The sequence below is a fragment of the Harpia harpyja genome, chromosome 1 (assembly GCF_026419915.1).
Source record: "Harpia harpyja isolate bHarHar1 chromosome 1, bHarHar1 primary haplotype, whole genome shotgun sequence".
Lineage (NCBI taxonomy): Eukaryota > Metazoa > Chordata > Aves > Accipitriformes > Accipitridae > Harpia > Harpia harpyja.
The window spans coordinates 21,656,851-21,801,029 of record NC_068940.1 but is presented as its reverse complement, the minus strand read 5'-3'; the positions used below and the strand labels follow the sequence as shown (position 1 = coordinate 21,801,029).

Sequence of the window (144,179 nt, the reverse complement as noted above, 5' to 3'; positions counted from 1 at the left end):
TGAAGACCACCAGAGACCTTTGCTGCGCCTGCGTGAAGAGACATATACATATGCTAATGATTTACTGGAAAGTTGATGATTATGTATAACATTTCCCAGAAACTTAATGAATATGTATAACAGGTGTGTATTTAACTGTATCGTTAGACAAGACAGGTGCACACGATAGGTGGAACGATCCCCCGTGTGCCCAGCGCTGCAATAAAGGAGTGCCTGCTTCTTAACTTCTCATTGCTGTTAAGGAGTTTTATTCCGGATTTCGGCAACACTACTAGATAATTTCCTTATTCTGGGGAGGTTATGAGATGATGCTGTTTTTAGAGCAAGGTGGGTCTATGGCAACAAAGAGGGTGGTCTGTGTGAAGATTTTTGGCTGTGTAGAAGCCACTTTTCCTTGTTATCCTAACGGGGAACCAGAAGCATGACAGCGTGCGGAAGGGACAAGGGTTCGTAAGAGCATTATTCTTAAAAGCAAACAGTTTGCAGGCAAGTTGGGATAAGAAGAGTGAGGAAAGCAGCCACAGTTCTTAGAACATTATTAATGAAAAGGCTAGCCTATAAATATGTCAGTTAACCTGCATATCGCTATCTTTAGAAACCTTGGAGGAAAGATCTGGGGAAGATAGAAAAGGGTTTTGTGCGTCCTTCTTTTATAGAGTTAAGCAGTGTCATCTGCACTATTCATTCTGCCAGCTGCCAGTTATTGGTAGGAGATATGGCTTTTTAACAGCCAGCTACTCCTACAGCAGCCATAAAGACACTCTCCGTGGAACATATTGGAACCAGGAGAGCATTGTTAGCTGGGGAAATTTGTTGTGAAGGAAAATGAAGAGATGGGGATAGACCAGAATCTGAGACACATGATGGATACTGGGGAGGAAACTCTCACAGTAGGATTTTGTCTCATTTGAAAACTTAAAGTCATGTGAATGAGAGGGTAAAATACCTTTTATGCATTCAGAATAGGGCACAGTTTTAGTTCAAGGGTCCCATTAGGCAAAGCATCTCTGCAAGATAACATCTAAAGACATGCTTAAAGTACACATTCTGAATAAGAATAGACTTAAACATGTGGAAGTACACATTCTGAATAAGAATAGACTTAAACATGTGGTTTATGGGGTTTTTTTCTGAATAACAATCTAATTCAATAAGTATTTATCTGGAAGGAAAATGCTGGTGTTCCTGTCCTTACATAGTTCACAATAGACATGCAGTATATGGAGGTTTGAATGTAAGATGGCAAATGATGGGCATCTGCTGTGGAGATCCCACTGGGGACAGATTCATAAGAAAGCATAGATTTCTGGCTCCTGCATCTTTCTGAGTTCATATTATAGTGGGAGTGAGAAGTCTCTGCTTTTCACAGAGCTACCACCCTTTCTCTTTTAGTGGCAGCTGCTTTGGCTAGGAAACATTATGGACTCGAACAGGGTGAAACAAATTGATGTCTGGCCTCAGAAGCCGCAATGAGGCTTATAGCTGCAATCGTAAATCCCTTTTTCTCTCCTCTGCCTTCTGGTGCCTCTTTCTCTTCCTTCTGTTTAACATAGAATAGCTTTCAGAAGGAAAATATGGTGTTTCTTGGCTGAAATACCACAATTAAAGTGTGAATACTGAATGAAAGACATCTTTTCTGATAAACAGTCTAAGAAGGCTCTCACATAAACAATGAAACCACTCATATTTCAGTCCGTTTAGAAGGATCCAAGTGAAAGGAAGTACCTCTTCTTCAGCCTTCTGACATGGCTTTTCCCACTGAAAGGTGAAATGTCAGTAGGTTTTCCTGCTCTCTTGTGTTCTTGCAGACATGGAGATACAGGATGTTGTAAAGAGTATGTTGTACACGGATTTTTCTCATACTACGTATACAGTATGCTTATATTACTGTATGCAGTATACAATAGTATGTAGTATTGTACTCTATATAACTTCTTTCCTACATCAGAATATATGAAATATATATTTCAACCTTGGACATACCTTAAAAAATGCTTATACCTCTATTTGTTTTAATTTAAATCCACAGCCTATTTACAAGATGTCACTCATGCAATCATATGTACCTCTCATTAAGCAATAGTAGATACTGTGTAGAAAAGGTTTTTACTTTCACAGCCAGTGGTTTTTATTGACAGTACAGATGGTAATTTGAGAAGGTTTCAGTTTCAGGAGTATTTGTGCAACTCTGACCTGGACTCACAACAGCCAGCTGGCTGAACAGGGGGCCGCTTTTTAACTTGTAAGTAATCACAGATCTTGTTAATGGTGATAGGTATGCTAAATATCTTACATTTAGGTTAAATGAAAGAAGCAGTGAAACTGCATGTGGAATAAAACAGCTGAAAAAATAAACCAGAGCAAAACGCTTCTCATGGGGAATGAGAGAGAATGATTTCTGAGGAGTAATAAAAAAAGAGTAGTTTTAGTTTATTGCTGTGTTTTCCTGTATGTGTGTATGAGACAAAAAGGAGAAAGAAAGCAAGCAGAGTCAGTCATTAGTGCCAAGAGGGGGTAAAGGATGAGATTCTTTAAGTCACAGGGCTGTCTGGAAAAGTAGCCTTGGAAACCATTTCATGTTTGTTCATCCTCTTCAAGAAAGCAGGATTTCATGCTGTTTTTTAATAACAACTGAGAGAACACCAAAAAGGAAATAACAGCAATATCCTGTCTTTTCCTCCCATCTCCAGACTAATTCTGACAGAGAACAGTCCAGCAGGATGCTGGTAGGCTGGACAATACCAGCCATGGGTGAGAACATGATTTCAGACTATGCTGTCAGGGCTTTGGTCCTCTTAATATAAAATTCCTGTTAATCTAACAGACTTATTTATTTGACCATGTTGAATGAAAGTTTATAATTTGTGTGTTCCAAAACACTGTGAAAATTTGACTCATCAGAGAACCAGTTTGATTTTAGAATATTGCAAAAGTTAATGCCCCATTACACAATAAACTATAATACCATTATCTTGTTAGTATTTGCAATAAATGACACTTCATTACCCTACCATGAAGCATCTGGTCTCAAGTCAAAAACTTTGTCATAGTGCAAATGTAAGGACTTTTAGAGATATGTCACTGTGTGGATTGTCCGGCTCGTAGTTCACAAACGAGTTTCACCATGTCTAGTGCACACAGGCGACTCATGGGGGGTTACAAAAGTGACCCAGCCTTGGGTTGCCTTGAGGCCCTGTCTCTCTGCAGAGACGACTCACGGGGAGCTGTATAGACAGCTTAGCCCTGGGTTGTCTGATAAACCCTAAAGTAAACAGGGCAGTGGCTGCACCATTCAAAGAACCAAAACCTGAACTGAGCCTTGAAATCCCTTAACAAATAGTATGCCCTGAGTCTCAATCCAACCACTATCCAGTTGCTGAGGAAGCAAGGTAAAAAAAAAAAACAAAAACAAACCAAAAAAAACCCCCAAAACCAAACCCAAAACCAGAGGGTTTCAGCTTCGGTTTCAAATGACAACCTTGTGTATTCAAACAATCACAGACCAACAAAGGAAAGATAAGGGGAAAATCCACTCAGACATAGTCATAAACACCATTCCACAAGTCAGGGGATAAAAACTCTAAGATTCAGGTTGGAAAGGGGGGGAGTCACTTCTCCAACTATACAGTTGGCTTGCGAAGGAAACATACACACACACACACCACCCCCCACCTTGATCGGGACGCCGGTTGAGGTAACTTCCCTGGAATTGAGAGCCCTTACCTGGAGGGGTAAGTGAATATTGTTTATGCTTTAAGTTTGTAAATGTGTTTGTGGTTGTCTGTGAATCGCTTGTGGTTGTAATAATGTACTACTCTTGCCTTAAAAAATTGCAATAGCGCATTCCTCCATTGTATCTGTAAAACCTGCAATAGTGGTGTGTTAAGTCTGTAAGTGAAGTTCAAATAAGTTGTTTGCTTGAACCTTGCAGTTAAGGCTGTAAGTGAAGTTCAAGTCGTTTGCTTGAACCTTGCAGTTAAGTCCTTTTCTGTCACAGTCACACACTGACATACCAAATGTCCTCATTTTTTATGCTGTTACAGTGAAGTATTAATCATGTGGGTGTCAGAAACATCCATGGGCAACATAAAAATTTGCTCGAATAGTTTAACCATAGTCTTGCCATAAACTGCATGGGAAAGATAAAGTGAGCTCTGAGGAATGTGACTAATTAGCTGCTACTTGTCATCTAAGCCTAGAAGACTAAAAGAATAGTTGGTGTTAGTAAAGGCCAGGAAAAACTTCAGTGCTGGCTTCTGTAGAAACTTTGGGGTTTGCTTAGAAAAGGAGCTAAATGGAACTGCATTCCAAACCAGAAGGAACTGTGAGGGTGAGCCAACAGACTTTGGGTAGGAAGAGCTGAAAATGAGGTTGAAACCGTTCTTGTTTGCTTGGATATTGATGACCAAGATTGTAATATTTTGTCTTGTTTGCACTATACATTTTTGTTGGTTTCTGACAAAAATATGAATAGTGTGCATGAAATTAAGTCACTTGCATAGGGTCGAACAGAAGGCTGTCATGTGGAGCCAGGGCAAGAAACAGATGGACTTAGATACCAGCTGTTCGGAGGGACCAGGAAGGCAAATTCAAGCTTGAGGAGAATGATTGTAAATCAATGACTGCTGGAGTACATTTTTCTCCAGTACTGGCATGGTCCTGATATGCTTGGGTTAACTAAAGCTGCATATATTAGGCTGTCTGATTGTAATCAGCATGAGGTTTTTAGGCAGCTGATTTAATTTTGATGTTTATGAAAATTTCTTTTGTTAGTTCATGAAAATGGCCTGCTGGATGTATAAGCACTTGGGTAACAGAGTCTGGTCAAACTTTGTATCTTATGTGAGAAGGGCCATTTAATTTAAACTTAATATAAGCTTTGGTTCTGCAAAGTAATTTTGATTATGTTCAGCAAGGGATTTCTTTCTGTGTCACTGGAAAGAAAAGTGTATGACTTCTTTTCTGGTTTTATTTTTAAAGATACCAAAAAAATGCCAGTTGTTAAAATACATGTTTTGGACAATAACAGATATCAAGAAGAACCAGGTGACCTGCCTAGTGGATGAGGGAAAGGCTGTGGATGTTGTCTACCTGGACTTCAGCAAGGCCTTTGACACTGTCTCTCATGGCATGCTCCTGGAGAAGCTGGTGTCTCATGGCTTAGACAATTGTACTCTTCGCTGGGTGAAAAACTGGCTGGCTGGACGAGCCCAAAGGGTTGTGGGGATGGAGTTAAATCCAGTTGACAGCGGGTCACAAATGGTGTTCCCCAGGGCTCAGTATTGGGGCCAGTTCTGTTTAATATCTTTATCAGTGATCTGGATGAGGGGATCAAGTGCAAGGGGATCAAGAGGGAGGGTTGATCTGCTTGAGGGTAGGAAGGCTCTAGAGAGGGATCTGGACAGGCTGGATCGATGGGCCGAGGCCAATTGCATGAGATCCAACAAGGCCAAGTGCCGGGTCCTGCACTTGGGTCACAACAACCCCATGCAACACTACAGGTTTGGGGAAGAGTGGCTGGAAAGCTGCCTGGCAGAAAAGGACCTGGGGTGCTGGTTGACAGCCGGCTGAGTATGAGCCAGCAGTGTGCCCAGGTGGCCAAGAAGGCCAACGGCATCCTGGCCTGTATCAGAAACAGTGTGGCCAGCAGGAGCAGGGAAGTGATCATTACCCTGTACTCGGCAGTGGTGAGGCCGCACCTCGAGTGCTGTGTTCAGTTTTGGGCCCCTCACTACAGGAAAGACATTGAGTTGCTGGAGCGTGTCCAGAGAAGGGCAACAAAGTTGGTGAGGGGCCTAGAGCACAAGTCTTATAAGGAGCGGCTGAGGGAACTGGGGCTGTTCAGTCTAGAAAAGAGGAGGCTGAGGGGAGACCTCATCGCTCTCTATAACTACCTGAAGGGGGGTTGTAGTGAGGTGGGTGCTGGTCTCTTCTGTCAGGTTGCTGGAGATAGGACGAGAAGAAATGGCCTCACGTTGCGGCAGGGGAGGTTTAGGTTGGATATTAGGAAAAAATTCTTTAGTGAAAGGGTTGTCAGGCATTGGAACAGGCTGCCCAGGGAAGTGGTTGAGTCACCATCCCTGGAGGTATTCAAAAAGCACATAGACAAGGCACTTCAGAACACGGTTTAGTGGGCATGGTTGATGGTTGGACTCAATGATCTTGAAGGTCTTTTCCAATCTAAATGATTCTATGATTCTAAGAAAAGTTAAATTCTGTGGTGCTCTTCCCTCTATGTAATTATTGTCGAACTCCAAAGGTGTTGTGTACACTATGCTGTTAATAGGTTATGGTCCTTTTATAATCCTAACCAACAGACTGATTCTGGATAGCATCAGATTGATCTTCTGGCCTCGTGGTTGCCTTACTAAGAGTAACTAATAATCAGCACTTGATCCCCTTGATTTCCTTGTCAAGAAACTCTTTCAGTCATTTCCTCGGAGGGTAACAACCAGCTGTTGCTATCAGCTGCTATCAGCAGGTCCACAGAATGAGTGTACTAGTTCATTCATGCTGCTGAATCATGTGGGTGTCTAGATGATGCCTATGAGTGGAAAAAGAATCATATTTTCTCTATAACAACTTAAAAAATTGTACAAGGATATGAAAAAAACCCCCTCTGTGTAGTTTTATTCACAAATACAGATTGTAGAGTTAACTACTGAAAATCAGGAAATACCATCATTCAGGGTTCTCTTGATACAGTCTCCTGATATAGTTAAATGCCTTATCTTAGAACATAGATTTTAAATGTCCATCATTGCCTTCCCAGTTTAGATTAACTAACACATGATTTTTCTTTCCTATCTTAGACAACTTGTGTTAAGTCAAATAGTGAAAATTTTACCAGTGAAGTTTCTTTTCTTGCTACCATCCGTTAAGATTTTGCTGTTGATTTAATTCTGAACCTCTTTACTTTCAGTTGAGTTCCATTCAAACAAAAAATGTGCTAGAGATGTGAGGAGCACATCTTTTCTAAATTCTGATAGCCATGCATTAGGAAAAAAAAAGAAAATGGCTAATGAAATGGATTGTCCTCCATCACAGATATTCAAAAAGAGAAAAAGATTACTCCCCAACTCAGTCTTCCCAAAATGCATGAATGCTTTGTTTCATTATGCAGTATTGAAAAATTAATTTATAAGCTATATTTCTGCCTATAACAAATAAACTTCCCTTTAATATTACAATTCTATTCTTGACAAGATTTCTGTAGTAATATCATGCATTTCTGCATCATACATCAGAAAACTTTGTAATTAATAAGTAAAGGTCTTACATATATTATTTTGTTTGTAGCATTATTCCTTTTAATATTTTAAAGAGCTCTTTGCTTAATAATGGAATACAACATACCAATATAACCTAATTCACTTTGTTGTAAATGCTTCTCAAAATCTGTATCTGTGTAGTTTAGTAATCTTATCAAATATATTATAGGTTGCCTCAATACTAATTACTTTCTGCACATCAGAATGTATGCTATAAATCATCTCTGCTTTTCAAAGTTCTGATTCAGAAGCTATAGAAAGACTGTCTTCTGATCAACTGTATAGAATGATGGTTTCTTCCAGTATTGTCTCCTGACTTTCAATTCTCCTGGAAGCAATTTGTGTATGTAAATAAACCCCCCTTAATTGGGATGCCATCTGTTAGGTTAGCTAGTGGTATGTCACTGACAATGCATTTATTTATGTTTAGTATATCCCAGCTCTTGTGAATATCTGTGGTGAAGCAGTTATTTCAAGGAACCTGAACAACATCAGGCTGCAATGAATGCTTCTGGTATCAACAAAGAGCTGCCATAGCTCTGCAGACCAATGTGATTTTTGAGAATTCACTTAAACAATGGCCTGAATGGAAGGGAATTTTATGACAATATCAAAGTTCCCCTTCGCATTTTATTATTGTACTATGACAACAGGCTCTATGCATAGCCATAGGCAAAATAAGCAGTTGCCTGGGGCAATAGGTAGTAGTCTAGTGGCAGCCAAACGTTCCTCTTAGTGATTTTGTTAGTATGAACTGCTTGTCTTTGCTCTGGGTCCACTTTCATCTTGGCTACCTACTTACCTCTTCGGTGCTGGAGCAAGAGATGGGACTGCAGCAATTTGCTGTCAGCACACTGATCCAAGATCATTCCGTATTTTTCCCCTTTCTTGCATAGCTAAAGCCAGAGACACATCAAGGAGGTAATAGTTTGTGAAATTCCTCGCTCATTGGGTGAGTCCATGATCTTTCAGTGATGAACTGGAGTCTGCTGACTTCTTACACCCAGCTGTTTTGCTGTCCTATGTGGCCACTCCAGCACAGGCATGATCTATTGCTTTGGGTTATCTTAAAAAACGTACAAAACATCTCCTGTCTTCAGTATGTGCAAAAGACTGATCTATGTCAACATTTCTGCATTTGCAGGAACAGTTTCAACTGACTATTGAAGGTGTCCTATCTATCTACAGTCTGGTCTGTTTTGGAGCAGCAGCCACCTGGGGAGTCTTTGGGATAGCCAGATTCTCCATTCGGGATGCTAATTAATAATTGAGGCATGCAGATAATGCTTACCAATTTGTCTAGGCACAGCAGGAGCTACCTGGGAGAATCTCCAAGACTGTAACAGTTAGCCAAATGTTTTCATGTGAAGGTGGGGAGGAATTACGTTAATTCTGTCTCTCAAGTCAGTTCACTGGTTCATCTGTGCAGAAAGTAGCTATGGAGTTCCCGGACCACCCAGGGAACTCATGACTAAATGCACTGTGTGTGCACAGAGGCACAGCCCTGACACCCAGCCACACCAAGTTATAGCTGTAGGACAACTGAATCCTTCCATCACAGTTACAACATGAACTTTGCAGATTTTGCCACATGAGGTTGAGTACCATAAAGGATGCTAAAGTGACATCCCTCTGCAGGAAGTTATTTTGTCCTTATTCCTCATGTGAAAGAATTCAGTTTTTTTCTACACCCTTGAAAAGCCTGGAGGTGACTCTGAATGTAGCTCTGAGGATTCACTGGGCCACCTGGGAGTATTCATCAGCTTGTTTGTCATGTATGTTTGTGCTATTTTGAAGAGCTGGTTTACATCTTCCATCTATTATAATTCTGTTTTGAATCCTGAACTCTAAACTAGCCTGAAGTTGGGGTATGGCACATAAAAAAAAATAAAGAAAAAATAAAAAAAATGTAGAGTTGCCCACATACAGAGCTACTAGAAGAAATACTCCCCCCAAAAGAAGGAAACATTGTCAGTCGCCATTAATTGAAACTGGCTGTGAGGTTCTGATTTCATGTAAGGGGAAAAAAATTGCCCACCTTGAGCATAATTAAGCATTGGAATGTGTTGCTCAGAGAGACTGTGGAATCTCTGTCCTTGGAGTTTTTTATAGCCCAACTGGACAAAGTCCTGGGCAACCTGCTCTAATTCAGTGTTGACTCTACTCTGGGTAAAAGACTGGATGTGAGGATCTCTTGAAGTCCCTTCCAATCTGATTAATTCTATGAATCTGTGAGTCTATGAGAATTGGAGAAAATAAGCAACTGAAGCAAGGAGATAGCCATCTGAAGATATGGAAAAAAAGATTTTTTTTTTAATAGGTTAAATCTAACTTCTTTTTTTCTTTTCTTCTTTTTTATTTTAAAATGGGAGCAAACATCTTTGTGGATTCTCTGTTATAGCCAAAATTGACTATTAACTAGAATATTGTATGGAAGACTTCTTTTATATCACCAGAGTGGAAGAATTGGTTTAGTCCTTTTTAAAGTACATGTCCACACTGTACACAATGTCATTTGCTCAAGATGAAAAATAAAAATTAAGAACATCCATCAAAAAGGAAAGGAAAGGGCCATAGAAAGTGGCAATAATGCTGTGAAAAGGTTTGACCTTTGTTTACTTCACCTACTTCACTATAGCAGCTTTTTCACAAGCAGTTTCCATGTAATGGAGTTACTTCTGCAGAAAATTGGAACAACATTACGGTGAATCTAGTTCAAAGACGACTTTTTTTATCTACTTTACAGGGCAGGATCAGGGCCATAAATCATAGCAACTCTGGTCTGGAGGGAAAAAGATTTTCCAATGTCATACACTTACCTAACAGAATGAATTGCCTAAGGAAGGTATTTATGAAAACAGTAACCAAAAGTGTAAGCCAGGAGAAATCTTCTGGTGAAATTGGGGTAATATATCAAAGTGACAGAAATAAGACAGTAGGGTTTCTTTAATCAGTGAGTTCTGTGTAATTAAATGTGGTGTAACCAAAGAAGACTTTTACTGCAAAGAAATGAAAATATAGATGTGTTTACATATTTGTTATCATACATCTTTGGTAAGAGTGAAAAATAAAATTACAAGGGAGGGAAAAGTATATTTGTTTTCTTCATGGGTAAAGCATAAAGCCACAGCTTTGTTCAGTGCATGTTGTTAGGACCAGTCAAGGCTCTTTAAATTAGGAGTCCTCTAGTTACAAAGCAAAACAAGGTAGAGGCGCAACACATCATTTAACTTACTAGGTCATGTAAGTCAGAAGCAGAGACAGGAACAGTTGGGAATATTCCCATGTATTTGCTAATTATGTTGCCGTTCAGAGATAATATTCAGTGTGAAGTAACTAAAATTCAGGGAATATTTCACAGCTACTCTTGAAACTCAGCAACATGTATGAAGAAAAAGTGATTTCCTTCAAAGTGTTAAAAATGCTATGATTCAAATATTTGCCATTGCTGAATAGTTCAATCTTGAGAGCTGAAGACTGTATGGTAGGATGGCAAGCACTGCAGCAGGCGGGTAAAATAGATGTGTGATTTTTTTTATAGCATGCTGTCTTGAAGCAAACACAGTTATTGAGGGTGTTTCAAATATAGCTTCTTGAATTGATTATATGCAGTGCAGAAAGTTGATTTATGTCACGAGTTAGTATGTGATGTTCAAGTATTTGTATTGCTGCTAAAACAAACAAAAACCAGCAAAAACATTTCTATATTCAATACAAAGTCAACTTTCATGAGGTCCTAAGGTTATAAACCCCCTTAACATATGGCTGGCTGTGAAATGCCATCTGATTTCTGTGGACTTCTGAATATATTTCACTTCACATTCTGCTGTTCTTTCAAGAATGATCTTTTAACCCTCTTTAAAATAATTTTGGTCAAAATTCAAAACTCCTTGTTCACAGTAAATCCCCAAGTCAATAAGAATTTAGTCTGAAGACTGACTTCAAGGTTTAACTCCTTCCATTTTAGCTTGCTTACATCGAAGACAATCAGCTTTCTGCAATGCTGCTAAGTAACCTTCTCCTTTCCCAAGTTTTTCCCTTTGCAGCTATCTGTCTGGCTCATTTTCTCTGTGTTGGCTTGATTTATAGTGACAAAAGGCAAGGGAGATATGCAACATTTTCATAATGATTCATAGGTAGGAAAGCAAATGTTTTAGTGCCGTCTTCCAAGGGTTGAAGTCTTCCACCTTTACTTATCTCTTCGGTCTGTTTGCTGAGTGAGATATCACCTAGAGGAAAATAATGGTGAGGATGTGAGATAATACAGAAATATAAGCTAGAATTAGTCTGGGAAACTGGTGACAACATTCTCTGTTCTGACAGCTGTTTCAGAATCCTGTTGTTTCAGAAAGTCAGCAGTGATGGATGCCTCTGTTTAACATCTGGCCTGGTGCTTTCTACTTATATTTATAAAACTAACTGTAGACTTGAACTTAGGATATTAACAACCTTTGCTTGCCTCAAAGCAAACTACGTAGTTCCTGACAAAGGATCATCAAGTTTACATCTCACTGGATTAAAAAGGTCTTTGGGAATGCTCAAGAATGTAAAGCTGGTGTGTCTCATTGTTTGTTCTTTGAAAGCTTCTTTATAGCTGAACAAATTCACTAGTTGGTGTGCATAAGGCACAGATACTGTGCCCAGTCTTTTTGGATTACTATTTGCCAGGATTTTTCATGGACTGCATTTGAGGAGACTCTCTTTTTTTTTTAAAAAAATAAATCCTACTTCCTGAAATAAAAACCTATGGTCTTCCAAGTATGAGCAGCAGTATCTCCTCTCACAAACACAGACATCTGAAGTAACTTCATTAACTCTCTTCACCCCCTATGGGTGTATTTGATGAATGCTGAAAGAAAACTTTTGCAGCTTTTATTTAAGAGAATTCTGCCCCATCAGAAAATTCTATAATCAGTTTTGGAGCATGTTGCCCTTTAGCTTGGGACATATAAGGGAAAAAAGTCAAACTTTGGGCCTTGATTTGAAGACAGCATGATCAGGTCTATCAAAAGCCCTAGGAAAGTGGAGTTTCCAGTTGTATATGAATATTTGTGGGAGCTGAACATTTTAAAAATTGTATTCTGTGCCACAGAAATGCCTATAGGTTTTATATTATGTTTTGAGTCACCACTGTGATTCATTGTAGCTTTTTGTTTTCACCTGTGCACTTCCCACGGCAAATTAATTATAGAACTCGATGCCTGCGTTTAGGTTGGTGTGTGACAGCTTTCTTTGTACTCGAATTTTTTAGTATTGGTATTGAGCGGGTAGGATTTTAGAATTTCATCTGAAAGTTGCGTCCTGAGTGGAACTGTCCTGGACAAAAGCACTTAAGCTGAACTTAATTATGATCAGAATGTAATGGTCTATGAAAATCTTCCCCATCATCTTCCGGCTAAAATGCTAAAGTGATATCTATGGGTCATAATCCACTTTTGCATGAAGAGGCACAAAAACTGCCTCACCAGAAATTACAGTTTTATAGTATGATTTGAGACCACGAGGGAATCAGGATGTGTCTCTCTTCTGGCTATCTACTTTGGAACCACCTTCTCTGCAATTACAGGCCCAACAAAAAGCCACACAAGTATCACATCACCACCTGAAGAATCAAATCCAGTATCTGATCAGAGAAGCCTACTAACAGGCTAAAGGGAATTGCCTACCAAACCTTGCTGAGACTAGCAGAATTCCAAATCCCTGTGTTATATGATCTGTCTTTAGGTCCTAGTGGCAGGAGCAGGACTGATGCTAGAAATGGGGAAGAGAGAATAAAGCAGTAAGAGAAAAGCCAGCATGATGATTTATGGACCTGATGCGTCAGCTGATCTAAACCCATAGATTTCCTTGAATTATTCTGGCAATAGGACATTCACAATATATTTTTTAGTGTCTAGATTTTCACCACTTTAATTTCTGCTTTAAATCTGCAGGGTTTTTTCTTAAAAGAACTTTGTTTGTCTTAGTATGCCTACTAGTGGGAAGTGTCTGCTTAGTTGATTTAAAAAATGTCATATCCATTTTCATACTTGTCCTTTGGATTTAACATCTTATTAATAGGAAAATTCATGACTCCAAGATATGTTTTAGTAGCATACCTGCAGGCTACAGTAATGCTTTTAAAACTTATATCTGAGTAGAAGCATTTTAAAGATATCAAACATACCCAATGTCTTCAGTGTTTGTTATTTCTCCTGGTAATAATATTATGTTGACACATCATGCAAGAAGCATACATAAGGAGTTAGCTTCGGTTAAATAATTTAAAAAAAATTATTCTCACTAGTCAACAAAAATTCATCTTAAATTTCATTGTTTAAAGAAAAATTATTTCACCCTCTGAAAGCCTAGCTGACTTTCACTAAGAAACATAGCACACTGTAAGAAAGTCTTTAAAAGCTTGTTTTCATTAACTGTCACATTCATCAGAAAAGAAAGTGCTTACTGAAAATATTTCCATCATAAATTATGTAAGAAGCTTGTTTAAGAAAGGTGAGGTCTTGTTTACTCACTTAAGAAAGCTTATATACATCCTCAAACACAGACCACAAAAAACATAGATGAAGAAGAAAGAAACTTTCTTCATTGTTTGGCGCTTCATGAGCAATTATTTATTTAGGTAAGTCTCTGTGGTTCCTTAACATATAAGTATTAACTTACTTTTTTTCTATGTTGCTGTGTGGAGTAAAAGAGAAGAAGCAAAAATTATCAGTGGAGATTCAAACCCTTTATTTTAAGAAAAAATGTTTGCATATCACAATTCAGAGGTTTGATAATGTGGCATTCAGAAGAACATGGTGAAATGAAGTCCTTATGATGTGTCTTGCTCCCACGTGCACCCTAATCTGGTTTAACTTCACCATGCCATCTTTTTGTATGAGTGTGGTGACTTGTGACACAAAATTGTGGAGATGAGACTGTAGAAGGCTTTTGATGATAATACAGTTAGGACCACCCCAGCAGGGACTGAAGATAGAACTCAACAACAGAATAAAGAGGGAGAGGAAGGATATTAAATGTTCTGACAAAGCCCTCCCTTGCTCCCAGAATTAAATTTGGGATTTTTCCCTAATGTTCCAGTTTTTTAATCAACTCCAAAATTAATTTCTAAATACTATGTTTTTATCAACATTTCAGTATAAATATCTGGACCAGTTCTGTTTGCAGCGTACTTGACCTCCTCTGTGGCTTGACGTGACTAATTTTTTTCTGCCTGACATTGTCCTGCTTGAAATTTTAGGATGCAGCTCTCTGTTTATAATTACCTGTCAGTTTTTGTGTATCAGAACCATGTTGGTTTGTTCTCCACCTGTGTAGCTTCTGATACAGCTCTCTGTATCAGTATGGCCTAGTGTAGGTATGTAAACCTGGGCGAGGTGGTTCATGTACTTCAGTATGGTCACTATAGGGTAATCTGTCACAGAGCTGCTTACCTTTTGTTCCCAACAACCATACCTCTGCCAGGACAAGTTCAGACTCCCTTTTTCCATGGTTTTCACATCAGCAACTGTTCTCTGATTGGGTCCTCAATACAGTCCCTTTCCAGTCTGCCATTTGTCATCACAAAATCGGGAAAAGAGAGTAGATTAACTGCAGTGCCCTCTCTTGACTTACGGCTTATCCAGTTCATTGCACTGGTAAGTAATTCACAGAGTATTCCCAGGGTAAAGCTACACATTTTATGAGTCCCCTTCCTGAGATTCCTTTAAAAAAATCCTTTTATCAGATTACTTGCTTATGCTATTTTTGTTAGAGACAACAGCAAAGTCTACATGCTCTATTGTATTCAGGCATAAAATATCCCAAAGTACAATCTAAGCACAGAAACATGGCCTGTAAAGATTTTCACATTGCCCGATGCTTTACATTCTATTAATATATATAATACACGTCTTTGGTGAACATTGCATGAGATTAATTTTAAATATAAGGTAATATAGGAATGGCATCAGCTTGGGGTTTTGGTGGGGTTTTTCTGGTATTATAGCAGTTTATCATAAATCTTGTTAAAAGTTTTGTTCTCATATAACCTTTATTACTCCCTTTTTTTCTATGGTAAAATAATGCATAATAATTTCCCTTCTGTTATTGCCCTCTCTGATCTGACCTTCAAATGTCAGACTTGCTGCTTTTTGATCATGCATATAATATGCACCTTGACTCACTTATGTGAAGCTATATCAGACAAAGGTCTTTTCATGATTCAAGCTTTGAGTGAAGTAATCATATTATATCCATCATTTACACCAGAAGAGCAGATATTTTAGCCAAACTTAGCATCTTTCCTACTAATGTAAAATAAAAGTGACAGAAACACAAAAAAGGCAGCTTAAAGCACTAAACCAAATGTAATATATGCTCCCTTTCAGACACTAGTGGTTGAGCAAAATCATATTGGATTGTTTAGAAGCTAAAGTAATTGTCTTACAAGCATACTTCAGTCTTCAGGCTATATTGTATTTCATGCTACAAGTGTTTTCAGAACTGGTTCAAAGCCTGCGTAATATACTTAGTACCATTAATCTCTCCCAATTATTGCATGTTAGCATAAAAACCCAAAACATTTTCTGCATTACATAATTATTTAGCACCAATGTCTGCAAAATATTCAGCATCAGATGTCTTTAATTTACTTCATCATCAGTTGCATTTCTCTTTACCAATAGAAAGTTTTATATAACCCAGTAGGAAATGTTCATTTGTTCCCAGAGTAGGTCTGCATAATGTTGTTTCAGATTTTGAAAACTAGAAGACATTAAAGATAGATGGCTAACAAAGGAAGCTTATGCATAAAATCCATTTTTAAGAGGAATTGAATATTTTCAGAGCCAATGAAGTCTGCATAGACCTCTCTAAATCAGAAAAAAAAATTGATGGAGAGCTTAGAAGGCCTCATTTTCTTCTCCCATTTAGCTGTCTAGATCAGAAATTGCATGCTTTACTGAAGGCAAATGGGTTACATAAATGTAATAGGAGTGTGAATAAAACTCAGGTCTTGGAAAGATTTTAATTTGTTAGAATTTGAATTATTACTATTACTTCTGTTAAAATTTCTTTACAAGTGAAATCTGTTCCATGAAAGCTTGGAAGTTATATTTTCTTTCATCAGGATGGAACATCAAATTCAAGAACTTTCACAAGACAGTATTCCCAAGGGGACAAAACAATGCCTGAAGATACAAGGCCAGTGTTGCACTTTCTCCTTATTGGCAGAAAAGGAAAGAAACAAAACTTTTCCAGCTCTAGCTGCTAGGAAGATTGACCACTTACTTTCTTGACAGAGAAATCATGCTTATTTTACTCTCTACTTTTTTACACAACTTTTCTATGGAAAATTTCTATCAAATGAAAGTTCTTCAGCATCACCAAGCTTTACACACTGTAAATACCCAACAAATGAAATTACTAACTAATGAGAAGAATTTTTTTTTTTTTTAAATTCAAATATGTTAAGAGATATATTGAGAACTGGAGTGTCCTGGGATGAGGCTACGTGATGGGATGGAAATACCAGTCACTGAGTGATTTCGGGTCATTTTCTTGTGGGAAGGAATCCGGGCTGTTCACCACTAGGAAAAATGATCATCTTTCTTTTCCAATGAAACTAAGACATCCAGGCTGTTGTGATGTGCTTCAGGGAATCTGCTACTGAGGATGCCTGGAAGCCAAGGACTGAGATGAGCATCACACAATGCCCATTCACTACTCAGTAGTCTCTGGTTTTAATGTAGGTAACTAGTGCAGGACAGGATTTCACAGAAATCTCGCAGCAGTATAGCCAGCTGATGTAATACAAATGTCTGCTGAGGTGTAATACTCTTCTCCAACCTGTTTTCTCCCAGTATTTGTTGTTGCTCTTTTTACTTGGAACTCCTTTATAACCAGAAACTGTTATTATAATTGGTTCTTGCTCTTTCTCCCCCTTTTAAATATGAACTTTTTTAAAAAGAAGAAAAAAGCCATATATATATATATATATTAAGAAACTAGTTTATTTTGAAAGCACTGGGTATAATTTTTCACTGTTACAATCTTTATTCTTCATATTGTTAAACATTTTTCATTTACATCACTCCAGCTAATATTTGCTTGGATTAACGGTTTTCATTAAGAATTATTGTTAAAGTTTTGTGAATGATGATTGATTCCTTTTTCTCTCAGGAAGGTAACTGGTTCATTTTATCTGAATTTTTACAATCTCTTTTCAAACACATGTGGGTGCCTGTATCATAATAGATGTGCCGTTACTCAGTTTGTGGCATATTTATGCTTGGGGAGGACTATGATACCCCAGTGGTTTAAGATCTCCCCAAATTAATAAACTTGTAAGCAAGAAAGGATTTGTAATTAGTGCTTTTGTCAGAATGGTTTCTAGTGGAAGGGTAACCTTAAGCTAAATGTAGGAGAAAGAGAGTCCAAATCGATGTCCCTAAACTACTATGAAGAACTAGACTGTTTTAAATATTTTGTCCTTTCAAGGTATTATGGCCAGGACATTTATTTCATCCTAAACTGAATATTTGAAATACGAGGTGGAGACTTATCTTTCAGAATTTTCAAAACCATCCATTTTAAAAAATGGGATTTAGGCATTTTACTATGAAACCAGTTTGTGAAACTTAAAAATCACATCTTACTTCTGATCATCACTTTAAACAGTTCAGACCTAAGTCTTTAACTGGTTTCACAACTATAAAAAAAAAAAAATTATTTGAGTAAAAGACAGACTTTTAACTGTGTCGTGGTTTAACCCCAGCCAGCAACTAAACACCACGCAGCCGCTCACTCACTCCCCCCCACCCAGTGGGATGGGGGAGAAAATCGGGAAAAGAAGCAAAACCCGTGGGTTGAGATAAGAACGGTTTAATAGAACAGAAAAGAAGAAACTAATAATGATAATGATAACACCAATAAAATGACAACAGCAATAATGAAAGGATTGGAATGTACAAATGATGCGCAGTGCAATTGCTCACCACCCGCCGACCGACACCCAGCCAGTCCCCCGAGCGGCGAATCCCTGCCCCCCCACTTCCCCGTTCCTATACTGGATGGGACGTCACATGGTATGGAATACACCGTTGGCCAGTGTGGGTCAGGTGCCCTGGCTGTGTCCTGTGCCAACTTCTTGTGCCCCTCCAGCTTTCTCACTGGCTGGGCATGAGAAGCTGAAAAATCCTTGACATTAGTCTAAACACTACTGAGCAACAACTGAAAACATCAGTGTTATCAACATTCTTCGCTCTGAACTCAAAACATAGCACTGTACCAGCTACTAGGAAGACAGTTAACTCTATCCCAGCTGAAACCAGGACAAACTGCAATTGATACAGTTAATCCACAAAACCCTATTTTATTCACACTGTTTCCTAGGATTTATTAATGGGTGGAAGAGGGAATTCAAGTTACACCTTGGTGTTACTTTTAGGAACAGTACCGTGGATCACGGACCCTTGCACCTGAGTAAAGCATGTGGATGCATATTTCTCACTGACAACTCACTGGCTTGCATTTTGCTCTGTGTCATTTGTCATAGCTTTTTGCAAACAGCATTAGGAGGGGCTGACCTGTGCTACAGCTGCTCATTGTGGGGGCTGTCACCCTAAGCAAGTCTAGAATGGTGCGTGCTATAGCAAACACAGTATTTGCACGCTACCACTCACTTGACCAGTGGAAGCAGCTACTTTATAAAAGTCAAAAGCAATTGAATTGAAGATGGAAATGCTTCCAATTTTGTTATCACAGATTATAATAAATATCTGTGTATGAACATGTAAAAGGCCTGTATAATTGATAAGGAGCAATAACAAACAAATTAATAGTGTCTTTAGCACTCTGGAAATAGTGTGTTTTAATTTCAGTAAAACTGGTAATAAGTGGATTGCCTTACCTAGAAAGAATAGATCTAAATCCAGTGAAGAGACAGGTTTGTCAAACATGAAACTGCCACTTTATCTTTTGATGATGTCATTCCACTATTTGCAGGGTAAAACAGATTCATACATAATACATGCAGATTCATTTCACGTTACTAAACCTTCAGATTAAAGTGTTACTTCCCTGCAGAATGCATGCTATTTTTAGCAATGCGCTGTTATCTGTCTGCAGGTAAATATCTGACAGGCAAAATGGCAGTAAGTGGTGGTACTTACCTATATGTTACTGTATTCGTGTGCTTTGTAAAATAACAAAACAAAATAACAGAAAGTTGTGAATGGCTTTTTTTGGTATTTCTTTACCTCGGCTCTTTTGGAGTTGCATGGATAAGGAAAGTATATCTGTAGTTTGAGAGACATTTTGCTACATATCTTAGCAATACTATATGTTAATTTTCCCGTATCATCAGCAAAGAGTTCTGCTTTCTTACAGTATGTGTTCTGAAAAATAATTTGCTAATTTCTTGCTCCACCTTTGATAAACTACAGGTTACACCTTCTTGGACTCTATCCTGGGACCTGTCAAGTCTGGGAGACCATTACACAGCTTCCACTGCATCAAGATTACTCATGTGCCAGGAAGAGAAGACCTCTATGTATGAAATACCTGCAGAGAAAAAGGATACCACTGACAGAGGCTTATCATGAGAGAAGCCAAGCTTTTTAAGGTGCAAGGTGAAACACAACAGAAAAAAAAAAAAATTGTGCTGAAAATACAAAATACTGTATCTTTTTTAGCTTGGCAAAAGAAGTACAAGGGAATGTTTACAGCTTCTGTACAGTCAAAAAATAGAAGTGGGTTAAAAAGTAAGATGTCTTGGTTGAGCCAGAACTCCTGCAGGGGGGTGCAGAACTTGAGATTGACAGGGGCTTCACAAGAAACCTGGCGTAGGGAAAACCTGAGACCTGTGATGCAGGGAAGGAGGGACAGGTGAAGGCCATGCTTGAATGGGTGATGGGTAAAGACTCACAAGATGGGAGAGGCTTGAAGCTTGTGACCTCTGGCAGCAAAAGAAAGGCTCCTTATCTACCCTCAAATCTGAATTCACAGAATTGATAGTAATATCCTGTGTAAGGGAACAAGCTCCATTAAGGGAGGCCTCAGAGTGAGGTGGGCCGGCACAGACCACTATCACCAAGAGCCAGTGATGGGTGGTGGTGGTGGTTGGAGGTCTGCTTTTGCAGTGATGGAAGCACCCCACATCTGGCCAGATGTGCTAGGTCGCTCTTTGCTTGCCATGAGGTTTGCTGTTTGCAGAGGTCCTGGACTGGGGTAGGGAGGATGGTTCCAGAGAGACTGCCAAGGGTTTTCCAACTCTCAGGCTCCTTTTCATTTTGTGCATGTGCATCACTGCTGAGGGAGACCGGGAACAAATCAGGAGGGACTAGAGAGGTCTGGAAATAAAGGACATGGGAGGCCAAGTGGTGTTCCCCAGAATCCTACAACCGAAGGGACAGATCTCAGGTAGGAGTAGATAGACCCTGTAAGGTAGCAACTGCCTGGTGTCATGGGTAGTGCCTTGGCTTTTATGACCGTAGGTGCTGCTCTGAGGAATGAGGACTGCTAGGAAGAGATGGGAGCCATTTGACAGTGGTGATATAAAAGCATCTTTGCCTGCAGTTTTGCTTGTTTGTTGAGGAGGATGTTAAACGAGGTGCACTGAGAATGATGATGACAGTTTGCAGGTAAGTGAAAAAATGAAGGTCAAGGGTGGTAAGTACATGAGGCAGGGTGATGGGAGTAAAAGAGCTTTTGGAAAGGATGAGGGCAGGTGGCAAAGGGTGCCTGTGAAGTTCCTGTGCACAAATGCACTCAGCCTGGGAAACAAGCAGGAGGGGGAGGTGCAGTGTATGTGAATGCAGAACTGAGACATGAATGCAATAATTGAGATGGGGGCGGCTCATATGTCTGGAATGCTGTGATGGATTGATGGATGGATACAGGCTTCTTAGGAAAGAGAGGCAGTAGGGAAAAGGAGATGGAGTTGCCAGCATGCTAAGGAGCAGCCCAGATACATGGAGCTCTTCAGCTCTTCAGACAGGTGACAAACTTGTTGAGAGTCTGTGAGTCAGGATTAGAGAACAGAACAAGGGCAACAAGGTTGTAGTGAGAATGTGTTACAGACCACCTGATCAAGGTGAGCAAGTGAACAAAGTCATCTTTAAGCAGCTTGAAGAAGTCTCCAGATCACAGCCCCTTGTTCTTATGGGATACTCCCTGACACATCCTGAGAGGGCAACACAGTTGGACTCCTGTAATCCAGGAGGTTTCTGGAGGGTGTTGGGAGCAACTTCTTAACACAAGTACTAGATGGGCCTACCAGGAGTGGAGCTTTCCTGTCCCACTACTCCCAAAAAAGGAAGAACTGATTAGGGATGAGATAAACAGGGAGAGCCACGTCTGCAGCAGCCAGGGCATAAGGAGGTACAAGATGCTAAGGGGAGTGAGGAAAGCAAGTAGCACAGTCCAGACCCTGGGATTCTGGAGAGCAGATTTCAGCTTTTCAGGGAACTGGTAGGTGGGACCTGATGGGAGCAAAGGAGCTTAGGACAGGTGACAGGTCTTTAAGGACAATATCATCCTAGTGCAAGAATTGTCCATCCCAATACTGAGGAAAATTAGTAGACTTACAAAACTTGGCTAAGCAGGGAACTCATGACTCAGCTGTAATACAAAAAAGCTGTACATAGGACATGGAAGTGAGGACAGCCTACAAGTAACACTGTAACAACATATTGCCTGGGCATGCAGGAATGGTGTCAGGAAAGCTAAGCTCAGCTGGAGATGATACTTGCAGGGGATCTAACATGAAGAGCTTGCACTGCTACATTAGCAGTAAAAGAATAAAAAAGGAAAATGCAGGCCTGCTACTGAGTGTTATGAGTGATTTAGTGACAGCAGGTGAAGATAAGGGTGAGGTAGTCAGCGCCGCCTTTGCCTCAGCCTTCACCTACAAGGTCTCCCAGGGCCTCTGTGCGTATTGACGGGGCTTAAGGAAAAGCATTATCAGCAGTGGAACAGGACTGATTCAGAGAGCTCTTGAGAAATCTTGATTTACACACATGAGACCTGATGAGAGGCATCATAGAGTACCTAAAGAGCTTATTTTTCTTTCTTTTTGCTATTCAAACTTGTAAATTCTGATTCCTTTCTTTGATCTGTTCCACAATGAAATCTAAGGCAAACTCAGCCTGCAGCAGCATAGGAAATGAATGGGCTGAGTTCAATACTTCATCTACTGCCTTTAGACAGGATAGGCAGTAAAACTGCTAAACCCAAATATGCTAGAATTCTTGACATAATTTTAATAGAATTCTTGTTTATTCATATAAATATGTTGGCTTTCCTTGGAATTAGGACACTGAGATAAGAGAGTTAATATCTTAAAACAGTTTTACATTATTAAAAGCACATCAGCGTGAAGTATTTTTTACTTCTCATGCCAAATTTTTGTGCAGCATTAAGACAAACATTGGACAGTTAAGTCATTCATTATTCTTATCTTACATCACACCGTTGTGGATGAGAAAAGGCTCGCTTTCTTAAGCCCTGAACTTTCCATTTCCTTATTAAATAAAGCAGGACCTTCAGCTTTACTAATGCAAGCAATATTTATGGCATTATATTACAGGGGATTTTGCTTAAATGGTAACTGACATTTAGCGAACCTAGCAAGTGGTTGGACCTCAAATTAGATACGATTAACTAGTATTGGCTAGAAATCCTGTCACATATTGACCTCCTAGTCCTAAGCATTGAACAAATCAAAACAAAAATTCTATTCCTGCTCTGAAAAGCTAGTAGGAGAGGTATATATACACCTTGAAAAGTGAAAGAAAACAATTCTATAATGAAATAATATCTTGAGGGTTTTATGTAAATTACTAAATTAGGTTAAGCATCTGTGTTAGAAATATAGTGCAGCCTTTTGGAAGGCTGCGTTCTTCTAATAACTCAAGCGCATATCTTGTCCATATCCCTCCCACTACAATATTATTTCTGTTTTTCTGACAGGCTAGTTTAAGCAACTAAAGTGTCGTGGTCTTTCAAAAAATGCTATAATACTCTCTATTTGACTATATTTTTGTTTATTTTGGTTTCTTGGGAGGAGAAAAGAGATAGTAATTTTGAATAACCTGAGAACCACATGATTATAGTAATTATTTGACCACATTTTGCAGGCTTTTTTTTAAAGCTTATCCAGCAAATGGTATTAATTTTACAAGCATTGTTTTATTAGAAAACCATAGAATTTTTCCCATCTTAACTTTCTCGTGAAATACTTACACTATCTGTGAACCACTGATAAAGATCTGTTGTTTAAAATTATACTTACGTTACTTATTAATCCTTCTGTATTTTCAGGAAAACACAGCTATGCTGTAAATATATATGTTTATTTGGACATTAAAAATGACATGCTGGGGACTTTTTAATTTTAAGAGGATGCCAGTTTGAATCAAACCATTTAATCCTCTTAACGATTGAGTTTATAAAGGAATGCTTAGATCCTTGCAGGCATATGGCAGCATGGTAACTGGCCTGTAATAGAAGGGGCAACAAATGATCATTATGAAAATGCTAGGAATGCCAGCTGAGTCGGAGCAGTGGTGCCTACCACAGTGCTTAGTCTCCAGCAGCAATAGTGGGGAATACTGTCTCGGTAAACTGCATGAGCCTGGCCACCGGCCATTGCCAGTGGCCTTATACTTCCCAGCGCCCACATCAGGCATTGTCACTCTCATTGAACAATTCATCCCTCTGAATAGGTGACTGGTGCTGAGCCTTGGGAATCCACTCTTGAGCCCACTGCAGATACTATGCCCTGGTATTAAGGCAAACCAGCTTTGGCTTACATTAATATATAATTTCAGCTCTGTTAATTTAGCTGAAAACTGGGCGTTCAGGGACCAATTAATAATCAGTTCAGATATTCCTACCTCGAGGGTGGTACTATCAGCTGGAAGGGTTGTTTGACGATTGGAGGTAATATTGATAATATCCATTAATACTTCTTATGGATCTGGGATAAACTGTTTTAAGAATACATACAGTTGTTAATGCATTAGTATTTTTCTCCCATAACCTTCGTACTAGTTTGTTTAATCTGCTGGGCAGGGTAAACAGTTGTTCAGTCACGTTTAATGAGAAAATGACATATAGGTGACATAATTTATAGAGAATACAGAGGATTGCTTTTGTTATTACAGATGGTAAAAGAATCTGAAAAAGTAGTAGTATATAAAAGCAGCAGCAAATAACTATATTGGTGTATGAATACAACACTACTTAATGAAATATTTAAATTGAAGGAAGTACAGATAATTTTTCAAAAACACCCTTCAAATGTGTTCTCACATGTTAATAATACTTTGTGGTCAAATGTTGAGGTCTTTTATGAGACAGAGTTTGCCTGAAGGTTACTTTGAAATGTGTTTTTTTACATCTTAGTCATGTGTATTTTATCAGGAAGTTCCATGTGAAGATGAACATTTCTTTCACAGCTTCATTTTTGATAGCTTTTTGAACAAAACCATCATTTTCTGATGGTGATATGTTTTGAATCAATGAGCAGATTGAAACAAAGTTTCATTGTCAAAGTCTTGTGATTTCAAGATGTCAGACAAGTTTTAAACAAGAACCAGAAACAAAGTAAACTACTTAGCTGGCAGAGAAAACCTTACAAATCCATTGCAGAATTACTGCTTTTAAAAAGCTGATCAAAATATTTTTCATTAAATGTTTCCATATGTAATCTAATTATAACAAACACACTTTTCCAAGTCCACTGCCTCCCTCTGAGAAAGGTTTCCATTTGCTCTATGAATAACAAAATGACACAATTTAATTTACAACCATAACTAAACAACATGAACTGAGGATGAAAAATGCTTTCTTTAACATAATGCTGAAGATAAATTTTAAGAGAGATTTATTGTTAAGTCATGATTCTTTATCAGTTAGGTTATACTAAGGGGTCTGGGTTGAATTTCAATATGGAAACCCGACAGTTAGGTAGGCAGAAGCACTATAAATTAATCATCATCTAGAAAACAAACCCCTAGTCTCAAGGGGCTGTTTCTTGCTGGTTTTAATCTGGATTTTTGAAGTGAGTGGGCATCCAGCTATCTTCTATTATTTCTGTTTTCTGAATTTTTGTTTAGTGCTTATTTGTGATGTTAGCTCTATGAAAGTTCCCTTTCCTTTCTCCCCTCTCATTCACTAGATGCAGAATAGGTAAATTATTTGCTGACATTGTCTATGGTAAGCCTGCCACCTAATATGGGGATGATTGTTTGTCAAGACGATGCTGTGCATGTTTCTTAGCATCCTGTGGGAGAGTTTGTATCTAGGCTTTGTGAATTAAAGCAGTAATTAATGACTTTTTTTTTTTAATCCAGCCTCTTTTCTAGTTGCGTTAGCCCAGCTGCAAAGCTTCAAATGCATTGATTTGTTTTGTGAGCAGTGTTGTAATTTCAGTGGCATCCATTTCAGCTGAGATTGTCCTTAGTAGCTGATGGCTTTTTAATGTTTTGATGATCAAGCATTTGTTGGTTACAGTCACAGGCTGCCATTTAATAGAGTGCATTTTATCTGCGTATTTATATGCGATGGAGACCATACAGGTAGGCATTAGCCTTTTGCAGCTTTGTTCTTCTCTTAAAGGAAATATTATCCATTAGCTTGCATATTAAAAGGCATTTTATTTCTTTATATGTGCATAAATGGGTTTAAAATTAGAATTTTGAAGCTGACCTTTTCTGCTTCACTGTTTCTTTTATAATCCATCACAATCACATGCTATTTTGTCTAATACCATTTTTTTTGTTGTTCAAAGCATCGCAAGCAATTGGCCCTTGCTTTCCCCAATAACTTATTTCTCTCTGTGACCTTGCCTTTCTATATTGATTATGTGCCACTGGGACAGTAAACTGCTGCCTACAGTGGAAGATTTGGATGTACAGAAAAGTGAATTCATATGAGCTGGACCTAGACTGGGACTGTGAGGGTGGGAAAAAGTATTAGCAGCGACTGACCTTGGCTTAATCTCTGGAGGCTTCCTTTACAACTGAGGGAGGAAAGAGACACAGACACCCCCCCCCCCCCAACACTCCCAAACCCATGGGCTCCCTCTCTCTCCATCCTCATTTCTTCTCTCACTTCCAGGAAAGCACCTAAATTAGTTCCCTGCTCCAAGCTGCATTTATGGCCACCTCACTGACTGTTCAGAGGGCTGGAGAGCTCCCTCAAGCTGAGGGAGACCTTCTCCCTCCCGCCCTCTTCTCTTTGCTCCCCATAGAGGAACAAAAGCTGATCTCACGGAAGCAATAGGCTTAGACCGCTCCACTTAGGGCCTAAAGGCTAAACTCATTTTTTCTTTTTCTTTTTTTTTAATCAGTGTTTTCTACCCCTGCATGCAGTTGCTCCCCATCTTCTTTCTTTCATATCTGAAGGAAGCAAAACCCACTTGTTAAATCTATTTTTAATCACTTGGGAGAAACACTGTTTCTACATCAAGGCGCCATTAAGTACCCATCTCCCTACTGACACAGGCTCACATCTCTGGCTGCTTTCCTGAAACTCATAGGAACTCATCTGTCTTTGATCTTCTAACCTCAGCATTTCTGATGGCGTACTCGTGCCAGCAGCACCTTTTATTTAGATCTGTGTTTGCAGTAATTTCTCTTCTTACACTCAAACTCTTGTTGTGGGTCAAAGGGAACACACCACATATATGGAGCTAGGAATGTGTTGGTTGTTTTAAATAATTTTCTAATCAGATACTGAAAATTTATTGTAATTTACATTACAGTCCTGTCACTAAAATTACCTTAAGGGATGAAAAGTTGGGGATTTTTTTCCAAGATTTTGTGTCAAAGTATTGTGAAACCTGCTCTGTGGCCATGCTGGGCTCCATGTACTTGGTTTCAGCAGCTACGCCATCCTGGCCTGGCTAGAACTGGGACCAAAGACTGCTGAAGAAAACCAATATTATTACCAGTGATAAGAAAGGCATGAACCACAGAGGACATGGCAAAGTCTTTGTAAATACAAGCCCACAGAAATCAGTTTAGAGGAAATATTTCATACAGCTGGCTGGCTTGTCCAGATGAGAATGAGAAATAAAAAATCACCAATATAAATTTGTGGCTCATGAGGATGGACTCAGTTAAATATATGGTTGGTTTGGGAGGCATAATATTTTTAAAAAAACATCAGTAAATACTAAGCTTTTTAATTTGTCCCCTGGGATTTAAATTCTTTATGCTTACTTTTGATTGAACTGAGTTTTTCCCTTAACATTATGACTCAGGAGCTGGGACTTGAAAAGATAAACCAAACGAAATATGTCTTAGAAGATTTGAGACAATTCTCACATTGATTGTGAGGGGGAATGAGCTGGCCTTCTAGACCCAGTTAGCCCTATCATCAGTTGTTCATGCACCTACAGCTGAAGAAAACCATTAGGCTCAGCTCTACAGGTATTTTTTTGTTCTCATCTCCCCACCAGGTCTAAAAACAACTCCAGGAACACCCTGTGGTTCCCTTTCCCCCATGTTCAGAAATATAATTTGAGATCTAGACTGGGGTTGAAATTACAGGAAGGTCTTACCCCTGTGCAACTTCACCCAGAGCCCCATAAAAAAACTGTAGTAACAGCAGTAGAGCTGTATACCTGCTTAGGTTTCTCTGCAACGATCTTCAAGCCTGACAAATACTGACTAGTAAAAAAACCCCACAGAAGTTCTAGTCTCTGTGCATGTTTTTCTATCTAACCTTCATTGTAACAACTGTAAAAATAATGTAAGTGCCAAATGGTGCTGCAGTTGTTTGTGCTCTCTATCATGGGAAACCTGGCAGCTAAATATTGGACTCAGCATAACACCACTCTGCTAGTTATGTTGCCAGTGCTATTAACCTTATGTTTGAATAATCATCACTAGAACGTATTTCATTTTTTCTGTCCTCTTATCTCTTGGCTTTTTTTTTCCTGATAAAACAGCAAGCAAAATTGATAGTGATAACAATAACATTTATTCCTTACTTATTTTAAATCACAGTGAGAATGGGACACAACAGGCCAACAACTGCTAAAAGTACTAATTGTAAATTGTTACACCAGCCTGGTCTAAATGCGGGTAAATAAGAAGAGCTGTTGCTAGTTTAATGTTTCTCTTCTCTCTTTGTAAAGAGGTATGTTGTGATGGCAGCATCCGATTGCTTCTGTCTAGTGTTCAACTAGTTGATAAGTGGGTCCACGTGAAAACTCCGGTGAAATGGGAGTGGAGCTGGGCCCAGGTGATGGATGATGTACCTTACAGCCTGTTGACTTCCAATGGACATCAGCAGCCTCTGCGGTGCCATCAAAGGGTAATGTACTTTGCAGTCACTTAGTGCCTGGTTATTTGTCTGGAGTCAGAGGAGACAGACCTTGCAGACAATGACATGTTCTAAGAGGTCACGTATGAGTAGGAGCTTAGCCAGCCTGGGCACATGGCCAAGGTAAAAGCAGGGCTTCACAGAGGCATCCTTTAGTGAAAGACAGAGGGGATGGCTCTGAAATTCTGGATTTGCAGTTTGGGAGCAGGGATTGTTTTCCTTTCTTCTTTCTCCAAGCTCCCAGGGAAAACACTTTGTTTGTTGGGGCTGGTACTCCACCTAGCAGAATGAGTGAAATGTACTTGCAAGGAGGTTAGTGCTGCTTTGTGAGCTAAAGGAAGTGGCTTCTACATCTACGTTTCACATCTGTGGTTGTAATTAAGGTTTAAGCACTGGCATGTAATTATCCACATTACTTAATTTGTAGCATGTTTATGGGCATGATTTTGGTCCAACTAGCATTCTTGCAAACAGTGTCTGGGCACAATTGATTTTTTGGATAACATTAGCCTAGGATTGTTCTAAGGAAGCAGTATGAACTGAAGGAACCACTTTGAGGAGGGGAGAGTTTAATCTTGTTTACACAGGCTTGCCTGCTGCTTGCCTTTGGGGTCAGAGAACAGACCTGTGCCTTTTTTACTTACCTGTACAGATGTAGATCCTGGGCTTGATTTAGCAGGTCTGTGTAGGGATCTAGGGCTCAGACTCAGACACATAGGTGAAAAAGAAAAATCGGTTGAAGCCCTTCAAACATTTCTGTAGCATTCATAGCTTCAGAATTTGATCAGGGAACCTGTATCAGCTCACACATGGTGACATTTTCCAGCAATTAATAAATTTCCAAGCCTGATCATTTGCCTGGAGCTGAAAGCAGTACCTTGATTAGTTGTGAGCCACACAAAAATGTTCAGGCTCTGTGAGCTGCAATCATTCCCTGTGGTCAATGGAAATTCTGAGTGCTGAAATGTAAAAAAAAAAATGATCAATCTATTGTATTAGCACCTCCCTGACCTACCATCCAACATTTATGTTAATGAAAATTGACAAGTTGCTTTAACCCAAGGATGTGTTTGCTTTTATGTAACTTGCAAATAGTGCAAACGCATGTTAGGAGTGCAGCGGAGAAAAGGAAGAGTCTATTTCTGAATCTCTAATTCTTTGAAAAGTTCTGCCAATGCCATCTGTGGTTTGTGCATTGGGATTTCAAAACTCGGCAGTGCTGATAGGGATAGCTTTCTTCTCTGTTGACCATCTGTCACAGGTGCAGGAACCAGAACACATTATTAATTCTATAGATTAAAACTTCAGTTGGACTGGCATGCTGGTTTATTACTGTCTGCTTGGGCCCATGTCTCTGAACAAACTATATCCAGTTGAGCCAGCTTTTTTTGCCTTTTTTTTTTTTTTTGACATTCAGATATGAGTTTGTGAATCTCAGTTGTGTCTCTGTAAAAGAGAAGGGAAAATGTTCCATTAGGTTCTCATTGATTTATGAAGCAGAAACGTTTGCAGGAAGAAGTCTTGAACAGCTTGTTTGTTCAGCTCAGCAGCAGGGACAGCCTGCAGATGATTAGTTCCGCTCGTGCCCATATGTGTCATGACAGTAAATACTGATTATTACAAAAGGTTTTGTGGGAGATGAGGCTAATTGAGCAAAAGTTAAAAACAAATGTATACTGATTGTTTTAAAGTGTGTAAATAACAAGGGGTCTGGTTCGTGTTTGCATTATTGCTTTTAAAGGGAGCAAAATTATGCAAATGCATGCAAAAGTCTCTCTAGAGTGTTATTGGTTATCATGTGTCACAGCTTTCCATTTTAACGAGCTGTCTCTTTAAGCCAAGACTTAAGGACCAGATTTCCAAAAGCGCTATATACTAGAGAGGCCTTGAGAATGTGACAGATTCATTTCACGGTGCTTTGAGGTTTCAAAATTGTGGATTTATTCCATTATGGGACTAAAATCAAATGTGTTCCAATTCTTTTATTAAAATGCATGGCTGGGAAGAATGCTTTTGTCACCTCTGTACAGGTCTAGTCCCAGTTTCCACTTCAGACTACTGTTCTCCATCTTTCCAGAGCGTCCTGAGTCAAAAGAGATAGGATTTCTTAGAGAAATGTTTCTTTTCATGATTGCTGTGGTATAGTAAGCAAACAACTGCTTTTTAAGTTGCCATTCCAGTCATCATACAAACCGTGCAAGCTTAGGTGTGTATGTAATTGCTAAGAGTGCTTACAATGCACAGGAAATACCTGATTTTTAATCTTTTGATCAAGGCCTCAGAATGGAGACTGAAATGCATAAACTGTAGAATTTTCCATTTAAAAGCTTAATGGTTTTATTAAGTATAACAATTAGTCTTTATCAAGGGCTGAAATACTTGGTAGGAAGTGATGTTAACCTTTGCCTTCCCTCTGTAATTCTTGGTAGTTACCATTGCCTTTGTGATAAGGCAAGATCCTCATCTTAACATACTTCGGGAGGATGTCTTCAGCGCAAACAGGCGAGAAGTGTAACATGTTGCCTCTGAAAAAATCTTTTGTGCACACATTATCTTGGATACTATCTTCAGAAATAGGTTAAAAGCTGTTTTTTACTGAGGAACCTTGGAGATCTGAGTGTTTATACCCTTCTGCACCCTCCTTTAAGCAGCAAAGTTGGCTTGTGTTACTGTGCTTCAGAATTTAGAGGAAAACATAGAGGTAATGTCTGCCTGAGTTTGTGGATAGGTGCATCAAGTTGTTCAGAGATGTATTCCTCCTCTTTCTCCATGAACCTAACCAGAGAATTTAAAGACCAATAATAATACTGGTAAAAGTCAACTTTAATTATTTCATTGTGACTCATTGCTGACCTGGCTGAATGACGGGTTGCAAAAAACCTGATAGCTTTTTAATAAAGCTATGAAATGTTAACAGATGGGTTAAGGGTCTGTGGTTTTAGTGGCTAGAATGTAGTAGCCACTTATATAATGGCTATGAATATGTATTAGCTCTACAAAAGATTATTACAGCTCTTCCTTTAAAAAAAAGATAATAATGAAGTGTCCCCTGTAACTCTGTTTAATCATATTCAAGAAAAAAAAAATCAAACTAAATGAGTACAAAGTAGAGTTATTAGGGTGAGCAGACAAATGCAGTGTTTATTTTATCACAGAAAACTGGAGGCACTTGCCTTGTTCAATCCAGAAAGAAAAATGAAAGGGCAAGGGGTAAATGTCTGTTATCTGAAAGTACAGAAAGTTACAGAATAGGCCAGATACCTGGAAGAAAAATTAGCTGTTGATTCCAAAGTACTACCTCTGGTGGAGAGCAAACGGTTCTCTAGAATATTTCTAAATGCTGTGTTGGATTGTTTTGCTTGTTTCTGATGGAAGAATCTAATGATTCATTTTTTTAAAAAGATTTTAAAAGTGTGAGAAAAGTTTGCTAGAAGCTTTCTGGCACATTTGCAAATTCTTTAAAAAAAATTACAAGTAGTTCAACAAACACCTTTTTTTCTGAGCCTTATTAGAAACCTCTTTCAGAAATAAGAGCTAAGTTTTTCATTCCCAGAAGGCTTTCCTCCCAAATTCCCCATGATTCACTTCCTCAACTGTGTTCAATATTTGGCCAAGAGACTTCCAGCAGAATTTTTCTGTTTGAAGAGGCAAGATGACTACAGAGGAAGATAGGACTTTTTGGTGAAGGGATGTTTGACTGTGGAACTCTCTTGTGTGGGAGATCAGATGAATATTTGTCTTTTATCATCTTAAAAGCATGAGATAAAACTCAGTTTTCACTCCTCTTCCCCTCTGCTTAGTATGTGATTGAGTGGTAGGGAAAGTCCACAACTGTATAGCAACACACAAGGGTGAAGCAGAAAAAACTTCATACTCTGCTAAAGACTAACATTTCTAACTATGCTCCAAGATATGATGATTGATGCAGTAACATATTACCATTTTATAACTGATATTTCTGAAATGTTGCTTTTTACCATGAGTGAACTGATTCCTGTATATTAAAAAAAGATTTAATTATCAGTTATGCTTTCCCTCAATTTCAAAGCATCAAACTTTGTGTCCCAGCTATTTTTAGTGATTTAAGGTGGAACATTTTAAATTTTTTACTTACTATAGTCTAACAACTAATTAATCTGTTTGTTTGTCTGCCAGTGGCTATTGAGGGAATTTCCTATTTTTTTGTTGTGTCTAGATAATCATAGAATCATAGAATATCTCAAGTTGGAAGAGACCCATAAGGATCTTGCTCCTCCCAGGACTAAGAGCATTGTCCAGATGCTCCTTGAACTCTGACAAGCTTGGTGCCAATAAAAATTGCATCCCTTTATATTCGCCCACATTGAATTGCATAAGCCAATTATTGGCTTTATACCATGTCTGTATACATGCTGACAATTATTTCCCTTCTTTCTTGCACTGCCTACCCCCTTTTCTAGAATGGTTTAGGATTGCCACTCTTCTATCTATACTTTCTACAGAATATTGAGTTTAATAACGAGTAAGCCAAGTTACACAAAGCTGTCAGTAGGGAATATGTCTCAGTAAAAAACCTGGGTACTAAGCAGGCTGCTTACTGAATTACCTCTGTCTCTCAGACATAGTTAGGTTGTTTCAGGGTTGTGGTACACTAGCAAAACAGCTTAGAAAAAGCTTTGATGCCTGTTGCTGTTCCACAGAAAAACAGTTCAGTTGGCAAAACTGCCATATGGCACTTTGTATTGACCATTTAATGATACTAATCTTCCTTTAAGGAAAAAGCTTGTGCTGTTTATGTTTTGGTTGAAGATTCTTTCTTTACTGTAACTAACCTAACCACTTTGGGGAAAAAAAGTGATACACCTTAACTGTTAGCAAAAGTCCCCAACTTTTTTTGGGAGGAGGTGGTAGGGAGACTAGAAAGGTGTTGAATTTCCCATGCAGAGCTTTTTTTTTTTTAATCCTCCTTCTTAGGAATAAAGGCATTCCAAAAAGCATGGACTACCAATTTTTTCACAAAGGCAGATTCTTCAGAAGGTGAAGCACAATGAACTCTTTAATACTTTGTGCTCTGTCAGCCTTCCTGGTAACATATACGTGACAATTTATGTCATGTATGAAACCCATAGGAAAGAGTTTATTCCAGCTTCTGAATACCTAGTGTAAAACTGTAAAGATGCTGCTGTCAACCCTCAGCCAAACACATGTACACCACCATCTTCTCTTCATCTCTGCTGTAGTCTTCATCCAGCCTTTCAGTTTGTTTTATTGCTGCATCAATTTTTCTGTTATCCATTCAATTCATGATTTCTAGACTCCTGTGTGCCAAGCATGTTACTGTTCATTTTCTTGCAAATTCAATTTCACTCATAGTGTAAACATGGGGTCTTGACTAATGTAATCCTCTAGGAAGTTCTCAGAATATCACTCCTAAAATAAATTAAGATAAGTTTAATAACTGAAACCCTTGGGTGCTGTGCAGAAAATACTTAGTGTTTATAAAGTACCTAACAGGTAATTAACTGCTAATGTGTCTATTTACAGCCCTAGAGATAGTCTAGTTACAATACGTAAAGAAGAAGTAGTTGTCTATTCCCAGCATAGTTTGGTTTTATCTTTTTTTTGTTTTTTTTTTAAACTGAAGTTAAGTGTGTACCTTCTGTACTTCTATGCTTCAAGTGCTGTCCTTCAGATTGGTCAGTTATTCCAACTGTCGGAAAGGCCACAAAGACTCACATCTCATGGGTTTTTGAAGTACTAAATATTCTATTATTACCCATTGCAAAGGTTATATGAATCTTTGAGAGCACAGTGAACTTTCCTTTATGCAACAGCCTCAGTGATTTCACATCATTACTTGAATTTAATCTGGAAAAGTATCTTTTTCCTTCCTTCCATTCTTGCTCTTCCTGCTCTTAATTATTGTTCTTTAATGTTGGTTTAACTTGTAATGATACAGTATCCAAGAGAGACTTCCAAACTATAAAATAAAACTGTCCTGTGTTATGTTTGACAGGATTAATTGCATTTGGGAGAAAAATTGAACGTGACTCCACAGTATACTTCTAAATTTCAGTAATGGATCAATGCATGGTTACTGAAGCTTATTCCTTCCAGACAGAGATATACTTGGAGGTTATATTGACATATGCTTTATAATAAGTGTGGGGAGGAAATGCAAGAGGGAAGTACTCATGTTCACCATACTGTAGAAATAATTAATTCAACTGAGCATCATTATCACTGAAAAGTCCCAACTGTCTTCAAATGGTATGTCCCAGTGCAGCATCTCTTTATACTTTTCAGCCTTTGTTCAATCTGAGTGGTTAACTTTCCAGTAATACTACTACTACTGTGCTTATGAACTGAATAATCAATCTGAGAGTTGAAACATTACATAATAATTAAGCATCTCATCCAGCAACAGGACATCTGTGCTCAGTGATCTCTGCTGGGATCCAATGGCTGGATCAATTAAATGGTTTGCAACTAAATTCTGCTATCTCTGAGTTGCTGTTATCTTCAGTGGTGAGGTTTATGAGTTTGTTTAGGGTTTTTTTCTGAGTTGTGAGAAAATGATGAACTAAGAGGTTATACAGAGAAGAATTTCCAAGGTTTATTAGCGTACTTGCACTGTTTTAGCTACTCCTAGCTAACAGCTTCTGTGGTAGAAGTTAATGTAGTCACACCTATTTCTGACTTGTATCCATATTCTTTTTAAATTGCTGCAAATTACACACAACTCAGTATTGGCAATGTGTTGTGCAGAGGCCATCTGTGTGCTGGATACACCATATTGGCTACAAGATCAAATGAACTAAAGCGATAAAGTAAATGCTATAAGGTACCTCTTTGTTCAGCTCAAACCATAGAAATCAAGCGTGTCACATATGCAACTTTTCAGCCCAAGCAAAATATCTGTCTGTGTCCAGGGTGGAGCTTTAACTCTAATACAATGCTAGGAGGCCAACACGCTATCAGTCTTAACAACAGAAACAATTGTATTTCATTGTGGGAAATAGCTCAATTCAAACAGCTCCTGCGAAACAGGCTAAAAGAGTATAGGCTATTTATACATCCAAGTACAATAAAATATAAGACTCAGCTGGTTTGAGCATCAGCTTTCATCCTATTTTTTGCATCGCCCTTGTAGGATTAAGAACCTCCCCACTCAATTTGAGGAATAGCTCTGGAAATTTAAAGTGTTCTAAAAAACTTTAGCTGATTTCTATGTTGATTCATCAGTACCTGAGGCAATTGCTTTCCATAATATCCATCCTTCACTAAAAATAGTTTCCCATCCAGAAATACACTAATATGTATTAGTGTCTAATCCTGTGTAATCATGAGTAAACTGATACTTCCGAGTAATCCAATTGGTACTCACTGGAATCACAGAATCATAGAATCATTTAGGTTGGAAAAGACCTTTAAGATCATCGAGTTCAACTGTAAACCTAACGCTGCCAAGTCCACCACTAAACCATGTCCCTAAGTGCCGCCTTAGTGTACTTTGAATAGGAACCATGTACAGCTCTTCAGTACTACTGGGGAAAAAAAAAAAAAAGTAATATCTTTGCATCAACACTTTCCACAATGAATGTAGCAAACTTTTTGAAGACTCAAACAGTTTTCTAGTCATCTTTTGAAGTCAGTTCTAGGCTAATTTTATTTTATAGGTGTAGAAAGCTATTGTGAATCCGAGAGTTAGCATCAAGACAATCTATACGCATCAGTCCAAAAACCTGGAGTAACAAGGAGATGCATATCATTTGGCTCTGTGTAGGCTTAGAGAAGTAACTGCCTGGGGACAAGTTCACCACCTCCTTCATTCTGTATGAAAACATATTTCTGTCTTTGTTTCTCTTTTGTCCTCTCTGCATTTCCCTGCCTGCTGCCCTTACTCTTCTAGCCTCTAATTACTCTACCAAACCTCTTCTCTGGTCCACTTATCCTTTGTGCTCAGTCTACTCCCTGTGCTGTTTTTTTTCGTGTCAGACACTTAGTTGAGAGAGCAGGAGGTGATGACTGTAAAAGAGCGCCATGTACCTCTGATGCACAGCAGCGATGGGAAGAGCCAGAGTACAGAGGGTGGTGGAGTCCTGTGCCACAGCAGTGAGGTGTGTGACGGCCAAAGGGCACTGTGGTGGCATGCATGCACTAGGCGTATAGAAACATTGTCACGCGGGAAGTTGTCAGGGACATTGGATAGGGTGGGCTGCTAGAGGTGAAGGAGCATGAAGTCTGTTAATGCAGGTTGATGTATGGCCAGCCAAAGCTACTAGAAAGTAATAATAGCTTCTTATTAGAAAAAAGAAAAATCCCTCTTGGTCAAGTGGAGTAGGTGGAGAGATTAAGACTGTGCAATACCACTCTAAATATTATTTCTTTATTTTATAGAACACTTTATTAACATTCAATATTAGGTCAATATTATGCCAAAGGGAAAAAGTGCACTCCTGGTAATTACTGTCCTATAAACCTAAATGCTAAAGTTAATGGGGAAGTGTTTAACAAGAAGTCAGTAAGAGTCTAAGCCAATTTAAATTTCTTTTTCTTAAGAAAACGAATACTGGAAACTCAGAAAGCCAAAATTCACTGAATTTGTACACTTCAGGTAAATTGTTTGTCCCATTACAGAAAGGGGCAGTAGTCAGCGTGCTTTTGGACAAATATATTTAAAAATAGTGACTAAGAAATAGATCTCAAATCACACTCAACTTATAGCCCCTTGTATAATCCATTGCTTTCTATGAGTGATCATTCATTAATAATCAACAAGGAAAACAAATTAATCAGTATATTAATGTAATTACACAAAAGAGGGCTTGCATATGTTGTTTTGATTTACACAAGATTAATGCATTTTTTGAGATGTTTTAATAAGAAGAAATATTACTGTTAAGGGATTATTTAATTGAACTCCTTCATCAGTACATTATTAAGACCATTATGTTTTATTTCAAAATACTTCAATATGTATTCTCAATTAGCAAATTCTACACGCTATACAAAATTAAAACACTGAGGATGTGATATTTGTATGTTACATACTCTCCGTGTAGAACACGACCGTTACATTAGGAAGCTTATTCCCCACTATGTCACTTCTTATTTCTGTATTGCATTTCACATTGTTTAATAACAGATTCATAGGCTGTTTTTCAACTGAAATTTTATATTCCTTTTTATACAGCCTTTGTTGATCCATTGGGTGTAGGTGTCTTCCATCTGATGGTAATCCTCTATTTAATTTTTAGAAAAGCTATACTGGAGGAAGATGGTTTCCAATCAAACTACAACACCTCTGAAAACGAGTTGTTGTGGTGGGTTGACCCTGGCTAGGCGCCAGGTGCTGACCAAAGCCGCTCTATCACTGCCCTCCTCAGCTGGACAGGGGGAAGAAAATATAACAAAAGGCTCGTGGGTCGAGATAAGGACAGTTTAATAAAGTGAAAGCAACGGTCGTGCACGAAAGCAAAGAAAAAACAAATGATGATATTCTCTACTTCCCATCAGCAGGCAATGTCTGGCCACTTCCTGGGAAGCAGGGCTTCAGTATGCATAGTGGTTGCTCCAGAAGACAAAAATGCCCCCCTTCCATCTCCTTTTACTTAGCTTTTATATCTGAGCTGACATCATATGGTATGGAATATCTGTTTCATTAGTTTAGGGCAGCTGTCCTGGTTATGTCCCCTCCCAAGATCTTGCCCAGCCCCAGCCTGCCATTGAGGGGGGGGAAAAATGTTGGGGAGACAGCCTTGATGCTGTGCCAGCACTGCTCAGCAGTAGCCAAAACACTGGTGTGTTATCGACACCTTTCTAGCTACCAATACAGAGCACAGCACTATGAGGGCTGCTATGGGGAGAATTAACTTTATCTCAGCCAGACCCAGTACAGTTGCAAGCAAAGTTTTACACTTTACATTTTCAGTTTAATTGTGTTGTTTTCTGAGAGAATCAGCTCCAGTCATGTGTTGTAGGTGATCATAGGTAACGTCCTGCGTCATGGTCCCTTTGGATCTCTCAACTTTATAGGACAATGTACTCTGTAAATTAAACTTTATTTTGTGAGCTCATTAGGAAAGAAAACAAACACGACATCCAAAGGCTCAATTCCCTTTGTACAGAGTACTCTAATATGTGAATTCACTACTTCATCACTTCATTCATGAGGTTTCTAATACACAAGTCCTCTAACCAGCAACTTGCAACTCCTGTACCTTTGAGCAAAATAGTTACCTAGCTGACGGTGAGAGTGCTAATCCTTCCTCCCCTGTCATGGTGTGCATGTCCCTTGTATCACACTGGGAAGCACAAAAGCCTCGGCATTCCAGCTGCTGTTGGATCTGCTTCAAAAACTTTTTGGATAAGCTGCTGTGTTCATACCTTCCAGCTTAGCTGTTCGGTCTATACCTTTTCCATTAGTTAGCAGATTCTGAAGAAGCTGCCAGACAATCAGTATGCAAGGATTATAGCTGCAGGAGACAGCAAGCTGCAGGTGATATTGGCTGCATAATGACCTTTAGCCCTTTCTGGCCACCATGTCCTGCCTATGTGTTACCCTTACTTGTACCTAATGGCACTGCTCCCAGAATACATCAGCCCTTAGCATGAGCTGCATGCTAGCCAAAATCTGAGCAGGAGTTGAGTGAACAGTCACACTCCTGCCACATGATTTCCAAATTCTTGTTTATGTAACAAATCCAACCACTAGGAGATGCAGCTGTTTTTGCAGTATGTTCTTTATGCAAAAGAAAGCCTTCTGGGCCGAAGAACTCGCATGCATTTGTCTTGGCTTCTTTTTCAAACCACACATCACAACATCACAGTTCTTTTTTCCTCAGATCACTTTTTTTTTAAATTTAATAAAAAATCAGGTATTTTAAATAAAATTATTCGATTTTTAGAATCTGGTTTCCTAGAGTATTTCATAATCCTATAAGCCTATTAGAATAAAGTTGCCCATGGAGTTAAATGTTATAAAACTCCAGACTAAAAGATCTGCTCATCAAGACAAATGTCAGAGAACTTTAAGAGGCTGCTAGGCAGACTTATCTCTCAAAATTTTAAAGACGTCCCATACCACCATCAGAAAATTAAAAATCATTAATCATAATTACAAGAGGTGTAAGCAGTCATAAGGTAAAATACTTCTAGGCAGTGATTAAGACAGATAATGTCATTGACTTTGTAGGCCACTTAGGAAAGAAACGGGAGCTTCTGCTGTCTTTCAAGTTGTACTCAGCCTAACTTTTACTCTGGGGAGCCAAGAAGATGATATCAGCTTTTCCTTCAGTTGAATGAGCAAATGAAAATTAATTGAAGCCATGGTTCTGATTTCCTTCTTCCCTATATACCTTTATTGCAGATGCCAAGCAATCCATTATCCCACATGTTCTATGTCAGTTTAATACACAATTTTGTCAAAGTGCCGCAAACAATCAGGGCATAAGCAACATGCAGAGATTTTCCCGGAGAAGATATGAGATTTGTTCTTTAATTATGAAATCTGTGGGTTGGTTTTGGTCATGTGGGTTTTTTTGGTGTTTGTTTGGTTTTGTGTTTTTTTGTAAAGTCATTCTCTCCACTATGCAAAGCCATACAAAAGAAAGTATTTGAGTAAGATGGCTGTACAAGTAGGAGCTAGAAGTAGGGTATTGTGTGTCCAGCAGGAAGGTAAAATCTGATTATCTCTCTAAGGTAAATACACAGCTCATAATACCATAGCAGTGAAAGTCATCTTGATGTTATGCCTGCATTACGACCCTGAGGAAGGAAACATGGTCGAAAAGACGTATAAATATACTGAGTTGGTCAAGATTTACACATTGCATTTGTGCTAGAGAAGGGAATTGACCACAGGTTTCCCTGAGTTTCAGATACTCCCCTGGCCCTGATAAATCTTTCCTCCAGACCTCAGTTTCCTCTGTCTTTCTGCAATAAAAAGAAGGATGAGTTAGTTATGTTTTCCTAAACTATCAGTAGGAACTTTGAGGATTCACAACTGCAGATTAAAATTGTGCACACTGAAAAGGGAACTGAGCAGGTCACAGGTTTTACAGCTATAAAGAAAGAGAGCATGTGAAGGATAAAAAAGCTTCCAGAGTACTCTTCAATATATGTTACTTTGATATTTCACTACTTTACTTTTCATACATAAATGTTAGTCACGTGGGATTACTCGGTGATATTTAATAAGGGAATTCCACCCCAAGTAGTTTAATTCAAACTACTTCGTTTCATTTTCAAAACTTTAGAATATAAGCTTTCAGTTGTAGCTGTTCATGGATTTGTATGCTTTCTTAGCAAATTTAAAGATAACCATAGTATTTATGAATAGCTTCAACTGCTGCCAGATTTTCTTCTCACTTTATAGTCAATATTAGCAGTAGATTTACATTTCATTTTCTAGTATAGTGATCTACACCTATCTCTTTTTGTGCTTGATCTTCTATTCATTTGGAAGAGAGTGTCCTTCAAAAAGCAGCTTCAAAGTCTACAAAATGCCACTGGCATGGGGACAAGATTTAACAAGCTGTACCTTTGAGCAAGGAATTCAAATGGACTGAAAATTTCACCTTTTTGAATGCATAAAGAGAAAATGCAAGGGAAAACCAGCTATACGCCTTACAAAATAGTATCATTCAATCAGAACAGATATTTCATCAAAATTTCTGTGTTGCCTTCTGTAAATTGGGAAAGAAAGTAAAGGCATATTTTTTATAAAAAATATTCTCCAGGATGCTTTTTAAGCTTAAAAGTAAAGTAGTTCCATATGTACAGTAGTACCACCTGCAGAAAACTGTATTAAAAGAAAAGTATTAAAATTGCCATGTCAGGCACTCAAAAGTGCCAAGTAAATTTGCCTGTGGCAAAAGTTACTGTCTGATGCTTCAAATACAGATTGTTGTATAATATGTATAAGCAGTATAAAACTCTTTCCTCGGGCAAGCTTTGAGTATTTGACTTCTAAGTCTCGGTGTTCATCTACTTATTTAGGTATATAGTTTCCAAGGATATATTGCCTTTCTATGACACTAGCTATGATTTGTCCATTTGTTTAGAGCTTCTACACCTGTTATATAGATTTCTGCTGATGTTGTATGCTAATGAAGAAACCAAGGAGATTGTCATCCCATGGATGGGCTCTAGGTGGAACAGGGTACATACATAATTACATAAATTTATATATATATCTCATTCTTATGTAATTATATATCTAATTCTTTGCTCAAAATGGAAGTTTTAAGACTCACCTCAGCTTGCATTTGGCCTGATACTGTCCCAGGACTGGGTTTTGTCTGTCCTGATCATGATTTTCAAAACTTGCTGTTCCCTTGATTGCAACCATTTTAATACTGAGGGTAAGCTGGTGCTCAGCTCTTTACTCAGTCACACTATCCTAGCCTATGGTGAACTTATTTCAAGTACCTTCATTCTTGAATTGTTACAGGTTGCTTTTGTTGTGAATTTTCTCTGCTTTTTCTGCTTTTCATTCCACCCTTCCCAATTTATCTCTGGAGAGCAACTAGCTCTCAGTCATGGTAGCACTTATCAGTCATTTCAAAAGTTATTGAAGGACCCCTTAAGTTAACAAAAAACCCAGAGTCTGTGGAGCTTTAAATCCAGTAAGCAAAAATCAAGAGAAAGGGCCTGCCTGTTGTCTGTGCTGGCACACACAGTTTTTCTGTAGCAATATGCTGAAGGCATTTGTCAGGTACTTGCAATCAATTAGAAATATTTGCAATTAGTTGGTTTTACAGATAGATCTTAAAGGTTGGTTTCTGTAACTGAAATGTAAAATCTGTAATTCTGGACTCAGTTCTTTTGTCATCCATTGTAATGGGTCAGACTTAATGTCTGAGCAGGATCACAGAAGAAGTGACAACATATTTCCTCAGTAGATTTCACAGATATTTGATGACTGCAGAAGTGTGCTAAGGCTTCAGGTGTTGAGTTCCTGGTCTCAATCTCTGGATGAGCATATGCTCTGTTGTGGACAAACCTTCTGCTCATTACCCTTTGACTTCTTGTCTCTCCAGTGCTCATTTCTTCCTCATTCCTGGCTCCCTTCTCACACATACGAGTTCCCAATCTCCGTTATTTTTTCTTATTTCTCTTTAGCAGTGTTGATCTTAATCATCTCCTTTGGGCTGCCTGTCTCAGTTCTTGGTTATGGACCGGGGTTGAAAGGATTTGGAATAGCCTTTCCAGGTAAATTCTATGTGGAATTTAAAAGTCATGTTGTGCTGGAGAAAGAATGCTCATTTTAATCTGTGAGGATGCTTTATGTGCTGTACAGTTGCAGATAGGAGTTGCAAAAGGACAGAGCATGCTCTGTGCAGACAGTACCTTCTGAGATATTTAGAGCTTAGCACCTAACATCTGTGATATCCTGCTGAGAAGATCACACCACATATTTCAGAGGTTTATATTGAACACAGTTTTTCAGGGTTGGCAAGAAGCTTATCTTTTTCTGAAAAGGATTTGGCATCCCTTGTATAGTTCAAGTTCTTGCTCCAATATCCCCACCTCCACCTCCCACTATACATACAAATATGCTTCTTTTTTTTCCCTCAGAAACAACTTAAACAGTCTTTCAGTCCCACTTCCCCCAAACAAATATCTGACTTGCCCAGCTGGCCACTGTGGACAACTGCAGTAAAAATGTCTAAAGTGGCAAAGATGTTAACAAGGAGTGCAAGATTAGCATAAAATGGAAAGCGTTTGGATATTTTTTTACCACTTGTAAGAGCTATACAAGAGAGGAATATTATGATAATGTGGAACAATAATGTCTTAACATTTTTCTATTATGCAAAAAAATGAAGGTAAATATGTTAGAAAGAATTTTCCTGTCTTTGATTTTTGTGGTTATCACCACAATATAATGGCAACATACTCATTGCAAATTTCTTGTTACCTTCCCTTTCTTTTCTGAACTTCCGAAATATAAAGCTGGTCTGTTCTTTCCTTCTTCTCTCCTTTCTCTTACAGCTAAAAGATCAATGTACTATGCTCAAAATATTTAGGTTTTATTCTTAGAGGAGTAAATGTTCTCAGTTTTTCCAGCAGTATCATAGAAGGCTGACAAGTATAAAAATAAGTTTGGTTGTTTTCCCTTCTGCCTTTTGCACTGTTACCCTTCCAGTTTCAAGGGGGGGTCAAACTATAGCTGTCTGACAAGGTTTGTTAAAGAGAACGTGCATGAGATGTGGGCAGCAGCCAGTACCATAATACCCAAACAGTTGCTTAAACAATCATTGTTCAGAGCCCAATACGTTCAACGGGGATTGGGATTCCCTTCTTTCAGTGTCTTTAATGGTGCTGTTTGGCTAAATCCAAAGTCACGAATTTGTGCTTTGTTATTAGAGGCTCTGTGGCAGAGCCAGATACAAACATTGCCTTTAATAATCATGTTTCTGATTTATTGAGAATGATTCTGAGTTTATTAAATACCTCAATAAACATGAGCTGTAGCAATAAAATCCAAGCATTAGTAAAAAATCATCTTATAATTCAATATGTTCTCATATTTTAACTTTCAAAAGCAAGACTTCTGCACTACAGAACTATTCCAGTTTCATCCATTCAATTCTTCCGTAAAGCTTTTTAATATCAGAAAATATTTGTGTCAGTAATAACAAAGTTTAGGAATATATCTGTTGCTGTCCTGGTAACTTCTTGTTTCTGAGATGCTGCAAGATAGTTTGAGAGATCGAAGTAATCTGTTGAAATAGCAGGAATAATTGAAGAGATTGTTACTTTGCAGTGTAAGGTGTGGGGAGGACAACATTAGCAAAATTAAACTAGCAAATTTCTGTTCTCTCAAGTCAGCTATCTGACTATCATTACAGAAATGCAGGTATAGGACCTTTAAACTGTTCAAAATTAATAATCAGCATATGTGAATGTCTTTCTTAAATAGCAAGAAGAATTAAATTTAGAGTGAGGAACCAATAAGATTTTGAACTGATTCTCATTTACAGCTGTTTCTAAATATTTTGCATTTCCCTCTGAGTAAAGACTGTGATTCTTCATTTAGTTTCATATTGTCCAATTCCCTCTGAAAGCAGTGTCATACAGATCAAAGAGACCAGAATAAGCATAAGAAGAAAAGACTGTTGTATATGACAGGGTTCTATGAGTTTGTCTGTGTACTTTCCTCCTCATAAACTATTGTGATGAAAAGATCAAAAGGTACTATATCAGATTCATAGACACTGACAGGCTATGGAAACATATGCTGCTGTCAGGCAGGTTATGTGTCTCACACTCCTGAGCTGCCTTAAGAACTGCAAGAAGGCAGACTAGAATCGGAACCCTGTGTGAGCTGATTCCGTTTTGGTATCAATATGCTTTTGACAGATTTTTTCCCATGACGTCTGTATCAGTTAGAGAAGTATTAAACCAATGTTTTAGATTTGAACTGAAATTGAGCAACAGATACCTACATTTTTCGACAGAATTTGGAATTTGAATTTGTAGGGTGACAGAAGACATCCATGGATGTTAAAATACTGAAGACTTAATTTTGACATCTGAACACTGATGCATGTGCTTTAATATGCAAATTATCTCAGAAATACTAGAAGTCTCCATTATAGAGTTTGCTGCACACCTGAATTTTGTTCCTATAGCTTAAAGTCTTAAAGTACAAATTTAAACCAGCTTATTTCAGTGGCTGGAAACTCTTTGGAGCATCCTTAAGTTGGGTTTAAAAATTACTATTTTGGTTCATTATAAAATAATCCTGATCCATACGGATAAGAATTCCTTAAAACCTTACCTTCCACTCAGTTTTGTCAATGTCACTAAGAAATCATCTATGGTGTGGCATCCAGTATAGAGCAGATATCCCTAATCTAGACCCAGTTGGAGCAATACCTCCGCACAGGATAGTGCAACAGTTTTCAATAGTAGTATTTTAGCCTAGAAATTATAAAACTGTTTTAGTGCAGAAACTTGCCTAAGCTGCTAAACTAGAGACTATTAGAAAAGCTGTCAGAGTATTTTTTCATGTTTCTGGTCCTAGAGAAGACAGTTTGAACTGGAATATGTTATGTAGTAAAACAAACCTAACATGTTTAAAACTACTTAAACTAAATCGATATATCATTCCCAAGTGGAGAAGGCCCAATTACTAATTTCCAAAGTATGTATTTTGAAGTACCCTTTTTGTACAGGTGCAGTGTATTTAATAACAACAAATTTGTTTTATCAACAGGTCTACAGATGTCATAAATCTATATATTCTCCATAGAAGATATGATGTTCAGATTTGACATCTGCTCCATTTGGGAAGATTTGGTAACTGGCAATACAGTGTAATCCATAGCAAAGCTTGAACATGACTAGGTGTAGTATTCAGACTGGGACTATCTTCATCCCACTTTCTTTCTTTCTCTCTATAGTCTTGAAAGTAATTAAAGAATTGTGCCTTCTTGTGAATTTTGTTTACTTACTCTTTTGACTGTTTAAGAAACAACAACCAACAACACACTTTTATCTCTGTATCACTTTGAATGGTATTTTGTAGGGTCCTTGTGCTTCTTTGTTTCATGGAGTTTAATAACTACTAAAAACTCAAGAGTGGAAATTCAATAGCACATCAGCTGCTGAGTGAGTTAGTGTAGCTGTCTGCCTTTTGCATTGTACTATCATTTCAGTTAATGTGACACAAACCTTTTTTTTAGGTATCTCTGTATTCAAGTGCACTGGAAAAGCATGGACAACAGGATGATCTAGAGGAGTTCTTTCAATGAGACAATGAGATGAACACTGTATAAGTATATGTGAGCATTCAGCTAAATTCTGTTACAATACAGTCAACAGACTGACACATGAAGTATCAACAAACCCTATGAAGTCCTGGAAAAATTAGAGCACTGTTAGAAATGACAGGTTCAAATTTCATGCCTGCCAGCAGAACAAGGAGGAGGAGCCAGGAGAGCAGGAGGCTTTGAATTTCATATTTAGCTGACATCTCTAAAACTGGAGTGTGTACATGTAAATGGTAATTTTTCTATGAAGAATTGTTTGTAGTCCACATATTTACATAATACAGACAGAACTAAATAAAATTCTACTCTGTATGTGTGTCTTGCCTAAACTAGGAGGGTCTGACTCAACCTAGATGGACATTTCTAAGATTTAGAAAATTATTAAGAGCAAAATATAAGGTGGCGGAATTAAATTCTCAGTTACCTCCAACATCTATTATATAGTACGCACAAATGAAGGATGGTGTTTACAGTATCTTATTTATGAGGCAATTTCTGTTCATGTACAGGGTCCTCTTAAAATAGGTGTGGGAGCAAATGATCTGCGTATACTCTATGTGGGGGATTCTGCTGTGTTAAAGAACAAATGTGATGATGATATGTTTAGAAAACACTCAAGCTGGATAGGGTCCCACTCTTCAAAATCTACTATCTGCAGTTTTGCTTGTTAGTACCTCAGGAAAGATTTCAGGAAAGATTTTCCCCAAGACACCCAGAGATGGTTCCAAAGTGATCATAATACTTCCATCCTGCATTTCATGCTGACGCACAGGAGTAATAACAGTTCAGAAGGAAACGTGGAATAATGCCAGAAGTTTTGTGTGAATGTGGGGAAAAAGAGGTGGTGCCATAGCTGTGAGTGGGGAGGAAAGAAAAGAAACAATCAGTGAAGGTAAAGGTATTAAAATAAGTGAGTCTGCAGAATGAAAGATCTTTTTGAAAATTAGGAGATGAAGAACATTAGGGGAACAGCTCAGTGGTATATGAGTTTAAAAATCCTTAGGCTTGCAAAGCTAAGTAAATGCTAAATTCAGAAAGGAGGTTTCAGTAGGATTTTTCTGAGCTTCAGTGTTGTGCTATTTTTGGAAAAAAATAGATAAAAGGTGGTTATGTTGGCATATGAAATGTTATCCCTTTGGGAAGAAGGGACCTGAATTAATTGCACATTTCCTCCCCTTCTCCCTTTATATGTACAGTTGGATTGCAGAGAGGATTGATCTTAAAAGACCTGGGTAAAACATGAATACATAGTATTCCTGTGTAAGTACATTGTGTAGTTTCTGTAGCTGGCTGTCATATATAGCAGTTTTAAGTTTTAAACATGCTAAAATCATACAGGGTTAGAAAAAGAGCTGTGAAGATTATGGAAGTTCTATTTCTCAAGAAGCATTCTCAAAAAAAAAAATCTCAAAGCAAATAAAACTTGCATATTTTTAAATGGCAAAATGGAAAGCTAAAAAAATCATTCTATTAGAGTTGACTGAATGTCTCAAATTTATTTTCTTTTTATATGTTGTTCCGTTGGCCACAGCTGGCAAGATCTTTTGGGGTTCTTTTTCTTGTTTCTTGTCAATTAATTTTCGCATCCTGTGGGAAGAAGCTTTTAAAGAGCACAAAGTGGATTCTAAGCAAACTGTTAAATCCTTTACATTTTATCTTAATTACTCTACAAATCTAGTTAAACGGTCAAGAGGAAAATCCCAACTTTGCATAACTTTCATTAGAATTTTTTTCATTTTTTGTGAACTGGCCTGAACTTTGGGGACTAATGGAATGGTTGGCTTTCTAAAGAGGTGTCTGTTGGTTTGAAGACGTTGCCAGAAAGAAACAATAATTATCAAAGTAAATGTCAACTGGTGTCTTTCTCTTCAAAGATTTTAAACTAGAATATGTTTTATGCTTTATTTTTTCTGTAGTGCTAAACATGGAAACCTTCAACTTCAAAGTGAGGTTTTGGTATTCCCTTCCATACTGCCGGAGGCAGTATTTTGCCCCTCGAAGGTTGCCTGGCAGAACTTCTGTGTGTTGCTGAGTGTACTGTGCACCATGTGGACCCAGCTGTTTGCTGCTTCTACAGTCCACTGTAGACTAATCATCACTTTGAGAAGTGTTTGCTGTCTTTGCTGCTTCCAGATATAAAACTGAGGTGCCAGGAGTTCATCAAGTCATTTAACTTCAGTGTATTTCAAACAACTGTGCCAATGCTGGCAGAAAAGGGAGATCTCATGTCCAGGAAATTAACATTACTAGTGGCAGGCTTATGCAGTGAGTGTAAAGTCAGTGCAGTAACAAGCTTCTAACAAAAAATGTGTGCAGGTGTTTACCATGTTTATATATAAGAAAGACTGTAAATACTGATTACATAGCTTGAAAATGCCTCTTGTATTTGCAAATCATCAGTCAATATACTTGGCAATCTTCAATCAATCCAAAAATCCTTGAATTGACTTGAGTAGTTATCCTGTCTATAATGGTAGTGTGCTGTAAAGGTCCATCATGGAAATATTTAAAATAAAAACTTCCTTTCTCCTTTTTCTGCAGTCCATTATGAGGAAATGGACCTCCAAAGCATGGCATCTTGGAGCACTGTTATACAGGTGAAACACTCATTTTGTCTGTGAAACTCCACAGTAGTTACATAGGGCAACTAGGTCAGCTGTCGAAGAATGTTATGGAAGTTCTTCACCCAAAATTCAATGGATGTTAATACATATCGTTATTTCAGTTTATCTTCCTGAGGACCATTTTGTGTATGAGGTGCACTAAGCAAAATATCAGATTCAACTATTTTTCATGAGCAAGCCATAATACTCTGCCTGACCCAGGAGAGGTCATGACTTCTCAAAACATTTGTGAAATGGCTTCAACTTTTCTGTTTCTATGTTGGTGTCTCCATGAAGGCTCATAATTATTTAATGCTCTTGCTGAAAGGACTTCTAAGCAATTTGAACGTTATGCCCCCTATTTGCACACACAGCCAGTCAGGTGTCACTTCAATATCTGAACTTTGAATCCAGAGACTGAATGTTCTGTGAAGTTGTCTGCTGATTTCCTGCATGTATTGTTCTGTCTCCAGACACTTACTGGCTTTCTAGCAACTGTCTCTGCCAAAATTCAGTTTGAACACCTCTGCTCTTAGGTAGAACTAGACTTCAACTTTTGAGAGCCTTGGATATAAAGGTTTAGACCTGTGCAATAGGTGTCTTAGTTTCTTCCCCTAAAGCTCTGCTTTTATTAGAAATGCTGTATTTTTTTTTTTTTTTTCCTTTTCAGGTTTCTACGTCTGGCACCTGAAAACCTCTACACAGAACTTGCAAAACTGGTCTGCTTTCCAGGGATACTGTGATGTGCAACATGCCAGTTCCCATCGATGGCTCAGTTTGTGTGAGCATGCAGCAGCTGTGGCGCTTTCATCAACATTTGCCATAAATTTGGAAAACCCAGACATAAGCACCATCTGGCTGCGCAAGGTACTCTTATAAGCTGGGCAGTTCCTAAGTAGCTCAGTCACCGTGGATACATGCAAAAAGATCTGTGCTTTAGAAAGCACTGGGGTTACTGAAGAAGAGCTAAATAGCTTATGTCTTTTGTGATACTAACTTAAGTACACCTTTAATTTTAAACATGAGTGCTCTGGTTATCTTTTTATATGATGCATTAATACTTTGCTAAAGTAGGAAGCATAAAAGAAAAGTTTAGCCTGAATGTAGTTCTGTGCTGAAAAGTCCTTGTCAAAAAAGGTAACTTGCATTCATTCAGAAAATTAACTCATAGATGTTTATTATAATAATAATAGGCTTGAAAAGACATCCTGTGGTCAGGGTGAAGGTTTTTCTGATTTTGACATCATCATAGTGCACTACAGGGGAATAGCAGATGCTATGCAGCTATTCCTTACTGTGCTCTGTCTGCTGTTTAAACATATTTATCAATAACTCACTGCATGGGTAACTGAAATATTTCTAATGTAGATCAGTTGATAGATGTTCTCATTAACAAAAAGCTGCAGGCCATGTCATTATCATCATCTTCTTTCTTCTTTCCAGCATTACTAAGTGCGTTGGTTTGCTATGCATATGTATATGTTTGGGAGAGAGGAGTGTTCTGCTCAGCAATACCTTTTATCAGTTCATGTTCCTGATGATTTGCCCCTCCTTTCTTTTCCTTTTCTTCTTTTAGATTGTGATAGTGCAGCAGAATTCTAATTAAATTACGTTTAGGACAGTAGATCTAGACAGAGATTGTTTGATAGAGAATTGTGTTAAGAGATGGTGTCCTTGAATACAATGATGATAGATTTACTTTTTCTCCTGGTATTACTCAAATTGGAATACAAAGCTATAAGGCTAAATCTGATTTCTTAAAGATGCTAGCTAAGATAGCTAGCTGAATGCTGATGTAAAAATTCTTCATGAATGTTTGCTCACATTTCAAACAGCTGGTCTTGTTGCTGTGGGGTTTGTCTGGCTTTTTTTTTTTTTTTTAATATGGAGGCTTTATCCTTTGTGTGTGCTGTTTATGAGCATTTGTAAGAATAGCTGCACTTTTTAAGAATGCATATACTGCTATGCATACAAAAAAGGTTCATTATTTATTGTTGACTATTATTCTAAATAACGTTTAAGTCAACCAAGCCAGAAAATAAAACAATATCATTTTGCCCATAATACATCCTCAGTAATGAGTACTGCTTACTCTTAACATGCTAAGACCTACCCACTCATATATTCTACAATCAATACAGGCAGAACAGTTCTGTGTTGAGTACAGAGAAAGCCTGCAGAGACATGAATTTGAAATGACCAGCTTGCAAGGAATTCGTTAGCTCAAAGTTGTTGTCCAGGTTAATTTGTGGACAGGCTTTTGTAGCTCAATAGAACAATAGCTAGAGATGTTCCATATCTTAGTATGAAAGCAATATGGCGACTTGACATTTTGGGAGAGAGGGAGTTTGGCAGAACCAGAAGTCTGCAAACAATCAAGGAGAAGGAAAGAGTGGAACAACATCTTCTGGAATACTCTTTTAAAATCTACCAAGATTGGTAAGGACTCGATTCTTTCAGAGGGTTTGAACAACCCAGCTTCCTGTTAAATTCAGTTTCCTTTCTTAAAGAATGTCAGGCCTTTATTACTTCTTTGACTTGAAGGGAAGTTCAGATAAAACATAAAGGTTTTAGGATATCTTTTTCTAGGTGCATCTTTGAAACACCAAACCCGCTGGAGTTTGTTACATAATTTTTACATTTGTAAGCCCATCAGTAATAATGAATTTTACTCCAAACTGGTGAATTCTCTATAGATTAATATAAGCTATTTGAAAACAGTTATTTGAAACTTGCCAACCGAAAAGGAAATGTGTTTAAAATTTTCTTAAACTGATGTCCTTTCTAAATAATTTAAATCTATAATCATAGAATCCAATTACTTCTGCTAGCTCTTGCTCCTCTAGCTTTTGTTTGATTCTTGTCAAGTCTTATTAAGCCATTTCAGTTGCTCAATCATTGTTTTATACTTAAGCTTAGCAGTAAGACCTAATTCTGTGTTTTGGCAAAGTTCCAGCTTCATATTCTTGAGGCAAACAAGCACTGCTTATACTAAGGCTGTGTGGCACTGATTTAAATTAGTGTGTCTTCAGCAGGTCAATAACCTTTACACACATAATTTCCTCTCAAGTAGCGATATAAAAAATGACCACAAAAAGTAATTTATTTCTTTTTAAACATAAAACTTAAATTAAATCCCAGGGGAAAAAAACCAGGTTTGGCATCTCTTGTTAAAGATTAGGTCAAGGTTCCTGGAACAGTAAATCCTGACTGTCTTTTTCTTAAATCAGGGTAGATGCACAGAAGATATAATATACATGAAATAACTCAAAACTGTATATTGAAAGCAATAACATTAAGAATTCACCTTTTATTGCTTTGGTGTACTTCTTGCCCTGAGATACACCAGTCAGCCTGTAGAAAGCACTAGTAACTGATAAATATCTCCAAAGCTTCTGATGAAAGCACTTTGCTACTATTTACAATTTCAAAATTGCCGATAATGCTAAAGCAGAAAGAGAACAAGCTATGGATAAAGGGGCAGATTTTTTTCTACAGAATTTTTGTTTTATTTTGCGTTTAAAACCTCAGCTCTGGGAATCGCATGGATCTCTGCACATATTTAAAAACATAAGGGTGATTTCAGATGACTTGTGGGAAAAGAATGGAACTATTAACTTTCCAAGCTAAAATGCCAAAATATTTAAACCCCTAATTCTTTATATTGTTTAAATATAAAACATTTGAAATAATTTCATAAGCTTTGAATCCATTGCAGTGCAATAATACTTTTAGCCCTGCAGAACCAATATTAACAATAAAAGGTTTACTGTAGCCATGCCTCAGACATTATGACACTTTCAGCTACATCCTTTCCTGTAGAATTGCTATGTAAATGGCTTTTTCATGTCATGGATGATGGTGTTTTTAGAAATGACAAGGATATATAGGCCATACTTTTAGAGATATGGGTTTACCATTTCATACTGTACAAAATGGTAGAGCATATTGGTTTGTTTGCTTTGCTGTGTTGCTTGTTTGCTGTACAGGGCTGATCCCAAGCCAAGCCTGAGATGTAAGAAAAAAATGAGCTTTCCCTGCCTTACAGGAGGCACTGTGGAATGACTACAAATATAAAACTTGTAAAGAAGGACTGGCAGAAAGCACTACTCCTGAAAGAACACAAGAGAACTTGGTTTTGTAGTTTTTTCCTATTTTCCCCACTCAGCAGTGGTGTGTTTCCTTTGGAAAGCTGCAGTATATATGACTTCAGTGTTCTAATAAAACATAGATTTAAAATACCTGCTATCTTTTGACATACTGTAAGGAAGAGAGAGAACACCTGATCCTCGTGACCTGTCTGGGACCTCATGACCAGTTTTGTAGTCATATTGAGTGAAATTTTTTTAAGCTTATCAGCTGGCTATACAAGCAACTTAAAATCTGTCTTGCGATTCATGATCGGGTCATAAATGTAACAGCATGAAGCATACAAATGAAATCTTTTGTGTTTCAGATATGAAATAAAAATAACTTTTCCTGATCACTAAAAAAGATTAAATCCCTAGAGAACCAACATCCTCTATATTCCCTACAATGCTTTGCTGATACAGGCCATTGCCTGCAGGAAGCAATGAACTCTCAAAAACTTTTGCATATGTTACTGATCAGCAACCACTCTATGCTGCTTTTGTTAAAGAAAATTATAATAATACAACTACATTTGCAATTCTACAGTACAAATTTGTAACCTAGGTATACCAACATTATATGAATAATAACTTTCAACTTAAATATCTCAGATTCTAGCGGTAGTGCACATGAAAAGAAAGAGAAGTGTCATGAGTGAAATCAGCCTCAGATTTTGTCAATTTACTGATTAGAACTCCCCATCTCAGCAGGGTTGAGGAGCACTGATTCAGATCACTGACTACAATTTGGATGAGTGGGCTGGTGTCAAAATCAGTTGCCATTCTGTCCAAATCACTACAAAGCTGGAGACTTGAATGTGTGAAAAATTATCAGGTTTTAGATATGATAGATGTCTGTCCTGTGCAGTCACTCTTGAATGGGTTGAGTTTTTCTTACTTTAGCATGAAAATAAAAAAAAAAAGAAATTAAAATAAACTTTTTATTGCATTGATACATGAAGTAATCATGAAAGAAATTGTGCGGTGTCTTGGGATAGACTAAATTGTTTCTGTGCTGGTTGTGCTGAATTTCTTTACTTTTTTTTTTTATATTAATTAATCAAAGAGCAAAGGGCTTCTGGAGGCTACATCTCAAAAATCCAAGGAACAGCTCACATGCCCTTTCTTACATCCGGGTTGGGGTTTTTTTTCAGTCTTCATGTAAAGCTCCCCAGAAGCTAAACATGACAAATCTTGCAAGAAGCTTGTAAACCAATATTTCTCATGACATCTAATTTGCGAACTTCTACTACTATGTTTTATATGGCCTGTATGTGGAGGAAAACAGCCTCAGGCCAGATGCCAGGATGAGCCTAATTAAGATACAAAATGAAATGTTAAGAGTTCTTGAGGAGCAGAGGAGAGGAAAAAGGAAATAACAGAATCTCCTGCACTGCCATGTGTTGCATCACTGCCCAATAACAGGGCTGCTTTTCCCTATCTCTTGTGAAGGGCAAATGAGTTATGGTATGTCAATGCTTTTGGGGATTAAGCAGGGGCATATCACAGAGGGTAGCTCTATGAGGTAGTCTTCTCTCTCTATGAGAGCAGGAAACATTCAGAACTATTCAGGACATTTCAGCTTGGTATGACTTCTAGAGCTAGTAGTACAGCCTCACAAACATATCAAGATGCTAGATTAGGAAACTGAAAGGCTTTAACGTTTAAATTTAAATCTTAATCATATGTTTCTAACTGTTACTGCATTACTGTAACTGTTTTACAAACACACATTTCCTTTAATCCTTTCATCTTGCCTAAGATAATTCTTAGTAATCTGACAAACTCTGGAGACAGGTAAATCCATTATGGCAGACTGTACTAGGCAGCTATTTGAGTGTTTACTATGCAGAGAGTTGTGGACTTCCAGAAAGCCTGTAGAGCAACTCACCATTGTGCTGCTGAAGCCCAGTCATACATGAGCATGACGTCCTTCCCAAATATGAGGTGACTTTTGTCATTAGAAAGAGTCCTGTTGGCTAGCAGAAAGATAATGTGAAAGGAGACCAAAACTTTGACTCTTCAGAAGCTGCTGACACGCCATTGTCCAGGTACAGCATATTTAAAATTATTTAAGGTCATTGGCCTGGATAAAAATATGCAAAAAAGATCATGACCTTGAAGCCTAGTGATTACAGTACTTGTGAGAAAGTGTTCACATCTTGCTGGACTGACTATTTAGTATATTAGCCAAGGGCTGTTTAATGTATAATAACTGAAAATTTATTGGAGCAAAGACTGCAACTCAGATCCCTGGTGAATGTCCTATCACAAGACTAGATAGTCAGGATCACTCATGTCTCTCCAAGCCTCCCAGTCCATCAAATCATTAATTGTTCTCTACAAAGTCAAGTAGCTTCAAGTCTCCTCTCATCACAGGGTATGGTCTGAACACAGCTTCTGTTGTAGTGCATCTTGAATTCCTTTTTGGCATAGCACAAATCTATTGTGGGGAGAGTTATTAATCCACGATAGCCTAAATTCTGGAGTCTAACATACTTCACAGGAAATTTGGAGCTGGGGTTGGGGTGGGGAGGTTGACTCTTAGGAGCTGAAGTGTGAATTAAGGTCAACATTTAAGTGCACACAGGCTGTGTGTCCCCCCAGAGTTAGACGTTTAAGTGGAGTTGTAGTTGTGAATATAAAAATGGGTGTTCCTAAAGTACCTGGTACTAGAGTAAAGAGTACTAGGCTGGACTTCAAGTCTGAGGATTTTTTTTAATGGTCTCATTCCTTGGTCCTCAAAAAAGAAAAAACCCCCTTTTCTTATCATGAGAATGTGTAAAATTTGCTGCTAACATCAGTGGCATCTGGTTTGGATCCCGTTTTAATCCTGATGAAAACAATAACAAAATTTCACTGAGTTACATGACATAGGGTGGATGCAAAGGGTGCGCATCCTTGCAGACACACTATGTAGTTCATCTGTACCGGTGCTCAGCGTTGCCCCATGACTGCTGTATGTCCCACTAAGGAGTCATTACTAGCTTATTGAGGTGCCAGTTAAAGGTGCCTTAGATAACCTTTTTCATTCTTCTTATTATTACCATTATTATTAATATTTTATATCAGCTTTTAATACTAATTCAAGAAATGCCTGGCATAATCCAGAAAGAAAATTATAGTATTTGAATTGTATAAGGGCCTGGGTTTCATGGATTAGGACAAGACTGACTGATAAAAAATGAATTTGTATACATGGTGAGCTTCTACCTGGACTGAGGGAAAGCTCTTTTCTTTTGACAACTGGTGTCAGTGTTAGTTTGCACAAAGCATTTTGGCCTCTAGCAGCCAAAATGTTGTTTTCCTCTTGTGCCAGACCCCTGTGATTGCAACAGTGTGCAACTGTCACTGTGAGAAACACAGAGAACAGAGTCACACTTGTCTTCTGAGTGCCAAGTTGGCAACTAACTTTGTTTGGCTCATGAGCATATTCCTGACAGCATGTGAGAGCCAGCTCCGAGCCGAGATGGCACCTGCAGTGCGCAGAGAGCCAACTGCTATTAAGAAATGAACAGAGGTGTGCTCTACGATTTTAAATATACTTTGCTAATTGGAGGGTTTTTTCTCCATTAAGCACTCACAGAAAAGGCGCCTCCTTTAACATGTGGCATAGGTTATAAGGGGCTCAAAACCCATTTGCTTAACTTGGCCTCGGTGATGACAGCAAATCAAACAGTTTATGATGTATATGAAAATTTAACAAAAAGCCAGGAAGCTGAGAGGGTTAGGTTACCTGAATTTGGAGTTATTGTGAGAAAAGACTCAGGCTGATAGATAGTCCTACTAGGCAGCTCATCTCAGGATCTTTATTTGCTTTCTGCCACACTCACTTTCCCTGGGAATTTTACTTTTTTAAAGCAATTGTCACATATGCCTCATTCTCTTGTAATGATGGCATACTATAAAAACAAGTATTTCACAAATTGCAAAGTTACCAGTTCCCTTTATAACCAGTTTTACTTAAAGGCAGAAAATAAACAAAAAGTAAAAATAATTGTTTGGATGAAATAATACCCAATATTCCTTAATATTCCTTCCCTATAGTTACAAAGCAACTTTCTGTAAGTCACTTCTTGGATTCTCTCTAAGTGAAAATCTTTCATCCATATGCCCTTGGTTTCTGAAGTCCAGGACTGGGTCCAGACTGATTACAAACTTGGGCTCCGGTCCCATGGAGCACTTAATTGCCCGTTTAAGACATGAATAATGTCATCTGAGAGGTATACAAAATCAGGGATTATAACAAGATGAAACAAGCTGAATTTATGCCATATAGAGAGACATCTAAATCTGGGCTAAAGCCATAAAGAATTGTCCATCTCTAATTCTGTAGTACCTAAATAGGTGTCTGTCACCTGCACTCCTAAATTTAAGTTTCTGACACAAAGGGCCAAGTAATGGGAAATATGCTTACAGCTTTCTGGCATAGGTGCCAAAAGCTAATACAATTCCAACTCAGATTTGGAGCTTTTAAGCACTAATCCTGTTTTAGCTTGTCTCACCAACAGAAGTGGCTGAAACACCGTGGCTCTGTTGCTCCTTTACCACTCCTGTGACTGCAGGATGGCAGAATATCCCTTGCAGCACTCTGTGTCTGACATCATTACCATGCAGTTTATTCCTTCTCTCATCTTCTTCTCAAAGAAAGAATTATAAATAAAGGCAGTGCTTTCCTTTGGTAGGTTTTAGATGATCTGCTTCTATTCTTAGGGGTAAAGCATGTTTCTCTGGTTTGAAGAAGGCAGGTGAAATGGGCTTGGAACATGAGAGAGCTTTGTAGTGATCACCACAGCTTTGTGGCAGTTTTTAATGCTCGAGGGCAGATTCATTTAAGAGTTTTGGATAGTCTGCCTGTGAGACTTACTCTGATGATAGAAATCTCTATTGCATTATGTGGTGGCAGCTCTGGAACTCAAGTCCCAGATGTTGTGGGTTCTCTTAGATGTTCTGGGCTCAGCCCAGATCTTGCTAGGTAAAAGATCTTGTTTATGGGCAAGGTTCTTCTACACAGAAAAATATCAGTAATAGTAATAATACAATTAAAATGGTAGCACACACACTTTCTTAATTTCTATCCCCTTTCTTGGGGTTATACTCACCCTCCCATTCTTTCTGTGGAAGCACACAGTTGGAGAGGTTAACAACATAAGTCATCAGCATCTGGAGTCCTTCATTGGGAGAAATATGATGTTGATGCTGCTGGTATCTTCTTCCACCCCTGAGATCCACTTGAGGTCATTTTCACATGCGCTAACATGCTTTTACACTTCATTGCTCTGCAGCTCCATGTTAGCTCCAAATTTACTATATATGACCTATGGCTTTCATGTATGTTAGCTTCTACTTCTTTGTCCTGTTACCTGAACAACCAGTTTTGCCTAGCTGCAGCTCTGCATTTCTTTAACTGACCACTGGCAAGTTGTTTATAGCTATGGGGTCTCTACTCCAAGCCTGTGCCTCATCTCTTCTCATCCCATGCTTGTACACCTCTGTGCCCCATCCTGTGTCTCCGCTGCTCAGTGGAGAGCTGCTGTTGCACCTGGCCTGTATTTCTCTACACTACATCGTTATGTTAGAGTTGCAAGTATCTCCTTATACATAGAACAACTGCTTGTTCCTGCTATCTCTAGAAAAATGTCATACCACACAAAGATAAACAAAAGCGAACCAAATTAGCTATAGACACCTGGTCAACTAGAGAAATTGCTGTCACAGCTAAAGCAAGTAAAATCAAGTTGCAGGCAGGTCACGAAGAGTTCAGGCAGAGCAAGTCTGACAAACCTCAGTCCTGAGGCCTTACAAATTTAGTGCAAAGCTTGTAGCCTATTACTGTCAATGGCAGTACTGTATTATAGGGCTACGTGATTACAAGCTTCACTCCGTTATTGTATAATACAGCCATGAAAAAAATACCTGGAGTCCATACCACAGCACTTCATCAGTCTCAGTCCAAAGTCCCTGTGACATTACCTCTCAGGGAAGTATGCGTAATTTGTACCAAGTTTGATGATAACAGAAAATACATTTTTAAAGCAGAAGCTTGTGAAGATTTTAGTGACAATCACATAAGAATCCATCTAGAATAGTGAATTTAAAAGGAATATTTAAGTAGTGTGTATTCCAAATATGGCACTACATCTTCAGAGCATGCACAGAAAGTGTCTGTCACTTTGCATCAGAAAAGTATGTGATCTTCCAGTTTATTCTCTATTATTTATTTAGTGAATTAAGAGCAGTATCTGTGTGTTTCCATTACAGAGGTAATAAATTTTCTGTACCGTGAGAGTTTTTAAGATTCCAATTTTTTTTTCCAAATCATAGCTGAATATAACCAAAATTTAAAGTAATGTTCAACATCCAACAGATGTAAGATATTTTGGGGGATAATTAAATTATTTACCTTTGATAATCTAAAAATACTTGATCTCATTTTACTTTCTAAGATTTTTTAGTTTTATGTGGTTTTAGTTTCAAAGGTAAAGATTAATTTGACTTTAATTAAATATCAAAATTGTCTAAGTGGAATGTTTCTCAACTTTAATAAAATAAAGATGTTGTGAAGTAAGGAGGTAAGTAAAAACTAACCAGGTTTCACCAGCAGTTGCTTTTAATGATTCGAAGAATTTCTGATCAGGTTAGTTTACTTGCAAACACTTTGATAATAAACAGTGTTCAAAATCAGAATGTCTGCTGTCTTTTGAGTCTTTGAAAATCATCTGTTCTGTTGTAGATGCACCCCAGAAGATCACCAACTGGAATTAACAGCAATAGGTGTTTTTTTCAAGAGAGATACTACCCGATCCAATTTCAGTCCCTTTTACAGAAGATACCCTACTAAGGTAAAATAAACAGAACTTGCAGTCAACTGTAGATATAGTATTCTGTACCATGTAAGGTTTGAGTCACTGCTGAGATGACTAGGGTAATAGCATTGATTTCATTAGAAATACTCAAGCATTGGAGTGGAAAAATACAACAACCCAATGCTTTTAGTTGAATAAGTTTGAAATTTTATTGAATAATTTCTTCTGTACCTGGACTCCTCAAAAAATGAGTGTCTAACTCTTCAGAAGGTGTGAGCCATTGCAGTTTAGTGGATACTAATGATTCTTTTCCCATTTTACACCACTTTAGGACAATCAGTTGGACCAAATGTAAAAGAAACGACAAAGTCTTGGCTTGGGAAGGACAAAGTAATAAAATGGCAGCTAGGATGAAAAGTGACAATAAAGGGATAACTGTTCTTAGTTAGACTGTTAATACTGTTGGCTTTTAAAGCTTTTTTTTTTCTTTGGATGAAATTTCAAATAAAATCTCTAACTGCTTGATTTCAACCAAGTTCTGACTATGCTGCAAGAACAACCATTTTGATAGTTGAAAGTAGTTGAAGCGTTCATTAATTCTTATCGTTTGACACTCCTATTTCATGTAAAATAGCCTTTTACTAAACAGTACTTGCTAAGAAATCTCCACAAACTCTTAAGCTCTTATTTTAAAAGACGATGTGTTTCTTTTCATATATGTTATTATGAAGTATAACAAAAAGGTATAAATCACCTTCTTAATGGGTTACACTTACTGGATTTCATATCCTCAGTGTAATGTTAATATTTTCATCAACTAGAACTATTGGAGTTCTATGTTTGAATCAACTTTGCTATTAAGGCACGTCATTATAAACACAAAGGGAAATTGTTCCTCTTGAGTAAGTGTACAGCAGGAGGATTTTATAAAGGAGGATTATAGGGAGAAAGTAAAAGGAGGTAAGTTATTAAGAGCTAAAAGCAAGTGATCCTGATTAAAATTTCTGTTCTAAAGTGGAGGATTTAGTTATTAAGATTACATCCATATTTTCATCCAGAATGAGAAGTAGGATGTATCGTTTAGATGTGACTCATTTAGATTTTTTTTTTTAAACAGTCTTACCTCCTTTCTTTTTCTCATACATTGACTACTCTTTTTACTCTATTTGGAAAGTCATGTGCAAGAGTCATTATGCCAAAGATTTGGATAGTTTCCCCTTTTTATCATGGCACATAATGAACTATATTCTCAAAGAGAATATATCAGTTTTGAGCTGTACTGTCAATACGTTCTGGCTAATGTGGACACAGATTCACATTCCCAATTCATCAGAATACCTATATGCATGTCAAAATCCATGCACTTTGCTAAGCTGATCATTCATTGTTGCCAGGATTGTTTTACCGTACAGTCACATATTTCTTTAAAGATCTAGCAGAGATACCACAGCCTTCTGGTTGATAAGAGAGATGAACAGAAGAAAGGGTATATAGCAGTCATCTCCCAGCACAGCACCAACTCTACAGCGGGTTCTGTGAGTTGATGTCCTGGTGGCAAAGCCATTGGGTGACAGCGCCTTTTCACCTTAAGAGTCTAGAAGTGGGGGAGTGCAAGGTAATTTTATATAACTATATATACATGTGACCTGCTATCTGTTAAATGCTGAGAAAACTTGAGATTAGGCCTGTTGTTAATCCTAGAGTTGAGATATCTGCATGTACTGAGAGGAGTGTTCATCTTCATTATTTCTGAGTCTATATTTCTTTTTCCTGTGATTTGTTCTTAATGCAACAGTGGATTTTCACCGTCGTTTCCTTTCTAGCAAGTTTGTCTTTTTATCACTTGATGGTACCCAGGCCTGGTGGCTGCTCATTTTATTTTATATCTCTTCTGTGGCTCTTTTTCTCTACATTTTGAGAAAAGAAAAAAGACCCAAAACCCTGAGCCAGGGAACAGATTGACAGGCACTGCTGTTGTTGTCAGCCATTTTCAAACAGCACGGCAGGACAGCATTATTAGACTCAGGTCGACTGAAGTGATTGTGCCTTACCATCAGTCATTTCTTGACCTCTCCATTTTTTTTCTTGTCTCTTCTTTTATCAGTCTTGTGAATGACTGCAGCTCTATGATCTTCGCCCAATATGCTCTTGCAAAGTAGCTTGATATGTGTTCACTCTTCCGCTACTTCTTTCTCCTTTTGTTATGTAGTCTGCAGGTTTTTGTCTTGTTTCTTTTACTTTTCCTGCTTTTCGGAGTTCTAATTTTATGTAACTTTTTTCTTTCTCCATTTCCTTTGTATAGCAAACATGAGAAGCAGGTGGCCCTTTTTAGTACAACAGGACATAAGTCCTCAAGATACAGCTTAGTAAAAAAAGTAAAAAGCGGAAAGAAAAAAAAGCAAACAACCAACCCACCTGTATTTCCTCCCCCACACTCCCCATCCCAAAGACTCACCTTGCAGACCTTGCTTATATACTTATGTGGAAGAAAGGCTGAACAATGAAAATGCAGGCCCGTTGTTGAGTGTTGTGGGTGACTTGGTGACAGCGGATGCAGACAAGACTGAGGTCTTCTTTGCATCTTCACTAACAAGGTCTCTCAAGCCTCTGTGCTTAAGAGACTGGGTTCAGGGAGGAGAATAACTACCAGCAGTGGGTGAGGATCAAGTCAGGGATTAATTGCAAGGATTTGACCCACACAAACCCTTGGGACCCAACGGGCTTCATCTGAGGTCTTTTTGTTTTTTTTTTTAAATCTTCTTCCCTTGTCCAGAAAAATGCTGGTAATAATATGGTCTTGGGAACTTTTGTTAAACTCTGTAATAACAATTTATGAAAATAAAGGTCTTGAAGAACTACTTTGAATTGGCTAATAAAAACCCCAGTTCCTCTGCCACTCAAACATTACTGCTCTGTTTTTGTCATCTGAAGTGTTAAAACCAGGTTGAAATTAAAATTATTTTATGGCTCTTAATACAGAATTGCTGTGAGGGACTGGATTTCAGACAGGTCCTCTCCTGAGTAAACAGGAAAGAACTTTTTGTTTCTTTACCAGCTATGTACACAGAATTAGAAGCTGCTGTAGAACAGTAAATTGTCATGGGGAGAAAAAGTTCAGCATAAGAAATGGGTGCAAAAAGTCAGTGGAAGCACATTAATATTTCTTATATGTGTTAGAGAAAGAAACATTATTTTAACCCTTTTTTGTGTAACTAGAAAGACATAGAAAAAAAAGCAGGACTTGTGTTTCTGTGTAGGGGCTGTGGGAGGAGAAATTTTTTTTCTGTTGCATCTTCCTTTCCCCTCTGCTGCCGCCATCTGTCCTGGTTTCAGCTGGGATAGAGTTAACTGTCTTCCTAGTAGCTGGTACAGTGCTATGTTTTGAGTTCAGTATGCGAAGAATGTTCATAACACTGATGTCTTCAGTTGTTGCTCAGTAGTGTTTAGACTAAAGTCAAGGATTTTTCAGCTTCTCATGCCCAGCCAGTGAGAAAGCTGGAGGGGCACAAGAAGTTGGCACAGGACACAGCCAGGGCACCTGACCCAAACTGGCCAACCGTGTATTCTATACCATGTGACGTCCCATCCAGTATAGGAACGGGGAAGTGGGGGCAGGGATTCGCCGCTCGGGGGACTGGCTGGGTGTCGGTCGGTGGGTGGTGAGCAATTGCACTGCGCATCATTTGTACATTCCAATCCTTTCATTATTGCTGTTGTCATTTTATTAGTGTTATCATTATCATTATTAGCTGCTTCTTTTCTGTTCTATTAAACCGTTCTTATCTCAACCCACGGGTTTTGCTTCTTTTCCCGATTTTCTCCCCCATCCCACTGGGTGGGGGGGAGTGAGTGAGCGGCTGCATGGTGTTTAGTTGCTGGCTGGGGTTAAACCACGACACCATCATTCACAGATGCATAAATCATATTAACACATGTGCATAGCTGCTTTAGGTTTACAAACCTCTGGTATATGAGAACCTTGTTTTGGTGAAAATCTATAAACTCCATTGGAGCAAAACTTAAAAAAAAAACAAAAACAAAAAAACCCCAACAAACCCAAAACCTAAACCAAAACAAAACAAAATAAAAATACTCAAAACCAACCAACAAAGGAACCCCAAACAATCTATTTTTTTCTTCCAAGTGGGTTGATATAAGTGCATTTCAGTGGAATCTAACGGATGCTCAGAATCCAGTATTACACCGAATTTCCTCTTTTAAAAAAAAAAATAATAAAGCCTTGAAGTGTTAGATAACGTAGAAAGGAAGACCCAGACCATTTTTCACTGTGTTTTATATCACTCTCTCATACTGAAAATGACCTCCAAAAATTTTGGCTGACTCTGTAAAACTTGAAGTAAGAGACAACATGGTACCCATTTCCTAGTCCGTGAAATCGTTCTCCTGAGTGTGTGCCATCCTATAGTTGCATTAAGACTTGGTAGAATCATGAGAAAATTTATCCCTTCTGAATAGAATCGCTTTAGAAAGCGGTTACCAATACAACCCTCTACCAGCTTCAGCTGGTAAAGGAGAAATGAAAGATTATTGGGTGTAGCGTATCTGCATCCAGCTGCTAAAACACTGTGGGGTCATCTGGACTGTTGACAAGACATTGAAGTCCTGAGGTAGTGGCTTTCTTTTGGAACTGGAGAAATGCTAGATCTTTTGGACTTTATGGTACCCACCCAATCCAGCGCCTAGTAGCACATGCTCCTATTTCCCTTTCTTGCCATCTTCCCTTACTACTGATGGACACATTGCTTTAGGCTTAGCTGCAAAAGGGAAAAAAGTAATTTCTGAGACTATGCCTGCAACATGGGTGAGCATGAACTGGTATAAATTGATTTTGGTGCAGCCGTGCTAATTTTTTATTCAGGAGTTGGTCCTACATGCTGCTCAAAGACATTAGAGTAAAAGCTGTATCCTGTTACATGTACCATCTTTTACCATGGTTAGCTGATAGTGCTTGGCACCTTGGTATGTACAGAGGACTGGGCCATAAATCTTCTCATCTATGGGCACCTGTTCTGTAAAGGAAATTTGTATTTGTCTTCTACCATAGTCTGCAATTATTAAGAGATTCGTTATGCCAGAATTTTAAAATATAAAATTAGGTTTTAAAACCTAAAATCAATGGTTTATAGCTCAGAAATAGATGGCTTTTTGAATAGCTCCTCTGTCATTTTTTACACCCCAGAGAACTTCTTATTCTTAGAAGCATATTCAAAGCTTGGCCATAAACAAGAAGGTAAACTATATATTTGACCTTTGCAAAGCTCTATTTAGGCAGTAGAAGCCCTTAAGTCCTCATGGCACCATCAGAACTTAGAAAATTTTAGCCTACCTAACAGAAAATTGATAGCTGTTTACTGCCTTTTGAGTTCTTCATGCAACATAGATTTTCTGATGCCTCGCAAGGGCTTCTTCTGTAGATAAAAACATAATTTCTGATTGAAAACACTGTTGCTGCCGTTAAAGCCATTCATAGATTGACAGCATTCTTTGAAAGTCCCATTTCAACCATTGGAACAGGCTGCCCAGGGAAGTGGTTGAGTCACCACCCCTAGAGGTATTTAAAAGACTAGACGTGGCACTTAGGGACATGGTTTATGGTGGACTTGGTAGTGTTAGGATAGTGGTTCAACTTGATGATCTTAAGGATCTTTTCCAGCCTAAATGATTCTATGATTCATCTGGGTTGTATTTCAACAGACTTCAAGTTAAATATGCCAACACGATTCTGATCTCCCAGGATTATTATTACATTGTCTTTTCGAAGAAACTTTGGTCTAATGCATGATGTATAGAGACAGTCTTCTAGCCACTCGTCTAATAAGCAGCAGCTCCTGATTTAATTCACTGGAGCCATAAAAAAATGTAATTTAAATGTTGCTATGTCATTCAGAAATTCTTCTTTGTGCTCCTTCTGTCCTGCACAATAACTGCTCTTATGTAATATTTGGTTACTGCTTAACAAAGCATGGGTGGAAAAGGGGCAGAGAAGAATCTGCAAGACATGCTGAAGAAGGCTCCATTGTTCTGAGCAACTACTAGGGATGTAAAAATCAGAGAGTGGCAAAGAAAATATTAGTATTACCTTTACTCAGAGTTAGAGGCCTCTGCTGTTTCTTTCACTTGATGATCAGCTCAGACCTTTCTACAGTGCTTTAAAACTATGAGCAGAATAGCACATAAGCTGGAAGGCAGTGAGTGAGAATGACTGATAACTTCAAGGTACTCGCTCATTTACAGCTGTGGATTGTGGTTCCACAGCAAGTAAACTAGATCCGCAGTTCCCGAATCTGCCATCTCTCCCCTTCTTGATCAGTAAGCATGCGTTATTAGATAAAGGCTACTGAGACTAAAAGGGCTGAACAAAACTGATGCTAATGCTGAACTGTACTTTGAATACTGACAACAAAAAGACCGAGGGAGTCTCTGGTACTATGACAGCTGCTTGCTTGGAAGACTGAAAGTGAGCAACAGGGTTAGTAAGCCTTTTAATCACATAGCTATAGTAACCAAACTGATTAATGAAAATTCTCTTCCACTTATATCAGAATTAATTGGGGTGAATATAATGGTTGTATATCACACTGCCATCTGGTGTCAAAAGACTGAGAAACAGAAGATTAAGGCCTGTTTTCTGAATATGCTTCCCCACGTGAACCAGCATCACATTTACAGATAGAGTGAACATTTCTAACTACATAAGAGTTGATGGGACCCACGAATATTTCCAAATTTGGACATGCTTTTTATCTATATCATACTTATATGTGCTGCACTGCTCTTCCAAAATTTTTGGATTTCAGGATGGTATATAACTCAGAAATTAGTAGAGTTCCTACTTTCATATAATGTGCCACAACAGTTCCTGGAACATTAGAGATTAGTAACTATGAATTATTATAAATTGTGCAATAAAGAGTACCTTTGACATTTCAAAAGCTTTTTTTGAAATTGAAAAGTTTGGTTTTTTTTTTTTCTTCTGCAGTGATGCTCACTGACATAGCAATATAAAGGACAAGGATTTCAAAGTTTTCTTTTTAAGGTGGCTTTTTCTTTCATGATATTGGAGTCCTAATTCCCTATTAATTTACATTAGTGAGTCATTCCCGTGACTCTATCTGAAAATGCATACCTTGAAGGTAAAATAGCGCTGTGTCTGACTCAGTATAATGACTCACCTGTCTCCCTCCCACCTTGACTTCATTACGGGTACATTACTGGACATACAGCTGTATCATATACAAGGTGTAAGCAGAACCTATCTCAAAGTATGTACTTGTGCATAGGCTACCTAGGAGTATGTGTATGGCTATTTGTATTGTAGTAGCTTGTGCATACTTGGCTATTTGCATTAAAATAGCGTTATGTGGCCCCAGGGAAGACTGAAGTTCATTCCACTGACTGCAGCTTATAAAGATGCAGATACTGCCCCAAAACATTTTTGTATATATTTATGCACAGGTGCAGATGGTCATGCAGCTCTTTTGTCCCTGCTCGGAGACAAGCTGATGCAAGCTGGTTGTAATGTGAAGCGGTGCAATAAGGGCGATGCATTGTGCTGAGCCAGAGCCCCAGACCAGCAGCCATAGCAGTATGGTTGAACAGCTTCCAGCCACCTCTGTGCACGAGCAGAGCAGATGCACAGATGTTTGCAGCTGTCCACCTAGACATGGCCTCAAGGATGAGTTCTTCTATGTAATTTTGTAGCTGTAGTATTGTAGGCTAACATCCTCAAATAATAAGTGGTTTTAGCAGTTTAGTTTACTCTTAAAACCTGCTAAGACCAACTTGGATTGCTGTTCTTTTATAAACTAGTGATTGAGGCGATTCTGTCTCTTTTAAATGTGCACAATAGTAATAGCTATATAGCTTACAATATTATAGAAGTTTGTAATGGCTGTGTGCTTAGGCTAGAGGAAAGGAGATGAAGGGCTGGACTGTGTAAGAACTTTCAACAACAAAAATCTACTGAAAAAGGAAGGGAATAAACTGTTCTTCACTTCCTCTGGGGAAAGTCGTGATGGGCTTAAACTGCAGCAAAATAGATTCAGACCTGACATTAATCACAGCTTTTTAATGGTAAGGATAGACAAGCACTGTAACAGATTGGACAGGGGACTGGGAATCTCTTTCTTTTAGAGGTTATTATAGAGATGTTAGATAAATATCTCACGAGCACTTTTGAGATACAGTTGATCCTGCATTGGAGCAGAAGAAATGTACTGACTTACTGAGCTAACTTCTTTCATCCCAAATCTTCTAGGCTTTTGTGATTCACAGATCTAAAAGAGAGCAGATAGAATAGTCACTGATAAAGATTTACAGCTTGTGTCAATCTTACCTTATGAATCATACTCTTCTAGGAGAGATCTAAAGATCCATTTGTGATGGTAGAGTTACTGTCAATGAACTGAGATGCTCAGTCTGTTTGATATAGATTCTCACCAGCCTGATCACCATCTGTGCACCTTCAAAAAGCCTGAAACATGTTCTCTGGCCAGATTGCCAGTCTTACTCAGCTTGTTTTTACCTTCCTGCTGCTGCCAAAGGTGAAAAGAAAGAAAAATAAAAGGACTGTGTAAAACTGAGTACTGCGTTTTATCAGGGGGGGAATTTGTTGCACTGTATTTATGTGCTGCATTTGCTATAATTTTGAAATTAATTTAACCACCGATACATAAAAAAAGCTGGGGGTTTTAGAAGATAGATCTGGTTGGGAAATTTGTGGTAAGCAAGATTTCAGCAAAAAATGCTTCTTGGACAGGACTGAAATATTTCACAGAACTAGATAGCTTTTAGCCTCCATGAATGTTTTCTACCTGCTTGCCCACTGGAAATTAGGTCAGAAACTCTAATTTTCTAATGTTGTATGTTGACTAATCCAGTAGTGAATATTCCCTTGAAATAAGGTTACCAGTGCTTCAGGCGTAGCAGCCTTACTGTAAGAAACCCTGACATGTGAATGACCTAGAATTCAGTGCTTTCTGGCTCCTTTTCATGGACTCAGCAGTCAATTTGGAAGTAAAGTACATGTTTGAACAGACTTCAAAGTGCATTACAACTGTATATTAGAAATGCAAATGCCCAGTGGCTTTTAGAACGTGTAGGACCAGATAGATATCAGATGAGCCAGGGTTTGGGGCTTCTTCACTCTAGCTCATAGGAAAGGAGCCCTACTTCTGTTGCTATGCTTTACATTTAAATTATTACCAAAGCAGGGAAGAAAAGCTTAAATTTTCTTGCATAGTGGTTGTGTTGACTTTAATATGCACATAACTTTTCACAGATTTTCTTACCTATTGAACATCCCCTTTCCCTGCCATATGCACAGAACTACCTTTCTGCTCTGTAGCTGTGTCATGGTTTTCAAGTTGTGCCAGAAGGCAGAAACACTCTGAATGGCTTGCTCTCATTCTTAGCTTCACTTATATCTCCAAGCACCATATGTAAATAACGTCTTCTTAGCTTCTAAACCAGTATCTTTAATCCGTCTTAGTGTTTTTATGCCACCTACAGGTCTCTTCAAACTGCTGAATTCTGTAAATATTTTTTCATATCAGGTTTGATGGCAGGAAGCTTTATTTTCAAATCAGTTTTCATTATTTTGTAAATTTATATACCACTTAAATAAACTTCTTTTTTGTAAATTGCTCATTATTTGTAAAATCCAGATCAGACAAATTGGTTAACCCCTGACACTTTCTGCAGGAGCTAGAAATAAACAGACGCCTGTAAAGTTGAAAGCAGACGACGTTTATTGCTAAAACACACACATATTTATAATCACATATTCTGCAAAGTCACTGTACACGCACACAAGCATAAAATATGATTGATTACATCAACTCTGTACACGTGCATAAACATAAGACATAATTGGTTAAACCAACTCTGTACACACGCATAAACATAGGACATAATTGGTTATACCAACTAAAACACGCGAAACTTGTCTCAGTCTAATTGGTCAAGATAAACTGCCGAATTGAGGTTCTTTGTGCCAAGTTCCCTTTATCGTGGAATGCGCACCTGTGTTCTTCTAATTGGCATCTTTATTTTTTTTGTCTTCTTGTTTATTTTGTTCAAGGTCTTCTAAAGGCGTCTGGAATGCTCTTGCGACCGTTAGCTAAACGTGTCCACAATTCCCCCTTTTTTGTTTTTCGTCAATTAACACCTGCTGTATTGCCCTTTGCAAAGATCTATGAACACAATTAATTAAACATGGTAAAAGCAACATTATACCTAGTAAAATACATAAGAATAAAAAAAAAAAAACCCGATTTTTAACAAAGATACAAACCAACTCCTAAGTCCCCATCCCGCAGCTAAATGCTCTAAGCCAAAATGACAGCTTTCTTAATTGCGTTAAAGCTCTTGCAGCTCCTTCTTGCCTCTGCAGTTCTGTTATCTTGTTTATTAATTGCTCCACTGTCCAAGTTCCTCACGTCCGTTGTTTTTCTGGTGGTTCAAAGTCCGTTCATACTGCAGCTGTCGCGTACTCCAGCCCACTCATGCTAACTGCAGCCTACTTATGCTAACTCTAAATAATCAGGCTCAAAGAAATGTCCCCCATTTTCCATGAAATCTCCCACACTTTCAATAATGTTTTTGTTTTATTTTTTCAGTGCAGAATAATTTTGCGGTGTTTTATGATATAAGAAACCATGTCTTAAATCTTTATATCAACTATTCTGTTAAAATAGTGTTTTTTCTAGAAAAAGTTAATTGTGAAACCTAAGGTTTCAGGAAAAAGAACTTCTAAAATGTGGCCCAATAAATATTATAAAAGTATCTATAATATGTACATATTAAATGCTGGTTTTATTTAAAAATTAATAGAACAAGAAGAATAGCCTACTTTTTCAGACAACAATTTGATTAATAAGAATAATTTCATATTTAAAGGGATACAATAAACAAGTTTCCTTCAATATACTTTGCCTACCAAAATACCCCACAGGCTAATTCTATACATGATCAGACAAGTTGTGGTGACAAGACCTAAGGTGGAAATACAGTACAAGGAAGCACAGACATTTGTGACAACATGATTATATGCGTTTCTTAAAAATGATATGGCCTTTCAATCATTTTGGGGCCATGTACAGTTAAAGAATCCACTGGTGCTGATGAGAATTCTACATGTCCTGTCAAGGACAAAACTTGTCTTAACTCTAAAAACCTCTTCAGCGAGGTTCATTGTGCTCCCTATAGATAAAGCAAACCACTTAACACTGACAAAAATGTCACAGTGCACTTCCAGACATTAGTACAAATAAATGAATGCATGAAAATCAAAATACAGGAGAAATGTAAGAATAAGTATGAGTAGCTGACTCTTAGATGGAGATTAATCTATGTCATAAATATTCAAGTAAGGCATATTAGGATATAAAATATGGTTGAAAAGCATTTTTACTAAGAGATGCTCTTTCCTACAAGCCAGACATAATCTGTCATTTTTTTCCTTGTGTTCTTCTGCATGCAGGAAAATTCAGTCATGGAAATTTGTCTGTGAATACTTCACTTGTGGTTCAGCTACAGGTACAGTGACAAAAGCCATTTTATGTGCACAGATGATTTGCGTTAAATGTGCTGCACAGAACACCAACCATGGATGCAAGGTATATTTCCACTAAAAAAAGAAACTATGATGCACAATAAACCCCTGCTGTAGACAGAACCAAGAGTTTTCTCTAAACATTCAAAGCACTTCTTTAAGTCTCTTCTACCAATAAAATAGAAGTAACCTTAATTGTATTGTTGAATATTTCATTTTTTCACAAAACATAATGCTATTCCTATCTGATATCTGAGGGAGAAGTGTTGAAGTGACCTTGTTTCCCAGTAGGCTTATGATAAGTTTTCCAGCCAAGAGAAATGGGAGTTCAAAACTACAACTGCAGTTATGCAAACTATGACTAATCTGTTGCACAGATTGAATGAAATGATAGGTGAATGACTGACCGGTTCCTTGGGGTATTTTAGCTTTGAAAAGAGGCCAGCATGGTGCATGTTTACAGGATTGCCAAGGGAAAATGCAGAAGCAGGTAGGTTAATTGATTTGCCCAGGCAGCAGTGTGGTCTAATGTATTAAGTTTGGGCCTGGGCCTCAGAAGACACTTTCTGTCTCACAGAGGGTTTGTGAGAGTTAATTAGGGCTTGCAATTTGCTTTGAAAACAGATTCAGACATACAGTCCAGCTTCAGGTGTAAATATATATCTATAGCTGAAAGACACGGGCAAGAAACTTAGGCAATGGAGTTTGTTCATTTAACACAATATAATTGTTTTTCCCAATTACATAATTCTGTATTGACCTATTAGTTATTAGGGTCAATTAGGTATCATCAGGGTCACCTTCTTACAGTGTGTATCCTCATCATTAGTACATACACATTTATCCATCTCCAAAAAAAAAAAAAAATTCCTGGGCTTCTTGCAGTTTCAGCTATGTAACAACTATATTTTACCATTTAAAACATTATATTGCTCACAGAAGTGAGAATAATTCCCCCAAATAAAGAGAAAGCATAGAAAGAAAATATTATAAACTTAAGACTATCTTTAAAGAAGCTATTTTTCATGTATTGCTGCCAGTCCAAAGCTTTACTAGTTGAATCTTATTCATCAATAGCAATCTTCTTCATTTTATTGATACAAAAGGACCTCAGAAATAGGAAACTGCTTGACTTGATGATCACTACTCTACTGCATTTTCAGATCTGTAAGCGAGAGGGAGATGAGAAGGGAGCCACAAGCTGAGAGTCTCCATTTGCCATTCCCCATTCTCAGAGCACTTTCTTGGACACACAGGCAGCTTCTAATAGAAACATGACCTGGAGCGCTCTCAGAGCTGCCCTAACTTTAAATTACCCCATCAGTTTAATAGTCACCAGATCACCAAAATAATATGCAACCATATGCATAATAACAGCTTAGGCGATAGAAGCAAGTGTTTGTTGTCTCTTTGAATGCTTTTTGAAAGAGTTTTTAAGCTGCTCATGCCCATGCAGTCTACTGTATACAAAGGAATCAAATTGCTGCATTACCTTTACATTGTTTTTTTGTTTTCTACAAAATTTTACAGACAATTTGGTACCCTACAGGTCCTTTCATCCTGGCTTACCTTAAGGTCTTCTGTTACGGCAGTCTAGTGTAGCCAAGTTGAAAAACTTCAGTATCCACTGATAGAAATGCTGGATATTAACGGTAGAGGAAGCAACTGCTGGATTATGAAGAAAGTTCAACGATGCAATGCTACTAATCTTACTAACCTAACAGTGGACCAGCAGTTGAATATATGCAGAAATCTACTTCAGTTGAATCAAGTATTGCTACCACCTGCAACCTTTCTGGTAATTTCTAGTAGTTTTTTCTACCACCTGTGTGCATGTTGCCTTTATGAAGTATTTTGAAGTTAAGGACTTGTAACACTTGGATTCCTTTTGCCTAAAAGGAAATTTGACTTTTGGAAATCAAGTTGTCGAAACTCTGAAGAGCATATGTAATTTTAGGAATATAAGCAGCACCATAGACTATCATTGAAGCATCTCACGCTTCTAAGAACATTCTGCTGTGTGATGTGTATCTTTGAAGGGGAGAATACTACTAGCATAATCCTGCAAGAAGAAATATTTCTGTGAGTTGTTTGAACACCTGTGTAGCTAACATAGGATAGGAACAAAAAGGTAAGAAAAACCTCCTCTGACTTGGGAATCTGAATAAAAAAATGTTACAAATGAAGGACTGGCATCTGTCTATGTAAAGCAGAATAATCTAACACTTATTTGCCACTTTTAAGGTTGACTAGTTGTGACCTGTGACCCAATTAGCTGTAGTGAAATGGTACATGGGAATCACACTGAATCATATCCGTAGCCCACTGAGTGTAATCTGAAACTCTATATGAAGACAAAGGTCTTCTAGCACGCTCCAGGTAGCTAAAATGAGATACAGAAAAAACACATTTATCACATGCACACATACACACTTCATGATTGCAGTCAGAGCCCTCACCAATAGACACACTACCCTGTTTAATTAATGACAGTTATGGTACAACATATCGATAGAATTTAATAATTCATTTGGGGGCCACAGCATGGATGAAAATAAGAGAAATCTGTAATCATACTGAAAGAATTTAATGAATAGAAGAGCAAATATAACTTGCATGGAGTCTTTTTTTTGGTGTATTTGTAAATAGGATTCACTAGCGCAAATGTGTTGAAAAGATTGCAGTCTTGCTCAGAGTATTTAATAACAAATTCTTGCTAAAAGCTTGTTGGGTCTATGCACCCATGTAAGGCTGGATCTAAAACACAATCTTTCCATGATAGACAGCTTTATATAAGGTTGTTTGCTGTTGTGGTTGGTTTTGTTTGGTTGTTTTTTTCCCCCAGGGTGGTTAAATATCTTCTTAAAATACAGACATATTTATAAGTTGTTTTATGTTGCTTATGAGTTTTAATTAACATTTCTGTGAATCAGGTTATGCGTCTTAGTATTACAGAAAGAAAACCACGTATTTTTGGTATGTGGTTAAGAATATTGGGAGCTAACTCTGCAATTATTTTTGTTAATGTAATAAATCACTGAAAGGAAGAAAATGCCTTTGATAATTTTCAGATAATTCCAAATTTAACAGTCTGCAATCTCCAGAGCTACTGCTACTCTCTAGTATCTTTCGTTGCCATTTTTTTGTTTTACTGAATAGTAATACACATGCCTGACTAATAATGCCATGTGCTATATTGATTCAAGGTACTATAACTGCCAAGATGATTGAAATGCTGTCTCCAATGGTCCTTGACACCTCCTATATCCAGATTATGATCTGCATTTATTCCCATGGGATTTAGTGATTGTCTATATCTGTATGCCCTTTGAGACTGATGTACTTTAGATCTCTAAGTAGAAGAAATCTGTGTGGGTGATGAACCATTTTATTCATAGCCCAGTGGGAATCCATAAACATAATTTGTCCTTCGCTGTCAGTTTATTGGCTCCTAAGTACAACTTTCTATGGCTTCCTTCCAGGCCACAACATATTTTGTGAGAAAATTAAAAAGTAAAAAGCAATGAAGTTTGAAACATCATTTTAAAAATCACATTCTGAATCAGGGTTGTAAATAATGTTCTGAAGTTCCCTGCACCTTGGGTGTGCTGAAAACAAGGAAGACTTTTGTCTTCTATTCTGCTGCAGCAGTCATCTGGAAATGTTGCAAGTGTTTGATGAGGCAGTAAATTCAGGTTCATATGAAATCAGTAGTTTTCTATTTTATATTTTGAACTCATTTCTGACTTGCTGTGTTTCTGTCAATTAATACACAGTTCTGGTTTCTGTTCTTCATGGTTGATTAAAGGAAGTTGATCAGTGAATGTCCTGTGTTGGTGAAGATTTGTCAATACCTCCAGAAGAAAGTGTTTGATTTATACATATATATGTATGTATGTGTATATATATATACCTTTTTTTTTTGAGACATTACTTTACCACCTATTTCCCTATTACATTTAACAGCTCATGAAACAAATGGAACTAAAGTGCAAGTTGAACCATAGTATTTCTCAAGACTAGCAGAATTGTTTCCAATGGACACTATTGGAAAGGGTAGGTTATTGCTAAGAGCATTCTCCATAAGATTTCAGATCAAGCTGTGTTACTATTGTTGATTTGTGATCTATTCTTAGACAAAGACCAAGCTTCTATATTATCAACTCTTGGCCGCTTTTGATAAATTTTATGGCTAGAATTTTGTTACAGAGCTAGTCTCCCCAATAATTTTCACATTACTATGAAGTCAATATGAATTATGTTAAGTAATATGTATTGCCCTTTAGATATAAAGAGGTTTCTGGGTTTTTTTTCAGTATGAGGCTATTAGGAAAATGACATGACTAAGCACAGTCTGCCCAGAAATACTGGTGTGTCTTTCATCTTGAAAAGATGCCCTGGTATCTTTTCATTGATAAAATCACTCACGTACAGGTTTCTTAAATATGTTGTTTGATTTTTTAAAAACTGGCTGTAGTGTGGCTTATTCTTACAAGACCTATATCTCACAAAAATTGTTCTAAATTGGGATAGAAATGATTGCATAAAACAAAACTGTCTAACAAAATCAGATTTTGTGAATTATTCCTACAAGATGCTTCCATTTGTGTAAAAATGCAGATGTCTCTGTTAGAAAGTTGGAAGCCATATGGATCCCAATCATGCATAACGCTTGCTGAAAAATGCTTTTATACACGGAAACTTTGCTTAGAGGGCAGATTTTGTTCTTATTGTCTAACACAGCAAAATTTAACTGACTTTGGTACTTTGCTCTACCTGCATAGATTTGTACTGACTTCAGCATGCATAAGCTGTGTCCTCCAGATCTGTACATTCAATATCAAGATCTGTCCTGTGAATTTAGGAGAAAAATATATTCTTTTTCTGGAGAAAAAATACTTCAGTTTTAGCTAGTATAAGAAGGGGCAGATCATTGTATCTATTTAGATGAAGTTTGTACTCCTGCTCTTGCACCAGTTCCTTTCAAACCCTGAAAATTTTCCACAGTATCGGCCAAAAGTGTTCTACAGAGGATATTCTTCCCTCTATTGCACCACATGGATTACATCTTCATTACATCACAGAGCATGTTGTTATTCAGGAACAATGCAATAGTCACACTTTGTAGCATGATTACTGTTATATTTATAAAGGTTTAAAAATTGTGTTTTCTAGACATAAAAATTATTTGATTGCAACATCCGTTCCTACATAAGAAGGTATTGCAGGTTGTTAATAATCTATTAACCCTGTAAAAACTGTAAAAATGGAACTGGATTTCATAGACTGTGAGCGGGCATCACTGTCTTGTTCGCATAGAAATTGCTTCTGTGGGACTCCTTTACAGTTATGCAGACATTGACAAATGATTGCAGATGTTCATCATAGAATATTGTTGTCCAAAGAAAATGTTATTGGTGAATCTCTTAAAACTTTGGCAAAATTAGCCAATGATATCAGTGGATGCAAAATCCTTCATCCAAAGGAGTCATGTGGAGGCTTGTTGTTTCGGGTTTTCTTTTTCTGCAAAAGTAAGGCCCTTGGTCTTCAGCAAAAGTCTTTCAAGGTTTTCACTTCCACAGGAAAATATTTATTCCTTTTGAATAACAAGAAGCCCAAACTGAACAATTTAGGGCATAATCAAGTATGTTATTTTCTTTTTGTAAGGTGGAAACAAGCCTTGTTACAATGAAATTCATCTTTATTATTCTGCAACTTTTAATCTGGACTGATTGAGTCAAACATGGTTCTAAAACTGGTATAGATGCTTTTTATGAGTTTTTGCTTTTACTTCCCAACTCCTGTTTATATTAGGGCATGTATGATTGTGGCATTAAACTGGCTGGCACACAAGACTGCCAGAACAAAGAAAGCTTGAGGCTACACAAAATATTTCCTTTTTTTTTTTTAATTTATCCTTCAAAATTCATGATAAAGAATGACTGATGCTAACAGTGCCTTTTAGGGTCAATTGCTTTAGTCTTTTCTTTGGTGCAGACTGTGTATTAATACAGTAAATTTGGGAATCGGGGTCTTCCTGTAAGAAGAATGTGGAGAAGTGCATAAGAATTCCAGCTTGACTCGTGCTTCATATCAAGGATGTTGGTCATTCCATGAGTTGGCTCACTGTTAATCAGAAATATCTGTCTATGAAAACTTAATATTGAATGGATTTTGCAACCTTTACTCTGGCTGCTATGGGATAAAGCTATCTTTAATCTTGTTAGAAAGATAAATACTACTGAAAATTACAGGTGATACTGACTTTCTAGGCAAAGCTTTGAGAACAAATGATATTAATAATAGCCTTGGATCAATCTGGATTAAGTTGATTTCAGTTTAAATTAAATTAAATGGATGCACTAATAAAAGTAAGTCTAACTGTTGCACTGAATTTCAAAAGACAAAGAATTATGAACCTGGGGATGTAGATAGAGGAATGCATTAAGCCGCTCAAAAATATGAATGTGGCAGGGGTCTTTATGTCTATAGAACTAGACCTGTCAAAATGGATACCCTAAAAAAGGGATTTTGTGCAGAAATCTGTAGAAGCAGCTTGAAGATCAGGGGATTCCTGTGCATCAGATAGGAGTTCTATTTAACATACTGTGGTCCTAGTCCAGCAAATGGATTTAGATAGGCAGGTATGGTCATACTGAACTATTTATCTTCACCGACTGGGTAGATGTAGTATTATGTGGGGCTAGAGAGATTTGCCATCCTGATTTGTTGCAGGTTTGAGTTCAAAAAGGAAAATTCAGCTGCCTTCTGAGCACTTCATTCACATTGTATACAGCTTGTTCCTTACCTGAGATGTAGGCTTTTGGGGATGGGGGGCAGCATTCTTTTCTAGACAGGGAAAAGTAGAAGGAACAGGCAACTTTGTAAAATATTCTCTAACCCAACATATCAAGTGGTTTTTGTAATTATGTGTATTGTCTCATCTATAAAACAAGTTCTGTAGGCATTATTTTGTGCAGCTTCTAAACTCATCGATATATTATGGATTTTCATTGTCAAGTGATTCTGCGGCTAAGACTACAAGGAGGGTCAGGGGAGGAATCAATTTCTATATCTGGAGCAATGAGTTAACCCTAAAATATACCCAAGAGAATAACTTGAGGAACTCTATAGTCAAATCATATTTTCAAAATATTTTGTCCTCTGACTCAATTTCACAATATTTTAAAAGTAGCTATCTATCTAATAGTTTTTTGTTCTTGACTTTCAAACTTACCTGTTACCTTTTTTTTTTTTTTAATAAAGGCAAAGTACCAAGAACTAATACTTTCCTTCACATTTTGTATGCATAGCTGTATTTTCTGTGTAGTGATACTTGGTATTTTAATTCAAAGCAAGAGTACCCCTCAGTCTCTTTTGTCTGTCATAATGTTTAGCTAAAGCTAGTGCTGATGCTTTCCTTGAAGCCTTCTACTGGAGTCCTCTGCACTTGTGAGTGCAGGCAAGATTGCTCCCAGAGGGTTCCTTCATACACGGGATGGTAGTATGCTTTGAGAGGGTTGCCTCTTTTATGTATTCTATTCTCTTTCTGTTTAAATTAATTTCCTCTTTAAGTAAACACCTCAAACGGTGTGACACCTTCTCTTCTGTTGTTTCTGACGCTGTATTTAAAGCTCCTTTTACTTCCTGACTCTTAAACAGTTACTGTGGTTTTATGTGTAATTTTTCCTCAGGCCAAGTTCTAGTATGAGACCATAAGCTTCTTGCATCCCCTGTATCTTTTCCTCTGTAGTATTAAGTGGTACAAAGATTTTATACAGGAATTAATTTTACAGAGAGACAGTTTGGAAGCCTAAGTTTTGCATCAAAATACGTTTTTCTCCCCCTGTGTTGGGTTGATCCCAGCCACCAGCTAAGTACTCACCTAGTTGCCCATTCACTCCCCCCACAGCAGAACAGGGGAGAGAATCAGAAGAGGGTCAAGACAAAGAGAGTTTAATAGGTGAAGGAAAGCTGCGTACACAAGCAAAGCAAAATACGGAATTCATTCACGGCTTCTCATCAGCAGGCAAATGTCCAGCCACTCTCTGGGAAGCAGGGCCTCAGCGTGCATAACGTTTGTTTAGGAAGACAAACACCATAACCACGCACATCCTCTCTCCCTCCGCATTTCCCTGAAACTTTGTTGCTGATCATGACATCATATGGTATGGAATATCCTTTTGGTACGTTGGAGTCAGCTGTCCTGATCCTGTCTTCTCCCGAACTCTTGCCTAGCCCCCAGCCTACTCACTGGGGGACAGAGTGGGAAAAAGAAAAGCTTGACTCTGTGCATGCATTGTTCAGCAACAGCCAAAATGCTGGTGTGTTATCAACACTGTTTTAGTCACAGATCCAAAGCACAACACCATACAAGCTGTTATGAAGAAAGTTAACTCCATCCCAGACAGACCCAGTACAGTCTCCTTCAGTTCTTAAAGTTTTTGGGGTATCATAGGAAACTAAGTCAGGGACTTTGGGAAATCACATGCCTCTGACAGTGGGATGAATGATACTGATGTAATTCCCAAGAAATGCTTACCTAAATGTTTCTCAAAGGTGACCCATGATGGAAATTCCATTATTTCTCAGAAAACAAACTATTTCAGCCCATTTTGGTGTAAAAATAATTAAAAGGAAAGTTTAAAACTTTTGATTCTCACAATCTAACATTTTACAAATGTTTTGTGGGGATATATTTATTTTTAATTAAAGTTCCCCAAAACTAGTTATTTTTTTAACAGAAAACTTTTATCTTAAATCCACTTTGTCCTTTCTAAGTAATTTCAGCTGTGATAAAACATGTCAGCAATATCAGAACATATCTGGATGAGCCAATTGCATTAAAAGAGACAGTGCAAAATTAAATCCACCCTAAGAATATGAGGCATTGCATGGTAGATGATGCACTGGGTAAACCTTTTCTTGACTGTCCCATTTTGAGACAAACAGAATGTATTTGGCAGTTGTATTGGGTTTGCGTGGCAAGGTTTTGTTGGCGGGGGCGTTACAGGGGTGGCTTCTGTGAGAAGCTGCTAGAAGCTTCCCCCGTGTCTGACAGAGCCAATGCCAGCCGGCTCCAAGATGGACCTGCCGCTGGCCAAGGCCGAGCCCAACAGCAACGGTGGTAGTGCCTCTGGGATAATGTATTTAAAAAGGGGAAAAAAAAAGTTGCTGTGGCACAGAAACTGCATCCAGAGAGAGGAGTGAGAACATGTGAGAGGAACAACCCTGCAGACCTCCAGGTCAGTGCAGAAGGAGAGGGAGGAGATGCTCCAGACGCCGGAGCAGAGATTCCCCTGCAGCCCGTGGGGAAGACCACGGTGAGGCAGGCTGTCCCCCTGCAGCCCAGGGAGGTCCACAGTGGAGCAGATAACCACCTGCAGCCCAGGGAGGACCCCATGCCGGAGCAGAAGGATGCCTGGAGGAGGCTGTGACCCCATGGGAAGCCCGCGCTGGAGCAGATTTGCTGGCAGGACTTGTGACCCCGCGGGGGACCCATGCTGGAGCAGTCTGTGCCTGAAGGACTGCAGCCCATGGAAGGGACCCACGCTGGAGCAGTTCATGAAGAACTGCAGCCCATGGGAAGGACTTACATTGGAGAAGTTCGTGGAGGACTGTCTCCCGGGGGAGGGACCCCACCCTGGAGCAGGGGAAGAGTGAGGAGTCCTGCCCCTGAGGAGGAAGGAGCGGCAGAGACAACATGTGATGAACTGACCCCAACCCCCATTCCCCATCCCCCTGCGCCACTGGCGGGGATAGGTATAGAATCTGGGAGTGAAGCTGTGCCTGGGAAGAAGGGAGGGGTGGGGGGAAGGGGTTTTGAGATTTGGTTTTATTTCTCGTTACGCTACTCTGATTTGATTGGTGATAAATTAAGTTAATTTTCCCCAAGTCGAGTCTGTTTTGCCCATGACGGTAATTGGTGAGCGATCTCTTCCTGTCCTTATCTTGACCCACGAGCCTTTGTTATATTTTCTCCCCCCTGTCCAGTTAAGGAGGGGAGTGATAGAGCAGCTTTGGTGGGCACCTGGTGTCCAGCCAGGGTCAACCCACCACAGCAGTAAAGGCAGCAGTAAGAATGTAGAGGAAGATGAAAATATCATGGATGCAAAGGCTTTTTCAGTAGAAGTGTGGAAAAAAGACAAGTGGAAAATTGAGATCAGTAAGAGATTTTGTTCTTTGTTATGATTTTGAGGGTCTCGTTCACTTCATTGTATATGGTAGGAAATCCTCTAATAGACTCAGTCAGCCTTGTTTTACTGGCTTTCAAAATGAACTCAAGGTCAGGGGTATTACAGTGATATTACAGAAATGATTGTAACATCTCTTACCATAGAAACATAATTAATGTATGTATTAATGAACCAGTATTTATTAACAGAACTGATTGTTACCACATTTTTTTGGTGTTAAAATTCAGAGCTGTAAAAAGATTTAGTTTTTTACATGATTTAAAAGGTGTCCTTTTTTTCAGACAAGGTCAGACAAGCCTTCTCAACAATGTAAACTAACTTATTTTACTTTCCAAACAGGTAGTATTGCTCATGGTACTAGAAAGATATCTGCAAACACAAGCCTAACTTGGGAGAGTAACCCAGCAGTGCTCTAGCATGTAACGATGCACCTACGTTAGCGTTTTAAGTCTTACCATAAGTGTGAATTGGAAGCAAATCTCTTGATTGTCGCTACTAACTGTGCTTTGGCTCACGTCATGGACGAGCCCTGGAGCAGCTAAACTGAGTTCCTTTCAAAGGAAACTGAAGCAGAAGACGTACTCAAGAAGCACAGATCATGCACCCAGCTGATAATGAACACTGGGACCACAGACCTAACTGGGTCTGCAGAGCAAAACTGCCTGCAATATAGATGGTGCAAACATTGTGTTCTCAGCACCAGCTGTCTGACTTTAGAGCTCTGCTCTTCCTGTTCTGCACTACTTGCTAATGTCATCATAAGATACGATTACTTATATGCAAGAAAACAGCACAATGTAATGTTAAAATTACCTAAGCTAGCATAGAAAACCAGGTGCACTTTCCCAGAATAGCGCAAACAGGCATATCAAATTGTATCTGGGAAAATGAATAATTGCTTCAATGGGATGCTGCATCCTAGCTAATTGGTACCACTTCTCAATGCCACACAGATGCAGCTTCAAACTGCCTCAGACTTGAGAACTAGTTTGGTCTCAGCTAAGGTATCTCAGGATGGTGCTGCACTGCACAATAAAAAAGAACTCCTGGGTTTGCAAATGCTGCTGCTGAAAGGACAAAAGAGAACTTCTGGTCTGTTCTCTGACAATACAGATCTTCACTGGGAACACTGGCTTTTTAAAGAAATTACAATAGCCATACCTTTTTTTTTTTTTTTTAATGTTGCTACTTGTACTTCTTATTAGCTATTAGCAGAACTCTGCCATCTAATCCTTCCACAAAGTCTAGATGGGCAGCAACAAGAGCTGAATTTAAAGTCAAGCAGGTTGCTATTAAGGCATCAGCTCAGAATGTCCGATAAGCTAGGAAAATTAAGCCAAGCTTTCTGGGGCTTAATAAACTAGTTTTTCCCCATTCATAAGTGTGGATTTTATGACTTAAACTATTTTTATTTAAGGAACAAAAATGTAATAAGACAAAGAAACAGAGTAACAATAACTTACTGTGGAAGTGTAACACTACATTTTTTTAATGGGCTTTTTCTTTGGTGAGGCAACATCTAGGCCAGATAGGTTTATTTTTCCTGCAGTCCCACAGTAAATTTAATTAACATTTTAATATTGTAAATAGTGAAGTCCTTATTGTATCAGCAGGTCTGGTTTAAGCTGCACTCAGGTTGGTGTGACCTGGTTCTGTCAGTTGCTTCTCACTCACCTACACTTCTCCATCATCCGTTGGCAAACTTAAAGCAGCCTTTCCCTCTCATCAGCAGTCCTGCAAAGTACCTTTTACAGCCTTTTCCCACACTAGCTGCTTCCACTAGCCTTAAATTGCTCCACTATCTGCACTTTGCCACTCCTTGCTGCCATCTCCAGCAGCTTTGCTAGCATTTTCTATTTTCCAACAGTTGGAAAACTGCATGTGGCACCGAAAACAAAACATTACCTTTTAAAGCACAGGAGGTCCTTCAACAGCTCCCATTGTTCTCCCTTTATGTGATGAGACATCTTTTGTTGTTGGTGGTTTGTTTTACTCCAGTCTAAATCAAACTCCATCACTCCAGAGCTGGAAAACATTGCTTTAACTCAGCATGACATCTCTCTCTAGGCATATTCAGACGTTGTTGGCCTACACTTCTGTACACTATTACAAAGGTAGAGTTTTCTCCATTTGTAAGTGAAATCTCACTCAAACATAATAAAACAGCATGCACAAAACAAAGACGGTTTCAGTCTAGCAATTAGTCTTTTTAATTTATCTCGTATTTTCATCCTCAGATACCATCCAAGCACACCTGGTTTTAGGCTTTTAGCAACTCTGGAGTTACTGGAGGAAAGGCTGCTTTTGTACTAGAACTTAGACACCTGTTTTGCATATGTTTACAGCATAAAACCAAATTATCTACTTTTATATTAGCCAGATTCAGATGCTCAAATTTCATATGTAAACTTTTGGGATTTTTCCCCCTCAACTAAATCCCCCAAATCCTACCAGTATTATTCAGTATGCATTTAATTTTCTGAGGGAAATATGATGAGAAGGGTGTAGTGGTATGAAGACGAGGACCTTCTTGACCTCTTGCATATCACAGAAACAATCTCCTTGAAAATAATGAAAACATGATGAACCTCTAAGGTCAACAGAATGAAACATTTAATGCTAGATAATGAGACAAAGGGATCCAGCAAATACAACACCTATGTTTCTTCTTTTGTCTCCACAGTAAAACTTTATAAAGACAGGAACATACCAATGTAAAATTCAGCACTTGAAGTACTACTGTTGGAAAAAAAGGAATCAAGCCCATGGGAAAAAAAAGGATGCCTGAGCTGAAGCTGAGGAGGCAGTGTGTCAGAGTGTGTCAGCTGCACTTCATGGGAGTTAACTAAGAAACAGAAACTAAGTGGGAAAAAAAAAACAAACTGCAAGACTTTCAGCAGTTAAGTACTACTTCCACTGTTAATCACAAATTTAGTTAAATTATGACCACAGCCTTACCAATGCCCTGATGAAGTACCTATTAAAAAAGTGCATTCTTAAAGTTATTTATAAAGTATTGCATGACTTTGAGACCTGTTGAGGTCTCAGTACAGCTGAACTTAAGGAAGTCTGAATGCTCTGTTGGATTCCTTTATGGAAAGGAACATAATTAAGAGAATAAAACCAACATTCTTAGTTTGGATAAAATGTGCAAGCCTTTTTATCTTAACATCTTCCATAGGTGGTGTATTTTTTAGGATTTTTTTTAAACTATAATATGTCTGTACTAATATCCTACAAACAGTAATTTTAAAAATGTGATAAGTAATAGAATGACACCACCATCATCTTTCTTCTCATACACTTAAATAAAACCTATTATTCAAAAAAAAATAGGCAAACATATGTAGGTTGATTTGAATCTGCCAAAGTTACTTGGGTTTGCAGTCATCATTACATTAATACTTTTATTTCAGTAGTCTTAACAAGAATCCCTGTTGTACCCTAATTGTTCTTCCAAAGCTCATGTTTCAGTGTTAATGGACCTCTCTAGAAGAGCAGAAATATGCTTCTGATCTTCACAAGAACTATTTGTTGTACCCTGTCATGACCATTCCCATGCTGTTCATAGCCCAGTCATCCTGCTGTAGAAACATAGCTCCTGCGATTTCCCCAGGCCACTACAATTAAGTATTGTGGGAGATGTAGAAGAGGGGAGTATTAGGGCAAGGAATGATGAAGATCGTGGTGGAGTTGGGTGGGCAGCAGGACAAGAGTTTTCCCTGTAAGAGATGACTCAGAAAATGTGGATTTTGAAATGTTCCTACCTTTACTCTTGAGTTGACATTTGCCAAAATTGCATTAGAAGGATTTTCTTACTGTATGCAATTTGTATAATGTGCCTCAATTTTCAAACATCTCAGCTAATTTCCATCCATTTTGATTAAATGTTTGTGCTCATGGCAGCAAAGGACAATTGGAATTGCCATCACAGGTCAAACCACTGATCTGCTAATCCAATGTGCTATTTCTGTCAGCAGTCAATACCAGCTGCTTCAGGGAAAGAAAACACATAATAAACAATTATGGGATAACCTGCTTAGAGGCAAATCATCTTCCTAATCTTATCTACCTGTGTGTGTGTATCATTAATTGTAAAACTTAAAATGTAGAGAAACTTAAGAGAGATAGCTGGAGGAGCGGGGAATTGCTAGGGAGGAGTGATTTTATGGCAATAAGGGATCAGTAAAATTGGAGTCTTTAACATACATTGTAGTAGCATTTTATAACAGTTTTCATATTAATAATTGTAAACGAAATATATGCCTGGTCTTAGCTTCCAAATATCTGCCTGCATCTAAAGAATGGTCCCTAAAATCACAAGATGGTTATATATGCTGCTTTTATTATCTTTGTTTGGTTTTAGGATGCTCTGGGTCTCAAGATCAGAATTTTGCTGGCGGGCGGGGGAAGGCTCTTTCCTGCCCACATGAGGAGAGTGGGATCACATAACAAATCCTAATTTTTCAATTCATCTCATGTACACTTTGCTTGAATGAGAATGAGGACTCCAGACTAAATTTCAGGATTGGGTTTTGGAAAAAATAATTTGGCAAAAATAATTTGGAATAAATAATTTGGAAAGAATAATATACTTAGCAAAATATACATGGATATATGTTTTGCTCTGCACTACCATTCTGCAAAGGTGTGTTTAAATCCATTATCTTTTAGTATTCTGTACTTGATGGGTTAGAGAGAGGGAGCTCTGGAGCAAAAGAAGCTACTATATAGAAGCAAATTCAGCTTGAATAACCGCAATGATTGTAATGGTCTCTGAGTAGAGATCATCTGAATTCAATGAAGCCTCATTTTTAAGAAACCAACACAAAGTCTAAACGTTTGTTTCTGTAATAGAATACAATAGAAACCAAGATGCCTGATGAATTTTAGGGTGTCCTACAGAGACAACATATGGCTCATACTTGCAAGTGCCTTTGTGCATCGACAGCTCTTTGTTTTTGTTGCTAAGATGTGACTTTCAAAGCTGCCTAGTAGATTTTATTTTAATAGGAACTGGGCATCCAAATCTCTCAAGTGGCTTTGGAAAAAAATTCAGCCAAAAAAATTTTCTTCCTGATGGCTGAATGTGCATCACAAATAGATGCCAAAGCCTTTTCACCTTGCCCAGGTGAGGAAAGTCCTTCAAAGCTAAATAGACCTTGGCAACAAGTAAACACATCTTTTCCCAGTTGTGTAACTGATGCAGCACACCTATGTGTAACCACAGGACTCACTTTATACCAGCCCTGGTTGACAAAGCAAAATTTATTACTAACAGACAAAACGTTTAATGGGTGATTATAACTCTTAATTTTCTTTCTATTCTTGTTTCATTTGTTTGGTGTCACATGGGAAAAAGAATATAATTTGATTAATGACAGAAAACAGTTAAAAAGTAGGGAAAAAGAGATTATCAGCACTTCATGGTTTTTGATTCTGTGTTGAACTTTCTCTGAAACTATAGAGCAAAAAATGATTGTTTGAGATCGATGTTGTGCATTGCAACAAGCAAATTCCACTCAGCGTCAACTTCTGTTTTAATGGTTTTTCAACCTCTTTTAAGTTTGTAGAATCTTAAAGGTTTGTAATAGAGTGATTTTCTGTTGCCGTATTTATAATATTTATGCATTTCTTTTCGGAGTAACATGCTGGAGACCCTTTAGCACTTTTCTGCAAAACCCACCTTGTGTTACATGCAATTGCTTTATATCAACTTCTACTTGCAGTCTTTTAAGCAGTTTTCAGTATCCTTGCCTCAGGTGCTTTGAATTCATTTTCAAGTATGTCAGACAATGGGGTATATAGACCAAAGACTGAAAAGATTTCCAGGTTTCCTGATGCATGGAAGCTTAATAAATCAAACCTTAGTAAATGTCTTGGAACTTCAGCATGGAGGAGACCATCATTCTCTCTCTTTCATTCAGCCTTCTACCTTCATGGGGTTTAAGCTAGTTGGTCACTGAGCACTAGGTTATAGCATTAGTTGTCTTCCAATCTTGCAGGTTGTAAATAGTCATTATAATAGGGAATGATATGTTATGGACTTCTCTAATTTGGGAAAGTCTCAAAGAGCACATATTTTAAATGGAACAGCTGAGCACAGCACAACAAAATGAGTTTGCTGTGAGCCCCTCTATAAGCAGCTTATGACCTTTAGGGGAATCAGAGGAAAGTTATTGAGGTACAGCCAAAGGAGTAGATGAGACGAGAAGGAATGCTTTGATTTGTTTGGGATGTGAAGAAGCTGTGAAAAGGCTGTAAGCTGTTAAGAGGGATAGGGGTAAAAAGTAAGAGCAGGGTTTGCTTCAGTTTTTATGCTTTCCAGTCCTGTCTCTGGCAATTCAGAGACTTAACTGAAAAGACTGATCTATTGGAATTCTGTTCTCAGCCAATTTTAATTTACTTTCCATGTCTTTGAAAAAAATATTTTAATGATTGCGGTTACCTTCCTAACTGGATAGTATGAGAAATCTTACTGTTTTATTAGTGGGATGTAATTAGTGTACTGATGCATCTTGTACCTAAAATTTGGAAGAGACCTGTTGGTCATTCAGGCCTTCCTCAGCACAAGCCTGGTTTCCTTTGTGTGTTCAGAGAATTGCTGCAATTAAGCACTTAGTCCGCAACGAAGTTTTATCCACGGCTATCATTCTCATTAGCAACAATCCATTTCTCATATTCTGCCTATATTTTGCCATCTTAATTTAGTCCACTTTTCCTGCTTGTCCTAATTGCTAAACTATAAATACTTCCTTAGTCACTAAGAATTAATTTCATAGCAGTCATGCTGTGAATGAAGTACTACAGATATATAAACATAGTAAGGGATCTTTTCTGTTACAAAGAATTCACAGTGTAAAGAAAGCACCATTATAAGCACAGTACAGGATCACAGAAGGATTATGTACTTTGCCTAAATAAGACAGGAAATTGGTAAGAACACTTGGAATTAAAATGAGGTCTTCTGAATGCCACCCCATTGTTTGTAACTGTTTTTGTCTGCTCCCATATCTTTCTGTTAGCTAAGAAACATGTAGTTGGCAGAGCAACAACAGGTGTAGTGGGGCTTCACAGAAACTGCTGGCACTATAGTGGTGTTGCATGCATTTCAGATTAGGCTCATTGCTTAAAGCTTTCATTCTTTCTGTATAATTTAGTAATTTGAGCTCTCTGAAATGTAGTGTTTTCTTTTGAACTTGCAAAATGTCTATATCTTTATGATAGTCTGATGCTCAGAATACAACAAAATAATTTCCAGTGCAGTAAGAAGAGCCATATAGGAACAATATCTCTGAGCTTAATGGTACATTGTCTTTGTGTTCAGTATTCACACTTGTATTGGACTATTCTTACTGCCATATCGTATTCAAACAAATGTATAATTTAATATTCATTGCCAAGTCTTCATCCATCTGGCTTTTATTTCCTGTAAATTTAGAAAGTAGATTAATGTGAATGGTGTTTTAGGCAGGGATAAGTAGACATAGTCTATACTGTCCAAATTAGAACTAGGTAAACTGCTTACCTCAATTTATCCTTTACTAAATCCCATTCTCAAAAAAAGTACTAGTATCTATTTCCATAGGTGTATTTGATTACATTATATTTCCCAAAGAGTATTTGGTTCCCTTACTCCAAGATGAATATCATTTTGCTTTCATTTGCTACTCTCTTTGAATTCCATAGTATTACAGCTGTGTTCCAAGTGTTTTCTGCAGTTCCTCTGTCTAGTGAGTTTTATTTTGAAATATTTCATGAAATGTTTTATTAAATTCTAAATCACTGCAATTTCCACTTTTCTTCCAGGGGGACGATTCCCCATTTTTAGAATTTGATCTTATCCAAACCTCTTCACTGTCCCATCTACCTTTCTCATTTTAATGACAGCAGTTATTTCCATATAGAGGGAGGCCAGTATCATGGCTTAGCAGTTTACAGAGAAGACTTATGTTCCAAAACAAGCAACTGGCACTAGCAAAGTTCAGCTTTGAGGATATACTCCTCACCTGTGTAAGGACTCAGGATATCTTTTTGTGGGCTGAAGTATGATGGGTGTGTACTGGATCTGACAGAAACAGTCTTGATAAAGAATGGCAGTCTCTCATCTGGACATTTAATACATGAGATTTCAGAAAACCTTAATGAATGTATGCATGAGAGGTCAGATCAGTGCAAAAATGGTGAACGTTGTCACCTGTCACACTAGTGATCGCTACATTTTTTCCCAGGTGAAAAAGTGGTGGATAACCCTCGATGAGTCAATGTTTGGAGATTTCTGATAAAGACGACAGCTTTTTCACTGGCATAAAGTATAGCTGGGTTTAAAAAAAAAAAAAAAAAACCAAACTGAAGGAAAGATACTTTAAAATTAGAAATATGTTGAAAAAATGTGATATGCAAGTAATTCAACAACAGAAAACTCAGCGAAATGAAAGCATCTCAACTTACGTGCAGGTTTTAAACATAAAAGATCTGCTAACAACAGAAACAATTAATGAGAGAAGTTCCATGTCTTGGGCTACGTGTTGGATCTGCAATTGTAATACTTTTTTATTGGTGTGTCTGAGTGCAGTCTACTGCCATGAACACACACAAAAAAAAAAGATTAAAACTCATTAATTTCCTGGATAAATATTCTTTTTTTTTTTTTTTTTTCCTGGAGGAGAAGGGCTATAATGTCAGACTTCTAATAATTCACTTTACCTTGCCAATAACTACATTTTATTTTGATATCTCAATTTGGAATTGTGTCGCTTCTTTGATTTTTCTTATTTAAAGAAAACAGGAACAGATACAGTTGTTAGTGTTGAAAGACCTTAATGCTTGAAGTTGAACAGCAGTAGAACCAAAGCCAATATTAAGCATCTTATTAGAGAAAGCATCTCTATCTTGAGCACCTTTTTAGTATATCCTTAAATTGGAATTTTCTAAAAACCTACAAAGGTATTTTAAAACGTACAAACAAGAATTATGGATTACTAGAGAAAAAGCAGGTAAACTTAGATCAAGTTAAATGAATTGTTTCTTCAGAGAGTGTGTACTCAGTCTTTGGAATGTCCTATCAGAGAATACTGAAAATTTGAATGCAGAAGAGTAGATGGATTTATAAAAGTGATGAATAAATTTAGTATCTCTAGTAACATTGAATTTTGTGCATGTATGCAAGTGGTAATGAAATTTCATAGTTGAAAATGTAAGCTCGTCACCCCATCTGTCAGGTTGGACTCTTTCCTACTATGGAAAATTTCCTAGGTTCTCCTCCTCTTCCTCCCTGCCCCATGTTTTGAAGCATCAGGTTATTAAGTAAGTACTTTCAAATGCATACTGAACTTGATGGATCGGCAATTTTTTCAAGGATGGCAAAATCTGCGTTTTCCTGTAAGCAACTTATATCAAGGTCCCAGTAGCGTGACTGAAACGGGGAAATTTGTGGTAAAAGAGGCATAATGCAGCAGAAAGGACAATGAAAATCTGAAAATCATGATAAGTTTCTGAGCCTCTAACTGGATAGTCTGCATAGTAGGTTTGTTTACTGACCAGACTAGGAAATTATGAAAAAATAGTAAGGGTGTTCCTCAGCTGCACAGTGATCTTTTGTACAGAATTGCAGATATCTGGAGATAGGAAGATTAGCTAAGTCTCATTTTAGCTTGTTGCTTTGCCAGTTCATGATTGTTTGCTTTAATGCTAATGTATTTTCTAGCTGTTTGTCCAGTATCAATTTTGATTGGATTTCTGTCACTTTCAAGCATAGAATATTCCAAAGGTGTCTGGTGTTCTTGCTGTGAAAGATTTCTTGACGTTTAGCTTATATTTTTCTTTACATCATGCCATTACATTTTGCCTTAATATAATAATAATAATAAAAAAATGTATCTCAAGATATCATACAGAAAGAGCACTTCTAAACTGAAATAATCAAATGGAATTTGGACATAGTGCAACACTTCAGGATAATGCTACCATTCGTTTTCTCATTTATCAGTAGTATGAAAAAAACAGTTCTGACATATCCAAATTAATTTTATGCTATGGAACACCACTATTTATAATTATTACAATTTAGGGATAGGGAAAGCTGCATATTTTTTAATAAGGAATTCAGATGTATCAAAACTTATTTTAAATGTTTTATGAATTTAAGCTTGGAAAGTTGTTATAGGTTGCACCAGTTTGAAACCTATTGTATAGGCTAGTTCTTGGATGGATTTCTATGTAATCCATAAGGAAATTCAGTTGTTAAGCTACTAGCATGCCTAGCTTATTTTGAACATGTTACAAATGCTTGTTGAAAACAGTAGGTCTCAAGGAATGCTTTTACCCATACTTACCGATTTGGGGGTGTGCTTTAAGTATATTAGTAGTTCTTGTAGCAATGAGAACAGTTTTATGCTTATTTCAACCCAGTAAAATCTGGTAGTGTCTGTTAACTTGCATGGGTCATAAATCAGCACAAAATGTAGCCATGTGTTCACCTAATAGTTTGGTTTAAATTAAAGCATCCAAAACCTTGGGTTTTCTTTCTGACAAAAAGAAAAGGTTTTGAACACAGTATTTCAATATTTAATGCTAGTCATGAAAAGATAGTATATAAATTAAATATTTACTATCACAGTACTGTATTAAATGTAGTTTAGTGAAATTCTGAATTTAGGGCTCATTGGGATAACCAAATTGCAGTTATATCCATGTGAGTGAGAAATCTAATAAAGTAGCAAAAGAAATTGTTTCCAAACCAGATATGAACAAAAAAGCAAAAGGCTGCAGCTACTAGGCATTTGAAATTTGAGGCTGGGCAGTGAAGTTTAATTGGCCATGAAGGGAACCCCATGGTCTCTAGCACACTTTCCCTGAAGTTGGGCATTACTCCTTGCAGCACAAAGCTCCTTGCTATCTTTGAATAATTAAAGTAGTAATTTCTAATATGGTCCTTAGAACTAAAAGCTCCCTTGTCAGCATAACCATAGGTAAGTGCATCAGTACCAATGATACCTGGTTTTTGGGAAAGTAGTTTTCATCCACAGAATTGAACAAAAGTAGCTACCACTCATCAATAAAACTCAGTTTCACCAGACACTACAATGAAAACACCCTGTTTACTTAAAACTTACAGATTAGACTGCTTATTAAGTGAGTTACCTCCCTCCCTCCCTCCCTCTCTCTAACAGATTCTGGTTACAGATTAGCAACTGGTACTAAACTGGCTACCTATTTTAGCTAACACAGGAAAACATACTTCTAAAATGTTAAAAAGAATCCCAAACAACAGAACAAAGCATTGTGCTGTATCCTACACTTTGAGTATATTGTAACCCTTGCCAGAAGCTCAGTTCAGAACATTCCTGATCACAACGCTGTCAACAGAAGCAGTGCCACACAAACATGAGTCAACTGTTTTCAGTCCTAAGTCAGTCAAACGCAGGCAGGTGACTTTATTCCTGTTGTATGTAGTCTTTCACTGCAATGCCTTTGTGTCCCTTTGTGCTTCAAGGTGGTTACCTCAAAAGACAGTAAAATTAATCTGTTTTTACAATGGATTTCTACCTTCCTAGCAAAATACGTATAATCAAACCATGTGTTTCACTGGTATTGGGATTTAATGTTGCCTTTTGGTTTGCTCAATACCACTTCCCTTGGGAGAATTTCAGAATATTTTTATTGTGGATATGATATATATGGTTAAGATCTATATCTGAGATGCAGATTCTATTTCAAAAGCCAATTCACCTTTGGGATAGGTTTGTTTCTTTGGTATCAGTTCAATGCGCCTTTCAGGCAGACACTAAAGTCCTTGTAAACTCAAGTGAAACTCATGGTTAAAGGCATTGTCCTGAACAGAGTCTGAAAAACTTTTTTTCTTCAGTGCTGCAGAGCTGTTATTCAAATAGATACACCACAGACTCCACACACATTCTCACACATCCCAGATAAGCTCCCAACAACAGTGTAAGACCTGTTTTTACCCCGATTCATATTACATAGCCAGCCAGGCCAACTGGTGGGGAAGCACCGGGGCATAGACCAGAGGAAAATTTGCCTGCTAGCAGGGCTTTTTTGACTGCTGAGCCCCTCTGAATGGCACGCCTTCTGTCAACTGCATCTGACACCTGTAGTCCCAGAATATGCAATATGCTGCCAGCATGCAGGCTGTTGAGGGAAAATGAGGTGAAGGACATTACTGACTGAAAATCAGAGTGGAAGACTTGGTACATCTCCGGATTATGGCAGGTCTTGAAGGTATTTGTGGGCATAAATGTGATTCATTCATAAGGGGCATGTAGATGCCCCTTGGCAAACGTTGATTTGATACTTAAGCCCTTTTTTTTTCAAAATTCATTATCAAACCCAAAAAGTAGCTTAATTTTTCATCTTCAATAACAGTAATTTTTTTGAGAATGAAGCGTAAGTAGCTGTCAAAGGATAATGTATTCTGTTCTAGTTAAGCTCTTTCTGCCCTCAGCAGTTTCCTGTGGTGACGGTAGGTCAAGTTTCCTGCCAGCTATTTTCTGTCTGATTCAGCTGGTGAGTTCCCATTCCCTCTGAGTATCATTAGGTAAAGTCAGTGGAGCATGAATCAAAGACAATGTATATGTCGGGCATGGGGAATCCCACGGTCCAATTCCCAGAAGAGAGTAGTGATTGTTGGTGCCTCTGCAATGAAGCCAAAGTACGGCTGTCTTTTACCTGCCTGCTAGACAGGCATGAATGAGGCAGAAATTCAAATCCATTATTCAGGTCCTCCTCCCAGAGGAGTCAATATATTTTTTTTTTATTTCAGGATACTTAACTGGGACTGGCCTAATTTTTTTTAGCCAACAATGTTATGAAATTCTGTACACCTTAATGGTCATAGAGATCCAAATAAAAGAAAGCATTTGGTATTATTCATGGCCACCCTGAACAGATTGCAGCTATCCTGTGAGTTCCCCTTTCATTCCTTGGAGGGAAAAACTGTTAGTTTATTAGATTAAACTTTAGTTCATTTAGCTTTGGAAATTCAGAATAAGTTGAGCAAGCCACAGCCTTTGAACTGCAAGCAGACCTGTTTCTACTTATGTTACTTCTCTCTGTTCCACATAAATAACTTGCCCTTGATCAACCCAGTTAATAAAAAACTGGTAATAATGAGTTGTCTTGATAATTTAGGGCGAAATGGAAGTGTCTGTCAGAAACAAAATGAGGTGAAACAGGGAAAGAAGTGTTTACATATAAAAAAAAGTTGCAGGAAAACAAAGCAAGCTTCAAAACCCCCAATGTTTTTAGTATATGTTATATAGTGTAATCTTTCCTTCTCATTCTGTAATTCATTTTCTTAGGATATTCACTATGACCAATGTGTTCGCATTGCAGAAGTGAAGAACTAGTTCAGCCTGGGAACACGAATGAGGTATGCTTTCAGCTCTGAAATATTTCACTTATTCTGATTCATCTGTATTAAAGTCTGGCTTTTTGTTTATTAGGTCTGTTGCAGAATGTGCTAATTCCTCAGTTTGCACTGCATTCTCAGTAGTAAAAGTTTATAGTGGAGAAGTGGCAGTTCTGGTTTCCTTAAAACTCTACATTTATTCATTGAATTAGCACTGTAAATTCAAAGTGTCTGTTGTCATTGTTGATCATGTTGTTGCTAATACTGTAACAAACAGTTTGTTAGAATATTTCTGATGGTTGTAATACATCAGGACCTAACGAGAGACGCACATCTCTCAGTGTGATAATGCACAGCAAGTTACTGTCTTCCTGCAGCTGGGTTGTGATTTGTCAAGCTACGGTGCAATGGACAGAGTGACTGTGACCTGTACATGCTGTTTCTCAGCTACTCTGCAGAAAGGTCAGCTAAAAACCAGCAGGTGATGTTTGGAGATAACCAGTGCAGCCTTGCTGCCCACAGGTCTGTAGTCTGACAAGAACTACATGCACTTCTGAAATCATGCAATTTGTTTTACTCATCTTTGTCTGTGCAGTGAAGTAGGAGTCCAAGGCTGGCTATCTGGGAGTATTCTAAGTCAAGTATTATTTGTAATGTACTTTGTCACTGTGGAGCCCCCTCAGATGAATGTGTTGTACAGAAAGTAACCATTTAAAAAGATTGTGGTTCTGTGCACTAGGTGGTTAAGAATAGTCCCTAGTATCCATAAATGAATAATTAAGAAAGAAACTTGTTAAATGAATATGTCTAAGGCCTTGAAGAGGAAAAGCAATAGAATACTGACCTGATAAATGAAAATACTCTCCGTGCATTACACATGAATATATTTCATAAAAACCCTAGGGCCCTCACAAATTAATACCTGTTTAAAGAGTAGATCTGTTTAAAAAAATACATTTCAGTGCTACGTAAGTATTAGCTTGACAGGTATTTATATTTTATTTATAAGTTAGAAACCTTATTATAAATGAAGCTGGTACTGACTTCAGGCAGAATAGAAAGGAAATTTGGAAGACTTCAAGGCAAAAAAGAGGCAATCTGCAGAAGACCCTAAGTGCTTATGAATTCCATCATCTTTAGACAAGCTATGCGTGCTTGGCACATCTGAAAACAAAGCCCTGTCACTTAAGTTTTGCCTTAAGTTGCACAATCTTAATTTTTGCACTAATCTTAATTAGTGTTTACACGGTACTCCTTTTATTAATTTATTTACACAGAGATGCACATTAAGCTCAGAGCCCCCTTAGGCCAACTAATGGATAAATAAATACATGTTGTGAAACACTCCTTGCCCCAAAAGTTTGCAGTTCAAGTAGAATAGGCAGGAAAACAGACTGAGTTGAAATTCATGAGTCTGCACAGCACAGCAGAGGTTTCTGGTCTCCTAAGTTCCAGTCCAGTAGCCTATACATTGGTGTATGTGGTTCTTTCCAAGGCAGTAAAAGCTTGCTACTTGCACAGTGCTGAACTCCAGTCAAGGAAAACATTTGGATCTAAGCTTAGAAATAAGCAGCTAAATAATCCCATTTAATTATCCACATGCTTAAATGTGTGGATGTGGATATGTGAACAGCTTTTTTGGATCAGGACCGAAAGGCTTTGCACTTACCACAATATAAAGCAATGCAATACTGCAGACTGTGCCCCACGGAGCAGCCTCTGTATTCTGATCAACTTAACTTACTCATCTTCTTCTCAGTTAGATATTCCTCTCTGACTAGATAAAATTTGTTCTCATGTTTCTATTCTTTCCTTAATTAAGATAATGTTCTTTTAAAGTGGTTTTTAATACTGGTGTTCTCTGCTGCCTATTCTTTCTTGTTCCTTCAAATGATACTTGCATGGTACATACAGAGTGAAAGCAATCAGCATTCTTTCTGGATAAGTGTAAACAACTCCTACACTACACTGCTAATATTAATTTCGTTGTGTTGCCTGAAGACACACATAACTGGCTCATAAAACCAATGCTGCCAGAAAAAAACTTGCTATCTCTCTCTTGCAAAAGAACTTTGGTGATTTTCCTACATAGCTCATCTATTTTTCTCTCCCTAGACTTCTCTTTTTTGAAACAAATCTAAAGGTAATAATTTCCCCTTGTTCCTTGCTTCCCATCTTTCTAGCATTTATTCATTAGACTCCGTAATGCTAATCTTGTCTATCTCCACTAAGTTATTAGCATATTTGTCATTTAAAGCCTATTCCCAATTATTCAGTTTATCTGGTGAGCATAAACTTTTTTCTTATTCCTGGACTGTGAAGAAAGAAGAACCGAGAAGTAAATGGCAAAAATCCCACTGGAGGAAATAAGGTCAAGTTACATGTGTGATGTTCAAAAACAAACTGAATTTTTGCATACTTGTTTGTTACTCAGAATTGGTTGGGGCTATTTTATATAAAAGTGTTATTTATTATGCACAGGACTCATATATTCAGAAGATCCAACAACTGTCATTTCTGATCCCTCTAAGGAAGAAGGTGAAAATGACGTATAAAGATTAAAAAAGGGTTTTTTTTTCTTGTTTATACCATGTCCTAGGTCTTTTGAGTTTGGAAGGGATATACATTTTCATGTGTAAAGGTCATAAGTATTCTTAGGAAAAAAAAGGCATACAGAAAGTGTATCAAATGTACCTGATATGTGAACACTTTGATCAAAAAAAGCTGAAACATGGGCAGAAAGATATAGCAACTGAAATCACTGTGCATCCCATGGCTTAAATTGTTAAAGTTTAAGTGAGAACTGTAGTAGCAACATCTGCTCATAGTGAAAAGTGAGAATGGCCCAGAAAACCCTACCTGAAAATTCCTGGAGGGACATAACTTTCACAGAGGTAGGAAATCTCTGCTGGTACAAACAGGGAAAAAAAAAACCAGCGAAAAACCCTAGGGCCTCAGTCGTAAGAGTACTTAAAAAGAAACAGTGAAGTGTTGAGTTTAAGAATAATAAACCCCCATAAACGTGAAGAGAGAAAACTTTCCCAAGTGTACCCTCAATAAAAGGTCACCTTGTCCACGGTGACAAGCTAGCATGGTTCAATAGTAAAGCGAAGTTAAGGGAAATGAGAAGGGTGTTCATTCAGTGGAAATACATCTGAAGATTTAATGCAGTGCCGAGTCATCTTGGTATGAATCTGCAGAGATCAGTGACCTAGTGAGAGACTGTTATAACAGGGGCTGTTATATGGCTGCAAGTTTATGAGCATGTAGTCATATGTAGATGGTAAAAGCCCCACAGTAAGCAACACTTCACTGCAAGGCTGGCAACAAAATTCTTTGCATTTTGGGCTCTGCCAGGCCTGGAAAACGAATGGGCACAGAGCAGGAGGGCTCATTCTAAAGTGCTTTGGCTATTTAACCACTGTCAGCACTGAGAGGAAAACTGAGGAAAGGCAAAGGCACCTTTGACATCTGTCTATCAAACATCAGTAAACATGTCTTCTAGGTAACTGTTCTCAGTTTCAATACCTTGACATTTGGGTTGTGCAAATGGGGAAACATGTCCTGTCAAAGGAAACTGGGAAACATACTTTGCTTTTCTTGGTTTTCATGTAGGGTCTTCAGCTTATCTGTATATACATATCCAAGTATGAGAGAGTTGTGTCTATTGTTAGCCCCATAAGATCCTTCTGTGAATTCATCTCTACTATTGCCACTGTTTTAGTTTTCAGTTGGGGCAGTAGGAGGTACCAATTTGTGAGCCACAGGATCCAGATACGGGAGCAAGAACAATCATAGGCTTTTGGATTGGTCTTTCTTGCCTTTTAGAGCTGTTTCTGTCTCTGCAGACTGTTCCCAAGGTTACTTTCATCACTACAATTCAAGATCTCATAATCTTTATATCTTTCCTTTCAGAGACTTCTGGTATGTGTCTCTCCAGTTTCTACTATCCCTGGTACACCTCCTGATTTCTTTGCAGTGGAAGCAAACTCTGGGCATCAGGTAGATAACTGAAAAGTTCGCTTCTCACCTTTTTGGTGGTGATATAGTTGTAGAAATTAACAAGCATATTCTTGTTTTTGTAAAGCTGATTTTGGAATCAGAAGATGTAAAGGAACAAGGATAGTTGGCTTTTTTGATGGACACCATCCATTTCTTTTTTAATTTCCTAATTTTCAGGTTGGGCTTATTTGGATGTGCTTTACATAGAAAGAATGACAACCTGAAGACCTGTGTCATAGGAGACTACAGGAACAACAGAAAGACAATACCATTGCATCAGATGTAGAGCACACATCAGATTTTAATTGAAACTTCTTGTCTTTTCCCATTATTTTCTGACAGGATTCAGTGCTGATGTTACACCTTCATTTCTCTTTTTCTGGAGAAATTTACATAAGGTTGCAATTGTAGGTAATTCAGAATCCTTTTTAAGTGCAATGTTGTTTGAACAGGTTAGTTTTTCTGTGTGCTTTTAATAGTATAATTTGATATCAGAAGAAACACAGTTAGTTCCTTTGGTATGAAGTTTTGACATCTAAGCTTGAAAGCTCATGAAAGGTGAGAGACATTCGTACAATAAAGGTCACACGTAAAGGCAGGAAAGTAAAAGTTTTCCATTTAGAATGCTGAGTTCTTTGATTTATAATACTGACATAAGTGAAGGCTCTGTGGGGGCATAATTTAATCCACATGATTTGATTCAGTCTGTTGTGGAAGCTGGGCTGCGTAATCCAGTGATGGGGAGAGCTACCTCTGACAAGCAGACACTATGAGCAAAGTGGAAGGGTAGGTGGTAAAGACCTGTGCCAGCCTGCTTCTGTAGCATTTTTGGTGCCACCTTGGGCAAATAAAACTTCAAGCTCTTCCACTGCACATATTCCCAAGTGAAGAAAAATGCTTTATAGCCTCAAATACTTTTGATTAAGACATCATCTCTTGAGTTTAAAATCAGCTCAAACTATTCGAAGAACTTCATTACGCAAACAATCGTGACTGAAGCACAGACAATTTCCTGGGGATTAATAACCACTGAGAGAAGCTGAAGGTATGAACTGCAGTGAAGGGCTATTAAATCCAGTCAGTCATTAAAGTCTTGGAAATGCCCTATGCTTCAGTCAGTATTTGAGAAAAAAAAAGAAAACCAGGTTCTGCTTTATTCTGGCATAAATTTTGGATCATTCTATTGACTTTGAATTTACTTTGAAATCTAGTTTCTTCATTATGAGATTCAGCTATTTAATTTATCGTGCCATTTGTCTTTGCGTGCAACGTACAGTACTGCTGCATGAGTAAGTCATTGAGGTCTATTGTTATTTAGATTACTGGAGGAAATAATATGAAATAAAGCCATACTTACAATTACCCATATAAAATACTAACATGTTAAAGTGTTGCCAGTCTTTCAAAAAGATTTTTTCCATTTTCCGTGGGAGAGAAATGTCAGATAACCAAAAACTAGTTACTGCTTGAACTAAGAAAGCGAGTGAACCATATGAAAAATATATAATAAAACTTAAATGTTATGTGCAATTAGTTTTTAATTAATTGTCTTTTATGTTTGATCAGTCACCTGTGGTTTCATTGTTTAATGTACTGTTGTCAGCTTTAAATTTCTATTTTCTGTGGAGATGCAGCTTTTCATCCAGTAGTGCGCTTTGTTATTTCATTATAACAGTAGGCCAGAAATTGTTGCCTGTCAAAGCAAGAATTGACAAATCCAATTGAAGATCTGGCTGTTGTTTCAGAAATGGGTTTAAGTATCAGTGGACTAGAAAAGTAGTCTATAACTATGAATGCCATATATTCCTACTCTTTACCTTTTCCCCCATCCACATACTATATAAAGGATGACTTGGTAGAGTTGAGAAAAATATTACCTTAGATTTGGTTAGGATTTCAATGAAATAATTTACAATACTGTAATACAGCAGAAATGGGCTTCATGTCTTTTTAATTCACAAATATGCCTCTTTGTGTTTAGGTGACAAGGCAAGTTCTGTATCTTGAGAAGGCTTTCAAAAGTGTATCATTCCTGGATTATATGTTAACACAGAGAAAAAGGGGAAAGTTCTGAGCCATTTCAATTATTTTGCTGCAAGATTTGTAGAAGGCAAAAAGAGCCAAGCCAGAAAATAGAAAATCTGGTACTCAAGGAAATAGAGAGAGAATAATATGAGCACTGCGATAATATGCTAACTGAAAGGATTGAGGGGAACAGGAATGGATTTTCTGTATGCAATGAGAAAAAAAGAGGAAAGGGAAGAAAGGAGACACTTCAAGTTAAAGGAGGGTTTCATTAGTTAAGTTCAGACGGTGAATTGAAACAGCTAACAGCTTTTTTTAAATTTAGTAATAAACAAAATTCACAGAAAATATAAGCAATTAAATATGACAGAATTGTAATTACAAATATTGAGTAGTAGAACTAAAAAAGAAGATAAATTGAAAAAATGAGAAAATACACATCAATATATAAATCCAGCAGCTAGAACAGTCACAGCTTCAGCTGTTAAAATGTAGCTGCTTTGTAGCTAGGAAAGTGGATCTCCTTTTTTTTTTTTTTTTTTTAAGACACTTTATGGGACATTATATATGAAGATTGTATACTAATTCATTCAATTCACATAAATACGTTTTAGCACTGTAAATATTTTTGAGTTAACATGAATATTAGCAGATCATGCTGAATTCAGTTTTAGCTCATTTATCATCAACAATCAATAAAAGATCTGATTCTAAAATCTTTATACTGATGAATTGCTGTAGCAGAAAGAAACAGGGGTAAATTAATAAAGATTAACAAGAGTACTAGGTAGAAAGAATATATCTTTCCTTTATCCCCAAAATAACTGAGATGATAACAAATAAATGACTTTTTCTCGTTGTTAGATTTTAAATGCCAATAACGGGAGGAAGAAAAGGAATACAGGGTTTAAAAATGAGGGACACTTTGAAACACAGGTATGAACACACACAGCTCGTCCATAAGACAGCTGCACCTCCAGGCTCATCTCATGTGAGGGATTTAGCCAAGGTGCTGTGCAATGTTGCAGACTTTATGATGTTGCCCTGACCCACCACTGTGCCCCTTAGTTGTAGCAGGAAAATCAAATGTGCTAATGCCTCAGCTCATACAACAGTAAAAGAGCAGAAACTGCTGAAGAACGAGTTTTAAGGCTCACATTTGCTTGTACTGCAACACATTTACTTCTGTTATAGTTCACTGTGCACAGTACTAGCTAAAACTGACAAAGACCATGACTCAGGCAAATGTATTGACTGCAAGCTGCAGCAGCTGAAGAGCCAGCACAATTTGACTCCACCAACACTGCTGTGGTAAATTTCCGAAGGAGAGGAAGGGCAGACACCAAGGGTGGCAGCATTATAAATCAACAAAGCTACGCGTGCCAGAGCTTGTGGGTTTGGACTAAAGAAAATATAAACCTCTAAATTTATACCTGGACACTTAGATCATGATGAAAGAGGGAATTCAGTCATCTTTGAAAGCATTAGTTATCACTGCTGTAGACCATTTCCTTTGCACATATTGCCAAAAATTATTATTGCCCCGATTATCTCAAAAACTTTCAGGTTCTCTACTCCCCCCCGCCCAATTCTGGGGAGAAAAGAGCTCTAAGTAGTTATAGGTACCTGTTATAGGAACCTGTTCATTTTGATGGCAGCTCTATTGCAGTACAGAGGAGCTTTGACTAGCCGACATGTTACCTTTCTAAATACCTTGTGCAGACTTACCTTCTCAGTGGCCTTTGTTAATGTGATATTATGCATTCTCCTTGCCTTATTTTGGGGGTCGATTTCTGCCTCTCAATGCACATAACACATTCATAGCAGAAGATCAACAGTGGTACTTCCCAACAGCTCACAAGACAAGTGCATAATACCTTTTCTGTTACTCTGTCACATTTTCTCCTTCAAGAGAACTATGTTTAATAAACATATTATTTCATTGATACTTAAATTCATTTACCTTTGTGGTTGTAGCTGAGAAGACTATAGTAGAAAGAATCACATTTACAGCTAGGTTTTACACAAGCTTTTGGAATAAGTCATAGTTTTACAGCAATCAAATTCTCCAAAATATTACTGATCTAAAATTTATCTGATTTTAATGTGTTCTTTTCCTACCTAGACTAAATGGAAGCTTTGGAGATAAGTCAATGCTATTACAAAAAGTAATTATTAACATTTTAATAGAGGTTCCTATTAGTCTTTCTATTCATTGGTCACAAAGCCACATAGCAGAGGAAGTATTACAACTTTATTCTGAATTCTTTGCACAAGTTTATAAAATGGCAAATATTAAGCAGAATGCCATAGATTAAGGTGATTTTGCTAGCCTTCTGTTGAGCTAATATAAAGACCAGTATCAGATAAAGAAAATATCCTGCCTGTCCTTAAGTAGCTCAATTCTTCATCTTATCTTGTTGGCATTTTGTGCCGTTACAATACTACCTGGAATCAAATGTGAAAGTTTCCTCTGGTGTACAGTAAAAAGCTTCCTTTAAATCTTGCAATGCCCATTTCAGAATTAAAATAGCAATATTAAGCGGTCTGGTCCTGGAAAAGCAATACCAATAGAAATAAAACCAGCTGTATTTTTATTCTACAAAATGGAGGAAATAGCAGTTGCTACACACAGAATAGGTTACCGTATAGCCTGCACTGTTAAATATCTGCTCTGGGGGACGAACTGTGCAGACCAAGAAATCACGTCTGTAGGAGCTGTGTTCACATATAGCAGGAGAATGATAATTTTTTTTTTTTAGAAAGATGGACTTCTCTAAATAATAGCAAGTACACTCAATAAAGCACATTTATCATGTGTCAGTTTTCTTGATTTAGCAAGTAGAAAATACTGAATGCTATCTGGATGCTTACTCAGATAGTGCACTTATGGGCATATGGAGACCAGCTTAACATCATCTACCACACCAATATTTCATTTCTTCTGATCCACCTCAATATGAGGCATCCCTTTGGACTCCAAAAAGTGGAAGGTCATGAGCTTTTGTCAGATACAATGTGACATGAAGCGTAATTGTGGCATCTACCAGGAAAGAAGCCAAATGAGCTGTTTCTGGTTATTTCTATCATGTCTGCCATTTCTCAGTGCAGTGAGGAAGAGAATATTTTGCCCGTCATTGCCTCACCTATAGCAACAGAAAAGGACTGATGGGATAAACACAGATGGTAGCAAGAGCTCAGGAAAAGTTAGGTATGGGGAGCCCAACTGATGAGAGCAAGAGGTTTTGGAGAAAAAGACAGACAGCAAGAAATCATATGCTGGGGAGACAATGATAACAATTTATAGCACTTTTCCCTTCCCCAGTGTCATTTTAGTTGGCCCTAGGTTCTCTTTTGCCTAGCGGCCATGCTCCTTGTAGTCTCCTCGGTTTATACTCCACCTAATTTCCACAAATCCCATTTCTAGGGCTGCAGGGTATGTGGTCCATCCACCCTGCAGTTGCTCTCACTGTCTGGAACTTGTCGCTAACATTTCTCTGCTTTTCATATGCAGTGGATACTTACCTAAATTGTGAACACATATTTAAATACAAGATAATTATGAATTCTGGCTTTACCTTTCATAAACCAGAAAAACTAGTCTGTTGTCACAGGGTGCTTCTGGGAGCTTAGTATTTGTCTATAATAGCAAATTATTAAGACGGCCTAGGCAAGTCTGGGAGAGTGATAAATGGCATGAGCTATAACTGTCCCAGAAAGCAAGCTAACAATAAAACAATGCTGCACTTGCAGACAGCTTATAGTGACGCCCTTTGAGCTTTCTGGTACAGCGCTAGTATGTAAGCGTGCTCCTTGCTATATTATGCTTGCCTTGTGCGGAGTGCTTTCCTGGCTATCAGTGTTCACCAGCAGACTCTTCTTCATACTGGAACGATGCTGTGGGGAACTGGACACTTCTAGAGCATCTTAGAATCCATTTTTATGAGTTGCCACTTCATCTCACTCCAGTAATTACAGGTAACTGTTCACCGAATTCAGAATACCCAGCATGGTTTTGTATAGATAGAAACCTCTACAGAAGTTTAATAAGGACACAAAGGATAAGAATTAAAAATAAATGAATTGTGTTTATCAGTGTTTCAGTTGGCTTAAAAGTTTATTTTGGCATATAAGAGTTGGTCTGCAGCCATTAGCCATCAGATTTTCTTCACAAAACTGAGTCTAGCCTTCGAAGGGATCTCATTTCGCATTATACTCCATAATCCTCTCAAAGTTGAGGCAATGGTTAGAAAGGAAGGAAGAACAGTTTTTCAGACTCCAAATACTTTTCATTTCTCTCCATCTCTCCTTCCATTGGAAAATGTTTAGCTTGCATTCCAGAAAAAACACTCTGTAAGTTGATACATATATTTACATAAAGGGTATAATTTGACAGCCACTCTTTATAAAGAGTATACAAAAATGGAGTTAATGGGTGCAGCTTATTACTGATTTTCTGATTGCAACCACAAGAAAAAAAAAGTCATGCTGGGGTAATGATGTGCTTGAAGTGTACTGGTGGTTCTGGCTTTAAGGAATACTTTTTAATGTATTTACTTCATTTTAATAAATATCTGCAGAATGAAAGTATGAGATCTCAGGTGCTTCAACAAGAACCTTGGGGGGGGGGAGGACATGACATAGGATGGGGGGACGGGATGGGGGAGGCATAGATGAAGGCAAGAACCACAGTTTTGTTTTGGTTTTTTTTCCCTGCCTTTCTTTTTCTCTGCAGTGACTTCCTACTCTTTAATGGCCAGGTCATTGCTTTATTTCACTGTAGAAATGCTTCTCAGTATCTTTTTCCCAGTAAAAGAGGAAAGTTGCCTGTGTTAAAGTGGCCATTTAGCATCTGACTCTGTGAAAGGTACTTCCCATCTGCCTGATGAGTATTTTACTTCCATTTAAATTTTCACTGATATAGACTCTCTTAACTATCTGAGGAAATTGAAAGCCCATACCTTGGCGTAACACCCTGTGACTGCTTGCAAGCGATTTGACTCTACGAGTGATTTTTAAAAATATTCCTTTCAGACAGAATGTGAAGTATACTTTACTTCTTGAATCTAAAAGTGTAGATAGGCCTTTTAAAGATGGCATGTCACAATCTGATCAGATATTTAGTGGATGATGTATTAAATGAGCTAATTTGTTATTAGGGGAATAACCCTGTAATTCTGAAAGAAATTCAGTTTCCTGTGTTTCCTTTACATGGCAAGGTGTCTTCAAAATCAAGGCTTTTGGCAGCATGGTTCAAGCCTCACCCCACCTGTGACTGTGAGTTTTCTCCTTCTTTCAGCACTAACCCTATGCTGACTGGTGTTGGCTTCTCTATTTAATACAATCAGAAATTCTTAGTTTCATATAACAGTGAAGTTCTGTTTTCTCTTAATAAGAAATGCATAGTAAAGTAAAATCAACCTAGTGAGTCAAAATTCTAATTTGATTTTTTTAAGAACATGTGTTAGAGTATTTGTGGCCTCAAGGAATGAATTAAACTGCTCTATTTTGTATATTCAAGTAATAAGAATTTACTAATTTAATATAGTAAGCAAAGCAAATATTACTTCCCTTTCTCCTTTTTTTCTTATGACAGGAGACTGTGCATATTACCTGTGACCATAGTTTAAGTGCTATGCTACCATCTGAGAGAGGTAATCCTGGAATAACACAGGGACCTTACTTTAAACTTTCACCTTTCTACCAAAAAGCCTGACAGTACTACTTTTTCATCACAGACAAGGAGAGATTTCAAATCAGCTCATCTTGGGAGCTTCAAAGTCTTTTAATATGCACAGTTTAGGGTAGTGGAATTTCTTTCATGTGGTTTCTCAGGTGGCTTTGCATTTTTATATTTCAGAATGTCAGAGCAACTAGGCTATGCTCACACTTCATGCTCTGGCTGTCAAACCAATGTCAAGTCCTAATTACGAGATTTTTGAGTTGATCCCACGTGACTGGGTTTTCAAACCAGAACAGACATAACGGGGTACTGAAGTTCGGCAAGTCTTTTTCTGATGGTCAGAAAAGAGCAACACAAATGGTCATTGTTGGAATATAATCTAAATATAAAGACTCTTCCTGTCATCAAGCATTCAGTGTGTGTTCTGTGTACTCCAGAGCATAACACTTAATTCAAAAACTCAAAGAATGCTATTTGCATAATTTATTCTGTTTTGCATAACTTCCTGTATGAGTTCTGCTCACATTTTAGAAAAAAGATTTCATGTATATATATGAAAATATTATAGTGTTGAAGCAGTTTAGAATCATTTTACTAGTGTATTAGTAAATGCTTCCTGTAGCAATCTAACACAGTTGCTGTACCTATAGACAAATATAAGGTTTACTGCATTATATATTCATAAGAAGAATGCAGAATATGCCCAGCGTTCGTACCTTAGTTTAGCCTACCAAGAGGAGCAGGATAAGTCTCTTCATGTATATCTTAAGTGAACTGAAATCAATCTTTGGGGGTGCCTGCCTCTCTTCTGACTTAAAGACAGCATTTTAGACATCTCAGATCATTAAAATTAAGTGGGAAGAATTTGGGCCTGTACCATGGCCTTTGCAGTCATGATTTTATTGATGGAAATGAGAGAGGATGGTGAATTTTGGCTGTCACATTCCCCAGCAGCCGCCCAGACCCATGGGTGCTTTTTTGTCGTGTGAGCTGGTGTGAGCCTCACCTCCTGGAACTGCACCTCCTCAGGAAGGATGTTCCTGAAAATGGACAAGTGAACTGGGTGCTGTACGTTGTCTCCTAAATTGGCTCAGGAAGGTGTGGGATATCATCCTGATGTAGTTAACACAGGAAAACTACTGCCTGGAAATGTGCACTTATGTGAATCAAAGTTTTAGTTACTTATGACCCCGTAGTGCTGCTTTAAGCTTTTATTCACGTCTCAAAGCAGAGTGCAGAGAAGGCTGCTGTCATTCTCATTTTACAAAGGCAGAGGTGCAGACAGCAGCGAGCTCTCGAAATGACCTGGCCAGATGCACAAAATTGGCAGAGCCGGGAGGACTCTGACTGGGTCACTCTTGCATGTTGTGCTTGGTTGGGATGCTCCTTCCTCGACCACTGTGCATCTGCACAGAAAAGGAGGATAATACACTATGGCAACTGGGATCACCTATGCCAAAGACAGTTGCATAGCCTGTCCTGCAGATCTGCTGACCTGCTACATCTGCCTCTGTGGGATCACAGAGCAGTAGAAAGGTCTGGGTCCTGGGCTGCATGCTCAGAGGAACCCAGCAAGAAGTTACATTTTCCCACAGCAGGGATAAACCACAGCGTTGCCTCTGCCATGTGTCCAGTGGTCCCCTCTCTCCTTGTGTGACCTGCTATGTAAGGTCTCACAAACTGGTCCAAAAAAAATAAATGAGGTGCCTGTGCATACTGTCAGTACAAACGCAGATGACAACAACTGAGAAAATACAAGAAAACTGTGTTTGTTGAGTGTTTATATTAACAGTCCCAAAATACCTTTGTTTTTAATATATATTTTTAAAAGTCTCAAACTTTGGCACATTATGAAATAATGCAGAAAAGCTTTAATAACAATGTATCCTATGAAATACCAAGCGAAGAGGGAAGGATTTTGTTTGTTTGACCAGAAAAATAGTTACACCCCCCAGTCATCCTATCCCCCAAAATTTTAGGACTGAGAATTTTTTTTCCTTGCTGTTACCTTATTTACTTGCCTGGATTTTGTCTGTCAGATTACAGTGTTAGGAACTATGAACCACTTGACAACTCCATGTGATGAACTTAAAGTTCAACACAGGGCTGTTCAGTTCTTTCTTCAATACTTGTGAATACAAGGCAGGACTGCAGGGGAAAGGACCAGTGTCCTTTGAAGCCTCTTGGCAGCAGGAGGCTGATACCGGTGACAGCTTCTAAAGCCCCCTACCAATAACCTCAAGACCTTAACTGCCACTCAGTAATATTTTGTGGCCTTTGGTCCCTCACATTAATTTCATCTTTATTTTTATGATAAAGAATGAATGTCCTTCAATCCACAAGCTACATCTCAGAGGACAGCCAGGCTTATAAACCAGTAGATACAAAAGAAATAATCAACACTCCCAAACTCCAACCTTCAAACCCCAAACTCTTTTAGGATAGGAAGATATTTTATTTTTTTAATAAAGTACATATGCATTCAGAAGGGAAATAGGGATTATAATTCTATCTATCTACTATATGCATTGCAATAATTCTCTAATAAAGAATATATTCTAAAATATTTTGGTCTTTTTTTTTTTTCTTTAAACTGTTGGCAAAACATCTATGTATTTGTGCTTATCAATTTGTAGGAAGTGAGGTCCTGTATCTTAAACAGGAGAGTCTACTCATACAGAATTGTGCCAAATGGTCATCCTACTCCTTAATGCGCAAAGGGCAGACACTCAGTGAGGCTGAAAACAATAAAATGACTAAACAGAAATGATGGCAAAATATTGTATAGCTGGCAACAATCCTTTGTTTCGTGGGAAGGTCATGCATTTTATGCCCTCATGACACTCATCTGAGTTAGGAGCTGACCCAGAAACGTACAGAGTGTAAAATTCAAGAATAGTAACCCAAACCAAAAAATCAAAGCAAGAAAGAAACTAGCACAAAACAATCCAACAAGCTTTTTCCAGCTTGATATGAAGGGCTAAATATAAATAAGTTGGAACTATTCAAAGACTTAGATTTAGCGGAGATACTATGTACTAGACAATCTTTTAGATACACTTTGATATTAAGATTTGAGGCATAATTGTTATGCATTGCTAAATCATTCGAAAGGTTTCAGTTAAGGTCAAGACTCTCTGGGAATGGCTTTCAGATTCTGCAGCATTTCATTGCAACGGACGAACAATTCTGTAGCAAAACTGGTGGATTTTTTTTAAAGTAATTTATATTTCAGCATTAATAGTTGCTGTGCAGATGATACTAACTTTTTAGTGAAGTGAAATATAGCCATGGTGTCAGGTTTTCTGAAGACTCGCGAAAATTATGTAGAAATAGAATTATCCTTTGCACTTTTTATTTTTGCTTTTTGTTTTCATCACCCACTCATATTAGAAAATGTATTTCTTTCTTTTTTCCTTTTTTTTCTTTTTTTTTTCTTTTTTGTCTTTCAGTCCTCTTTCTTTCTTTGAAAGCTTGGATTCTCATGTAATCCATGCTACTTCTGGTAAAGGATGGATCTGAAGCAGGTTTTGTGCTCATACTTGTAATTGAAGGGTACCATATTTTTCTTTACATATGATTAGGGAAATAGAAACTGATGGAATAATTTTTTTTTCCAGTTGTTTACTCATTATTCTTTGCCAGCCATAGTGTCCATGTTGCTTTAGTAGAACAACAGTAACATTTATTGCAAGCCTTCAGACCAAAGTTCCCACTGTCTTTGTAATAAGGGATTTCTTAACCTATTGCTTGGGAGAGAATGTAAGTCTGGCATGTCTTACCACACAGTATCACTTCTGGTGGCAGCTGGTTGGGTCACTATACATTGTTTCCATCCTTTGTGTGCAGGTCAGATACCTAAATTAATTTAACCACAGAATAAAAATATGCTCAGTTCTGATACTTACCCATTATTTACTGTCCATATAGCACCATGCCCTAAGTTTGGTTGTGAACACTTGTGAAGAAGAGAAATTCTAAAATAAGAGTTAGCTGTAATGGCAACTTTTATTAGACATTTTAAGATATCTGAAATGTAAGTCACATCTTACCTCCCATTATTGATCAGTTTTGTTCAGCCTGCATTCTGTTCTCAGCCCTGGTGGGTTATCCTCATGGCCTTCCATGAACAGAGCTAAAAAGCAATAGTTTGAAAGGAAAAATGTATATTTGTACAGTCTCTTTCCACTGTGTTGCTTATCATTGTTCCACTTCCATGCCAAGGTAATGCAGATTCTAATTAACTGATTTGTTCTCAGTCACTGGTGGTGGATATTAAGCTTGCTGAGCAAAAAAAAATTTGCCATTGTGTTCTCATCTGTATCCAGTATTACTGATAGCAAGCAAGAATAAGCAGTATGGTAGGATAACTGTTAAACAAACAGTTAAAGTACAGTTTGTGTCCTACAGTGGTCGTGATTTAGATTATGTGAAGCCATAATAAATATTGAAGAAGAAAAATTGGAGATTTGTCCTGCAAGTGCCTGTAGTACTTGTAAAATTAATACAGCTTTGCACAGGAAAAAAGGGATCTAATCCATGGATTAATGGTTTGAATTTATCCTTTGCACTTTACCCTTTGTGAGGGTAAAAGATCAGGACACCTTTAAAAATAGTATTTTCTGAATTCATTTGTGGAAGCTTCTCACTCATGAGGAGAGGCAACAGGCAATGGAAATATGAGAAGTTTGAGACATGAGTGATGCTTGCTTGGCCTGCCATCCCCCTCCGCCTCCTCCAACAGAAGGAATAATGTAGCACCAAGATCTGGTTCTTAAGAGAGCCTTAAGGTGCAACAATCACAGTGCAATAAAGCTATTTCAGAGCAAAGAAATGGGGAAGAGTAAACTAGTTATTGTACCTAGATTTTAAAATATTTGCAGTCTAAAAAGATAGCAAGCTATATGGAAAATAACAAGTATAGCAACTATCAAACCTGCATATTAGACAGAAATAGGGTCCTAAGGTGTAATGAGAATGAAAAGACTGAAGTCCTGAAAATGCTGCATTGCAGGTAAGTATCTGGCAGTACTAAAGAAGGGAGAAATATAGATATATGACAGCTGTTCCAGGAGAAAGCTGGCTTCTGGATCAGGTTACAAAAGTTGCCACGTACCATCAAGCTCTGCATGGTAAAGTTGTTTTTTGTTGATATACTGCCAGACTGTGATGCCCTTATTTGCATTATGACTAGAAATGGAATACTGTTACACTGTACAAATCAGCAGAATTATATTACTGAAGCTGAGCAATGGTACATAAACTTGTTCAAAAACTTTATTTGAAATCTCCTTCCAGTGGCTATTTTAAGTAGGAGGATTTCTATTAATAAGTGCTAACATGCCCTAATAGAAAAGTTATGCTTTATAAAGACAGATTAGTGATGAAAATTATTAATTTGCCTTTAATGACTATTTCAGACAGGAACTGGTTGTGTTGCAGATGTACTCCAGTTTCTACCTTATTTCAAGATTTATCTTGCTGTGCTCTTTGACCAAAATTAAGCTGTTCTTAGGTTTTATTATTCTGTTATTTTTTAGATAACAGGTGACTGCCTTTCTTCAGTGTCTTCCTGATTTCATACAACAGGGGGTTCTTTTTAATATTAGAAATTCTATTTGAATTTTAAAAACTGGGTTTAGTCACAGTTTTCTGTACTAGAACGTGCAATTACTAGAGCAGAAAAACTATTGCCTGAGTATGTTTTATTTTTTATAATCTCTCATTCACAGTATGTTCTGAAGTCCCATGCAAAATTTTTAAAAAATAAAGGAAGCAGAATCTGTAAAATCATACAGTTGCTCTTTTCTCTCTTTGAACACCTCTACAAAATAGACGTGATAAAATGAAAATTACTTTTATTTCATTCATTTTGTCTGAATCAGTCAGTAGTTGCACAGTTGAGAGCAAGGCTAGTGTCTTCTCAGTGGTCAGAGTCACGCAGGCACCAACAGGTCTATCAACTCTGACCTGCACCATGCAAATACACTTTTTCACAGTCATTTGAATCAGGGTTATCACTTACCCTTTTGCTCGTATTCTGTTGTTAAGGTACAATCCTTTATGCCAACATCAGGAGGAGACAAGAAACACTCTAAAATCTAGTTAAGAAGTACTATTCACAAATAGTGAATTATTCCTGAAAAGGAAAATGTCTTTTTCTTATTCAGTCTGAATATTCCCTGAGGCTTTACTCAAAACTCTTTACTTAAATACAAAAGGTTTTCTCTCTACTTCTGTTTGCTGTGCTGGCCCTGGGTCTTGTTGAAAGGGGGTTTCTACTCCCTGAGACGCCTGCCCGCCCACCCACGGCTGAGGGGCTCAGCTGTGCCCGGCGGGAACCGGCGGGAACCAGCTGGAACCGGCTGGAACCGGCCCGGGGCAGCCCCGCCTCTGTCCTCACAGCGGCTGCCACCCCTGCAGCCCACCATGGCCGGCACCTGGGCACCTGCACCCGGTACAAAGGCACGAGACGAGTCCTTCAGCGTGGCCTCTGATTCCAGGACTGGCAAAGTCCTCCCAGTCCTACCACCTCCCGGTGATGGAGCGTCTGGAACAACCGTCTGCTCAGTGAACGGCACCTGTACACCTTCACGGGTTTCCTCCAAATTCTCCACAGTAACGTGTCTTGCTGTTTAGTATTAATTTTGTACACTCACTACGTTTCACAGCCATTTTACTGGAACACTATGCGAGTCTCCATCTTTGAAGCTGACTGGTGATATGACTGAAATCCAGGTAATTTAACTCATTGATCCGCTTGGATTTTTATTTTTTTTTAACTTCTCTTTGAAAATGTCTGCTAATGAGTATGTTCTTCCTGTCAGGACCGACCTTCCTTACTGATACCTTCCCGTTAGTACTTCATGCTTTCTTCCCAGGAGTCACCAGCTTTTTCTCATTTACTTCCTGAAGAGAGTCAAAATGGCTTTTAATCATCCCCGAAACGGTTTCCAAAGCCAGCTCTCTCCATGGACCTGCAGGGAAACACATCAGGCAAAGCTGTCATGTCCCTGGAGTTTCTTCTTGTGGAAAAGTTCATTAATGGCGGCAGCACAGGGAAAAGATGAAAATGTCATTATTTTTCTCTAACATATCAAGGACAAACAAGATTATCAAGTAAGTAAACATAATGCAAAACAAAAGAAAACTCAATGACATAGTAGCTGTCTTTCTCAAACATGCCTCCCCTCCTTGTTTTTTTTATTCCTACTATAGTGTTACAAACCAGGGCACCAATACATTCTGCAACATCCAAAGGTCCCTGCTCCCAAACATGTTCCCAAACCTGCAAAGTTCCCAAAGTCTGCAGGAAGTCAGCCCTGCAGAAGTCAGAAACCAAACAAATGGAAATTATGATTCTTCTGGTGGTTTTATTTTTTGCCCTGATTTTGAAGAGCATGTCAACGCATCATTGCATTTAAACAAAACTCTACGTCTGTCTGACTCTTACTAACACTTAAGCATGTAGTAATACTCTGAAATCAAGACAGTCTGGAGACAGTGGACTAAATGTAAAACTGATGAAAGCAAATGCCTTTTTTATTAAATTTCTCAGGAACAAATTAATACCAACTTAAGTGGCACTAAAAATGACGTGGAGTCAAAGAAGGTCTAAAATGCAAACCAGAGTAATTTTCACTACTCACATTGTTTTGGCTTGATGTTTACAATCATACCACAAAAAGAAACCTCTTTTTGCTCATGATGCTATGATAATTTACACTGTAAGGGGCTAGCAAGAAGTCATTAACCAACTATAGCTCTAATCAAAATGGATCAAAATCAATTGTCTTTTATTTTTCAACATACACTTCTGAAATTTTGAAGGCAATCCCCTCAGTGAAAGTCACTACCTAAGCACATTTGCTATAGTGCTAAAGTAGCTTTGAGAAACAGTAGCCTCTGCTGCATATACAGATAATATTTTCTTGATTTCAATTTATTCAGTTAATTAAAATAGATCACTAGGTCATTTACAGTTGAATCCACTCACTACAAAGACTAAAATTCAAATTATTTTATGATAAATGTAAGTTTACTATTTATTGGGAACATCTGAGGTCTTTTTTTCTTTTGTGTATCTTAGCATCATCAGTGAGCCCTTAGACTATCAGACAGAGTAAAAGTTAAGTTGTTGCCTGGTAATTCATATTTTACAGTCTTTTTCAACTGTGTTTCTTATAGTTTCATCCGCAAATAAAAATTACTTAAGTCAGCACTGTCACTGCCCTCCTTTGAGGTTCTTCCTACTCATTTCCACTTCTGTGCTATATAGGACTTTGTGCTGTCTGGGCAATGAACAAAGCTGTGGGATGATTTGGATCAAAATAGACTTTTAAATATATGTACGTTTATACATCTACACACACACAGAGTATTATATGTATATATGTATATATTTCTGGATTTATCTAGATCAACAGAAATTCACTGTTTGACCATAGATAGAACTATAGTTAAAGACTGCAGATAAATGGCTGAAACTATGTGAAGGTAGGAGGGAGACCAGATTACTTTTTTGTGGCAACACCATCGTTCCTGACATAAAAAGTATATTAACTTGTAACCTTAAGCTGTCCCTTCACTGCAAAGAGATGTGTGCTGTTGTATCAAAGTAAAAAATAGAGATCACAAATGTACTATAGAGAAAGGCACATGTAGTTTTTGGTTCTGTATAACTAGTAAATGCCAATAAGATACACTCTGGTTTGGAGCTTGCCTAGAGTTGCTAATATGAGCAGAAACTAGTGCCTCATTTCCACTAAAATGCTTACTTAGAAGAACATACGCTCAATAATTGATTTATCTTAATGAGATAATTCATCTGATTTTACTTAAGGTAAAAGTATCTGGGGTTTTTTTCTGTTGATTCCTGAGGGTGTAGAAAGCTGACCTGGAATTTTCTAACTTTAGTTTTTTAAAAAAAAAAAAAAAAGGAAAAGAAAAAATTTCCCACTTCACTGTTTTCTAGAAAATATTACAAAATTGTCAAAGTATCCTCCTTCTGTTTAAATAAACGTCTTTGTTTTAGATGTTAAGCTTAATGTCGGGGGGGGGGGGGGGAAGAGAAAACCTGAACTAGAAGTGCAATATAAGAACACTGACTTGAGCTGCTTTTGGGAAGTAAAGTAGGAGAGTTTTCAGTTGACTAAAGTTTTCAAGGTATTACTTTTTGTTATCAAATGGAATAAAAATGTTTTTGAATAGTTCATTCTCATGGTACAGGAAGAATCTATTTACGATTCTTTGCATATTTATGAGAATGTACATGTGCATTGTATTGCTGAAGAAACATTTATCAGACTCTAAGCTAAAATATTTAGAAATTGTCCCTTTTAGAACTAGTTTGAAAGCAGAATATTTGCCATTTATTGCCTCCATAGAAAATAGAATTAGCAATAACATTTTGTGCTGCGTATTTCAAAGCAATGGATATCTATGAGATGGATAATGAAGTGTGCTCCCCGTTGCACATGCTAGTAAATATGTAAACAGGGAGCTCAGCTACCTATGACATTTTTTAGAGCATGGCTAAGCAAGTCTGGGTTTTTTTAGCAACAAAGCAGACTTGTATGATTACAGTCTGTTCTGCTTGTTCCCATATCCACCACCACATGGCTCCTTTAGAGCAGACACCACCATGAAGTTTTCTTTTGAATGAACAGTCAACTGTCTGAATTTGAAAGAACACTCCAAGAACTTCACAAGTTCTTCCAATATATGCTTTCTAATTTCACTAAATCTTTTCATCAGTTCCTTTAGCATTTTAAAAATACAGTTGGAAAACAAAATCTCATATGTACACAGGTATACTGACCTCCATCTTTCTTAAGAGATTGTGATCAAGTTGAGTCCTGAGCTGCTCAAAGCAATTAGAAAAGATGCATCAAGGACCTATCAAATGCTTGTTCAGCTCTAAGAGTATAATTGTTGGTAATTGTGTGTTATACAGTTGCATCGCTACGGTTATATGCACCTGCACTGTCTCTGATCTCATTGGCTACAGCTGGCAGTTTATTTGATGGTCATTTCACAGCCCTGATTCACTGTTTTTGTGGGTATGGGATTGTGGCCTTTTGTGATTTGTTTTATTTACTGTGGTAAAGCTAAAAAATTGATGCCTTGAAGTGTAATAAAATTATTATGTTGCTCTTCCAGCTTTTATAAATAAGGGATTTAGTATTTCAGACAGCTGTAACCCTTATCATCACTATATTTGAAACAAACCAATAAGATTAGGTTGTGGAGATCAAAAAGCAAAATTTCGTGCAGGGAATTACACAACAGACAGTAGCTGAGCAGCTACAACGTCTATATAATGCACATTACATTAACAGTTCAAAGCACTTAGATTAATTTCTTATATTGAATTCCAATTATAAATGGTACTTCAGAATATTTTTAGAAAGCTTTTTAAAAATCACTGGATTTGCACACGTCCAAATTTATAACATAAAATTTATGGCATAAAATTACTGAAGCTATTCATTAAAAATCATACTAAGGAAAAAAAAAGAGCTTCTTATGAGCTTTTGATTCCTCAAAGCACTGAGTTACGCAGTTAACTTCAACTGAAATGGATGGAAATTTAGTACTTATGTAAGAACTGCAGGGTTTCAAGACAAAGACATGAACTGAGTGCCAGTGTAGACACTCATACACTGTTGATGGAATAAGTCCAAGTGCTTTGCTCAGCTGGCATCAAATAGGGTGGAGCCTCTCGTGAGGAGGGCAGGATGATTAATTCTAAATCTATATCAGTGTTTTCAAAGTTAAGGACATCAGACAGAAATTTTATTTTGCATATATTGTTTCACTGGAAATGAAACAACCTTCCTCACTTCAGAATCAAAGAATTTTCTTCTCCTCACCCATTCATTTTACTAGATCTAACTATGGGCTTTTTTTGAGACATATAGTAAGAACATATGGAAATGGATAGGATTTGCAGGGGCACCTACTGTTCTTGTTTGTACTGTTGTGTGAGAAATCTGCAGAGAAAGAACATGGGCTGAGTTTGTATGAACAATGACACACACAAGTCTATGGGGCCAGATGGGATCGACCCAAGGGTACTGAGGGAGCTGGTGGAAGTGCTCACCAAGCCACTTGCAATCATTTATCAGCAGTCCTGGCTAACCAGGGAGGTCCCAGTTGACTGCAGGTTAGCAAACGTGAACGCCCATCTACAAGAAGGGCCGGAAGGAGGATCCAGGGAACTACAGGCCTGTCAGCCTGACCTTGGTGCTGGGGAAGGTTATGGAGCAGATCATCTTGATTGCCATCACATGGCACGTACAGGACAAGCAGGTGATCAGGCCCAGTCAGCATGGATTTATGAAAGGCAGGTCCTGCTTCACTAACCTGATCTCCTCTGACAAGGTAACCCGCTTAGTGGATGAAGGAAAGGCTGTGGATTATGCAGGAACTGCTAATGATATTTTCTTGGCTGTTCATCTTTGACATATAAGCGACAAAAAATTTTCATCTATCCTTCATATGTTTGCTTGGAAAAGGGATAGGAAATTAAAGCTCAAGTGTCTAGCTAAACAGAAATATAAGAGTTCTGAATTAGTTTTGTTACATTTGTGTTATAGCATTGCAGCAATTTTCTATTAGATTTTCATTTAAATGGTGGCTTTGAAATTGAGTTGTACTTTATTGTAATGTATGTAAGCATGAAGATCCAAGAGAAATTTAAACTTGTAAGTTAAACCCTGTATTAGTAGTTGAGGAGAAAACTAGAGATCTTAGAAATGGAGCTTGAATAACCCAGTGTCAGCATTGTGAAAAAAAAAGTGAATTTTAAATTTGTTCTACTTCCTCTAGGGAAAAACACAGCGAAGACGTAGGTGACCACTCAAAAACTTGGTCAGTCTTTTTATTATTAACTTAATATATACATATAAGTGTGTGTATGTATTACCTTAGTTTAGCTGACAGCTCCAGCTTTGTAATATTTACTTTAATACACACAGTGCTTTGCTAAATCTAAAAAAATATATTTTTTGCTCTGATGTACTCTGCAGATTGTATGAAAATGACATCTGGTGGAGAATTGTTCTTGAAGATAACCACTTCAAACTGCAAGCTAAGGTAGTAATTTAAGGTCACAATTGTATATCACAATATTCCTGTATAAAAGAGTCAGTTGATAGATTCTCAGCAATCAGTAAAGCAAAGGCTAAAGTCTTTTGCTGTGTAAATCAAAATTCATTTTAGCTTTACAGTTCTTCAGGCTTCTTATGCACAATTCTCTCTATATTTTTTAATTTTTACACATAAAATTCTTTTTTTTTCTTTATATATATATAATTCTAACTTGTCATTCTTCAGGCAAGTTCAGTATGAGTCAACAGCGTGCCCTGGCAGCCAAAAGGGCCAACTGTGTCCTGGGGAGGCTGTGACTTCATGGAGAGCCTCCACTGGAGCAAGCTCCTGGCAGGACCTGGGACCCCGTGGGGGACCCACGCTGGAGCAGTCTGTTCCTGAAGGACTGCAGCCCGTGGAAAGGACTCATGTTGGAGAAGTTCGTGGAGGACTGTCTCCCGTGGGAGGGACCCAGTGCTGGAGCAGGGGACAAGTGAGGAGTCCTACTCCCCCTGAGGAGGAGGGAGAGGCAGAGACAAGGTGGGATGAACTGACCCCAAGCCCCATCCCCTGTTCCCACTGCACCACTCGGGGGGAGGAGGGAGAGAAAATTGGGAATGGATCTGAGCCCAGGAAGAAGGGAGGGGTCTGGGGAAGGTGTTTTAAGATTTGTTTTTATTTCTCATTACCCTACTCTGATTTTATTGGTAACAAATTAAATTAATTTCCCCGAGTCAAGTCTGTTTTGCCCGTGATGGTACTTGGTGAGTGATTTCCCTGTCCTTATCTCGACCCACAAGCCCTTCATCATATTTTTCTCTCCTCCTGTCCAGGTGAGGAGGGGGAGTGATAGAGCAGTGTTGGTGGGCACCTGACATCCAGCCAGGGTCAGCCCACCACACTAGTTTTCAGGCTTTTTGATTTTTTTGTTTATATTTCTAATCATATATATGATTACTTTCAATTCAGGGCACCTGCAGCTGCTTTAGAAATAAACAAAAGCTACTAGTATGTAACAGTTCTGAAAACTTAGTTACTTTTTTTATGTGTTGAAATATAGGGTGTTGTAGCTAACTTTAGGACAGTTTCATAGGATAAGACTTCTGCTTTTTAAAGAGCAATCACTGAATCTAATCTATGAAGCCACAGCTGTGAGTTATACAGACAGCTTCTTAAATGAGGAACACCCAAGACACATGACTTCCCAGGAAAAATATATAAAGAGCAAAATAAAGTTGCTCTTTTTGGCAGAGTGTAAAAATATGCAGTTAGCTGGTATTTGGAAGATCTTCATAGCAAAATGGAACACATCATAAATATAGCCAGATACTTCAAATTGTGAGTACAACAAAATATTTTAAGTAAAAAAAAAGAAGAAATTGGTTTATGGTTATTACTTCATCTTATTTTTATTTTCATTATTGCAATTCCTTGCTACATCTATAAATCAGCAACAGTTTTTCCAAGAGCTGACATTAAACTTACTTTTCTGATCTATTTACAATAACTGTTTACATAATGGTCATCTGTCAATGTGAATTTTTTTTTTCTTTTTTCCTTTCCTTCTTTTATGTAGATTTTCTGTACAATGTGTAAAAAAAGATTATACAGAAACAACAGATTCAGGAAAGACATTGCACTGTTGTTACAGAAAGGCTGAGGAGTACTGCATATTTATATACAATTGAACTCTGGAAACAGGACAGGACTGGACTATTGCCTCCTTGGTAGAACATAGGGTGACTCAGCCAGAGGATACAATTTAGCCCAGTAGTAATTTAATAAGACTTTCAAACAGAATATTGATAAAAAAAAGCTCTTCCTGAATAAGGTTCTCCTCTAATAATAAGGGAAAATAACTTGAATTAATTACTCATTAATTAAGGTACTGTTTAAATAAACAATAAGGGTAATAATCTGCTTATTTTCAGTAGTGTATTTCATCTCCTCAATGACCTTCACTAATTTCCCAGGTCATTAGTCACTTCATTTTTATTTCAACTAACTCACATGTACGTCTATACATTTGACTTTAATTTTTACTGAGAACAGAATGAAAAGTGATGCCTCAGGGTTTTATCAACAAGATTTTTTGTATTAGGAGTACACAATTTGTTATTAAATAATATTACTTGATTGGTTTTGTCCTCAAGAGCTAAGGAATACACACAAATCTAATATTGAAGTGAAGTGAATAACAGAGTTAGCTTTAAGATGTGCAGACTGTTGCACGCATTCCATATATATCAATTACATTTTTGCTGTTTCTGTATCTGGGATTCCCAGAACTGTCTTCTAATGGTTTTAAGGAATACTACATGGTTTAATCTCCAAATATTTTTATAACAAACTGTATAGCCAAAATAAATACCACTGACTTTTTAATAGAAATTTCTAGAGAGCAGACAAAAAGATGATTTTGTAGCTAAGACTTTGCTTATTTAGGGACAGAGTAGAACCAAAGAGCTGAACTTGTGCTACCAAGGAAATCTGGGTAGCTGTGCTGGTGGTGAACTTCCTCAGCCAGTTCTTGGACTAATGCCACATGTTCTCATCTTAGCACAGGGGATATATACTAACAGGGCTGAAACTCACCTTTATTACATTCTTTAGCTTGTCCCTAGATTAATGACACTAATGTAGGTGTAGAGTCTAGTCTGGGCCAACCCAGAAAATCAGAGTCTTCCTAAGCCTAAGTCCTCCTCCTCTTTTGCAGACACTAACATATCATTTTTTTATTCTTTAATACTACATTGGCCATGGATGGCTAGACAGGCTTATTCTAATGGTGGGCTAAATTAACATGCACTTCTGTACTGTGGGGGACTGATCCTTGTCCTCCTTAATCCAGCAGCTTCTTTTTGTTATTCTTCTTTTATGTTGTTGGAGTTTGTTTTCACCTAGATCACCTAAACTATCCTGCAGACAAAGTTCAAGCACTGACAATGGACATAAATAGGTGGAACACATGGTGCCAAGAAGCTGATACTTCATTCTCTGGTGAAATAACCAGCAAGCCTGAAAGCAGCTGACCCTGTTTATCAAATCCTCTTGATCCCTGGGGAGTTACAGGTGCATTGGTAGCATAAAAACAAATAAGAAAGAATTCAGGAAGGAAAAATAGAAATTATTATTTTCATTTAGAAGAAGCAAAAGGATACCCTAGTCTCCCAAGGATACCCAAACTCCCTAGTCAGTAACAGATGAGAAGTAAACCAGTCTGAAGTTATTTTGTGGACATAAACACAAAGTTTGGTTTTTAAAGATGTGACAGAGAAGCACAGTCTTTGGAATGAAAATAAAGTATAACTTAGAGGAGGCCATGTTGTAAAAGGTTTGCAGCTTGGGTATGTTTCAAAGTCCCCAAGCACTCCAGGAACCACAGATGCCTATGGTGGATTTTCAGCCCTGTCTGTTCTGGACATTTGCAAATTTCTCAGCTAGATATGGACTGCCTACAGTTGCCTCTGCAGTGGATTTTGGTCTTCTAGTATTACTGTTCACAGAAGACAATTCAGAAGCTATAGCCATTTTAAATATATAGCTGCTAGCTCATTTAACAGTGTTAGCTGCAAAAAGCTTTATGTCTGCACTTTAACAGCAGCATGTCTTTTTATCTGCTCTAATGCATTCAGCATTCTGGTTCAAGCTAGATACATATGTGACAGTGGATCCAGTAGCCTCAGTCAGGAATAAGCTGCATTACACACCATGCACAGGAGGGTTTCAGCCCTGGAAGATTCAAGAATCTGACTTCTCACTCCTGCAAAGACAGGAAAGGATGACTGGAGCAGTGATAACACCAGCTAGTTACACAGGCTAAATACTGTGTACATTGCTAATTTCAGATTCATTTAAAAGGTTTAAGAAGAGAGCTGCCTCTTCCTCTAATTATTTTTATTTTTACATTTTAGTGGGGACTCTGGCTATACTCCTGTAAATGTTTTTTATTATTTTATTTGCTTTACTTTTTTTCAGAATCCTTGCTTCTGCTTTTTTCAATTTATATAAATATCCATAAATTTTCACTATTGTGTAATTTGATAGACATATTAAAAATACAGTGATGGCCAACAGTACAATGATTTCTCCTGCACAAGTCAGGTTTCTCACTTGAAATTTGGCAACTTAAAAGGACTGTAATGGAGATACAGGCTCCTATAATGTTAAGTAAAAAGATGTTTAGCTTATAAAGAGAAATTCTCATTTGTCTTTTAGGTTGACCATATTTGTCATAAGTTGCTATTTAACAATAGTGCAATGGTGACGATCCTTGAGGAGGGAATAAGATGGAGAGAGGAATTGTAGGCATGTAGTTATGTCTCAGACAGCATCTAATTCTTTTGAACTATTGCTGCTCCCCTTCCTTCCAAGACCATAAATTAATTTTATAGCTTGTAGGTCTACAGTGAAAAGGCTTGAAAACATAACCATGACCACAGATAGAAATAGAGAATTAGAAGTAGAAACCCTTTCATGGGAAGGGACTCTTGGAACTCTATAATTCAGTTTGCATGGTAGGAAACTAAAATTCTTTCAAACCCCGAGGGACATAAATACGTGGATTTCCTGGATTCAAAATACAAATCACAGCTGGTTATGGGGGAATGGAGTGAATGTGATCATTTTGTGTTGCTACCTAGAGAAGCAATGCCTAAGAGTATTCTCTTTTTTTAACTGTTAATATAAATGCTCTCAAGCATTAACACAAGCACTCTTTTACACTCTGTCTTGATATCTGCCACCTTTATGGACTTGCTTGAAAGAATATGCTATCTGAAAGATGCCACATGTGGCATTGACAGGCAGCTATTCAGAGTATGGCAGACAGCCAGTAAATCACTCAGTAGAGCTTTCTGTCCTTCCAGCCATATCTCACAGAATCTACAATTTCTCCCTTTGCAGTATACTTCAATGTCAGAGTTTGTTCTCTTTAAACTTTTATATGTGAAAGTGACAAAAAAAAAATACACATTCTCTTGCTAATTGATTTTTCTCTCCTTTCGGAGCTCAAGTGCACAAATCCTAGCATGTGTTACCACATCTCTCTCAGTCTTTCCAAGTAGTCAGAGTGCAAAGCAGGTTTCTTCTTCTCTAGAAAAGGAAAAGAAAAAAAAAGTTTTTTACAAACTAGGTCTTTGGGTCATTTGTATTACTAGTAATTTGTTCAAAATCTGTGAAAAACCTTCATACCTGAAATGAAATTTTCAGTTCTTGCCAGAGTATAAACTGATAGGAAAAAATATGTAACTTTTGCCTATTTCATGTGCATTCATTTTTTCAGCTGTTCAAGTGTGTTTGGCAGTGAACCAACTCTTCTAAGAGAAGCTGCTACAACTATGCTAGTAAAGGTTCTGTGTGTGTTAAAACTTGTAATAAAACACAACCGGTACTACGTGTTCTGCCAAAGGGTCAGTCTAGCCTAGAAATTGCCTACATCAGTGGATATACATGAACATCCAAGAAAGAGTAAGAAAAAGACAAGTGCATATAATACCTACTCTATGACCACATAAATTTATCTCCTTAAACAGCACTTTCACCAGTTAACACCAGTTATGCACTCAGATGCCATGGTGGAACCTGTTTTCAAAAAACACTGATCTCTGCCCCTCCAAAATTTCAAATGTCTGTGGGATGGCTCAGATTGACTGGATGCACCCAGTTGTAGGGGACCTAAATCTTTATCACATAACTTCATATTTAAACCTCAGGAATGCAAATCTATTATTATATAAATATGAATGCATCTGAAACAGAAATAATGAATTGAAATGTGGTGTGTAGGCCACAGAAAAGTTTGAGCTGCGGCTGTTTCAAATTCTCACGTATACTCCTTAACTGCTTAATTCTGGGCTGACCTTAAAAACAGCATATCGTAGTTGCTGTTATTCCTCCAATGCTGTTCTTCCTCCAATGTAATTTTATGTAAAATTGTACCAGTATGTGACAAAATACTAATTTCTGAGCATCTTTTGTTTTGCCCAGTGGTTTCCAACAGATGTTCTGAACTCCAAACGGGATCTGTTTGTTTTCCATTGTCTCAGCTATAGATAGCTTTAGGAAATATTTTTCTTACACAAACTTGAATTTGTTACAGTGAGATCCAGATTTGCTAATCCTCTTGCCTTCTTTGCTACTTAAGGGACGCAAAGCATCGTACGTGTTTTCTGGCTGGCCAGAGCCAAGGGGTACATGGGTTTACTGATGCATCTTGCTCGGGAAGCCTGCACAAGGCCAGCCAGCAGACATGGGAAATGCACACACTCCACGTGTCCTGGGCCCTAAACCAGATTTTAACTCAGTGGGATTTGTTTTGCCTTCACTGTGGGAAATGCATCAGCCTCAGGGGTGCTGGGAAGTGCTGTGGGTGAGTTCCTGCCCTGCAGCCACAGCCTGGGTCCCACCACGGAGTGGGGCTGGGCTGGGCTGGGGGGAGCGTGGGGCACCGGCCCCAGGCAGAGGGGCCTGCCAGGGCCCTGCTGTGCACCAGGATGGTTGCAATCCCTTTTTCTTTTGGGAAAATGGGTTTAGTTAAAGGCCAGAGCTGATAATCCATTTGTCTTCAGAGTTCACTATGGAGTTTTAACAGCTTCTGCCTGCGTGTACATGAAAAGTGACCACTCCCATGTGTTTTTAGACATAAACACTGAAGGTGAGGGACTGGAAATCCTTATAAAATTAAAGAAATTTATTGTCTTAATAACTGTTACAATTGCAGTGTAGACCAAACTAAGTCAAATTTTAAAGCCTCTTCCGTGTCTCGTAAGAAGATACAGAAAGTCTCATGTGTTGGGTCAATTTTACGTTGCAGAAGCACAAAAGATTTTCAGGGAAGATGAAAGTCAAACAGAATGACAGCCCCCACTATTTGTAGCAGGCCTTCCAGAAAAAAAACACCCAAAACCCAACAAAACAAAACAAGAGCCAAAAAACTCCAATCAGATGACTACAAGTTCATATTTGCCTTAGGCAGTTTTTTTGGCAGGGAGTAGGATAAGTCTAACCAACTACCTGTTATTATCTAAGTTAAACTCAGGTGCTACCACTTGAAATGGTACAGATTCTTTAGCAGGCCCATCCCCTTCCCAATTAAATCATTGGTGTGTTGCAGTACGGCAGCAGGTGTCAACAGTTTTTACCTGTAACTGTGACCTTGTGGGAAATGTGGACATGCTGCATTTGGTTCTTAATTGCCAAGCATATTGTCTTGAAACAACGGAAGGGTCCTCGTGAGTCTTTTCCAGAGATGAAGTCATCTCCAGCAAGTTTTTCTTCTGAGACTTCAGAAGTAAAATGTTAAACCAAATATTCACAACAAAATAAATATCTCTCTGTTTGTCATGAAAAGTGGAAATGGTCCCAAGGTGATATGCAACAACCCTCAGTAACAGTAAATAGAGTTACAGCTTCCTTTTGTCAGTTTTATCTTCAACTGTGATTTAATTCTATTTTGTCATTTTCAGCAGTGTTCAGTGTTTTGATTCTGAGATTAATGGATTTAGATAAAATGTAGTTTGAATGAAGGAAAGATTTTCAATGGTGTGTTTTTAGAAGAATCAGGCTTTAGAGAAGGGGGAATTCTGCTAGGGGAAGGAATTGACTTCTCCAGGGTTTCCCAGCAAGCTGCTGGCAGGACAAGAAATAGGATCTTGGTCTCCTGGGGCTGCGCCTGCTGTTCTGTCCAGCAGCCTCCATGGCTGCTTTTTATAAGTAAGTCACAAAAAGCAAGGCCAGGAAAATACCTTCATCGTAAACCAATAAGCAAGATGTATTCAAATGCTTCCAGCAATTGTTGAGCCATTGGTTCAGTCATCCCTCAAAACACCGAGCATGAAGAGCAGCAACTCTTTTCATTCCTGCAGTGCATATTTGCATGGCACAGGCATTAGGCAGAGAAGGAGCTGCCTAATTAGGAGGGCTTGTCCTGGCTTTAATGCAGCTTAAGAACAGCTGCTTTAAGTTGTGTTATCGGCCTGTGGATGCCACTAAAGATGCTCTCTCCCCTTCAAAATGGATCTGTTCTGTGGCCTTTAGCAAATCAATAAATCTACTTAAATAGGACGGAAATACTCTGATTTGGGAAGCGCCTTGTGTAGGGTGTGCCAGCAAGTTACCGGCTGCCTGCTGTTACCTCCTAATCCAAAAGGAGTCGTCACCATTTAAGATGACATATTGCACTATTTGTAGCATTTTCTAAAAGGCTGCTTAGCCAGGTGCAACTCTGATCTCGCAGGGGCAGGAGCCACAGCTGCAAATGGATGGAAATCCAGAATTTTGTAGTGCCAGTGAGAGAGGATCACCAGATGGGAAATTTAGCAGGAAATCTCAGTGCCATTATGAATCTCCCCGTCTGCATTTCCAAGTGAAAACGAACACTTGAATGCTGAAAATTATGACATATTAAACAATTATTGTGAATTGCAGATATCTGGCTCAGATATACCTGAGGTTCTGGAGTTACAGATGGCAAATTTAACAAAGCATTGTGATGTGCTTTTGCTGCAGATATTAGGGGAGCAGGGAAAAGTGCACAGAATCTCTGACAATGGCTTCCACCGGTATTGGGAAACCCAAATAAAGGCAAAGAGGGAATTAATACACAGCAGCTTGTCGATGTACTCTGTTCAGAATAACACAATCTACTGCTGCTGCCATCAGCTGTTTAGTAATAAAAATTATCCAGCAAATATTGAAGGTCTGTTCTCTAAGCAAAAGAGTTGCACACAAGCATATATATGTTCTATTAGATTAGTTAGAACAGTGGAATGTTTTTCATGAGCACTATTTTGTGTGTGAGGCATACTGTCCTGCAGACAAGTTGGGAAGGGGGAGGTAGAGGGGAGGAAGTTCTTGGAAATTACCTGTATCTACAGTGGGGATAATCTGGCTTTTTGAGGAATGATGAAAAATTTTTCACAAAATGAGAGCTTCCTAAAACTTATTGGTAATAGTAGGCAAATGTGATCATCACCAAAAATCATATGTTACATATATTGATAGATGGTAAAATTCACCCTACTGCATGGGAAGACAACCAACAGACTGTAGCATTAAGCACTTACTCTTTCGGTAAGGCTTTCTTTTTGCACATTTGCATGCAAATATTTCAAGGCATGTGGAATTATATAGAGATATGCCAGGAAAGTTTTTTTGTCTTCATATCTTGTAGGGCACTCACACAGGTAAATGCTCTCAGCTTTTATTATTCATGTGAAAATAATAGAATATTTTTATATCTGCTGTCGTAATACAATATTTTTTATGTTATAACTCTTTAGATAAGATTTTAGCTTCCTGTATTAAGATCTCAATGTGATAGCAACGTTGAGTGTAGAAAGTACTGGCTTTATCATTTGCCAAAAGGATGGAATGAGGATACCTATCCAAACATTTTCTTGCGTGTCTTCTGAGTATTCTTCTGACTTGGTCTGATAACAGCCCGGTTTACTTCAGTAAATATATGTTATATAGATTAAATACTCAGTGATGAAATACATGTTTCCTGGTCTTAGAGCTTCATCATTTGAGAAACAGCATATTGAGTACTGACATAGAAACCAGAAGTCCAGATTTACTTACTGGGCCATAGACTTCCTGTGTCAGGGACTGACTTTGGATGTCTGGAACCTAAAGAAGAATGTAGGAATTGATGGGATTTCCAGAAGTACCAGATCTTAATTCAAGCTTAACCTCTATGAAGACCAACTCCGAAGGTACAAGCTGTGGCCTGAGTTGAAGGAGGTTGTGGCTGCAGAACAGATTTCTGTGTGACTTTGAAACTAACCTCTCTTTTGCACGAAGAGTATGTCTGTAAAGTGGAAATAAGTGTGGTGTTGGAAGGAAAAGAAATTATAAGTTCTGAGGGCATCTGAAGGAAATAACTTGACAAGTAGGAAATAAAAAAGTACAATTTCTAGAATCTGTCATCTTCTTCTAAGCTAGTGGGAATATGATATATTTATTTTGTTTTGGATAGTCAATGATCCTGGAAAACTATAGAGAATGAAATGGAAATATTGCAACTGTACACTTGACTAATCAGCCTTCCCTAAAGAAGAAAAAGGGTAATTTTGCATTGAAATTATTTTATCACCTTCGTATTCAAATTATAGAAACTAGATACATGCTTTGGGATAAACACAGAAAATTAGTATCCCTAGTTAGCCTTGCAGATATCATCAAAGTTGCTTAAAACACAACACTGAGACACAGCAAGACAATGCAATGTTGGTATTTAAAAATATTATTAATTATTTTGAGAAGTTTAAATAAATGTAGTGGGGTTATTTTTACAGAAAACTTTTAATTAATTGTATTTTTAAAATATGCTTCTCAGAACTGTTCCAGTGAAGCAAGCAAGAAACATTAACACAAGCAAAATAATATTGCAGTCTAATCTAGTGCTTTTTTGTGTGAGTAGTGCTTACTCCTTGCTAGTAAGTCTTATTAGCATGGTGTATACTGATGTTCCACAAACTTAGTTACAAATGTGTGCCATGACAGTGAAGAAGTGATGAAAATTACTGATCTCAAGAAAACCTTTGCTGGGGCAACAGCCCTGCAGTGAAACTAAGAACACAATACAGCTATCTTACTGCTCCACATCGTTGTACAGATCGATGACTGATGGACATAGAAACCTGAGACAGCTGATGTGTGAACTCAGCATTTTGTGCCACATATAGCATGTACACAGGCATGCAAGAAAGCCTGTGTATAATGCTTGGTTGAAAGTATTCTGTCAAAACTAATTTCTCAGTAACCAGTGAACTGTTAAAGTAAACTGATATTTTTTTACAGAATATCCTTATTTTCCCAGATAGTTTTTAAATTAAAAACTTAAAGTATGTAAAAAAGGCCCTTTTTAAGGTCATAGATGTTGCCATCCCAAGGTAACAAGTCTCAGAGTAGTTTATGCCAACATCATGTTTCTGACAGAGGCCAGTAGGCCACTACCAAACAATGGGGATAAAAGAAGATGTAATAGGGCTAAAAAGAATAGCAGTTTGTTAATCTGTTTCTATGTACTTCTAAACCTATTCTCAAATAACTGAAGCTTTATTTTATCCCAAACGCATAGAATCCGGAAATTCTTTTGAACACTGAATATTCTTGAGGTCTCTATTAATACAAAATGACATGAGAAGTCTTGTCAAGTTTTATAGTCAACTTTGCAATTAAATTAGAGATACAGAAGTTCATTTATCAGTTAACAGATATTCCCAGTCTAGTCCCTCTAGACTGTTTTACTTAGTAGCCTCTCTTCATTTTTCTAACATGAGCAGTCTTAGACCTTTGGCTGTCTTTGGGTAAGATATTCTCCAAGCTCTTCATTTTTTTGTATGGCTCATTGCGTTGCTTATAGAGCCTATTATTTTACTTCCCCATTGCCCATAACTGCCCTTTGAGAAGCAGTAAACAAAGCTATGCAGGTTCATTTAGGAAAACTGCATTTTTCTTTTATAGAAATTCTTCCTTTGGCAGAATCGTTTTATTGGCTTTATACCATATGTATCAATATATACAATAGTAAAACAGAAGGAAAAAAAAAAAGAAAGAAGGAAAAAAAGAAGGGAAAAAGTCTCCGAAGACAGCCAATTTCATTAGCATATGGATGAGGAGTAAAAGCCAAGATATGCTTTTGATTGAGACATGTCAGTAGCAGATAAAGCAAATTTATGTACTTCAAATCTTTAATTTTGTCAAAAGGCAAGATGGGTAATAATCTTATACAGTGTTTTGAACATTAGCAAGTTGTGGGAACTAAGGAACGTAGGAGATAAGCTTGAAAGGGCTGGGACAAATATGAGAAACTGCAGGGACTCTCTGCAGTCATTCAGGAGCTCAGACCTTTTGGATCCAAACTTTTACAGATGGAGAAGAATCAGACAGGTCCTCCTGCATATCCAAGCACAGTCAATGCAGCTGCCAGAAAAAAGAGCAGCCAGAGCAGAAAGCGGGTGGTCTGGCATTCTTTTAACAGCAGTCTGAGAAATGACTATAGCACCTACCAAAGCTTTTGCTTTTCCTGGCTTCAAAATTTTCATTACTGCACAACAAGGGCTACATTCAGGTACCATGAAAGTGAGTACAGTGTTTGAATGATAATTGTTTGCTCAATTTTTGTGCCCTAGCCAAAGACTGCAGAAGGTTATTCTGTTTCCTAAAATTGCTTAATTTGCCTATGACAACGTACCTAAAAAAATAGTCTGCAATCACTAGCAAAGATCAATAGGCATCAGTACTTCAGCTTCCAAACCGTAAGATGTCATGTGCTTTTATTACCATTATTTATCTTATTTATTACCTGGATCAATTTTATTTAAGACCAAGACTCTGAATGAGACACTATCACTTCAGAATGGCATTTTCTCAGAAAGCACACTTCTAAAAAAGGTCAGGTGGGCTTTCTTCCCTACATGACTTACATAAAAAATAATTAGAAATGGCACCTCTAGATTGTTAGGAAACAGCTCCATTCCAGACACAATCAATTCAAGTGCATGGTTGAAAATAATAAAACAGCAAAGAGTTGATAAATCTGTCTGTTTTGTTCTATACTTGTATTATTCCCATTCTTTTCACAGAATTTTGAAACCGAAGAGGACTGTTGTGATCATCTCATCCAACAGGCCAAAGAATTTCATTAACAAACTCCTGCATCAGACCTGCAATTCCTGCCTAAGCAAGAGTGGGTGCCATTCAGGCAGACATTCTTGGTTCAAACACTTCAAATGATGGAATTTCCCTCACAGTCACGGTAAATTACTTCAGCTGCTAGTCATTCACGCTTATTTCTCATTTGAACTTGTCTAGAGAAATTTCCAGTATTTTGTTCTGCTTTTCCTTGGTAAAGTTTCAAATCTTTTCTTATCTTAAACTTGTAGATTCTCATAGGTGATAAGAAAGCTATCCTTAAATATTGGATAAAAGAGATAGTTTTATGTCTTTTTTGTGTGAGGCCAATTTTCTAGGTGACTGATTCTACCTCTTGGGATTTTTTTGCTACAGCATTCTAGAAAACAGCCTTATTTTGAATAGCATTACACTGTAATACAGTGTAATTTACACTGGCTGTAAATTAATCCCCAAAGATGGCTGGAAATTTTATCAAAATTTGGCCATAAATGTCTGAAAAAAAACCCCTTGTGACACTTCCCTATACTCAGTTCTACTAAAAAGAACAAATATTACTAGCTATTTTTTCTTGGTAGCTGCCATATTAAGATTTTAAAGCAACAATAAGGATCTTATACTTTTCATTTGTATTGTTGAAAATACCAGTAATCATTCATTTATTTTAAATCTGCTTTAAGCAATATCAAAGACAGTAACTCTTCAATAAACGGGGTCTACTTACCAAGATCAAAAGGAATAGATATTTATCTGTTACAAAGAAGCATAACTCTATGGAATTCTGTTAAACTACACTGATTTACATCAGCCCATGATATGACCTAGAGATTTTCTTCTTAGCGATAAAGTAGATATATTCAAACTCACTTTTTTACAGCTGTTGGATTCCCCTGCATTTAATGAAGAGTAGAAATCTTACAATTTTAAATAGATTTTTAATTTAAAATAAGAGTTGATCTGTTTTATAAATCTCAAAGCTATTAAATCCTTTTACTGTTCTCAGTTTTGAAATTAAAATCACTCTCTGTATCACAGATAATTAAATGCATATCATCTGATGATACAGCTATGTAATCCATCTTAAAACAGCAACGAATAAAATATAACCAAAAGTAACCCTGAATACTCATAATAGATTAAAACAGGAAAAGGCTTGAATATGACATTTATTTCCACAAAAAATGACTTGTGTACATATACATATATTATTATAAAACTTTGAATTATTAAATACAGCTGTGCTCCAAACTTACAAAGGACCAATTAATGTCTTTGATAAGCTGATGAAGTGAGAAGATCATTCTGTTATGTCCTGCTAAAGGCTTTTTCTTGTTCTCAGAAAGGTCTTGAATTCAAGAGGATGGCTTACAGCTACCTGCATGCAGAAAGGCTTGTCAGACAGAGGTCACAGGCAGCTGCGAAAAACATGTCTCAGAATTCCCCTTTTTACGGCAAATCAACAAATATTTTAATGTTTTATATTAAGTATGCATGTGTACATATAACATACATGCACATATTTTATGTACATGTACACGTATACGTAACCTTCCTGATGAAAAAGAAAGTGTTGAAGTCTCAACTCCTCAGCGTGGGGTGGATTCCTGAATGAGGAGATTATTGCACAAGAAGACAAACCTCATCATCTTCAAGCTGTAATCTTCTCTGCAGTTTCATCCTGAAGGTGTGTGCCTCCAACTAGGGTAAGACATGAAAATGATATTAAGTTGCTCAAGGATGGTCAAACTGAGGCAGTTCCAGACATACAGAGAAGCAGAAACCATAGTTGCCTGAGAAAGTTTCTCGGTTGAGATTGTAGGTACTGGGTGAGAGCTTGGTGGGAGTTTTGAGGCTTGTACTGAGACAATCAACTCAAAAATCCTTCTGTGCCTACGAGTTTAGGACCTTTCACAGCTCTGCAGCATTAAAACAGAGTCTTCATATGTATATAAGCAGAATTTATGTAATATGAATATTTTACAATCCTAGTATAATGTGCAATGGCCAGATAAAAACTAGACTTTTTTACAGAAAGTGAACAAAATTTATCTGAAAATGCCAATTGGATTAAAATGTAACTTTTAGACATAAGTGTATGCATATTCCTGCAAATATTTTATATACTTATGAAAATATTACATAAAACTTACATGAATGTTATAGTTTATAGAATATTAATTTGATGGGAATTTTAAAATTAAAGGTATTGAAATGACTGCTTTTTATATGGCTGAAAAATCCAATTTTCTTTATGTTGAAACAGGTTATTTTGTTAACAGCTGATATATTTCATTTCAGCCTTAAGGTCTTAGATTTCTTTTATAGACACTTACACATTATGATTGTCTACATCATTGGTTATTATTGGTATGATAACTATTATTGGTTATTTCATGGTAAAATATATATACATATTTGTATTATATTTTTAAGTTTATATGTATATATGTGTGCATATATGTTATATATGCAATATTATTGTCATTCATTAAAATGTAGTATATATTATATGATATACAATATATAGATAGAATGTAATAGACAAACTATTCTATAATCTAGTTTTATATTATAGTATACATTTATATTATGTTATATATTATGCATATATTACATTTTAATGTAATAAGGTTTACAAAAATTATTTAATGTTTTAGTATATATTCATGTTTTGTTTAATACTTAAATAGCAACCAAGATATGGTTTACCAATTAAAAAACCAAGTTATCACTTATGAAAAATAGTTTTTACAATGTTTTTTAGGAAAAATCTTATACTGTGCTAATTAAAATATAACTGCAAAACCTTTTTCCAAATTGCACATGATTTAAAGTTAAAACAAAAAATGCAAATGTTAATGTGTTTTGAAATGTCAAAGTTTTGTCCTAAAATTTTGATTTTTATCTCCTTAAGTATTACAAAATAATAACATCTCCCTTTTGCTCTTTCACCATGAACTCCAGATTCCAATTCCCCCCCCCCTTTTTTTTTTTTTTTTTAATAAGTTCTGACAGTGAAAAGTGTCAGATCATGCATTTGCTCCACACCCAGAAAAAAATCCAAACTTCATCCGGGTCAATATAAGTTTTACGCATAGTGGAGCATGACCTGGAAGGTAACAGTGACTGTTACGTGTATTACCTCCGATAATTTATTGCCACAGCCTCATCTTTCATCTCTATGGAGCAACAGTGTCTCCTGGTGGTCAACTAGTAGTTAACGTCCGGCAACGATTTTTTCAAAAAGTATTCGACTCATTGCAGTTGATATATATGAAGGAACTAGTATAATAAAGCTAAGACTGTTGTGTAAATTGTTGCCCTGGGAAGTGGTTTTATTGTCAATTCATTCAAGTACTTTACATACCTGGAATTAAATATGTACTTACATACTTTGGAAGTAAGTATTTTTTGGGGGAAAAAATGATTAATAAAAGCAAACTCCCTGTGCCTGTGGTCTCATCCTACCTTGATTATGACTGAAATGCTCTTCCCTCCCCCTGGCCAAGGATGCACTAATTAGATGAATTAAAAAAAAAAAACCACCCCCAAAAAAACCCCAAACAAAAAAAAAACCTTAGTTGTGCTGAGTCTTTAAACATTTTTCATGTGCATTCATTATGTGCACTGCTTGCAGTTAATGGGAAATTTCAGTCCCTTGTGAAAAGCAATGCTCTCTAAATCATTCTAATTCCTTCCATTTCATTTTCATCGCTACACACACAAAAAGGGAAGAGAGTAAATGTCTCCCTATCTTCAAATTCAATTTGAGACATTTTACTTGATGAAATGTATATTTGTGTAAACATTTCTCACTGGAGATGGCATCTAAATTTGCACTGTGGAACTTGACAGCACAGCTTTATAACCTTATATTCTACTCATTGATCTCTAGCTGCTGTGTACTATCTAAGTAAGTTCCTATTCATATTTAGCTTAAATTGTAAACAATATAAGGTTCTAAGCCTTATATAGAGAGCTTCAGTAGTATGAAAATACTGTGGATTGGATATGTTTACTTGTAAATATGTCTGACCAGCAAAGTGCAGAGTTGAATGAACTTAGATCTTTCTTCCATGGCAGGGTTACAGACTGAAATGAGGTTTTATTTAGCAACAAATTATTTTGCTATGCAAGAAGAATATGCCAATAAAATACTCGAATGCGTGTATGGGAGGTGAGTAAAATATAAAGCTGGTGATATTCTAGCATCTGTGATGAATATCATATAGAACAGGTAAAGAAAGGTGTGCTCCTTCAGAAATAAAGATAAGCACGGATCTCTGCCATCAATGGTTAGGAAAAAAGTATTCAGAGTGCTGAACTAATTTTCCAGGAGTCGTCTTATTAATGTGTGGTCTTCTTCTATTTTTTGTTTTTCTATGTCTATAAAATTATGATACCCAGTTCTACAACTGCAAGCAGATGAAGACATGCTTGTATCAGAAGACTCAAAGCTGACAGAGAATGACATGCAACCGAGTATTACTCAGCTTCAGTCAGGTTTGTTGAATTCACACACTAGGAAGTATTGTCAAGGCACAGGGCTAACATATATTCTGAACTTGTTGAATATAATGAAAGGTGGCACTTGTATTTGTTCTAGGAAATGTTATGCAGTGAAAGACATTTACTCTCAACATGCAAAATTGCATAATTTCTTATTAAACATAAATGGAATTGATACATGGACATTTAAAGCCATTGGAATTATTTTAATTTTTATATTTTTCCTCACTAAAGCTGCTGTTCCTACCACATCTGAGTTCACTGCAAACGAGTTCCCATGTATAAATCCTTATATAAATTCATAAAAGGTTAATAAACACAGTGAACTAAAACTGAAGCTTTGCATAGGTTAATGAATATATGGATGATATAATAGCTTAGTTTTATTTGAATTTCAGACCTGCAGTAGTTTGAGATATTCCTGTGCCAAAACTCTGGTACATTTTGCACAGGAGCTCCACACAGAAAATTCAGATGCTGGAAAGCACAAATTTGGGTATGCTCAGATCAGGAGTTTTTGGTTTGATAGTGGTCCCGTTTCCACCAGGGTTGTGATGATAAAGACACTTTTTATTTTTAATTAAAAGTCTTGTATGAGACTTTACATCTTTGAATATTGAGGTGCTTTCTAAAGAAGGAGGTATCAATGTTCCCAGGTTTCAATTCAAACAAATTCTTCTCTAAAAAGTAAGCCTTCTAATGTCTTTGGCAACACAGCTTCTGTACAGCTCCTTTCCCCCTTGCTTGCATGAGAGGTTATTCTCTTCTTATAGGTGAAGACCCTGTAAAGTGAAGAGACGTGAAATAACTGTGGCCAAGATAACATAACTTGTTGATAGAGCGGAGATTATTCAGTGTCTCCAATGCAATTTTTACAAACAGAATGAGTTACTGTAGTAAGAGCCATTTAGCTGTTTTGATGCAAACAAGTGGAATGGTAAAGTCCTTATCTATATGTATCAGCCATTAAATGACTTTCGAGGGGGCTCATGCTTTTCTTTCACTCCTCAGCAGCAACTTTTACTATGAAGGGAATATTGAGAAGGATCAGCTGCATTTTCCCAACTCCATCACTGCCTGTAGAATGATTCAAAAAGCTTAAAAAACATTATTAGTTTACAGATGGTGTAAGCTAGATTGTCACAAAAAGGGTAGAAGAACGCAACTTTCACTTGCACATAAGACTGGCCCATTTCTAATTTGACTGTTAGGAAACCACTTGATAGTACTGATAAAAAACTGTTGCTGCACAGCAGATAGGCATTATCTGTCATTCCATTTTTTATTAATTTTAGTTGCAAACAGGTAAAGTGCTTATCAAGAAAACTCACGAGGCTTAAGAAATGTCTGTATTTTGGGCATGACTCCCTTGGTATTCAAGTTGCCAAACAGGACTATTGCTTATAAGTTAAGATAGCCTTGTGGAAAATGTGACTGACTTGCAAAATTACCTAAAATCAACAAAACTCAAGTGGATGGATTTACCAGGGATTTACCTACAAAGATGTACATAAAAACCAGGCTGTTTACTTCAGCTTGGGAAAGCTAACAAAAGTTTTTCTATTAATTGCAATCTATCTTTAGCTGTATGCACCATCAGTGAGCAAACCAGGTGACACTTGCACTTAAATTTATCTGCCATGCAGAAGAGTGGGTGAGAATAAATACAAATAAACAGCAAGGGATATCTGTAGTTCCCAAAACAGAAGGGAACAAAGGAGAAAAACAAAGACATGTCTGAAATTATTATTATTAACATATCCTAGGAGATACACATGAACTATAAGAACTCTGTCAGTATTTCTATCATTTGGCCAGAAAAACATCTGCATCAAAGCCCTAGAAACAAATGCACTCACAGAGCTAATGTTACTATAGAGACAATTATAGTAACAGTGCAGATACTGAACAGCTGACATTTTAAGAGTATAGTTTTTTCTTCAGTACACATCACGTTCATCTATCTGGTCCAGAAAAAAAGACAGCGATAAGCTAACCCACTACTTTTAGATGGCCTGAGAGAAGACATAGCAACAATTTCCCATCTAATTCTCAGTTGCTGTGACATTGTGAGCCTGAACTGTGCTATCTTTTATAGTGTACCTACAGGCCAGATTTTCAATAAAAAGCTCAACACCTTAAAAGGTCTCTCTGTTTCTGAGACACCCATGTAAGTGGCCAGTTGTCTTCGAAAAATATCTGACCATGAGCATTTTATTGAGAGTGGCTGTAGCATGATCACACCTGACACTAAGTGCAGAAGCTCTTCTCTTGAAAACCTAGACTTTTAAATTCACCTAAAATTCTTTTATTATGGCTTTGGAGCTTACAGATGCAAGCTGTCTTGCATCTGATCAGACTAGAGGAGTGGTACAGCAAGTGTGTGGTTCTACTGGATAAGATATCCAATATGAGAGACAGAATATGTGATGGCATCCAGGTTTGCCTATTATTGTCCCTGCTCAGGTCAAGGTAAGATGAAAAGGGACAAACGCTTCAACCCTGGGTCAGGGTACAACCCCTCTGTAGCTCGCAGGTACTTTACCCTACAAATGAAATCCTCCACTGATCTAAATTAGCAAACATACTGTGGCTGTAGTGGATCTATTCTAGTTGATTTCATCTGAAAGACTGGTATGAAACTTTCTTAACAAAATGTGATTTGCAATTTTTCAACAGGTTTACTTGAATCTAAAATTCAATTTGTTCATGCTAACTGTACCCTTTAAACAATCAATGGCTATACAATTTCAGTAATGACTCTTTAAAATTAGAATTATTGAAAAGGCTTACAAGTAGTGATAAACAGAATAAGGTGGTATTGATTGGCCAGTGAAAGACATTGATTTGAACTGTAAACAGGTATTATGCTAGAAGAATTGTATTACTGTACATCTTTTTGCTACTCTTATTCTGAGTCACCTGTAAGCAGAGTCTTGGTGTTTATTTGATTATGGTTTTAATAGGCTTTTAATAGTTTGAGCAGATTTATGACTGAGGAAACATGAAAATCTGAAAAACATAATGTAAAATGGATTGAAGGCACAAGTTTCCACAGACTTGTTCCACTTAATAGATTGTGAATTGTTATGATTTACTGAACAAATATGCTTACCATATAAATCTAGATACTATGTTCCATCCTTACTTTAGCCAAACAAGAAATTTTGTACTGACAATTGTGAAGCATGTAGAGTATGTATGCCTATGCACATGCTTGGTGTGTGGATTATTTCAGAAAAGCAAACTTCAAAATTGCTAGAAATCTTCCAGTTTCAGTCAGGAAAAATAGAATAATATTCTATCTAATCTACAATTAAATATATTGTTATTCTATCAAATGACACAATATAAAACAAAGAACTAAGGAATCAGGACTACAGTAATAATAGGCACTGTTTAAACACAGAAGTTGGTGCTCTCTTCATCAATGGGCTTTTAGTCCAAATGTGACAGGTAAAGACACAGAGTGACTAATATTGCAGCAGAAAATAGGTTGATATATTCTCAGTCTAACTTTAATTGGTAGGTAAGCAACTAAATGGGAAGAAAGGGAAAGTTACAGCAAGAAGATTAAACATAAAAGATAAAACTATGTAGAGAATAAAAAGAGAATAAAAAAGAGAATGAAAAGAGAGAAAAGATGAACAAAGAGCAAGTCTGCACAGGTTAGAGAAAATTCAGTAAAACTTTAGTTCTGCAAAAAGAGCAAAAGTTCCTGGCAGACTTAGCATCTTACCCTTCACATCTGCTGCAGCAGTCTTTGCTTTGGCTGTTGTTGGTCATCCCTCCTCTCATCAGCATGGATCTGTGTTGCTAATTCTGTACTTGCATTGTGTGCAAGTCTCTTATCGATGTCAGTGGAAATGTCAAGCATGAAATGTATTTAGTATACACAACAGATTTGTACTGAGAGGAAAATTTTGCTCTGGTTTTGTCTTCAGGCTTAATGCAGATCTGACCTTAGAAAAACATGCAAAGCTGGGTGCTTGCAACACAGTTCAAGTTATGTCTTTTAAGAAGCCAATTGTCATCTCATACTGACTGTATACCCGTCAATTCCGGTTAATTCAGTGTAATGACACCCAACGGACACATTTCTGAGAGGGAGTTTGAGCCCTCACGGCCTATCATTTGGCAGACATAGGATCTAAAACAGTTAAAAGTCATCACAGTTTTGTTTTTTACTGGTCTCAGTAGGAGCTGAACACTTTGCAAAATCCAGAAACTGGATGTAAATATCTAAACGACAGCTGGCCTTTTTGAAAAATGAGGTTACATATTTAACTTACATAAAGCCTAATGGCTGCAAATCTGTTTCAATCTAAGCTTAAAGTTTAAGAAAACTGCATTAATAATACCTGGCAGCTCTATATTTTTCTTTCTTTACACATCCATTTTTAAAAGATCATAGGGCTTTTTTACTTTTTTCACAGTCTGCTGTATGCTGAATATACACCAGTGTAATGCAGCGTAATTTCATAATATGCCTGCAACTTTGCATGTGTCCACTGTAAGAAGTTCCATTCTGTTGCATTTGCAAAAAGGAATGATTTGTCTTTTAAAAGTTCTCCTTCAGCTGTGTTTCCAGAAAGTGTAGTGAAGAGTTTGTCTTTTGCTGAACTGATAAGGAACATAACTGATGCCAAATTTGAAAGTTTATACTCACTACAACATGATATGGAAGGGGCCAAAGAGTTAAAAAGAAGCTGCACTACAAAGAAAATGTGGACATTAATTGGTATGCAGACATGAATTTTCTCATAAAGCTTCAAAGTTTCATGTCAGCTTCATACAAAACTATTTCTAGTAAGAGCTACAAACAGACCAGTGTAAGTTTTATTGTTTATCCGCATCTATCACCTATGCCCACACACATCCACACAAACATAGAAAAGGATGAGGGTAGTAGGGAATCTGGAGATCTTGATTATTATTTTTTTGCAGGTATGTTTTTGTGTTTCTAATTTGAGAGCATCCTTACACAAAAGAAGGGGGTACTCTTTCAAAATCCCAGATGTGAGAGCAATGCATGCCAAACAGTATTTCTGCTCTGGTGGGTATTGGCAAAGGTTGGACATGCTGGTGAGATGTGAGATGTCTCTCTTTTATAAACATATGGAAGAACATGTTCTAGAAACACTGGAGACCACAATAATCCTGAGGACAGAAACTAAGGAGGACTAGGTACTTCACAAGAGAACCGAGATGTTTCTTGGATGAATGACAGTGGTTCAGAACCTGTAAACAAAACTCTCTAAAGTTCCTTCTCTGAGGGCAGTGGGAGTAAAGGAACGAGGCAGCCAGGAGATCAGGGCCCAGAAACATCCCCCCACCCAAGGACCAGGCAGGCGCCGGGCGAGAGGGAGTCAGGAGAGGCCTTGGCAGAGGCCTTCCCCATGCTCGGGAGCACCTCAGAGCCCCAGCACTTGACCCCAGGCCTGCCCCAGCCGTGGGCTGACCTGACCTGACCTGACCCGACCTGACCCACTGCCCTGGCACCCGCTTTGCCTGGGCATCGCCTGACATGGCCCCCGCAGGCCCTGGTCCCACCCGGCTCACTGGGACATGGTGGGACTGTGCCCACTGGGGCAAAGAGGGGAGGGCATGGACCTGCTGACCTGTGGGCACCTGCTGGCCCATGGTCCACGGCCTGTGCTGGCCCCTAATCTGTCTATCTATCTATCATAAAGTAGCTATGCTCTTGTTCTTTTAAACCACATTGTTTTCATTGCTTCTGAGTTTTCAAGCAACTTCGTATTTACTGTCAAAATGACTCTGAATCTCCACATTTGCCTGAATGCTGTCAGAAATAATTATTCATCTGAACGCTTTGTAAATGCCTTTACTGGTATTCAGAAATCATACTTTATTACTTTCTTGCTTCAAAAGCTCGAGTCATCCAGTGTATTGGTTTTGTGTGGCAAGGTTTTGGTAGCGGGGGGGGTTACGGGGGTGGCTTCTGTAAGAAGCTGCTGGAAGCTTCCCCTGTGTTCGAGAGAGAGCCCATACCAGCCGGCTCTAAGACAGACCCGCCGCCGGCCAAGGCCGAGCCAATCAGTGATAGTGGTAACGCATCTGTGATAACATTTTTAAGAAGGAAAAAAAAGTTGGGACGGAGGTATTCGGCAGCCGGAGAGAGGAGTGAGAACATGTAAGAGAAACAACCCTGCGGACACCAAGGTCAGTGAAGAAGGAGGGGGAGGAGATGCTCCAGGCGCCGGAGCAGAGATTCCTCTGCAGCCCGTGGGGAAGACCATGGTGAGGCAGGCTGTCCCCCTGCAGTCCATGGAGGTCCACGGTGGAGCAGATATCCACCTGCAGCCCGTAGAGGACCCCACGCCGGAGCAGGTGGGTTCCCGAAGGAGGCTGTGACCCCATGGGAACCCCGCGCTGGAGCAGGTTCCTGGCAGGACCTGCGGATCTGTGGAGAGAGGAGCCCACAGAGCAGATTTTCTGGCAGGACTTGTGACCCCGTGGGGGACCCACGCTGGAGCAGTCTGTGCCTGAAGGACTGCACACTGTGGAAAGGACCCATGCTGGAGCAGTTCGTGAAGAACTGCAGCCCATGGGAAGGACCCACGTTGGAGAAGTTCATGGAGGACTGTCTCCCGTGGGTGGGACGCCACGCTGGAGCAGGTGAAGAGTGTGATGAGTCCTCCCCCTGAGGAGGATGAAGCTGCAGAAAATAACGTGTGATGAACTGACCGTAAACCCCATCCCCGTCCCCCTGTGCTGCTGGGGGGGTGGTAGAGAATCCGGGAGTGAAGTTGTGCCCGGGAAGAAGGGAGGGGTGGAGGGAAGGTGTTCTGAGATTTGGTTTTATTTCTCATTACCCTACTCCGGTTGATTTGTAATAAATCAAGTTAATTTTTCCCCAAACTGAGTCTCTTTTGCCCGTGACGGTAATTGGTGAGTAATCTCTCCTATCCTTATCTTGACCCACAAGCTCTTTGTTATATTTTCTCTCCCCTGTCCAGTTGAGAAGGAGGGGGAGTGATAGAAAGGCTCTGGTGGGCACCTGGCATCCAGCCAGGGTTAACCCATCACATCCAGTCAAGGTCTAGAAGCTATACTTGATGATCTGCGTGACCAGTCATACAGGACTCTAGTAAGCCAAGGCAGACTAACATCTGAAATCAAAGCAAACTGTTAATCCTGCATGTTATGCACAGACACAGAAGTTTGAATTTAAGAGACAAAATCTTATATTGCCTTTTTAATGTTTGCTAAAATGCTACTCAACATTCAAGGTTCGGTATGTTTTATGATCACAGTTTTATCATAGAAACCTCCTGTTTCCATGGCATTGTTTGCCAGAATCTCATCTTTCATTTAAATAAAAAATGCTGATATTGGTTACATTTGGATACCTAGATACCTAGAGACTTCATCGGCATTAGTAGGCTTTTTTCTCTTAGGCAATACAGATGCAGACAGCAAGAGATATACCCTTCTATGGCCAAAATGTCCAAATACCAACAGCACATAAACAGATGCAGTGCTCTGTTCTGCAAATAGCCCGAAACAACGTCTCTGGAAGGTGCAATGTATCCTCTTTACAGCAATGGTATATTAAGTATGAAATGGAAAGATGTAATCAAGAAAACTATAAACATTTCACTACTGCTTATGCAGTTTGGGTCATAAAGTCAAGGTACTAACGCAGACCCTAGCTACTCTCACGTTACTAGATGTAGACAAATTTACCATGGGCTGATGTCCAAATGCAAAAAACTGCAGCTTAAAGAGAGCAGATTAACAGTTTCTACAAGATTTTGTAACACATTAAGTTGTATGGAAAACATTAAGTAAATTGAAATTAACAGCATTTAATAACATCGGAATGTAATTTTTTTAAAAATTTGTGTGAGTACTCGCAATGGAGTAAATGACAATATAAGGAAGTTCCTCCCCTTTTTCACCCCCCTCTCTCAGTGTAAGTTATACAGTGGGGCGAGACAAGCTCCTGGGTTACAGCTCATGGATTGTTACACAGAGCCCTCATTCCAGGGCACTGGTCCCAACACTGGGAATGGGGTGTGGGCGTAATTCAGCTCTGAAGCTTGGTCTATGTGGACTAAAGAGTTCACACAGATGAATGTGAACTTGTGCGGATGGAAGGGTCACTCGACACAAAATGTCCTTGACTGGAGCATGAATTCAGAGTGCGCAAGATTAAGACTGAATGGTTT

At 37.9% G+C, this 144,179-nt stretch overlaps 1 long non-coding RNA gene across 1 annotated transcript; it reads right to left on the bottom strand.

Moving 5' to 3' along the window:
- Window positions 1–104,637: 104,637 nt before the first annotated feature.
- On the bottom strand, window positions 104,638–139,797 carry LOC128140217 (uncharacterized). The gene is made up of 4 exons (XR_008234672.1): window positions 139,724–139,797; window positions 113,578–113,720; window positions 110,796–110,878; window positions 104,638–105,091 (listed from the first exon to the last, which is right to left on the bottom strand). It is a non-coding gene; the product is annotated as an uncharacterized LOC128140217 (long non-coding RNA).
- Window positions 139,798–144,179: the final 4,382 nt, after the last annotated feature.